We start from the raw sequence: 144179 nt of genomic DNA, 5'->3' as shown, positions 1-144179 counted from the left end.
CATTCATATCCTCCACAAACAGTCTCAGTGCATAGGATGGAGACTGACTTGAGGCATGGAGATATAGCATGGGCAATGGAGTTGAGGATTTCATAGGTTGGGGGGCAACCCAAGCCACCACACACCAACATACAAGCCATGTTGGATAGGTACCTGGTGGTGTTCAGGACATACCACCAGGACAACCCCCTAGCAGAGGATTTGACCACACAATTGAGCTAGAGCCACGGGTACAGGCAGTTATCACCACTCTTTATAGGCATCCCAAGGAATACAAGGATGAGATTAAGCATGCCATTATGGATTTGCTAACACTTGGGCACATTAGGTCGAGATCTAGTCCCTTCGCCTCGTCAATTTTTTTGGAAGAAGAAGGATGGGACATTATGTATGTGCATATATTATCGAGTGCTCAACAAGAAGACCCTGAAGAATAGCTACCACATTCCACACATTGATGAGTTGATGGACGAGCTTAGAGGAGGCAAGTACTTCTCTAAGATAGACTTACATTCTAGGTACCATTAGATCAGTGTGAGGGATCAGGATATCCATAAGATGACCTTTAGATGCCACTATGGGAATTTTGAGTTCTTGATTATTCCCTTCAGGCTGACCAACACACCTACCACCTTCCAGTCATGCATGAACCATGTGTTCCATGGGAAGTTGTGGAATTTTGTGTTGGTATTCTTCGATGACATTCTGATTTATAGCAGGACCTGGAAGGAGCACCTACAATACTTGGAGGTGGTGTTAAACATTTTAGAGGAGCAAAAGTTCTATGTGAAACTATCCAAGTGCTAGTTCAAGTTGAAAGAGATGCTCTATTTGGGGCATATTATTGGGGAGTGTGGAGTAACAGTGAATGACAAGTAGATTAGGGCCATCTGGGATTGGCCAATACCCTGGAATGTGACTGAATTGAGGGGCTTTGTGGGCATATGCACATACTACAGGAAGTTCATGAAGGGATTCTCACAGTTGGAAACTCCCTTGACATATCTAACCAAGAAGGGTGATTTTGCATGGATAGATAGAGCGTACTCAACATTTGATTGCATCAAGGAGGTAATTAGCAATTGTCCACTTTTAGCACTCCTAGATTTAACTCCGCCTTTCACCTTGGAGTATAATGCATCAGGTGAGGGAGTTGGAACAATATTATTTCAGGATGGTCACCCCATTTATTTTGAGAGACAAATGCTCCTTTCGCATTGCAGGTCATATTCTACATAAGACAAAGAGATGGTAGCCATCATGCATGCATTGGTAAAATTTCGACAGTATCTGGTGGCCAACACATTTTGGGTGAAGACTGATCACAATAGTCTTAGCCATTTTATGGGGTAGCAAGGCACCAGTGATAGGCAATAGAGGTGGGTCAGCAAGGTCTAGGCCTACAATTTTGACATTGATTATGTCAAGGGAAAACATAATGTGGTTGCGTATGCATTATCCAGAAGGCCTGTGACACCTTCACTCATGAGAATTTGCCATGATTGGAAGGAACAGTTGTTGGTGGAGTGCTCTAAATATCAGAGGGCATGTGATATTTTGGAGGGTACACACACTAATGAGTGTTATATGGTGATGGATGATGTTATATACTACAAAGGATACATATTCTTGGTTCTGGGTTCACATTTGAGGGAGAAGTTTCTCCATGCAGCTCATGACTCTCCATTGTCGAGGCACCAGGGGTTTCGGAAGATATACATGACGATCAGAGAGCGCTTCACATGGAAAGGTCCCAAGGGATATGTGTTGAGATATGTGCAGGAGTATGAGGCTTTTGAAAGGAACAAGGGGGAGTTGACCCATCCAGTTGTGTTGTTGCAACCACTTCCCATCCCTGAGGGAAAATGGGAAAGTATCTCCATGGATTTTATCATGGGGCTCCCTATGGTACTCAATAGAGATTGTATCTATGTAGCGGTGGATCAGGTGAACAAATATGCACATTTATTTTCCATTCCAGCCCAGTATTCAACATCACAAGTAACATAGCTATTTTTTATGGAGGTCTTTTACTTGCATGGTATTCCCAAGACCACAGTCAGTGAGAGAGACAGTCATTTCATGGGGGGATTCTAGTAGGAGCTCTCTAGGTTAGTGAGCATTGAGATCACCCCCAACACTAGCTGCCACCCACAAACAGACGGTCAAACTGAGAGGGTCAACAAATGGTTGGAGTGCTATCTACGTAAGTACGTGATTGGACAATAGAGGGAATGGATTTGGTGGTTCCATTTGGGCGAGTGTTGCTACAACACCACCCACCACATGTCCATTGGTATGTCAATTTTCCATGCCTTGTATAATTATGATGCTTTATCTTTTACTGACATATTTTTTGAAGACATTTGGGTCCCAAAGGCCAAATATTGGATCCAAGAGAGCTAAGATATCCTCAAGGCTCTCAAAGATAACTTATTGATGGCACAAAATTAGAGAAATGTGTACACAGAGCATAGGATCGAGGGGAAGTTTGAGGAGGGGGGCTTAGTTTTCCTACGGCTGCATCAATATCATCAGTCCACACTAAAACAAAAGGGGGTTGAGAAGCTACAACCCCATTTATATGGGTCGTACCAGGTGATCAAGAGAGTTGGAGAGGTGGCTTATGAGCTGGAACTGCCACTAGGGAGAAAGATCTATAATGTCTTTCATGCCTCATGCCTCAAAAATGCGTTAGGATAGTAGGTGAGAATAGTTACAGAGTTACCTCCACTAGATGATGAGGGGGATTTGGGTTTAGAGATGAAAACCATTTTGGAAACTAGAGAAAGGAAGCTGAGGAGCATAACCTTCAGGGAGTACTTAGTATGCTGGAGAAACTTATCAAAGAGGATGCCACTTGGGAGGATGAGCACATACTTGAGCATCCAATGCTGAGGTTTCTTGGGGGAAAGCAACATTTGGGAGGGGAGGACTGTAATGTCCCTTCTTAGAAAAAAAATTCCTTTAGTTTATTATCACAATTTTGGAAATTTTTCGTTACTATGGGACCCATGAAATTTTGGGCTAAGACTTAGGAAAAGGCAGGTCCAAAATCATTTTGATGGTGGGACATGGGGGACACACTCACTTGAAATACACATTACTTTAGAAGAAAGTTCTATTTTCCAAGGAAGGGGGTCGAAATACTTGATGGAGGGTCCCACATGGGAAGGAAGCTCAAAAGTTATAAATAGAAGGATCTTAGGACCTTTTGGGGTCTTTTTTCAATCATACATTTCTCTTGCTTCTCAAGTTGCTTAGGTGGGTCACAATGCTATTCAGGGTAGAGGTTTCCAAGAGGAGAGATCACCCTTATTTCAGTGGAATACGAGTGTCACCCTAGGGAGGTAAATCTGTGCCAATTTGGAGGGGATATTGGAGTTTAAAGCACATCATACAATGTTTCTCTCATCTAGTTCACACTCTAGGAGGAAGTAGTAGAGGACCATGTACTACTCATTCCAACTATATTTTGGGTGTTGTTTGCTATGAGAAATTAGGTATAGTGGCTCGAGGGGAAGACCAAGCTAGTTGAGGAGTTTTGTGGTAGGAGATTATTGTTTAGAGGTAGAAGGAATTTATTTCACCCAGGGCTTGCATAGTAGTCATTTTCTGGGCACACATGGGAGATTGGGGAAAGTGTTTGGGAGCTAGATTTTTTTGGGAGAATTGAGGAGATATTAAGGGAGGTGAAACTCAACCATTTTGGAATGATTAGGGGGATTGTTTAGGAAGATTATAGACATGCCATATTTTCCAACTAGTTGGGAAGGATGTGGTAATTGGGATCAATTTTCGGAGGTCAAAACCAGGCCAAACTCTTTCGGGATTTTGGTGGGTTATTTTGGAGGAGCTTGGGGCTAATTTTGCATAATTTTCTGAGCACCGGAGGTGGTATTTGCAATAGTATCTTTCTAGCAGAGAGTGTAGTTTTCTAGGGTAGTGCAGGGCATCTTGGGAGCAGCTCATTCTCTCATCGGGGAATTCTATTCTATCACCTGGGTCTTGTAAATATTTCCATTGAGGAAAGCCCAGGTGCACTCCTTCCATACCATTGTACTCTTGCTCCATATATTTAATAAAATGGCTCAGCTGGATGGGACTTTTGGAGTTTCCATGTGTGTAGACTAGTTTTTCTGAATTTTGTGCTTGCATGTATTATTTTTCTTTGCATATTGCTTGCAAGGGTCTGATCTCCATCAAAATTCCTTTTATCTGAAAGATGGATTCTTTAATCTAAGTAAACACTCAACCATCCATAAGTCTATTAAGATCATTCACCCCATCACAGTTCAATTTGGCTTGTCCTCACATAGTAATCTTTATTTCCAGTTGAGAGGGGACCAATAAGGCTTTGGATTTTTTCTGAGGAGTGTCACCATCATGGACAGCTAGAAAAAGGTTTGTAACTTTTATATTTAGAATTTTTTGGAGGGATTTTGCTTCCACCATTTGACTGTGGATAAGACTCTGGAATCAAACATTGTAGTTGAGGTGGACCCATACTCAAAAATAATTGTGGGTTGAGATAGGCAGGTGTTAGCCCTTATTCACGTTGATTTGGGAAGAGGCATTAGAGGCCTTTTTCCGTGCTCAATTCAAAATCATATTTGAAGGCCCTTCCTACTATCGAGCTCTTTTTTTTACCAGGATGAATTTACTCCCTGAGATCTAAATTTTTTCTCAACTTTTGTGAAACCAATCTCGAGGGATTCCCTTTGTTTGTAGATTAAAGACACATACCTTTTATCCTTATCAATAGCTATAATATACAATAGGTTGAAAATTCCATATTTTTGTATTTGGATGCTATATGGAGGTTGTCATCTCTAGTATAAAACAATCCCTTAGTGAGTACAACATAGCCAAGGATGCCATGCTTTACATTGTAGTGCAAGAGTAAGAAGTGGATCCAAAGGTTGGGGTGTTTCATCCTCATCCCATCTCAAATCCTTTAAGGATGTCCTAAAACCAATACCTTTGCCACCAAACCCTAGCACATCTCTATGGAACTACATTCATGGTGGAACAAGTAGAGGAAAACCCTTCTCTTGAAGTGGATAATGTTATACGTAGATTCATAACTACATATTATGGACAATAAGTGATTATTTGTTGTTTCAATGGATTTTTGCCTTTAGCATAAGTTCTTCAAGAGTGGGTACACTAGAATTAGCCTTAGAATACTATGTTATATTTCTGATTCAAAGGATTCTTTGTTGTGTTGTTCACTAAGATAGAGGTGCTAGAAGTGTTTTTATCAGGGACCTTGGTTTTGGGGCTGGCTTGGACTCTCCTTTCAATCTTATTTACTGAATTTTAATCATGTCTCTATGTTGGCTCTGACAAATCCAATCTTGGTGAGGCTCCCCAATATGTCGATCCATATAACACACCTAAATATCATAAAATATGTGGGAAACTTACTAGGATCCTTCATCAAAATTGACTATGATATATTTAGAAAAGGAATCCTCACATTTGTTGGCATATGTGTGAAAGTGGACCTCAATAAAGGATTATCAGAGAAAATCCTTCTTGAATGGAGAGGCTGGGTTTATTCACAACCAATGGATTATGAAAGAAAAAAAAAATCACTGCATGACTTGTCAATAGCCCGATCACCTTTAGAATGTCTGCCCCTACTCACAAGGACCTGATTCACACCTAGAAAGATAAGGAATATAACTGTGAATGATAAGATCCAAAAGTATCTAAAGGATCAAAGGCCACTATGCCTCAAGAGTAATATAACTCACAGAAACTTAAGTCATCTAATTCCTGTTGATTTTTGTGTAGCTTGGGAGGTACTCCAAGCCTTAATGTTTGGGGTTTGGAAGGAAAAGAGCCACAAGTAGGCTTGTGGGCTTGGAACCAAAGCATTTGGTTTTACATCCATCAGTATTTGGTCTAGAGCCACGAATAATTTTATCATGAGAAAATTTTAGGTGATAGAGCTTGGTGTGTTGATTCCAACACTTCAAAAATCACCCAAATCAGAGCTCTAGAACTTGAGATATGAATTTTTGAAGTTGACAATTAATTATGGAGAGTCAAGTCATGTAGGCTTGGTCCAAGAGACATGTCTCTTCAAGGAATTAGTTGGAGCCCTCCATTAGTGTATATATAGGAGGTGTTGTGGAGTCATTAGAGATATCCCAAGTGCACATTTCATAGAGAAACATAACAGAAGCTTAGGTGTAGCCTTGAAGGGAGAAACATGTCCGAGTTAGGGAATTGTTTGGACCCTTTGTTGGGCCAAAAGTACAGGGAAGGGTGTTGTTGCTTTAGGGAGTAATTCTAGGTGGATAAGCATGGTTTTTGATGGTTTTTATGTCTTACGAGGGCATCCCCAGATAAGTTATGTGGTAAGGGTAATCTATAGCCCTAAATTACAATGGTAAGAAGGTTGCATAATATACCAGAAGGATGGAAACAGACCTACACACCAGCGTAGAAGAACACGATCACAAGATGAGCATGTCACAGCTATAAGGGACACTTAGGAGGTGAGATGATGGGTCAACTGTGAGTTGATAGTTTCCCTAACCAGTCAACCCCACCTACAACAGAGATACTTCAAATCTCAAGGTATGTTATGTTGTTTTAGTGTTGAATTTGTGCAATGGATGGACTCCTAGTATGGAAAAATTTTCTTTTCATATTTGAGAGATTTTAGTAAGGTGACAAGGTGCCCTAGACATGCTCTCATAAAGGACCTTGTATAGCAGAAGAAGGGCACACTTGGAAGTCCTAGATTAGGACAATTGGAGGAGATCTTAAGGGAAATTACATCAACAGTTTGGTATGTGTCATGTGAAGAGCAGCAACATGATGATGTAGGGAAGTTTGCTCATCCTCTTGAGTTGAATATTTGCACATAGATTGGTGCCTAGATTTGAGCAATAGCTCCTCTATTGGAGAGAAAAGGGAAGATGTGGAGAATTTTGTTGGAAGTCATGTGTAGGGGTATCCTATGCATGAGGATGCCTTACCTAGGTGCAAATGCTACAACGTGGACTTGGTCACTCGTGAACTATTGGAGGGAAGCGTGAGAGTGGACCAATTGTGAACGTGGATTGGAAACTTATGGTCTGCTGGAGGAAAATGTGATAGTGTCCAAGTTGGAGCCCTGTGTACAACACCTTGATCGACAAAGGTGGTTTCTAGAGCGGCAGTTGTTGAGCTCAAGGATTGACAAACTAGAGGAGCCATTGTGGAGCCTAAAACTTGTGTGTGTAGAGGATGGGCAGTTCTCCTAGCCCGTGTTCATTGAGGGAGATGGACACCTTGCAGTGATAGATAGAAGCCCTCCATGCCCTATTTTGGTTTCCATCGATGCAGCACAGGAAAGCCATAGTGGGACTAAGATGAGTAGTAGTGGGCAGTTGAGAGGTGTTCACAAGTGAAGTTGTGAACAACTCGATAGGAGTCTCGATGTGTTGATGTGTTAATAGACAAACGATCAACTAGTGAGTAGATTGGATAGGCGAGATTAAGTGGCCAGATGGACTTGGAGGATTGATAGAGGCAGGAGCTACAGATTGGGAGCTGAAGGACCAGGAAGGTATAGGGTACAACCAAGGTATCTATGAGGAGCTCTACATTATCTAGATGATTACAGTATCTTGTTGACGGTAAATTGGTTGTCGATATACTGACATCAAGCCCCAGTTTGTATTCTTGTACTAGTGGATGTATGATGTGCATTATGCTTGGTAGGGGAGCCCTAGACTATTGTATTATATGTTGTTTAATATAACAAATTTGGGCTGACAAATGTAAAAAGTTGTCTATATTTTGTGCATGTGTGATTTACTGTTGTTTATGTTCCACTGTGCAAGGTAGTATCATTTAGATTCTTGGTTTGGTAGCGTTAGATATTTTAAGATTCTATTGTAGACCCAAGATTGTGGAAGTTCAACATGGTATCAGAGGGTGTTTGACCTACTTTGAGGGATAGTGAATCAAAGTGTGCACAGAAAAGAAACTTATAGGGACTTGTCGGCGTTTAGATCATGGAGAAGAGGGTTCATCTAAAGACATCGAGATGTGGTCTTGAATGGCTTCGCAGCAATATTGGCTAGGAGTTCTGGTGGATTGGTGGTGATCTTGGTGAACATTGTTTGTTGTGGGGAAGATTACTGATCATGGACTTTCATTGATTTGTCATGGATGGTTGGGATAGACTGAGAGTTTCTTTTCTTGGAACCCAAGCATCGAGTTTTGTACCCATCAGGATTTGGGCCAAAGCCATGAATAATTTGAGCATGAAAAAAAATTTAGGTGATAGATATTTCCGTGTCGATTCCAATTCTTTGAAAATACCCAAATCAGAGCTCTAAAACTTGAGATATGAATTTCTAAAGTTGACAATTAATTATGGATAGTCAAGTCATGTAGGCTTGGTCCAAGAGACATGTCTCTTCAAGGAATTCATTGGAGCCCTCCATTAGTGTATATATAGGAGGTGTTGTGGAGTCATTTGAGATATCCCACGTGCACATTGCATAGAGAAACATAACAGAAGCTTATCCACAACCTTGAAGGGAGAAACAAGGTTGAGTTACGACATTGTTTGGACTGTTTGTTGGGCCAAAAGTTTAGGGAATGGTGTCGTTGATTCAGGGTGTAATTCTAGGTGGATAAGCGTGTGGTTTGGTGGTTTTTATGTCTTGTGAGGGAAGATGCAGGTATGTTCTGTGGTGAGGGTAATTTCCAGCCCTAATTTACAATGGTAAGAAGGTTACATAATATACCAAAGAGCTAGAAAAAGGCCTATAGACCAACGTAGAATAACAGGTTCACAAAATAAACATGTTGCAACTATAAGGGATAGTTAGGAGGTCAGATGATGGATCAACTATGATCTAATAGTTTCCCTAACCAATCAACGTCACCTACAACAGAGAAGCTTCAGATCTCAAGGTATGTTATGTTGTTTCAGTGTTGAATTTGTGTAAGGGATGGAGTCCCAGTATGGACATATTTTCTTGTCATCATTGAGAATTGTTAGTAAGGAAAATATGAAGGTGATAAGGTGCCCTAGAAATGTTGTCATAAATAATCTTGTACATAAAAAGGAGGGCACACTTGGAAGGCCTATATTAGGACAGTTGGAGCACATCTTAAGGTGAATTACATCAGTATTTATGTATGTGTCATTTGAAGAAGAGAAACAGAATGATGCAGGGAAGTTTGGTCATCCTCTTGAGTTGATGATTTGCAAATAGATTGGTGCCTATATTTTTGCAATAGCTCTTCTATTGTAGAGCAAAGGGCAGATGTGGAGAAGTTTGTTGGTAGCCATGTGTAGGGGTCTCTTAGGCATGAGGATGCCCTAGCTAGGTGTAGATGCTAAAACGTGGACATGGTCAATCGTGGACTATTGGAGGGCAGTCTGAGAGTGGACCAAGTGTGAACGTGGATTAGGAAGTTATGGTCTGCTAGAGAAAAAAATGATAGTGTCCAAGTTGGAGCTCGGTGTGTAACACCTTGATGGGAAAAGGTAGTTGTTGATCTCAGGGGTTGATGAACCAGAGGAGAATTTGTGGAGCCCGAGACTTCTATGTTGAGAAGGACTTATACAACAGATGATGGGTAATCCTCCTAGCCCGTGTTCATTTTGGGAGATGGACATATTGTAGTGATAGGTGGAAACCCTTCAGTCTCTATGTTGGTCTTCATCGGTGCACCATAGGAAGACCATAGCGGGTTGAAGGCCCTGAGTAGCTGAGGAGTAGTAGTGTGAAGTTGAGAGTTGTTTAGAAGTGGAGTTTTGAACAACTCGATAGTAGTTTCAATGTGTTCATGCGTTGATGGAAGAACAATCAACTAGTGAGCAGATTGGATAGCTGAGATTCAGTGGTTAGATGGACTTAGATCATTGATAGAGGTAGGAGTTGTAGATCAAGGGCCGAAGGAAGAGGCAGGTACAAGGTACCACCAAGGAAGCTATGAGGATCTCTACATAAGCTAAACAGTTAGAGTATCTTGTTCAGGGAAGATTGGTTGTTGATATACTGACATCAAGAGCCAATTTGTATTCTTGTACCAGTGGATGTATGAGGGACATTATCCTTGGTACGGGAGCCCTATATTGTTGTATGATATATTGTCTAATATAATGTAGTTGGGTTGAAAAATGTAAAAAGTTATCTATATTATGTGCATGTGTGATTTATTTTTGTTTATATATCATTGTGAAAAGTAGTATTATTGAGATTTTTCATTTAGTGGCGTCAAAGATTTTGAGATTCTATCTTAGACCCAAGATCTTGGAAATTCGACATGGTATCAGAGGGTGTTTGAGATACTTTGAGGGACAGTGAATTAGAGTGTGCACAACAAATAAACTAAAAGGGAGTTGTCGATGTCTAGATCATGGAGGAGAGGGTTCAGTTGAAGACATGGAGATGTGGTCTTGACTGGCTTGGCAGTGAGATTGGCTAGGAGTTCTGATGGATTGGTGGTGATCATGGTGAACAATAGTTTGTTTTGGGGAAGATTACTGATCATGGACTTGCATTGATTTTTCATGGATGGTTGGGACAACTCTAGAGTTTCTTTGGCTTATATGAGATCATTATGATCAATATGGTTTCATGTGATGGACTACTAGTTAGTAGGCTAGAGTCTTCATCAGATCATGATGTTTCATATCTGAGATTGGTGTGATTTGCACAAGTAGTATTTGATCCAGGACGATGAGTGCTTGCAGGACTAAGCCAGTGGAGATCGTGTAGGCTCATAGGGACTCTAACCTCAGAGTGAGTAGCCCTATGGACATTCGGGATCTTCATGTTTAGATGTGATGAGGTAGAGGCACTACCAATATTGTTGGATTCATTCTGTAGGGTATGCTGCAGTGATGGATGCCTAATGGGCTAGTGTCACCCGATGATGATGGTTACTTCCTAGCCTTGGAAGTACCTCCCTCACTAAGAGGGGGTGTTTATTTTTGTCTATATTGGGAGGTACTCCAAGCCCTAGTGTTCGAGGTTTGGAGGGAAACACGCCACAAGTAGGTTTGTGGGCTTGGAACCCAAGCATGGGGTTTTGCACCCTTCGCGATTTGGGCCAAAACCATGAAGAATTTGAGCATGATAAAATTTGAGATGATAGAGTTTGGTATATGTTTTAACCCTGTACATAAATTACTTGCATATGAATTCTAAAAACAGAAAATAAACAATGGTGAGATCATAAAACATGAAACAGATATATACAAATATTTTCCCCTGGATCCCAAAACCGGGACTACCAAATTCATTTTTCATTATATTCCCTTCAATGTTACAATACATGTATATACATGTCGAAGAATCCATAAACCCTAGATTAGAACATAACCTTAGTTCCCTTGACTAGATCTGCCAAATACCATGGGCAGAAAACCATCATGGCCAAAACCATGTGCAAAGACCATGCAAAAAACCATAGATAGGTCTTCCCACCCATTATAGGGTCCAAAATAAATTTCTCCTCGACATTGTCTCGTACCCCATAAAGGAGGGCTACAACCCCCCTCAAACCCCCTGACAGGGGGGACTTCCCCCCCTCCTGTGCCCCCCATGTTGCGCCTGACACAACGAACAGTGGAGACTATCGCCCCCCTGTGGCCCCCTCATGCGCGGGGCTAGTTGCGAAAGGAATATAACACACACCCAACATTCTCCCAATGGGGGTCCAAAGGAGAGCTTAGTCATTGGTCCAACCCTATAAATCCCATTGTTTCTCTACACTAAGAGAACTTCTCAAGGCTCATAGACTTTGTCAATGCATCTACAATATTCTTCAAAGTGTCCACTTTTACCAGCAACACCCTTTATCCTTCAACCATATCCCTCACAAAGTGATACTTAACATCAATGTGCTTTGTCTTTGAATGATAAGCATGGTTCTTTGCCAAGAAAGTTGAACTTTGGCTGTCACAGTCTATCCTTATAGCTCAGTGTGCCAACCCCATACTTGAACACAATCTCTGCAACCAAACAACTTCCTTTCTTGCATGAGTGGTTTCCATCTATTCTGCCTCTATAGTTGAAAGTGCCACTACAAACTATCTCTTGCTCATCCAACTGACTGCACCTGAAAACAGGTTAAATACATCACAATTGTATACAACCGTCCCTGTTTCTAGGTTCCAAAGCTTATACCCTTTCAAACCATCCTTATAACCAATAAATATGCATCTTTCAGATTTACTATCGAACTTGGTTCTTTTCTCCTCTGGAACATGTACATATGCATCACATCCAAATACCTTGAGATGTGAAAGAGAGTGATTCTTACCAGTCCATACCTCTTGTGGAGTCTTATCCTCCAATGATGATGAAGGTGATCTATTGACCATGTAACATGCAGTCTCCACCACCTCTGCCTAGAAATATTGTCCTCACCCGACATCACTGAGTATGCTTCTCTACTTTTCCATTAACGACCCATTCATTCCTTTTGCAACTCCATTTTTATAAGGTGTGTATGGAGTAGTTTTCTTCCATGCTATACCACACTTCTTACAAAACTCTTCAAATTCCTTCTCGCAAAACTCTCCACCATTATCTGTACTCAGCACCTTTATCTTGTTCTCTATCTAGTTTTCCACCAGTGCCTTAAATTCTTTAAACCTGTCAAAGAAATTAGATTTCTTGCTAAGGAATTATATCCATGCATTCCTTGAGAAGTCATATATAAATGATACATAGTACACAAACTTACCTAGTGATGGAACTGACACAGGTCCAAACACATAAATCTGCACAAGCTCTAATATCCCTTTTGCCCTCTTAGAACCAGAGGGGAAACTCACATGATTCTTCTTCCCATATACACAACTTTCACAAAAATTAAATCCAGAGAGAAATTAGACATACCTTCTATCATAACATTACCATGAAGTATTATAAGGCATTTCTCTCCAATATTTCCAAGCCTTTGATGCCATCGCATGGTCTTTTCTTGAGAGACCACTAGATTTTTTGCTCCACTTTCCGGAACCACATAAGTATTTCACCCATCAATAATAGTGCTACCCTGAAGCTTGTACATAGTTCGAATTCAAACTCCCTACATCAATACCAATGCTCCCCAAACCATCTTGCAGGTACCTTTCTCGAACAATGATTTTACACCTGCATCATCTAGCTTGCTTACAAAAATCAGATTTCCAGCCAATGCAGGAATATGCAAAACACCAGAAAGTGTTTTAATCCTTCCACCTTGCAACTTGTTATGAAACCAGCTCACAAAAAGATAGAAAAGATAGATGAACACCTTATAAATCAACCTCTTTGAGGGGAAACCTCCTTTACATTACACAAATGAACAATTCTTGGATGATACAAATGACAAGACCTCCTTTCTATATATAGGAGTCTAAGGGGTCATAATATAATCAGATCTAACATAACAATAATAATGTAAGGGCACAATAATAACAATAGTGGGCTTTTATGGGGCACAATAATAACAATATGGGGACTACATGGGCACAACAATATAATAAGGGTGTTGTACTAATAACAATAAGGGGTTACACTAGTAGTATAGGGACCTAACGTGCCCCTCTCCTTCAAAAAGTGTTGACCTCAACGCTTGAGTAGTTCTTGACACTTCTATATAAGATTATTGTCCTCCCATGTGGAATCTTCAGTGGGTAAGTTCTTCCACTTGATGCGATACTCTGAAATCGATCGATTTTGTAGCTGTCAGGTTCTCGTTTCTATGACTAGTCCAGGTTCCAATATGATTTTTCCTTCCTCATCAAGTTCTAGCAATATTGTTTGAATGAGGATCTTCTGCAAATTTTGAATGAGTGGCCACATTTCTTCTTCCTTCTTCCATTCATCCCTTGCTTCGTTTATCCAATCTAGTTGGATAATAGAAATTGAACAAAACAATGCTTCAACATCCTCAACCTTTCTTGAGAGTGCATCTGCAACACCATTTTGCTTCCCTATTTTGTAGATTATTTCAAAGTCATAACCCAACATATTTGTGACCCATTTTTTTTGTTCTTATAAAGATAATCTTTTTTCTAAAAATTATTTAAGACTATCATGATCCATTTTTACCTTGAAGTGTCTTTCCATTAGGTAATGTTGCCATTTCTTAAGTGCATGTAGCATTTCCAACATTTCCTACTCATAAATAGCTTGCTTTAGATATAGCCGTAAGAATACCCAATCGCCTAAATCAAAACTCCTTTCACTGCGATGTTAACCTACCTATTGTTTCATTCAATTCTGGACCAAAGTGGCATTATCCTTTAAAAGTTAGAGAACTTGTTGTTGATGCTCGATGTGATCTTTCACTGCTTGAATATTTTTATTCTTGATATGTCCTTCTATCTTGAGAGTTTGAGGAGTGTTAATTTCTTCCAATGCATTACAAGATATCATCAGATTCATTTCTTGATGCTCGATGTGATCTTGCACTTCTTGAACATTTTTATTCTTGATATGTCCTTCTATCTTGATAGTCTGAAGAGTGGTAACTATGGCCAACGCATTACAAGATATGGTTAGATTCATTTCTTCTTTCTCGATGGCATCTTTCACTTCTTGAACCTTTTTCTTCTTGATATGTCCTTCTATCTTCAGAGTTTGAGGAGTGGTAATTCCTACCAACGCTTTACAAGATATGGTCAGATTCATTCCTTCTTTATATGGGATTGTTTCCTAGTGTATATCCTCTTCTTTTGATGTTTCTTGATCCTTTTCTTCCTCCTCTTCATAATATATGTAAAATAATTTCTTCTTAACACATTTATGACCTTTAGTGTATTTGCTATCACAATTGTAACAAAGCCCTTTTTCTCTTTTTTCTTCCAATTGTTGTGGTGTAAACCTTGTAGGTTGTGGAAGGGTAGGAGAAAAAACACTTCCATAATTATAGTCATGAGTGGTGGGATTCCCTGTTTCCATAATTTTTCTTTTAATTTTTCTTGCCCTCCTGAATGCCTTCTCCAATGAATCAGGTTCCCGAAGATGAACCTCATGTTGAATGCTATCCTTTAAAGTCCCTATGAAGACATCAATCCTTTGCTTCTCCGAAATATCATTTACCCTTATATTCAATTTTTGGAAGTCCTCAATGTGCTCTTCTGTTGAGAAATTTTGTTTGAGATTTATCAATTGGGTAAAGAAGGTGTTGCTCTTTGTATCCTCATATTGTGCTATCATTTCCTCAGTGAAAATTGACCACATAACAAGTGGTTTACGAGAACAAAGCCCTTTATACCATAAAGATTAATCTGGTTCTATATATACAGATGCAATACATACCTTTTGTAACTGTTGCACCTCATGTAGATCAAAATACTGCTCCATCTGTAGTATCCAATTTACCAGATCCTTGCCATCAAACTTCCTCATATCGCCTTTTCTTGGTTTTAGAAGCTCGATCTTGAAATTACATTAACTATGTAATTTCAGATCTCCAAGTTTTGAAATTGCATCCTACAATAGCCCTCTGAGTACTCTTTCTAACCCCACAAGTCTTATCAATATTGGATTCTCCAAGGAAGAGTTAAGCCAAATCTCCCACGGTGACCTGATTATAGACTAGTTCATTAAAGAAAACTTGTACGAAGTGCCACCTATCACTGTTTCGACCTTAGTATCTGAAACTGATATAAAGAAAACTATAGGTTGTCCTCTTTTTGTAAGTTCTTACGAAATTTCAATCTGATGCTCAGAGAGAAAGCTATGACTATATTCCCATGGTCACCTGTTTGAGATGTAATTCGGGAGTCGGAAAACACCTTAAATTCCTCAAATCATATATCCGAAAATATAGCGAAACAAGATCTGAAATTCGGATCCAAGGTTCAAACCAATTTCTTCTCAAATGGGTTTTGTCTATAGCTTCTGAAACTTCATAGAGAAAACGTTATAGCAAAAATTCCACAATGACCTATTTTAGATGAAATTATGGAGCTTGCAAAAACCATAAATTCCACAGATATATATCTGAAAATATAGCGGGACAAGATCTAAAATTTGGGCATGAGATTCAGCATGATTTCTTCTCAAATGTATTTTTTTTAGCTTCTAAAATGTCGCAGAAAAACAATGATAGCGAAAATGCAACAATGACCTATTTGGAGCAGCAAAACCCTAGAATCCAAAGCTCTGATACCAAATGTTATGAAACCAGCTCACAAAAAGATAGAAAAGATAGATGAATGCCTTATAAATCAACCTTTTCGAGGGGGAAACCTCCTTTACATTACACAAATGAACAATTCTTGGATGATACAAATGATAAGACCTCCTTTCTATATATAGGAGTCTAAGGGGTCATAATATAATCAGAGCTTACATAACAATAATAATGTAAGGGAACAAAAATTACAATAGTGGGCTTCTATGGGGCACAATAATAACAATATGGGGACTACATGGGCACAACAATGTAATAAGGGGGTTGTACTAATAACAATAAGGGGTTACACTAGTAGTATAGGGACCTAACACCATTCTTGAATGGAAATAAGAGGTTATTTCTTTAGAATTCATCACTGGTCTTCCAACAACTAGAATACAAAATGAATCTATTATAGTTGTTATGGAAAAATTAAAGCAAAGTGGCCCATTTTATACCTATTCACTCTACTTTTGGAATAACCCAAATTGTAGATATATTCATGAAGGAAATATTTTGGTTGTATAAGGTTTCCCCCTCAACTTGAATTTTCTACAAATGACGATTTTAGCCGTCCTATCAACCCCTAAGAAGATAACACCACCATCATATTTATCATACTCACAGAACCACTCCCCGTGGAGAGTGAAGTGAAAGGATGCATCTGAGTTAATCAACCATGCCTCATGATATACATGTGTACTTGAAGAAGAAGCCAAGTACACATCACAAACTTCATCTAAGGTGGTTTTCGCCTCTGTAGAAGGAGAATCATCAGATCCCTTTCCTTTCTCAGGAAATTTAGATCTACTTTCCTTTTTGAAGTTCCCTTCCTTTCCGCATTTCTAGCACACCTTTACAGGTTTTCCTCTAGATTTAGATCTCCCACTAGAGGATTTACATTTGTTTTTGTTCTAGGACTATACTTGTACACAAAAGGCATCACCATTCTGTCCCTCCATATTTTTCTATCTCATCTCCTTTGATAGCAAGGATGACACTATTTCATCAAACTGCAAAGCAATTGCATTGCTACCTATTGCAACAAGCAGATTGTCCCATGAATCTACTAGAGAAAATGTTAGGACCCTATACTACTAGTGTAACCCCTTATTGTTATTAGTGCAACCCCCTTATTGTATTATTGTGCCCATATAGTCCCGATGTTGTTATTATTATGCCCCATATAATTCCACTATTGTTATTGTTGTGCCCCAACAATATTATTGTTATGTAGGCTTTAATTGTATTAGGACCCCTTAGACTCCTATATATAGAAAGAAGGTCTTGTCATTTGTATCATCCAACAATTGTTCGTTTGTGTGATTTAAAGGAGGTTTCCCCCTCAAAGGGGCTGATTTTTAAGTCGTTGATCTATTTTTTCTATCTTTTTGTGAGCTGGTTTCATAACATTTGGTATCGGATATTTGGATTCTAGGGTTTCACTGCTCCAAATAGGTCATCATGGAATTTTCCATATAACGTTTTGTCTACAAATTTTCAGAAGTTAAACAAAAAACCCATTTGAGCCAAAATCATTCTAAACCTCGGGTCCAATTTTCAGATACTTTCTCACTATAGTTTCGGAGATATGATCCGAGGAATTTAGGGTTTTTGCAAGCTCCATAATTCCATCGCAAACCGGTCATTGTGGAATTTTTGCTATAAAAGTTCTTTTACGAAGGCTTGGACTCTGAAATTAAAACCCAATGGAGCTGAAATCTTGATGAATCTCAGGCCTGAATTTCATATCTTGTTTTGCAACATTTTCAAAGATATGATCCAAGACATTTATGGTTTTTGTAGGCTCCCGAATTACATCCCAATCAGGTGACCTGGGGAAAATCATAATAACTTTCTCTCTGAGCATCAAATTGAAATTTCATAAAAAGTTAAAGAAAGAGGACACCATTTCGTTTCGTGTATCAGTTCTAGGTCGTAAGATCAAAACAGTGACACATGACTCTTCGTACAAGTTCGATCTATTGAACTAGTCTATAATCAAGCCACCGTGGGACATTTAGCATAACTCTTCCTTGGAGAATCCAATCTTGATCATAATTGCAGGGTTGGAAAGAGGACTTCGAGGGCTACGGCATGACACAATTTCAGACCTTAGAGATCCGAAATTATAGAGATACAACAGATTCAATATCGATCTCCTCCAAAGTGAAAAAAGGTGTGTAGTTTTTTTAAAGTTTTTCATAAGTTTGGTTGAAAAATTAGTTTGAAGGAAATCAAAGGGTATGGAAACTAATATGGATGGTATAGAAGAAAAACTTAAAGGAAAAATGGAGTATTTGAAGACAGATTTGGCAAAGTTTCTACAAGAAATTCTTACTAATAACGAAAGGGTAGTAAAAGAAATACATGATGAGAACAAAATAAATGTTAATCATGATTTCATAGACTCTAACATTAGATTGAAGACCCACCATGTTCCAAAGATCGATATGAGGAAGTTTGATGGCAAGGATCTCATAACATGGATACTGTAAATGGAGCAATACTTTGATCTCCATAATGTGCAAAACACAGAAAATGTACGCATTGAAACTTTATATTTGGAACCAAATCCATTTGTATGGTATCAATGGCTTAGCTCTCGTAAACAATTTGTCACTTGGGAAATTTTCATGGAAGAAATGATAGCACATTATGAGGATACAAAAAAAAACACCTGCTTTAGCCAATTAATAAGTCCCAAACAAAAGGGTTCAATGATGGAGCACATTGAGGACTTCCAAAAATTGAATATAAGGGTAAAAGATATTCCAGACGATCATAGGATTGATGTGTTCATAGGGACTTTAAAGGATAACATCCAACATGAGGTTCACCTTTGGGAACCTGATTCATTGGAGAACGCATTCAGGTTGAAAAGAAAAATGGAAACCAAAATTATGGCAACAAGGAAGCCTACCACTCACAACTATAAATATGGAACTGTTGTTTCTCCTAGTATTTCACCACCTACAAGGTTGACGCCACAAAAATTGGAATAAAAAAGAGAAAAAGCACTTTGTTACAACTGTGATAGAAAATACACTAAAGGTCATAAGTGTACTGAGAAGAAATTAATTTACAAAGATGGGGAAGAGGAGAGAGAAAAGGAACAAGAAATGTCAAAAGAAGAGGATATACACTAGGAACCAAGCCTAGAGAAAGAAGAAGTGAATCTGAGCATATCTTGTAATGCATTGATAAGAATTACCACTCCTCAAACTCTCAAGATAGAAGGGTATATCAAGAAGAAAAAGGTAACAGTGTTGATTGATTCAGGTAGTACCCATAATTTTATTCATTGTAAGATATCCAAGGAATTGAATTGCTTCCTATATCCTATACCAAAGTGTCATGTAATGGATTCAAATGGAGGAACCATAAATTTTTTTGGAAAGTTCCATAATGTCAAGCTATCCATGGGAGAATATGTCTTGAATAGTCCAATTATTTCCATTTCAATGGGTGGTGCAAATGTTGTTCTAGGAGTCTAATGGCTACAATCTTTGGGTATGATAGCTTTTAATTTTCAAGAATCTTTCTTGAAATTTTTTGGGGAAGGAAGGAAAGTTGAATTAAGGGGCATCAAAGGGAAACTAGAAAATATAATCAGCTCTAATAGCATGACAAAGCTTCTAAATAAAGAACAACAGTGCATAATTTCACAATTAAGTTCACTAGAGGTTCCCACATCGAAATCATCTATTTCCCTAGATCTCCAAAATGTTTTGGACAATCATTCCAAGGTATTTGAAACTCCCAAAGACCTTGTAGTGTTCTATCTAGGGTACTAGACTAGACCATATTTATTATCGACCAAGATGCGTAAGCTTAGAGGCATGTGTCTAAAGTATATAGAGATAAAGGATTATTAGCTAAGTGGTTATGATGTAGGTCATAGAACTTCTTTACGGAATATTGGGGTATGTTACCTATCATCCAAACACTTAGGTCACTCTGCTAATATACCTGATTACAACACTGTCATTAAATTCATTCACCAAATTAAACACTGTGTATCACTGCAAACCAAGATTTCAATCTCCTTACAGAGACATTATACATAAAACCCTTGTTTAGCAAATACCCAGCATTCACTAATATTCCTACAAGATAAAAATACACAGAGATCATAAACAGATTTTGAAATGAAAACAAAGTTCATGACATTGCTTTAAAAGACAACACAGGGATCGAATCCCTTATAGGACACGATTCACGATCTTAGTGATGGGCTGTTCAAGCATTATCACAAACACAAACCATATGCATTCGATTGAAATCAACAACCAATCTTAACTATTTAAATCGGAAACCAATTTTAATTACTGTGCATGTCATGTAATACCCTAAGTTGCGAATAAAACGAAAATGACAGTATACCAGTTTAACGTAGGGCCCATTCGCGTTCCAGAGGGATACTGGACTGTATTCAACCGGTTATCAAATCAACGCAACAAGACAAGGGTCGTGACTGTAGCTGGATTCTTGATATTAAGTTCAAAACTCTGTTTTCAAAATGATACAACGATTAACCATTCATTGATTACATCGGACTGTATTTACATATGTCTTTTTACAACCCTTACATTTCGAAAATGAATGTACATTCATGATATGGCTGTTGCCACTTTTACTATGTCAAGATTTTTAAAATGTTTCCATCCTAAACTGATTTCAAAAAGGAACAAAAACTAAATCAATTTAGAATGCTCTGCTGTTGCTGCCTTTGTCGCCAGTATGCCATACTTTGACCTGTGTTGACCACGCACGTAGGAGGGTCGATTCTGCTGTAGGATAGGTATTCGTCCATGCTTGGACATTCTACTTTTCATCCCTACCTTTCGCTCTAGCCTAGCTGTTGTGCCACATGTCAAACAATGAGCTAATTACAGGATGTTGGAACTTCCTGTAACCATTTTACCAAAAACTTCTAATTCTTTAACATAAAACTCCTAAATCAATTTCAATGCATTTTAATAACTATAGGACTATTAACTAATCAATTTTCAAGGAATCTAAGAGATATATGATGAAAAGAAGTAGGCAAATGATATGTTTTTGGAGGAAAAAGGAGGTCATGGGATGGTACCAACATCTCTCCCCGACTTAAGGAATTAGCATGTCCTCATGCTAACCCCGAAGTGCTTCCCTTGAACTCTGTCCCTGCCTGGATCTCTGTTGCCTTTAGCAATGTGTCCACATTCTTTTTCACCTGGGTATCTTTCTGACCCTTGAGCTCCTGCTTTAATCTTTTGTATTTTTCTTTGAGGGTCTTCTTCTGATTGTACCACTTAGTGGCCCAATTACAAATATCCGTTTGCTCAGCCTCCAGTTCACTGATTCTTTCCCTTAACTTTTCATTCTTCTTTTGAGTTTCTTTACTCTGCGCTCGGAGCATTTCATTTTCTTTCTTGATAACTTTTTCTAGCCTATTAGCCTCCATGAGCTCTTCCTTTAATTCTTCAATTTGTTTCTCCAATTTCTTTTGTCTCTTAATGGGAGGTGGTGAACATTTTTCCTGCCTGTTATTGCTTTCTACCTCTATATCAACTCCTGGCCCCGGTGGTGAGTGGTCACCACTCTCAACATCCATTTGTATAGGTGCATTGGATTCAAGCTGGTCTTCTTGTAACTGGGCTTTTGGTGTCCTCCTTGTTCTTCGTGAATAAGTGGTGAAAATTTTATCTTGTTCTGCCCTCTTAGTATCTTCCTTTCTCATTTTCCTAGTCCTTATGCTGCTCACAGGTAGAGGTGCCTTGTTGGCTTTGGATACTGGGATTTCTTCATCAATATCCTTCATGAACCCTGAGTCCTCCTGCAATTCTTCTTTGTCTTCCTCATCTCTAATTTGGTTAGCATCTAAGAACTCCTTCCACATTTTCCCTCTTCTCTGCAATTCATGCACAATAAGAATTTTAATTAAGCCAAAGTGATATAGGCTCTTGTCTTCATTTCCCTTCTGCTTCTGGATGGTCTTGGACATCTTGGTTAAGCTTTGTAATAGAAAATATTGTAGGCTGATAACACATTGTTTCTTCAAGTGTAGTAGTAACTTAATATGGTATAGATAGACAATACTATAACGGCCTTCGCAGGTTATGAATTTTTGAAGGATATAGACCATCTCATCCTAGGGATGCATCAACCAACTTCTTGGAACACCTTTCTTCCAGTTAACTGATGAGACTCTGGATCTAGACATAAACTACGTCCACGATTTCTCTTTAAATTGCTTTGTTTTAAAGTACTTTTCCCCTTCTGGGCTAATCCCTATTGACTGGGCTATAGTGTCCTCTGAAACCCTGAATGAGAAGTTACCTGTCAGGGCTTTCTCTCCATTGAATGTGAAGGCGAATTGTTTGGTAACCTCTTCATTACTTCCATGAAATTTCTCTAAAAATGGTAACCACTGTATCTCTCTGAGAATGGAAATGCAATCTTCATGATATTGAGAACTGTCGAACACACTCGGCTCGACCCTATTAGTCATAGTGGCAGAGGTTTGTGCTCTAACCCTTCTCTGTTTATGTTTTATAATTTCGACAAAGAAATTTCAATTTGTTACCTGGGGTGTCGCTCCCATATGATGCTCGGTTGACTATCTTATGACTTTGGTGAGAGTCGAAATCAAGTGGTTATATTTCCCTCTTGTGGCGCTCACTGCTTCCGATTCTTGTCAAAACCAAATGGTAATATTTCCTTCGGCGCTCACTGCTTCTGATTCTTGTCAAAACCAAATGGTAATATTTCCTTTGGCGCTCACTGCTTCTGATTCTTACTGTGGAAGTCACGGGAATCAAATGCCAGCGTAAGATAACTGAGAATGATGGTGGGATAACCAGCTGTACTTACTTCATAGCGTATTCATTCTTTTAGAACAGAGGAGTGTTGTACCGCTTGTATAGATGTCACCATAAGAGCGCTGGAAGCGTATATATAATACTGGAGTATGATTTCAGGGAGTCCTCTGAATCATTTGGCTACGTTGGGTGGTGGAGTCATAATTCAGCCATGTGGAATAGAATGAATAGGCAGATTTACATTTGTTTCTTTCCCCTTTATTTAAAAACACAATCCTCCACGTGTCCTGTTTCGGTTGGCATTCGGTCAAATGGAAGATGTTGGTATGGCTATAGGATGCATTTAGCATAACATGGTTGATGTGTTGGTAATGGGTTTAGAGGTATGAATAGGTTGAAGTATGAAAAGTGATAAGAATCGGTGGAATAAGGGATGATGGAAAATGTAGGTGTCCTTGAAATCGATCATAACAGTCACAGTCATTGAATTTACATTAAAAATTAATCTAAGAAATTAAATGTTAAGAATAAGAAACATATTACTATTTTGTTGGCTGTTGTTGTACTGACATGCTGAGTAGGACTAGTCTCTTTTGACTATTCTTTTTCTTGTTGTAACAGGTCCCCTGAGAAAGATTGAATGCAACAGGTCCCTTGAGAATGATTGAATGCAACAAGTCCCTTGAGAAAGATTGAATGCAACAGGTCCCTTGAGAAAGATTGAATGCAACAGGTCCCTTGAGAAAGATTGAATGCAACAGGTCCCTTGAGAAAGATTGAAGATGTTCATGCAGCTCCTTATATGTATACAGGTTCTTTGAGCCTGGGTATTTGATGGAGTCTTAGTGCCCAAATCCTTGTAGAAACTTGATGAAACTCTTGTAGAAACTTGATGAAACTTTTTTGAAGTAGCCCTGGGGTGTCAATTTCTTTAACATGTCCCTTCTAGGTGTCTTAAACAGGTCCCATTACTGCTGGTGTTGGTAGCATAGTCTTCTGGACAGAACAGGTCCCCCTGCATAATGTTTATAACCAGGTCCCTCTGAGATAAAACAATGACAAAACAACTTATTTATTGAAATCTGGAATGCTGGAACAAACTGCTGTGGAAATTTACAGTGAGGAGATGAGATAGGAAATCTTTAAGAATTTACAATGGAAAGATAAAAGAATAAAATGCTGATGCCTCTCTCCCCGACTAAAATTTTGACTTGTCCTCAAGTCATGATTCAGTTGATACATGATACATGAAAGAAAGAGAATTCTTACCCGCCAACGAATTGGTTTTCAAGTAGGAATTCGGGGTTAGAGTGTGCCAGAGGCTGGTTTTCACATCTAACCCATTGTTATTAATTTTTTTTTTTTTTTTTTTTTTTTTTAGTTTTTTTTTGTTTTGTGTTTTTTTTTCAATTTTCTTTTTGATTTTCTAAATTGAAAAGAATTGAACTAAGGCAGGGATACTGCAGCTAAGGGCTGCAATATCTCAACCTCTCTTTGCTGAGATACTGTATGGAGAAAATCTTGCTTGCTGATGGGCTTGGTGTATAGTTTCAGGCGATGACCATTGACAGTAAAGGAGTGACCTTCTCCATCAATAGTTTTGAGCTTGACTGAACCATTGTCATAAGCCTGAATAATTTCGTATGGGCCCATCCAATGGGTGGTGAACTTGGCTTTATGATCTCTGAATTTAGAGTCAAAAAGTAAAGCCCAGTCACCTTCCTTGAACTGCTTCTTCTTAATATGTGCATCATGCCACTGCTTCCTTTGTTTTTGCATGAGGATTGTGGTTTCCTCTGCTTGCTGCCTCATTTCATCCAGCTGGTTTAACTGCTGAATTCTTTCTTTTTGTGCTTGGTCCAAGTCAATTTGCAAATCTGCAGCCAGTTTAAAAGTATGTATTTGGAACTCAATAGGAAGCATTACCTCTTTGCCGTACACCAATTGATATGGTGTAAATCCTATAGTATCTTTCCACGTAATTCTGTAAGCCCAGAGTGCATCTTTGAGCTTCTCTTCCCAATTCTTCCTGTTCATTGCCACAGTTTTAGTAATGATCCCTTCCAAGGTTTTGTTTGTGGATTCCACCTGCCCATTGGCCTGTGGATGGTAAGAGGTACTTTTCCTATGCTTGATTTGGTATTTGTCTGTGATGTCCTTCACTAACTTTGAGGTGAATTGAGTACCTTGATCAGTCACAATTTCCCTTGGTACTCCATACCTCACAAAAAATCTCTTCAAAAAGGAAATTTACTACTGTGTGTTCGGTGGCTCTAACCAGTGCTTTTGCTTCAGCCCACTTTGTGACGTAATCAGTACATACTAAGATGTACTTCTTACCATTGGAGGTTGGGTTAATGGGTCCTATAAAGTCTAGAGCCCATTTGTCAAATGGCTCTAGGTGAACTTGGGGCTGAAGGGGCATCTCATCTGTAGCTGTTGGCCTGCCCATTCTTTGGCAACTGTCACAACTTTCACATACTTCTTGGCATCCTTGAAAATGGATGGCCAGTAGTATCCAAGAGTAAGAACTTTGAATGCTGTCCGCTTAGCTGCAAAATGCCCACCACACGGTTCATCATGGCAAGATTTTAAAATATCAATTACCTCATCGTTTCTTACACATATTCTAATGATCATATCATAACCAGTGTAAAATAAATCACCATTAAGCCATGAATATCTAGCACTTTGTTTGACTAGTCTCTTCCTTTCCTTTGCAGTAAAGTGTGGAGGTGTCCTTCCTCTAGACAAATAATTGGCCAAATCAGCATACCAAGGAGTTACTATGGAAATTTCAAATAGATTTTCATCTGGAAAAGAATCTTCAACCGGAACAACCTCACCTGGATTTTGCAGTCTAGAAAGAAAATCTGCCACCTGGTTCTCTTTTCCTGGTCTATCTAACACTGTAATGTTAAATTCCTGTAACAATAATAACCATCTGGTAACTCTGCCACTAGTTATTGGTTTATTCATTAAATGTCTAATGGAAGAATGATCAATATGTACAAAGACCTCATAACCAGTTATATAATGTCGGAATTTATTCACAGCATAAATGATGGCAAGTGTTTCCTTTTCTATAACTCTGTAGTTTAACTCTGCAGGTGTTAGATTTTTTCTAATGAAATAAATGGCATAAGTACAAGATTCCTCTTTTTGGCCTAATGATGCACCCACTGCAGTGTCAGATGCATATGTAAAGATATGAAATGGTAGGCTCCAATTAGGCCCTCTCAAGACTGGTGCGGTTGATAATTTCTTTTTGAGTTGTTCGAATGCTTGTTGACAGTTCTCATTCCAGTTGAAAAGTACATCTTTGGTTAGAAGTTTAAACAAAGGTAAAGCTATTTTACTAAAATGTTCAATAAATCTTCTGTAATAGCTTGCATACCCAAGGAAACTTCTTACCTCTCTCTGATTCTGTGGAATTGGCAAATCAGCAATGATCTAAATCTTTGCTGGGTCAACCTTGATGCCTTGAAAAGAAATATAGTGGCCTAACACTATCCCTTCGTTTAACATCATAAAGCACTTTTCATTGCTGAGGGACAGATTAGCTTCAATACATCTTTTCAAAACTCTCTCAAGGTTTTCTAATGCATGTTCAAATGAGTTGCCATATACTGAAAAATCATCCATGTAAACTTCAACACAATCATGAATTAAATCAGCGAAAATAGCTAACACAACTCTCTGAAATGTAGCTGGAGCGTTGCAAAGTCCAAATGGAAAAACATTGTAAGCATAAGTGCCCCAAGGATAGGTGAATGTGGTTTTTTCCTGGTCTTCTGAGGCGATCCTGATCTGGTTGTAGCCACTGAAACCATCAAGAAAAGAAAATGATGATTTGCCAGCTAAGGTGTCTAACACTTGGTCAATAAATGGTAGTGGGAAATAATCTTTGAGCGTTGCTTTGTTCAGCTGTCTGTAATCAACACAAATGCGCCACTTACCATTTTTCTTGGGCACTATAACCAATGGGGATACCCACTGACTGTCAGAAATAGGATATATAAAATTAACTCTCAAAAGTTTTTGCAATTCTTCTCTGACAATATCTTGGAGCATGGGGTTCATTCTTCTTTGTGGTTGCCTCACTTGTTTAATGGTGCTATCTGTATAGATATGGTGAGTGCATGTGTCGGGGTGAATCCCATGCATATCGGTGTAGTCCCAAGCAAAGGCTTTCTGGTATTTTCTCAAGAGTCGAATCAATTTCTCTTGCTGAGATGAGTCTAGGTGATTGCCTATGTTCAGAGTTTTCCCTGGACTAATCTCTATGATATGACTCTGTGTGTTGGTGATGGATTGAACTGGAAAAATGTCGTGGAATGTGGTTTGCAAAGATTGAATGGTGCATGTCTCCTGAAAGTTTTGGGCCAAAAGTACATCTGCAGCATGATATTGTTCATTTCTCAAATTTTCGGACATATCAGGTTGAGAAAGGAATAATTCTACCGAATCATTATGGTCTTGTTCTTGGAAATCATAGATTTGGTCAATGCTAAAAACAGATTGTACTTCTTCTTTATCATTAAATTTATCATCAAGCCACAAATTGTGTGTTACTGCTGGTGATTGTGCCGATGGATAAAGGGTGAGTTGTTTTCTTTCGGTCCCTCTTGAAATGATCATGTTGCCCGATCGACATCCTATGAATGCATCAGCAGTCGCTAACCATGGTCTACCAAGGATGATAGGGTGTCCTCCTAAATTGGATTTGGGTTGAAGGACTAAGAAATCCACTGGATACTCCCAAGAGTCCAGTGGGACAATGATGTCCTCCAAAATCCCTTCAGGAATCACTTTAGACCTATTAGCTAGTTCTAGAACAATCGTTGTATGTTGCAAATTTATGAGCTTGAGTGTTCTCATGGTTTCAAGAGTCATGACATTGATTGCGGCCCCAAGTCTATCAAAGTTTTTGGAATTTGTATGTTGTTAATGATGGTGGTCACTTTGGGAATGCCAGGATCAATATACTTTTCCATGGAGATGGTATTGGTCATAAGGCCTGCTAAATGTCCTATGACATGAATGGTTTGAGGATCAATCCTTTTTCTAGCAGGCTTCTTGAGACATATGTCTTTGATGGCCTTAGTATAGATGGGAATGTCTTTTATAGCTTGCAGCAGTGGAATTTTTATGTAGACATTCTTAAGTTCATCTAAGACATCAAACTGTGGTATAGACAGTGGAGGTTTTATTTGGACCAATCGGTCTGGAAAGGGTGGATGCAGTGGTTGCATCTGTTTATCTTTGGTATCATTGTTTGGTTTTCTTCGATTTGTCATTTCATTTTCATTTTCTGTGTTTTCTTCTTGCTTATCTGTTATTGGAGAATCTTTGTGGAGTACCCTACCAGACCTCAAGTTAATATTTTGCAAAGGCAGTGTGGAATATGAGGTCCCCTCTTCTACATTGTAGGCTGGCCTCTCTGCTCTATTATTTGGATTTGGGATAGTTTGAGCAGGAATTTGACTGGGTCTGGGAGGTTGTGAGTTAGCTGGAAATTGCAGTTGTGGTGGATTTATTGATGGAGGAGCAGGCAGTGCTTGTTGAGGAGGTTGGGGCTGATAAACAACTTGCTGAGGATACTGCTGATATGGTTGAGAATGTGATGAATACGGCTGCTGGTATTGTTGATATGGTTGTGAGTATGGTGGGTATGATTGAGGATATGTATGATAAGATTGAGAGTACTGTTGAGACAGTCTCCATTGGTGTTGTGGTTGGTTTTGGTGCTGCCATGGCATGGGTACATTCCATGAGTTTTGTGCATACATTTGATCATTCATAGGAAATTGCAAATTTTGATTTGGAAACATACCTTGAGGTGCTGGCCTTGGCTGCCATGGTCGCTTTGTGCCCATGTAATACACGTTTTCCATCTCTGTATTGGCTGCCATATTATAGTTCTACAAAACCTTAACTTTAGGACAGTTAAAAATATCATGATGTTCAGTACAGAAAGCACAAACTTGGATGTTTTCTAGAGGGCAGTCTTTTAATGCATGTTTCTTCCGGCATTTTGGGCAGAAGATAGCCATTATCTGATCTTCATCTTCTTGTTTCTTCTTAGCTTTTAAAGTGTCAATTTGGTTCCCTAGGGTGCTTAACAGATCTGTTTTAAACTCTTCTAAAAGATTCCCTATTTCAGCCCTTGTGACACTTGCAGAGGCAGATTTTGTGACTTTGGATGACAGGGTTCTCTTTCCCATTTTAGCTTTACTCCTTGAATACTTTTCGCACAACTCAGCGATTTCTTCAAAGGGTAAGGCAAAAATGTCACCTTTGCCCATTAAGTTGAGATCATCCATGTATTCCTCTCGGATACCTTCCAAGAATATTTTGCAGATCAGATCAAGAGGCATAGTTCGGTGTTTAGATTTTTGTAAGTTGTAGACAAACCGTTCTAAATATTCCTCTAAGGTTTCATCCTCTTGCTGGCTCATTCTAAAGATATCATCTTTAGAATCTTTGGATCTGCAATAAGGCTGATATTTCCTTAGAAATATTCTCCTCATGCCATCCCAATCAACTATAGCATGCTCACCAAGCCTCATGAACCATCTTAAGGCTGATGCCTTTAATGTCGCTGGGAATAGTCTAAGCCTATGGGCATCATCTGTATAGCCATATGTTCGACATACAATGTCAAACTCGAACAATAATGAGTCTGGATCCTCTGAAGCCATACCATAGAAGTTTGGTAGCACGGATGGGGGTATGTTTTTCATTTTGATCTCATCATCTTCCTGTGGTTCTTGTATAGGAAACTTAAAAGTTGACTTTTCTTCATCTCCTTGACATGGTACTGATCCAGATCCTTCCTCAGCCATTCTAATAGGTCTCTCTGTGTCAGTGTCACTTGTTTGAAAAAGGAGATTAAAGAAAGATTGTTCGGTCACTGTGCTACTTTCTCCTTGTGTGGAAGGTCTAGGGAAGTGCTTCTTCTGCGATTTATGTGTGAATAAAGTTTGCCTTTCAATAAGAGTAAGTCTCTGTCCTGACTTTTTTTTTTATTCTAATGCTTGGATAACTTCCTCAGCTGGTGTTGTATTCCCTAGAGATTCTGCTCCTGATGATGATGGGTTAGTTTTTAGATGGTGGGGGGTTTTTACAAATCTACCTTGACTATCTCTAAATCTAGGCATAAATGAACATGATTTCTAACTGTGTTTTTGTTTATTTTTTGTGTATTGAATTTTCTTTTTTTTGAATCCTTTAAGTACGCCTCCCCGGCAATGGTGCCAAAATGTAGTGTTCTATCTAGGGTACTAGACTAGACCATATTTATTATCGACCAGGATGCGTAAGCTTAGAGGCATGCGTCTAAAGTATATAGACATAAAGGATTATTAGCTAAGTGGTTATGATGTAGGTCACAGAACTTCTTTATGGAAGATTGGGGTATGTTACCTATCATCCAAACACATAGGTCACTTTGCTAATATACCTGATTACAACACTGTCATTAAATTCATTCACCAAATTAAACACTGTGTATCACTGCAAACCAAGATTTCAATCTCCTTACAGAGACATTATACATAAAACCCTTGTTTAGCAAAGACCATGCATTCACTAATATTCCTACAAGATAAAAATACACAGAGATCATAAACAGATTTTGAAATGAAAACAAAGTTCATGACATTGCTTTAAAAGACAACACAGGGATCGAATCCCTTACAGGACACGATTCACGATCTCAGTGATGGGCTGTTCAAGCATTATCACAAACACAAACCATATGCATTCGATTGAAATCAACAACCAATCTTAACTATTGAAATCGGAAACCAATCTTAATTACTGTGCATGTCATGTAATACCCTAAGTTGCGAATAAAACGAAAATGACAGTATACCAGTTTAACACAGGGCCCGTCCGCATTCCAGAGGTATACTGGACTGTATTCAACCGGTTATCAAAGAAACGCAACAAGACAAGGGTCGTGACTATAGCTGGATTCTTGATATTAAGTTCAAAACTCTATTTTCAAAATGATACAACGATTAACCATTCATTGATTACATCGGACTGTATTTACATATGTCTTTTTACAACCCTTGCATTTCGAAAACGAATGTACATTCATGATATGGCTGTTGCCACTTTTACTACGTCGAGATTTTTAAAATGTTTCCATCCTAAACTGATTTCAAAAAGGAACAAAAACTAAATCAATTTATAATGCTCTGTTGTTGCTACCTTTGTCGCCAGTATGCCATACTTTGACCTGTGTTGACCGCGCATGTAGGAGGGTCGATTCTGCTGTAGGATAGGTATTCATCCATGCTTGGACATTCTACTTTTCATCCCTACCTTTCGCTCTAGCCTAGCTGTTGTGCCACATGTCAAACAACGAGCTAATTACAGGATGTTGGAACTTCCTGTAACCATTTTACCAAAAACTTCTAATTATTTAACATAAAACTCCTAAATCAATTTCAATGCATTTTAATAACTATACGACTATTAACTAATCAATTTTCAAGGAATCTAAGAGATATATGATGAAAAGAAGTAGGCAAATGATATGTTTTAGGAGGAAAAAGGAGGTCATGGGATGGTACCAACAGACCTCCCACCAATTCGTGATCATGATCATGCTATTCATTTGATTCTAGGAAATGTTCCCCCAAACATCAAGCCTTACAGATATCCATATGCCCAAAAGAGTGAAAGTGATCGTATGGTTGTAGAATCGTTAGAGGTTGGTATAATTCAACCTAATCAAAGGCAAGAGGATATAACTAATGGGGCATATGGTAGGCGGTCACATGGTGGTCACAGGTCATATAGAGATTACACAGCTAGAGATGGAATATTGTTGGACACTCTGAATAGGAGAGGGGATAGGCACAAGTATTACTCTAGTTCTGATTCAGATAGGCATCATGATCGTTATCATTATCATCCTTACAGTAGGAACAATATGGGATATTTTTCGTATGATTTTAAGAAAGAAAAGTCACCAAAATTTGATAGAGAGATGAAGAAACCACGAGATGTAAAGGCATCGTTGCTTGGCATGAGGAAATTCTTCAGATTGCATGACTATTCAGAGATCATCAAAGCTAAAGTGGCTACATTTAGTCTCGAAGGTAAAGAAAACATTTGGTGGGAAGATGTGAAGAATGTCAAATGCATTCATGAGGAGTATTTGACTTGGAGTGTTTTTTTCAGCTATTCAAGAAGAATTATTTGTCAGAGAGATACATTTATGACAAAGAAAAAGAGTTTTATGACCTAAAGATGGGATCCATGACAGATGATTAGTACACTAGTAGGTTCTTGGAGTTACTGAGGTATGTGCCTTACATCACAGAGGAAAAGGCGAAGATTCATAGGTTCATTAGTGGATTACCGGTTGCATTTAAATACATGATTGAGTTCAATGTGTAGATCATTGGAGAAGGCGATTCAGAAGCTAAGGAATTGCTATGAACAATCAAAGTGCAAAATTGAGACTAAGCCAGACTAGAGAGGTAATGAAAAAATAAGGAAAATTGGACAAAAAGAGATCAAGGCCTTAGGATATAGGAGATAAGGAGAATGTTTCACCACCTAAGAATTTCAATGCATCAAATAGAGGACATGGATTCCAATCAGGAGAACAAAACAAGGAGATGGTCTAGAAGCCTATAGTGTGTTGGATTTGTGGTAAAGATTGTCGCAGGAGAGATTGTCTGAAGAATATGGGTCATAGACCTCAGATATACAATGCCAAGGAGGCACATACTATTGGGGATGTTGGTTAGATTATTCAACGTATCTATGCAGCATTGGATTAAAAACAAGAAAAGCATCAGGAATCTATCATTGAGATGGACAGTACGCTTTGTGATCAAGTTATTTTTATTTTAATTGACCCTGGATCTAATTATGGCTATGTTAGTCCTGACTTGGTAGATAAGTGTGGTTTGAGTAATTACATGCAGAGTCTTGTTTAGCACAGTTCGCTATAGGTATGAAGAAGCAAGTTCATCACTAGGTGAGATCTTGTGAATTAGATTTGAATGGTATGCCTACCGCAGCACATTTGAATGTATTACCGTTGGGTTCATAGAGTATGTTGTCAGGCATGGATTGGTTGTATCATCATAGAACCAAGGTGGATTGTTACAAAAAATCCATTGAGTGTGTTGATGAAAATGGAGAACTAAGAGTCTTACGAGGTGTTTTCGGGAAAAGTTTCTATTCAGAACGACCCTATCCCACTAGGTTGTGATAGAGACCTCAGAAACAAACAGGGAAAACTACTCTTGTATTCTCCTTTATGAACTATAAATGAAGATGATTAAGATGAACCGACCTGTGTCTTGCACTAGTTGTTCGATCCAATCTCTCTTCTCTTTGCCAGCTTCCAACGATCTGCTCCCTCACTTGCCCAGCGTCACCAAGTTCCTGCAAGTTCACAGAAGAGAGAAACTACACAAATACATGGATTTATGTTCATAAAAAGCTTAGGATCAGATTTAAGCTAAACATACAAATATAACACACATCAGATATACAAGCATGTAGGAGAAACTCAAGTAGTTTTATTGATAAAGCAAGAAGATCCAGGAGGAGTTACAACCGATGATTCCTGATCCAGCATCAACCTCCTAGCATGGAATCCCTTCTTCACCTCCAACAAATCATAAATCACCCAATACTCTGATATCTATCACAAAACCAACAACAATTCTCTGCAATGTACAAAATTCCAGCCTCTGGATCTCTTGGTGAGGGATCCATATATAGATGTATGCCAAGAGGATGAGTCAGCTCATGAATTGATTAGTGGCTTCTCTCTGTCAGTTGTTGCTTCCACTTGGAGACTGAGAGCCTCTTACTCATCACTGGTCGAATTCAGTGAGGCAAGTGTCATTGGAGAAGATTCTGGAAGCTTCCATTGTCTCTCCACCTCGTGGAATGACTCTGCCACTTGTCATTTCCCACTCAACGCACCTTGATAGTCCATTCAAGTGTGTTGCAACGCACCTAGCCAGTGTATTTGGGTGCTTTGCAACGCAGTCAACTAGTGGAGCACTTGAAATGATCCTGTTTTGACTAGTTTTGAGCAGTTTCTGGTGGAGAACTTCTGGGAGAATCTGTAATTTGTTGACCTTGTTTCTTTAGGAGCTGGAACAACACTTTTAGGGACTTAGGATCCCTTGGTTTATGGACATTTCATGCTTATAGTTGTAAGGCACAAAAATGTCTATAACAGTTGCCCCCTAAAGTATGAGGCCGTTTATCGGGTGAAATGCTTTATTAGGAGGATCCGAAGTTCTTCTGATGCTGGGGAGGAGACCTGTAATAAGATACAATACAATACATTATCTTCATACTGCTTTCATGATCTAGCTGAGGCGGGCATTCCCATGCTCAGCTTTATAAATTCATTTTCATGTACATAGGACAGACAATCGTCTGATGGTAGACTGATGATTTTGACGAAGTCATCATCCTTTTGGTAGGATGATTATCTGTGCTGCAATGCTGTACATTTCAATGTCTTTGTTTTTCTTGAATATATATCGCAGCCCGGATAGATGAAACTAGATCCGGGGTCTTCAATCTCGTCCGATCTTCACTCTAAGTACAAGTCGATCCATGTGAGAAATGTTTTGAAGTCGAACATTGAAAGACATCGCTTGATTACCAGTGAATGATGTAAACTGTTAACAAGCGCGAGAGGAATCACCGATAATGATAATGACCCTCAAGGTACTGCAGTACAATTCACATGGTGTGAATAAAGGACTTGGCGTCGAACACCACGCAAAATCTTTTGGTCGAAGGTCATTGATGTATACCTGTCGCCGGAAGTGAGAAACTTGCCATTGAGGCATGCAAGCTTCAAAGTACTGAAGGGGTGTTCCTAGATCAACTTTTTAGATAATGAGCTGATGTTGACAAGAAGCGATCCGTCAAAGGAGGGCCTTAATGAATCCCACATCAATGACACGGAATGGAGCAAATGATTTTGATGGAGGTGAAAACGATCTGGTGACATACGGTTCAGGGTGGCGGTCATGAAAGAGTGAAGTATAATGTATGGTAGTGGATGGGACACGGGTGACTTCTCTAGATGACTTCTCTTGAACATGTCGGCGACACTTATGTGATGGATCGGCAGCATTTACCCCAAATGTGGATGGTATGGTGTGACCATGGTGATGTGACCGGTGAATGAAACAACCCAACCTGACTCTGGCACGGAGTGGAAGTGTCATGTTCAAGAGCGACTTGCTACCAATAACGTTTCTTTGAGTTTTCTTCCCAATTTTTCCCCAGTCATTTCTGACCAGTACCTCTTTATTTTTGTCAAGCTTGAGGAGGATAACATATGCTTGTTCTATAATTTGCCCTTCGGGCAAACCCATCGCTATGTTTTAACGAGCCTAGCGATAGTGAAACTTGTTCTCGTCTAAAGACAAGTTTGTTGCTATTAATCTTTTTAACGAGTCTAACGACAAAGATAACTCGGTCCTTTTCCTTTTTAGGGAGTCTGAAAAGGTACGTAAAGATAACTCCGGAATTCCTTTTTCGTCATCTAATCCCTTAAGTCAGAAAAAGTATAAAATAATACAGAAGGGATGAATTTTCGATAATTTTAACGAGCCGAACAAAACAAGCGCTCGATCTTTTTGTGCAATAATCCCTCATGTCCAAAAAGATTAAAATCTAGAGGAGGGATAACACTTCCGGTCGCTTTAACGAGCTGGAAGGCCAAAACTCGAAAATCTTTTCATATTTTATGAGTCAGATGAAAAGAGCTTAAAGGAGACTCGTCTTTTGAGGAACGAGTGATAAAATGGGTAGCAGCTGATTCCAGGTAAGGTTTGGAATTTTCCAATCACGGCAGTGTCACAAGGATGGCTAGTGAAATCACTCTTCGCAGTTGTTCCTCAAAATGGGTAAACAATCAAATGGAGATGAATGACCGGCCAATGGAAAAGTGGAGGTGACGGTGGAAACACGACCAAGGCTTTAATGGCTGAAAATGTTTCATTCACGATGGTTATTTACGGGGGATAGTTCATTTACCGGGGGATAGTTTATTTTTTAACGAGCTTGAACTCTGTGCTAAAACTGCTCGATTAAGTGGTCTTGTTTTGATTTTTACCATAGATAGCTTTGTCCTTCCAAAGATAGTACTGTATTTTTCAACTGCTTCATCAAACTAGTTAGAAATGATCAATATTTGCTTTGAAAATGAGATTAAAACGCTAATACCTTACTTCGAACTACGTGAAAGTAATTAAAAAGTGTTTTTTACCTCTCATTTTACCATTTCATTTGAACTTGGTTTGTTGGAGCTTTGGAGGTGTTTTCCCCCTCGATTTTCATCAGCTGATTTCGGGAGATTCTGTGGACGATTCTCGGCACCGTCTGGACCAGGTAGGAGCTAAACCCGAGCCCTTTCATTTCATGGTTTCCTTTTTGCATTCTGTGCTCTGTTCCCTGCTTTTCTGAGCCCCTGGGGTTTGATGGGCTCGTTCTGCCATCAACGCACCCTGGGTACATCGAAACCTGCGCTGAATGTTGGTCCTCATGAAGGCAGTTTGACATTCAACGCACCTGTAACACTGCTGCAGGTGCGTTGGGCGCAAAAAGGAAAGTTGTTGCACAGTTTTTGATGGAATTTTTCCCTGTTTCTCATCAAAATCAGGATCTAATCTCCTCTCTTGTTTGTTTTTGCAGAGATATTGGAGCAAAATGACCCTTACATGGTGAGAACGAGAACATGAAGAAGAGGACATGATTGCCCTACATGATCCTGTTACAGTGAACGCGCTGCGGAACTGTGGCTTGCTGAAGTTCTTCCACATCTCTAGCATGAGACAGCAGATTAACTTGCTGAATTATTTGCTTGACTCTTGGGATCCTATCAACCAGGTTTTCCAGATTAGGGGCAAATCTATCCCCTTGACTGCAGTAGACATCTATTTCTTGACTGGCTTGTCGAGGCGGGGTGCCCCCATCTCTTTGTCAGGTTCGGTCCGAGGAGGCGATTCTGTGAGAGATTATGTCCGTCAGTATTGCAGGGAAGGATCTTAGCTGAGTAAAGACGGCAAGATCATTATCCGTGATGTCACTGATAGGTCCCTTAGAACTATCCTATTTACTTTTGGTAGGATGGCCGGTAGCGCGTCTCTTCATGTAGCCAACAGATCTTATATGCAGCATGCCTTGGAATGCCTCCAACCGAAGGTGTTCAACTGGTGCGACGCAGTACTTCTTGTAATGAAAGAGCAGTTGACCAAGATAAAGAACGGGAAGTTGAAGAACTTTGGGTTCGGTTCCATTTTGACCGCCTTTGCCTTGGAGAAGATACCACTGATGCAGCCGTAGTACATTGCACTCGACTTACCTTCTCCTACTGAACCACGCATGCAGAGATGGGTTGACCATATGTCTAGGCATGCTGGTCAATCTCAGATTTCATTCTCTGATACCTTCTTCAGGTGGTTTGATCGTCAGGAGATGGTCTATTCCGAGTATCCATATGCCGGCATGGACTTCCGGGGTGATCCAGATTTGGTACTGCCGGATGGCGAGCAGTGGGGTGCTATTGGTAAAATCTCTGACCATATTGTTGTTTACTGTTTTTGTTTATAATGTCCTTGTGCTTTGTTCTATCAAGACTCTAATCAAACTCATGTGTACATGCAGATTTCGGTCCTGTTCGTCCACTAGTTCGCGTGAGAGTACCAGCTGTTGTCCCAGCAAGAGAGGCCACTGGAAGGGTTATTCTTCGCGACCTCGATGTGGCCGAGACTCTTACAGCTGTGCAGGAGTAGGTCGAGAGCCTTACTCTCGGTATTCCAGATGTGAGGATCGACGAGCTACCTTTGTAGTTACAGCGACATACTACTGGTGTGCCTAGACGATGGACTCGTCTCTTACGCATGATCGCACAGGCTGTGACTTGCTATCACGAGCATCATTAGACTAGGGTGCCCCCTAGCATTTTGAGTTTTAGGTCGTGTGACCGATTTTGTCTTGGTTACAGAACATTATGTGTAAACCATAAACAACTATATATGTATTTTTGATTTTCGGAGTTTTATTCTGGTTGAGTTATGTGATCCACATGTAGAACATTGATGATGTGTTTCTTTTTATAAATGTTGCAAATGTCTATCTAACACATAGTTTGCTAATGAGTCGGTTAATGTGTTTAAGTTTCTGGAAATATGCTGGTATTGAATAAGATCAAATTGTCTTTCCAAAATCTTAAACCTTAAGAACATGCGATAAATAGCTGGGTTTCAGACGGAATATATACCATTGAGTTGTAGTATTACGAGCTGTGAGTCTAGCCTGACGATTAGTCGGCGTATACCATGAGTGATGGCATCAGAGAGAAGTTCTATCAACGCACTATATTCAGCGATATTGTTTGTTGATTGACCAATACATACACCTCTGAAACTTACTAACTCGCCGCTTGGATCAAAAATGGCCCAGGCTGCGGAGGACAGGTTCCGCGAACTACGACTTGCTCCGTCAGCATATCCAACACATGGTTCCAATGGGTTTGACATCTGCAATAAATGTAAAAAGGTGGATTACTCGACCAAAACAAACACTCTTAGCGAAAACAAAAATATAACAAAAGCATATTGGTTACTACTAGGCGTAGTAACGCTTGATGTACAACCCATTTCGAGGTTGCGCCAGTGGAATTCCGTCGTAATCCATCAACTCGTAGGCTCCTTTTGCTAACACCCGCTTAACAATGTAGGGGCCCATCCATAAAGAGTTAAATTTACCTGCTCCCAATTTATCGGATTCTTGGTCGTAAAGCAGGACCAAGTCACCTTCCGAGAAGACACGGGGTTTGACATTTTTGTCGAACTACGCTTTGACTTGTTTCTTATGGGCTTCGTTGGCCAACGCGACGTCATGACGGGTTTCATCCAATTGGATTAATTCCAAGAAACGAGCTTCTTCTTCTGAAGTTCCAGGGAGGAGATCGATTGCGAGTTTGAGAGACGAGATTTCACACTGGACTGGTAAGACTGCTTCCAGGCCATATACCAGTTGGAAGGGTGTGAACCCGGTCGCATTCCTTACCGATGTTCGGTAAGCCCACAAAGCTGAGTACAGGATTAGGTGCCATCTTCTTTTGTGAACTCCGATCATCCTTTGCAGCATGCGCTTCAGGACCTTGTTGATCGCTTCAACTTGTCCATTGGCCTGCAGATAATATGGAGTAGAGCTGTCGTGAGATAGCCCTAGTTTGGAAGCTAATTCAACCATCATGTGATTGCAAAAATGTGATCCATGATCTGTGACTATAGCCTGTGGTACGCCGAATCTGGCGACTACATGATTGAAAAAGAAAAGGGCAGTTGTTTCACTAATATTATCTAATGTAGGCATCGCCTCGGCCCATTTGGTAAAATAGTCCACTGCGACTATAATATACCCATGCCCCCCAGTTGAGGTGGGGTTACATGTCATGAAATCGATGCCCCATTTGGCGAATGGCCCAACAGCAACTATTGGCTGTAAAGGTGCGGGTGGTCTTCTGGTTTTGCTATCAAAAATTTGACAAGCATGGCAACTTCTGACTGCGGTTATGCAATCTTTGAACATGGTTGGCCAGAATTACCCTGCTCGTAAGATTTTTTGTGCTGTAGCATATCTAGATTGATGCCCCCCACACGTGCCTGAATGACACTCATTCAGGGATTTTTTGGCCTCCTCATGGGTGAGGCACCTCCTCAGAACTGTATCAATACCACGACAGTAAAGTGTATCACCGACGATCATGTAGTCTTTTGCTTTGTATCGAACACGTTTTTGTTCAGAGTGAGAGGTATTTGGCCTGAATTTTTGGGTCTGGAGATAAATGATTATATCTCCGTACCACTCATTGCTTGCGGATATCAGAAACAAACTTTCATCCATGATTGATTCTTCAAATGTTTCATCGTTGGACGACGATGGGAGATCGCATAATAATTCTGCGAAAACTAGAGCTTTCTTTGACTTGGATTTTACAAATTCCAGATCAAACTCTTGAAGGATTGCTATCCATTTTGAATATTTGCCCCCCAGCAGCTGTCGCGACAATATATAAGTCATGGGGTTCCAATCTGACATAATGGTAGTTTTCCGAAAGAGGACATAGTGTTGAAATCTTTGTATCGCTTGAACCGCTGCAAGCGCTAGTTTTTCGACATAAGAATATTTGCTTTCTGTATCATTTAAGTTCTTACTTAAATAATAAATAGGATGTTCTATTCCATCGACTTCTTGAACTAAAACCATTGCAATGGTCGTATCTGCTGCAGGCAGATACAGGTTAAAGTCTCTTTGATATTCAGGGGCATACATTAATGATGCTTTCAGTAGGGAATCTTTTAAAGCATCAAAGGAAGCTTGCGCGACCTGATCCCAGTTAAAGGGTACCCCTTTTTTCAAAAGACGTGTATAACCTTTAGCAAGTTCGGCGTAATTTGGAATGAACCTCTTCAGAAAGTTTTCTTTCCCTTGGAGTTTCTGAATCTGAAGCAAATTCGAAGGTGGAGGCAAATTTATGATTGCCTGGACCTTACAAGGGTCGAGACGAATCCCATCCTTGGAGACTACAAAGCCAAGTAAACGACCAGAACTGACGCAAAATACACATTTGTGCGGATTGAGTCGTATCTTGTAGTGTCGGCAACGTAGAAATATTGCTCTTAAATGCTGCGGATGATCAGTCCGCTTTCGCGAATGAGTTGGAAGGTCGTCGAGATAAGGTTGAACGATGTTTTTGATGTCATGAAAGGCATAATTCATTGCCCTCTGAAACGTCGCCACTGCGTTCTTTAAACCAAAGGGTAATTTTCGATATGCGAATGTGCCCCAAGGACAAATGAATGCAGTCTTTGACTGGTCCTGTGGGTGGATATTTATTTGATTATACCCGGAAAATCCATCCATGAATGAAAAGATTTCGCATCCGGAGCATTCATCAATTATCTGGTCAATGAAGGGTGTAGGGTAGTTGTCTTTTGGACAAGCTTGATTTACATCCCTATAATCGACGCACACTCTAATTGTCCCCTATTTTTTCATAACCGGGACAATGTTTGATACCCAATCGGTTAGCGGAATCGGGTAGATGAAACCAGCGTGCAGGAGTTTTTCAACTTCTGCCTTAATGGCAGCGACTTTCTTGGGGTGCACCTGCCTCAGCCATTGCCGTACCGGTTTAACATCTGGATACATCTTGATTTTGTGTTCAACGATACTCGAGTCGATGCCTGGCATTTCACTGTATGACCAGGCAAAGACATCTCTGAATTCGCGAAAAAGAGCGTTATATATTTCCAGTTCTGAAGGAGAACAACATTTGCTGACATAAATATTCTCTACAATATCTGTTTTGGTCAAGATATTTATGGCTATAGTCTCTTCAATGTTGGACAAGTTTCGCTCGGAATCCACCGTATTTACAGTATTTGATAGAAAATCAATTACTGAAGGATGGTAGAGGTCATTTTGAGTATCTTCTTCGTAATTTGGAAGAAGAGAACGATGGTGGGAATCATTCCATGGCGCTCCTTCAACTACCATAGCTTGGAGAATTCCTTCGTCGGTGTCATGCACTTGCGACCAAGGATCTGAAGGAGTACCATATTCTCTAGACCTATCCATCCAAATGCTTGATGAGCATTGATTTGGGTTCGCCTCCCATGCCAGAAACATTGATTGCTATAATATTTCTATTGGGCTCGGGGGCAAAACCATTGCATGATCCATGTGGATATCGTTTTCTGAGATCTTTGCGGAAGATATCATATTGCAGGTTCCTATCGACGCTACTTCCGCCAAATCAATTGGAGGTGGAAGAGCGAAAGTTCCCATTAGTATAGGATCTTTTAGTAGGCCTACTCTGATATTCTGAAGCGAATGGGAGCTTCCATGGATCATGGGAATGCTTCCTGTAACTTGTGAACCATTGGGGAGGAAGTTTTGTTGGTTGACGATTGTAATCCCTCCCTGAAAGGGAAATGCAATCTTTCTAAAATAGGTCGACACAACAGCTACCATGGCATATATCCATGGTCTTCCTAGTAGGATGTTGTAATCAAGATTCCCATCGATGACTTCAACATCTATTTCTACTGTTTTCCCTCCTAGTTCAACTTTCAAGTTATTTAGGATACCGTATGGGGTATACGTCCTTCCGTCGAATGCTTTTAATGTTGTCACTGATCACGACAAGGTTGGAGATCCTAAAGTTTTCCAGCAGCTCATTTACATGATACATGTAGATGCCCCCTCATCAATAGTCGTTCGGTGAACAGTTTTGTTGAGGGCTTTCACTTGAACAAGGAAAGCTAATTGAGCTGGTAACTGAGGATCGTACCCTTTGTGGTCAAAGGATACAAGATTGGAATCCTTTGGATCAATCCCACCAATGGCTGATAACAAAGCCTGCCTTTGGGATGGGCAGTTTTGTAGTACTTCAAGAGTCGACATAGTGGATGGCGATTGGGCCAAATCTTCCACTATGTTATAATGCTGCGCCGCTCTAGCGCAAGGATTAAATGTCGACTTGTGTACTACTCCCTTTGGCGGTTTTATTGTCAATTCAGGGATGGTGGGTGGTACAACTTCTGTCGAAGTTGTTGTTTAACTACTTGGTTGATCTTTATCCTTATTGTTCGACAGCTGAGGATTCCCATAATCTTTGTTCCTTGTCGAAATCAAAGCATCATTTTGCTGTTTCGAAATCGACAACATTAGCACTTGGGACGGGGAAGCATTTCCACTTTCAACCAGATTTGTTCCTGGATTCGGAAACGGATCAGTTAACACTGCTGAGGTTTTCGAACTTTTAAAGAATCTCTTAAGCTCAGCTTTGTATGGACATTCTTTCGTCCAATGATCCTCATCGCATATCATGCACCCTGAAGGGGGTTTCCTATTTCCAGGAGGGTTTGAAGAAGATTTTTCGGGAGATTGCTCATCCTGTTTCTTCTTCTTCCCTTTTCCTTTCTTCTTGCTTCCTGGTTGTTTGGTTTCTTTGCCTTTATCTGTTGATACAACATTTACTTCCGAACCAAGAAGTTCGTCTTTTGCATTTTGACCTGAAACCTTACGGGCTTTTTTGGATGTGGCCCTTGTCGATTTCGTGTCTGTCGTGCCAATCACGCCATCGTCGGCATGAGAGTCATTGTTTGATTTAGGAGGAGGAGGAATCGAGGATTCCGGTCTAGGGGCGTCAGGTATTTTGTCGTAGAGCATGTCAGACTGAGTGTAAATCAAATCCAGATATTGTGCACGAGCGATCACTTGCTCTTTTGTTACGACTCCCCCCTTTGCCACATCTTCTGTGATGGAAGGCAGTAATGACTTGATAAACCATTCAGCTAATAGCTGATCGAGAACGTACGTTTTTACCATCCTACGACGACGCCGCCACTCATGTATATGATCAGATATGTGAGTGGCTGTTGTTTGTTTAAAGTTGGTAAGCAGTTCTGTTCCCGTTTCATATCTTATCGGTAATTGAAAATGGGTTAAAAAGGTTGTGGCTAAGGTGCTGAAGTTGTCGAACGAAGCTCTAGGCAATTCAATGTACCATTTTGCCGCCGGACTTGTTAATGTCCTCTGAAAAGGGCGAAGCCTTATCGAATCATCATTTAAAGTGTTTGATGAACACCATAGATGAAATTTCATCACGTGATTCAATGGATCTTCACCCGGATTTCCATTAAATTTAGGAATATCTGATGGTAGTTTATGCGGAATCGCTGGCCACCAAGGGGCGTAAGCAATTGGATCGTTTGTTAACCGGTTTAAATCAGGTAACTCTAAGGTTGCCACGAATGGTAACTGTTGATTCAGGTTAGGTGAAGCATACCCAGGATACGATGGAATCACCTGAGCAATTGGTCTTTGCATACCGGCATAATGCATTTGATGCTGGTATGTTTGGTAAGGTTGGTGGACTTGACCATTATAAAATGGTTGATTTTGACCGTTTTGAATGTACGGCTGTCCATTGTTTGCAAAGATCTGTTGCTCAGCACCTTGGTATACTTGTTGGAATTGTGGTTGTTGGTATTGCACCAGCCACGGTTGTGAAGCCATGTGCTGTTGCCCGATACTAACCGTTTGAGCAAGGTGAGGGGTAATTGTACCCGTCTGGGCCTGTGTCGCCCCACTAGTTGGTGATTGTGGTTGAGTCGCAGGGTCAATGGGCTGTTGCATTACAACCTGAGAAACTTGAGGTTGACACACAACAGGCAGCGCTTGAACTTGCGACACAGTCACAATAGCTGGCGTAGTGGGTCTGTTCGACACAGGTACACATTGTTGCATCGAATATACAACTCTTGGTTGTTGAGGTAGTATAGGTACCCAACCACTTGAGGTAATTCCAGTATAACCTAAATGCTGTTGTGAACTCCCGTATGGATATCCTCCCGAAGGTGGTAATGAAAGGGCGTACTGCCCCCCATACGGTGGTAATCCAGAACTCAAGGGGATTGTTTGCCCTTGGGGACCAGACTGCCCAAATTGACCTCCAAACGGATCAATTTGTTGAGACTCAACATAAGAGTTTCCGAATATTATTCCGGATGAACAAACAGGAACAGACCAGACTGTCGAAATAGCCCCTGGGTGGGCTCCTTCTAGCGGTTGTGAGCTAGTCGGGACAGATGGTATGCCGACGAACATTGTTGGAATGACAGCAGGGAGTTCTGTCGTCGCTGTGTCTGAAGACACAGTCCTAGATGTTGATGGTTGTTCAAACATTTGTAGTCTATCCAAAAGATTAACTAGCGATTCTACAGGAACTTCCGTTGGTGGTAGACCAACTTCTGATGTCGAAGGAAATAGAGTGACCCCGACTCCAAAATGTGTTGGAGTACTTGCTTGCGGATCTTCTACAATTTCCTCTATCGCAATCAGACCAGGTGGGAGGGGAAGACTATCAAGTCTGTAAAATATTTCTGGTGCCGAAGAGGCAGCGACAGATGTTTGAAGAGTAAGACTCTCTGAACCGGTTATGGATGGAACTGGTTCAGTAACACAAGTGCTTGTTCTCAAACTAGGATCAGTACCACTGTCCTTTTGTGGCTGTTGGACTTCTTCTATTGAGGTAGGGATTCCAGAAATGTTTGGAGTAACCGGAGTCCCTAATGTCGTTGGAACACTTGTTCTAACTTTGATAGGAGACTTGGATCCGGTTAAACGAGTTCGCTTTGTCTGTACTGGTTTCGCTTCTGGAGACAAAGACGGTTGACTCGTAAGCCTCCGCGAACGATGGGGTTTCAATTGACTTTCTTCCACAATTGCGGATTACTCGATCAACTAAAATAACAGGGAAAGTATGTTTCCTTGTTAAATGAATTTTAGACGCTTTTGACACAACTTGCTTTTTCAGTTTTAAAGAGTCGAGAAAAAACAAAAGATGACTCTAGTCTCCTTCAATTTTTAATGAGCCTGAAGTGACAAGTGCTCAGATGGACCTTTTCCGTTAAGGAGTCTGAAAAGGAATGAAAGGGACTGCTCTGGAGGTCTAGGTAGAGGGAGTTCCAAACCAATCGCAAAACCACAGAATACATTTTAGGGTACGGCGGTCAATCTTCCCGAATGCTGTGTTCGGTGCATTGCGATCAGTAGGGCGGCCGACACAGTTTCCTATGGATAAAGGTTTTATGCCTATAGGGGTCTCCCAATATATACTCGACGGTACGTGGGAGCACAAGTCCGTACTGGCACTTATCGTCTCAAAGTGGAGGAATCACCCAACCATCAGTGAGGACAACAATTACCAGGCTTTACGACGCCGGAATACGTCTCTAGCCTAGACCTCTAGATGTTGTGCGTTAAGTTACAAAGCGTTGTTAAGTTCATTGAATTTATTTTAGGTTGATCTTTCTTATGAAGTTTGCCTTTTGGGTTCACCACGAGATGTAGATGTAATTCCTAAAATGCAATCTAAAGATGATAAGCAAGCTTTTATCTCTTTTCAGCAATGAAAATCCTAGCTACAAGGGGAAAAGAAAGACACAATCTTTTCTCAAAGAGCAAAGAGCACACTGTAAATGCACTTTTCCTAAATCAAGCCATACAAACTGTCAATATGCAAATGCACTTGTGCATGTATTTGTTTTTCACTTTTTTAATATTGATGCCTAAAAAGAAAGTTGTTGTACAAATTTGAATTCGCTTTCAAGTGAAAAACACAAACAAGCTTCTTTTCGAAATCAAAAAGTAGAGACGATTACGACACTTTATGGTTTTGAAGTAAACACTTGTTTCGACACTAGAAATTCACAAATTCAAGCCAAAGGAAAAAGTAAAAGCGTAATCAACTGTCAACAACAAATATACTCTCTCCTAAGATAAAAAAACGACACTTACGACAGATCTAGATCTAAGGGAGACAGTATGACTAGTTTACTTTTGCAATGGGAAACTGTAAATGACGTAACAAACACACAAAAACAAATACAGTTTCTTTTATACAACTGAGGCTGAATTAAGGCAAAGAAAAGGGGCTTTTAAACAGACAAACACACTGATCACAGGCTGCAAAAATCAGAGGCAAAACTAGAAAAGGTGAGCAAAGAACCTCAGCTAGGCAGGGCTAGGCTGATCAACGCACCTGCTACACAGAGAAACTGAATTGCAACGCAGGTAGCCCTCTCGAGAACTACGCTGAAATGCAGAGTCTCTTCACAGAGCCTGCGCTGAAGCAGAAACGAGAATTCTCTCCGGGTTCTGGGTCACGGTTTGCAGTTTAATCTATAGTTTTTGGCTGGGTAAAAGCAATCAATTGTGTACAATCAGAGGGTTGATTTACAAGAGGTTTAAGAGCTATCACAAAGGGTAATCAGATCATTTGTGAGTCAACTGTTCAGATCATAAACAGGCCCAGTGAATGGACTAGAGTAGCAGATGTCTACATTGCATTTGTAAATGGCAAATGCAGTTCGATTCGCTACTCCTAAGTTTATGAGATGAACAACAATAGAAACACAAACAAACTAACTAGACACGTTCCCCAGCGGAGTCGCCATTTTGTTTTCGGGAAAAGTGTCTATTCAGAACGACCCTATCCCACTAGGTTGTTATAGAGACCTCAGAAACAAACAAGGAAAACTACTCTTGTATTCTCCTTTATGAACTATAAACGAAGATGATTAAGATGAACCGACCTGTGTCTTGCGCTATTTGTTCGATCCAATCTCTCTTCTCTTTGTCAGCTTCCAACGATCTACTCCCTCACTTGCCCAGCATCACGAAGTTCCTACAAGTTCACAGAAGAGAGAAACTACACAAAGACATGGATTTATGTTCATAAAAAGCTTAGGATCAGATTTAAGCTAAACATACAAATATAACACACATCAGATATACAAGCATGTAGGAGAAACTCAAGTAGTTTTATTGATAAAACAATAAGATCCAGGAGGAGTTACAACCGATGATTCCTAATCCAGCATCAACCTCCCAGCATAGAATCCCTTCTTCACCTCCAACAAAGCATAAATCACCCAATACTCTGATATCTATCACAAAAGCAACAACAATTCTCTGCAATGTACAAAATTCCAGCCTCTGGATCTCTTGGTGAGGGATCCATATATAGATGTATGCAAAGAGGATGAGTCAGCTCATGAATTGATTAGTGGCTTCTCTCTGTCAGTTCTTGCTTCCACTTGGAGACTGAGAGCCTCTTACTCATCACTGGTCGAATTCAGTGAGGCAAGTGTCATTGGAGAAGATTCTGGAAGCTTCCATTGTCTCTCCACCTCGTGGAATGACTCTGCCACTTGTCATTTCCCGCTCAACGCACCCTGATAGTGCATTCAAGTGCATTGCAACTCACCTAGCCAGTGTATTTGGGTGCTTTGCAACGCAGTCAGCTAGTGGAGCACTTGAAATGATCCTGTTTTGACTAGTTTTGAGCAGTTTTTGGTGGAGAACTTCTGGGAGAAGCTGTAATTTGTTGACCTTGTTTCTTTAGGAGCTGGAACAACACTTTTAGGGACTTAGGATCCCTTGGTTTATGGACATTTCATGCTTATATCTGTAAGGCACAAAAATGTCTATAACACGAGGTAAGAAAAAAACTACATCAGCTGGAATGGTAAGAACTGTGCAAGAAAACCGTAGTCATGGGAAAGGGTGTAAGTTATTTGCAATGCACATTTCTAGTGATAAGGGTAAGCAATTTGAGGATATATATGTGTTGTGAAGGTACCCAGTTTTACAACAATTCAAGGATGCATTTCCCGAGGTCATTACAAAGTTTACACCTCACAGGGAGGTAGAATTTTCTATGGAGTTGGTGTCAGGGATAACACCAACATCAAAAGCACCTTACAGGATGAGCACACCTGATTTAGTTGAGATAAAGTTGTAGCTCAAGGAAATGTTGGACAAGGGTTAGATGAGGACAATGTATCACCATGGGGTGCATCGTTATTGTTTGTGAAGAAGAAATATGGTACTCTCAGATTATACAAAGTGACCATCAAGAACAAGCATCTATTACTAAGGATCGATGACTCGATCGACCGGTTGAAGGGAGCACTAGTGTTCTCTAAGATTGACTTGACATCAGGATACCATCAAGTACGCAACAAAGAGGTAAACATTTACAAGACTGCTTTCCAAATTATGTATGGGCAATATGATTTTGTTGTAGTTCCATTTGGCTTAACTAATGCTCCATCTACATTTATGTGCTTGATGAATATTATGTTGCGTTCATATTTGGATAAGTTTGTTATTGTGTTCATTGATGATATATTGGTATATTATAGATATGAGAAAGAGCATGTTGAACATTTAGCAGCAATTTTGAGGTTGTTGAGAGAGAATCAGTTGTATGCTAAGCTCAGCAAGTGTAGTTTCTTTTTGATTGAGGTACATTACTGACAACATGTTGTCTCCAAGGAGGGCATTATAGTAGATCCAGAAAACATAAGACCCATTCAGAAAACATAAGACCCATCATGGAGTGGGTAGCTCCTAAGAATGTGGATGAGGTAAGATCCTTCATGGGGTTGGTAGGCTATTACAGGAGGTTCATTAGGAACTTCTCACAGATTTCTTATCCTATTACATCATTGCAAAGGATAGGTAAGAAGTTCAAAAGGAAAGAGGAGTGTGAAGCTATTGTTAAGTAGCTCAAGAAGTTGTTGACACATGCACCAATGTTAAAGATTGCAGATCCAAATAAAGAATTTGTAGTATGCATAGATGTATGGAGAAGGGAATTGGTGGAGTCCTTATGCAGGATAGAGAGGTGGTATGCTATGAGTCACAAAAGTTGAATGAGCACAAGCATAACTATACCACTCATGATCTTGAGTTGGCAACAATTATACATGCATTAAAGATATGGAGACACTATCTTCTGGGTGGGAGGTTCACACTACTGATGATCAGAATGGTTTGTGATATCTATTTGACTAACTAAATCTGAATGGTAGGTAGGCTCAATGGTTGGCTATGATCAATGGGTTTCATTTTGAGATAAGGTATATCAAAGGTAAAGAGAACAGAGTGGTTGATGCCCTTAGCAAGGGAATACATGTAAATCACTTAACATCTATGAGCTCCTATGGGATAGATCTGCAACGTAGGATCTTGCGAGCAGGTCAGTAGGATGTCAGATATATGGATATTGTGAATAGATTGCAACAGAGCATAGGTACAGGTACATGTGATGGTACAGGTACATGTACAGGTGATAGTATAAGTAAGGGTGATGGTATAAGTATAGGTAAAGGTAGTGGTACAGGTACAGGTACAAGTGCAGGTGCACATGATATGAATTATTTTCTTACAGCAGATGGATTGGGCGGGTTCTGAGATAGGATATATGTGTCAAATAACAATGAGCTCAAAAAAGTTGTCTTGAGGTAGTTTCATGTGAAACCTTATTTAGGTCACCCATATTATCAGAAAACACTAACGTCAATGAAGAGATTTTACTATTGGATGAATATGAAGAGGGATGTGCTAGAGTTTGTGGCTAGGTGTTTTGATTTTCAGTGAGTGAAGGCAGAGTGTAAACATTCAAGTGGACTACTACAGCTAATTACGATTCTAGAGAGGAAATGGGTAGTCATTTCCTGGAATTCATCACAGGATTTCCAAAGGCAATGAGACAACATGATTCCATCATGGTTTTTGTGGACAGGTTGACAAAGGTTGGACATTTAATTCCAGTGAAGTCTACATTCTTAGCTAACGATGTGCAAGAAGTATTCATCAGAGATGTGGTCATATTGAATGGTGTCCCAAAGAAGATTGTGTCAAATAGATATGTGAAGTTCACTTCCATGTTTTGGAAGGAGTTATTTGCAGGTTTTGTCACAAAATTGGTCTTCAATACAAATTATCATCCGAAAATGGATGGAAAGATAGAGAGGGCCAACAGGATATTGGAGGATATGTTGAAGATGTATGTGATGCATCAACTGCGAAAGTGGGAAGAGTATCTCACCTTGGTAGAGTTCGCATATAGCAATGGGTATCGGGAATCATTAACGATGAGTCATTTTGAGGCACTATATGGGAAAAGTTGCAATACTCCTATCAGTTGGATTGATCTAGTTAATAGGGTATTAATTGGACCAGATATGTTGGATTACATGGAGAAGGAAATGTATGTTATAAAGTGTTGCCTTGATGGGCCTTTTCTTCAAGATTTGCAACTCCATGTGTAATCTTGCCAGCTGCAATTGAATCTATTGTACTCCAACGTTCGTGCTTCCAACCTCATCGCAATCTCTATAGCCTCCATGGAAAATTTTAGGGGCGAATTTTTGCCCTTGGGCTAAATTAAGGGGTTTTATATTTTTTTTGGGCGAATATTTTGTATCATACTACATTGTTACAAATCACCTGAAATTTATTTTATAAAAAAATTAGGTATGGAGGTTAGCCCACCTTATTTTAAGGGAGAGGGTAAAAAAAGTAAATTTAGCCCTTGAAATTAGGAGTTACAATCTTCCATTAGCCCTCATTTTCAAGAAAATGTATTTATGATAGTTATAAATAAAAATATAAATACAGTGAAGGTATGGTAAATAAATAAAAGCTCTTTTTATACTTACTCCAAAGGTATGGTAAATAAATAAAAATAAAAATAAACTAGAGGTATGGTAAATAAATAAAAGCTCTTTTTATATTTAGTCCATAACCCTCTTTCTATTTAAGAAGGCTAAAAAACGAGGTTTCATTTAAGTGAATCCTATGGGCCAAATACCGTATTTATAAAAGAGCTATGGTAAATTAATAAAAATATAAATAAACGAGAGCTATGATAAATAAATAAAACATTTTTTTTATATTTACTCCATATGTCACCTTATATTTATGAGCATGCAAGCGTGTAAATAAATTAAAATATAAATAAACTATAGGTATGGTAAATAAATAAAACCTCTTTCTGTATTTAGTCCATAACCCTCTTTCTATTTAAGAAGGCTCAAAAAAGAGGTTTTATTTAACTGAATCTTATGGGCAAAATACTGTATTTATGAAAAACATATGGTAAATTAATAAAAATATAAATAAACGGGAGGTATGGTAAATAAATAAAACATTTTTTATATTTACTCCATAAGCCACCTTATATTTACAAACACTCAAAAAATGTGTTATATTTAGGTGAAGCTTATGGGCCAAATACCATGGGTCAAATTATTATTAATACCATGCAAAAAAACATTATTAACCCTAATATTAGTATTAATAAAAATAAAGATGGCACATGGTATTGACCCATGGTATTCACATGGAATGCAGCCTATTTGAAAGGGAGAATTAAACTAGCATAGATCCATCTTTAGTCTGGATCAAATATCGTGATATGCAAACTAACATAGAGTGAAAAAATATTTGATCCCTCTCGGCGCTTGGTAGATCAAGAGTAAAAATGGATCTTGTAATTTAATGTCACTTAAACATTTTAACTTGGTTAAAATAAAAATTAATTATTAAATTAATTAATTTTTATAAATTACTAATATTAGTTTTTAAGCTCTAGGTTTATGATAACCCATGGTAATACCATGGTATTCATGTGAGCATAGACTATTTAAAGGGGAAATTCTATCAGCTTAGATCCATCTTAATTCTGGGTCTACCAAGTGCTTGGAGGGATAAATAGATTTCATCCCTCTAAGAGTGGTAGATGTGGAGTTAAGATGGATATAGGTTGGTTTTTATGATAAAGAAGATATTAAATAGACTTAGGAAATTATATTGTAAAAAAAAATCTTAAGGTGAATGGTTAAAGCTACATTTAGTCACTTCACAAAATTTAGTAAAAAATATCGATATCTCCATTAATATTGGTTTTTCTGATTTAACAAAAAAAATTCAAACAATGAAATCTTAACTCTTTCCGCATCACCCTCACAGAAGACAAATAATCGCTGCCTAGATTTCCCACCATTTTTCAAACATTCTCAATATGATATCTTCATGAAAAAGTTAAGGTACTGATCTTGGATTAGTTGTTTGAAAAATATGCTGGTTTGTACAACCTTTCATCTTCTCTGCTATTCTTAGTTTGTCATAATGATCTGTATCAATATGATACCTTCATGAAAAAGTTAAGGTACTGATCTTGGATTAGTTGTTTGAAAAATATGCTGGTTTGTACAACCTTTCATCTTCTCTGCTAGTCGTAATCATCTTTAGGGGTTGGGTCACTGCACCATATTTTCCTAAAAGGCAGAGATTGTGCACCAAAAAGGAAATTAATCCACATGTTACAACAACCTTAAAAATGGTATGAAGGTAGTGAATTATGCTAATAAGAAATTTAGATTGGGAGAGACGTAATTAAATTTTCTTATTTAATTGAAGATTTCCATTTAAAATAATAATAAATCTACATTTATATATTTATATATTGATTGGAAGGCTTCAACGGTCACTTCTTTCCATTAGATCCCCTTCAGGCCTTTGGGATACCTACTACTTCATTATATTATATAGTTGGGGCTTCCTACTTGTTGGCATGTTGGGGTAAACAAACTTGATGTGTTTTTTGTTATCTCGCAGTTGGAGTCTATGGAATAAGAAAGAAATTTGATAGCTTTGCAAAAGGGATAGCTTGACAAAATTGGTAGAGAAAACATTAATCTCTCCTACCATGACAAACATGGCCACTAAAACTTGCAACATTGTTTGTAGGAAGTGAAAATTATGTTTCTTTTTTCCAAACAAGTATGTTAGTATATTACAGTCTAATGAATACGTTTTATTATTATCATATACGGTTTCATTTTTTAACAAAACATTCGCCAAGACTTCACAATGTTTTATTATTCAGTGAAAGATTTTCGAAGATCTTACAAGGTTTTATAATTCAGTGAAAGATTCACCATGACTTTACAAGATAATATAATCTAGTGAGAGATTCTCCAAATATATATATATACACATATTATATTAGTGATAAAATTGCCTCCCATTTTTCCTATGTATCATGGGGATTCGCCAATTTATTATACATATAAACTTAGGGTGGTTCTTAAAATTTTCCCTGACAGCGTCTGCTTTTGTTCCTATCTTATACTATAATAATGGTAATCTCAGATGAGGCAACATCAAAGAAATGTACTCGTCTCTGTGTTGATCATCTGTGATATTCATATTAGCTTGTCGAATCAGGAATTTTATCCTCTGATCGAAATTCCATGAGGACTCATTTACCCTCTCTTACATTTCTTAAAATCATTTACAGACTGCACCTGAGACTTAGGATTCTTAAACACACTATTCAATGCTTGATGAGTCTCTTCCATCATCGCTCCAGGTCTATCTATATATAACTTGATGTACCAAGTTAATGCTCTATCCTGCAGCGCTGTGACCAGGTATGCTTTCTTCATATTATCATATCTAATCTACTGTGCTATCCATAAAGAATCTGCATCAAACTAGAATTTTTCGGGGTCTTTTCTCCCCACCCCTCTGGTGAGCTCCAGTATTGTAGCAATAATGCTACAACTCCTGGGGCTTCCTGTCTCTTAATTTTATCAACCCGGTAGTTCGTACAAACTTGGAAGCGACGGTGCTGTATGCACAAGTACTAGCCCTTGTCGCAGCTGTCACTTGGTCAGCTGGCACAAGTCCGCTAGGGCTTAAGCCAACTTCTATAGGCTCACAGAAGAAGCTTTATCAATGATGGACGAAATTTAACTTCAAAGAAAGGCTACTCTACTTGACAAACTGAATCAAAAGCAACTTAAAGCATGTAAATCTATGAAACCCTAATTTAACTAGTCTATCCTCTATAATGCAAAGAATGTGGGTGCAACTCTTATGAATGCTGTCATTGCCTCTAACAAGTATGAATGCATGGGTCTAAGCTACTGGCATCATGAGAAATGTGTTTTTGTATTTTTCCTTTAAGTGTGTGGAGTGATTGTGACCTTGGCCTAACTAGGGTTTGATTGTGCAGGTGGGATGGAGATGGAAGGAAAGTGTGGGACAGGTTGGGGAGGCTTGGAGAGGTTCCTAAGGATCCTCAGCACCCATCCACAGAGGTCCCTCACGTTCAGAAGCTCGGCAACGAAGTGAATGGCCTCCTACAGGAAGGCTGCTGGGAATTCTACAGGATACTCTGTTTTCTACAGGATGGCTGTGCACGTCTACAGGATGGTTGGTCGTGGAGATTTTAGGAGTGGATGGAGTGTTGGAGTGGTGTGGGAGGCTAAGGGAGATGGAGATGGACCTAATGATGTCTTAGGAAATGGCAAGTCAGACGAAGGAAGGGTGCATGCAATGGGTTGATGTTTTGGAAGGGTGAAATCAACGAGAGTGAAGGAAATGGAGCGGTACGTGGAATGAGAGAGTTGGAGGGCAAGTGAGTGAGGTAGAGGATGAATAGAACTTGCAGGTGGATGGAGAAAACGACGAAGGAAGTGGCTTGAGAAAGAGCAGCGTAAATGAAACAAATGACCTGTGCATCAAAACAAGAGATTCATTAACCTATTATGCCATGAAACCTACAAATCTGAAATGGAAAACAAGAAATGAAACTAATGCGTGAGAGTGCAGTATGGATCAATGTCGAGAATATATGAATGGATTTTCAATAAAAACTTTCATGTGGCAACTTGAGTGGAGATGAAATGACTGCTGTTCTTTTTGGTGGCTGATCATGGTCTACACCCCAATCCCAACGGTGAGATGGCAGTGAGCCTTTTGCAACCGGTTTTTGATGGAGCTCCAAGAGATTTATTCTACCAACCTATCAAACTCGAATACTGAAAGAAAAGCATCATACCAGTCCTATCTATGCTAATGAAAACAACTAAACCAACAAGCTGGAAATCCGAATTGCATAGGAAACTAAACAAACTCAAGTGCTGGAACTAATGGTAAATGCATTACAACATGGAGGAGGACTATGGCTCTCAGGTTGGGCCCTCACCTGAGAGCTATAGCTCCTTGAGAAAACTCAGAACTAACTCAAAAGTGGCCTTCTTTATTCATAATCTGATAACATGCCAAATTGGCTTACAAAAGAGAACGAAACTTGAGCTGTGCTCCAAAATTACAATAGTAATACGAGAGTTTCAACAACCTAACCAAGGCTAAGGCTTCTATACTTATACAAAACGATGCTCCAACAGATATCCATGATTCTAGGAGCTCGGCTGTTCAATCTATAGTTTAACTGCTGATCCTGTAGGATGGTCATAAATGTTGTTTCCTGTAGAGCAGTTTTGAACTGCTGTTCCTGTAGAACAGCTGGCCGTGTATTAAGCTCGGAGGGAGGCTGAAGTGGGCTCGGAGTTCTTGGTGAGGATCACGAGGAATGTCCCCCAAAACCGTGGAAAACCTCTCCTTATGTCAGCAATGCCAACTCGTTGTCTCCTTGCCACCTTTTTCGTTGTCTTTTGCTCCCTTTTAATGCCAAAACCTGGAATCACAATGCATTAGCTACGTGGATAAAGTGCCTATCCTTTCTCCTACAAACAACATGAATAAACTAAGAAGTGTATGCATAAACAATAAAAATGAATGGTTTGAGCAAGCAAAATAGGCCAAAAATGAGCCCAAATTGTACCAAAATTGGGGCTCATCATCACCCCCCAGCTGAACCATTTGCTCATCCTTGAGAAACCTTGCCCCTGCTCCTTGTCCTTGGCCGAGGACTCGGGACCGGAACAGGCTGTTTCTTTTCTGCTTTTGATGGTCCTGCCTTTTCTGCCCCTGATGGTGATGAGGGTGATGCTTCCTTCCCTTTTTCTATTTCCTTGAGTCGGGCTTCAGAAGGCGACTGGCCTATCTTTCGTGTCCAGGAAGTTATTTTTGGGCTCCCTTTTTCGGGGGTAGCTGATTGTTTAGAGGGGGTTCTTGCAATGGGTGAAGTAGGTACATCCCCTGAAGTGGTATGGCCACTGGGTGAAGGCTGTGGCTTGCTTGGGGACATCCTCTTGCTTCTCGTGGCTTCATGTGGCAGAGGGGTCTCCCTCTCCCTTTTCTCTTTCGGTTTTGGAGGAGTGCTGAGGACAGCCAGTGCCGCTGCTGCCTCCTTATCGAGGATGTCAGCCTTCTCTTTCTTGTGTTTTGCTTTCTCGGAGCTCCTTGTAGAGGGCCCCTCCTTTTTAAATTTCAGGCTTCCTGTGGAAGACCCTGCTTTGCCCGCTTTCGGGCCTCCTGTAGAAGATTCCTTCTTTGTCTTCGGGCTCTCTAGAGGAGGCTGTTTTTCAATGACCTTCGGGCCTCTTGTAGGAACCCCTCTTTCCAGCCTAGTGATTCTTGTAGGAGCCCCTGTCTCTGTCTTCGGGCTTCCTGTAGAAGCCTGTGGTTGTACTGTCGGGCTTCCTGTAGAAGCCTTTATCTCCATCTTTGGGCCTCCTGTAGAAGCCTGTTTCCCAGCAATTTCCGGGCTTCCTGTAGAAGCCTTGGTCGTTGCTCTTGGGCTTCCTGTAGAAGCCTGCTCCTTACTGATCTTCGGGCTTCCTGTAGAAACCTTTGCCTTTGTTTTCGGGTTTCCTGTAGAAGCCTGAGTTTGCGTTTTCGGGCTTCCTGTAGAAGCCTGTGATTGCGTTCCTGCAGATGCAATTCTCACCACCTTCTCTTGCCTTGTTGCGTGGCTTTTGCGTTTGGCTTTGACTGCAGAAGCTGACGAGGTGCTTGGGCTGGCAGGGGCCACCTCAGCTTTGACTGCCCTGCTCTTCAACCTCTGTTCTCTTGCTGATAGGATGAGGGTGTCCTCTTTGACTTTGTCATCTTCTCCCTCCTCCTTCTTCTTTCGTTCCTTTTTCTGTGCTGGAGCCGGAACTTTTTGGCTTTTTCCTTTCTTACTCCCGGCTGCCGGCTCGTCTTCTTCTCCGTTAGAGGATTCCGCTTCTTCAAGCAACATTTTTATGTTCCCCGTTCTTGATAAGTTCCTAAATGATTCCCAAGCGAGGGGAACTTTATATGAGCGGAGAGCATCCTCCACGAGAAGCTTGACTAGCCCATGGTGGGCTATCTGGTCCGGAATTCCGTCCTTGAGCTTGGTGGAACACTCCATTAAGGATTGTAGTAGAAAGTAAGGAATGCTCAACCTCTGTGCTGCAGGGAGGTCAATCTGGTGTCTTAGTTCGTTAAGCAGCCTGAAGTGATACGCATATACAATGCTATATCGGCCCTCACAGGTGATATATTTCATAATTTGTAGACTGACTTCGTTCCATGGCGGCAACAGGCTTGCCCTTTTGACTCCATTTTTGTCTTCGGTGAATGACTCTTCCGGTGGGAAGAACTCCTTCTTTGCTTGCTGGCTCTGCTTCCGCTCTTCTTTGTCCCACGGCAGACCCATGGGCAACTCTGTAATCCGACTGATATGCTCCGGGGTGAGTTTGAGGCTGAGACCTCTGAAGGTTACCGTGGCCAACGTCTGTGATTTAGGCTGCAGAGCCTGCAAAAATTCCTCAGCTACTTCCTCATCGTAGCCCTGTAGTTTATCACAGAAAGGCATCCATTGTGCTCTAGTGAAGAGCTCAACCACTGCCGGGTTTCTCCTTAATGCATTTGAATTAGTGGGCTCTCGCCTGATAAACCCGCCAGGCATGATGAACACAGTGTTTGTACCAGAGGTGGTGGATACACAGGAAATTCGGTCTTAAAGACAGAACATGCAATGAATTTTCAGACCACAGTGTGATTATACAGCTATCCTGTAGGAGCGATAGTATAGGCACGGCAAACCAAAAATTTTTTATGACCACACTGTGACTGATTGCCTTGCCACCTTTTAAAAAACCAATTGCGGAAGGAGTTGCAGGGTTACCTCTTTTCTGCCACCTTTTTTTACGTGAAGACTTCACCTTCCTGTAGAGCCGCGTGCCTATAGAAACTGCTTCCTGTAGGACGACGTTCCTGTAGAAACTGTTCCTGTAGGAGCAGTGTGCAGGTTTTGGGAAGAGCTTTTAGCTGGCTGGCGGTCGAGAGGTGCTTTACTAGCGTTCAGGTAGCCGAGAGCTCGGCGTGTCAACATGCAGAGGTAAGCAGAGGATCTACTCGAGTTTTGAAGTGAGGTTGATGGAGATACACGCTTAATCGAGCCGATTAGATTTTGAATCGGCGCAGCTCGTGGCGCGGGGGTGAGCTGTCCCCGCCGGACCGTTGGGTGACGTCACCCCTCATCCGCCTGCACATTCGTTTGTTGCCGCATTCATTCCCACAGATCTGCCGCCGCCCTTTTCGGTTAAACTTCACTTCTCGGTTGACGGGACTGATCTTCACGTGCTTGCTGCGTGTGTCTCTCATCGTGGCTGCCACCTCGTCCTCTGACTATCCCTTTACTAACCGACGTGGCCCATCACTGGCCTTTAGGCCGCTCAACCATTCACCTTTATGCCATGCAAAACAAATCGAAGTAATAATCATGCAGTTTGATGGAGAGAAGGATTAGAACACTTACCTGCGCGCGGCTGCACATGATTTCCAGATTTTTTTAGCGATGGATCCACCTGCCGCATGTGGCTGCACATTCCTGTAGGCTCGTGGTTACAGGATGCTGGCGATGGAGTGGATGGATCTGCGTTCATGCGCCCGTGTTTGATCTCAGATGGCGGTGCTGTGAACGGTCTTCACTTGAGCAGGTCGAACTGTTACAGGATCCCCGCGAGGGGTCTTGTCACCGTTCTTTCTTCTCAGGTGTATGCTGCATGCTGGCAGTTCTGGCTTCTCGATCATGATCCCAGTGCTTCTGATGTATCAACATGGATGTGGTATGGTTCTCGGTGCTTAGTTTCTCTTTGACAGGTGCTTTCTCACGAGAACTGATTACTTTGGTGTGCTGCTGCAGGGATCTGGGTTGCATGGCGACGAGGGTGGTGGAGGACGATAATGGCAATGTTCAGGGGTGCCATCATTGACATGCATGCATTCAATCCACTCCTCAGTCGCTAGATCTTCATTTGAAACACATTTCGGCCATCGTAACCTTCTACAGGAAGTTTCCTGTAGAACACAGAGCTTCCTGTAGAAATTTGGCACTTTCATGTAGAAGATCCACGTCTTCCTGTAGGAAGACTGTCTGTTCCTGTAGAAAAACTGTATCCTCCTGTAGAAGATCCAAAGCATGATAATAACTGCACATACCTTAAAAACATTGCTGTTCTTGGAGGAGGTGCTGCTGACATCCTTTGCTAGCATGATGAAGGCCCCTGGCTTGGAGTGGAGAGGCTTCTTCTCCTCCATAGAACATCTGCATGCAAACCTTTTTATTGTGCTGATTGTTTTTTCTCTTTTTTTTTTTTTTTTTTCTAGAAGGACAATAGGAGCGCCTCGATGAGGTTTTCACCCCCACTGCCTGCCTTGGGTGCCTCAGAGAGGTTTTCACCCAAGGATCTTTATTTTCCTCTTTTTTCTTGAAAGACAATAGGAGCGCCTCAATGAGGTTTTCACTCCTACTGCCTGCCTTGGGCGCCTCAGAGAGGTTTTCACCCAAGGATCTTTATTTTTTTCCCTTTTTTTTTTTTTTTTTTTTTTTTTTTTTTTTTTGTGTTTTAGATCCTTCAGGGTATGCCCAAAGTGGATGCAGAACCCTTCTCTATGACCAAAACAGATTTCTCCATAGTGCTGATAAACTCTTGTCTTGAGAGAGGTCTTCTATAGATCTTCAATCGGTGCCCATTTACAAGCATGGGAATGGATTCCTCATCAATGGTTCGAATGAGGACAGATCCATTGTCATGGCACAGTTCCACCACATATGGTCCTAGCCATCTGGTTCTCAACTTCCCCTTGAAATCTTTGAATCTGGAATCATACAACAAAGCCCAATCTCCCGGCTGAAATTGCTTGTCATGGAGATGTTGGTCATGCCACACCTTCCTCTGAAGTTGAACCACCTCTGAGTGAAGGAGGGCCTGCATGCGGTGTTCATCCAGTCCATTCAGCTGCAATAGCCTTTCTTGCTGTGCATGGCTGAGATCTAGGTCCAGCTGAGCTGCCAACCTCAAAGTGTTATACTCAAATTCAATGGACAGCAAAGCTTTCTTCCCATAGACCAGCTCATAAGGTGTGAAACCGGTGGTGGTCTTCCAAGTGGTGTTGTAAGCCCATGTGGCTTCAACTAGGCGATCTGCCCAGTCTTTTCTGCTGCTGTCTACCACTTTGGTCAAGATCCCTTCTAGAGCTCTATTGGTGACTTCCACCTGCCCATTGGCTTGAGGATGATAAGGGGTGGAAGTCCTATGCTTGATCTTGTGATGAGCCAATAGATCTTCAACCAAGTTAGAGGTGAACTGGCTCCCTTGATCGGTCACCAGCTCTCTTGGGTAGCCAAACTTGTAGAAGATGTTCTCTCTTAAGAACTCAACCACCTTTTCTTCAGTTGCTGCTTTGATTGCTTTAGTCTCTGCCCACTTTGTCAAGTAGTCAGTACACACTATGATGTAGGATCTTTGCCTCGAAGAGGGATTGATTGGGCCCACAAAGTCCATGCCCCACTTCTCAAATGGCTCGAGAGTCACTTGAGGTTGGAGAGGCATCTCATCCCTTTGGGTCGGTTTCCCCATTCTTTGGCATTGGTCACACTGGCTAACATATCTTCTGACATCTTGATGAAGTGTGGGCCAATAGTAGCCTGCCTGCAGGATCTTGAAGGCAGTTCTCTTTGCCGCAAAATGTCCTCCACAAGGCCCATCATGACAGGTGAGGAGAATGTCAAAGACTTCCTCCTCCCTTACACAACGCCTTAAGATCTGATCGGGGCCAAGCTTGAACAGGTTGCCCCCAATCCATGTAAATGAGGCACTCTTTCTGATGATTTTGCTCTTCTCTTTTGAAGAGAGGTGCGGAGGAAACTGAGCTGAAACGAGGTAGTTTGCTATGTCAGCAAACCATGGAGAGAGTACTGAGATAGCAAACAGATGCTCATCAGGCATCTGGTCATCCACCGTCCCATCTTCATCTGCAGACAAATCCAATCTAGACAAGAAGTCAGCAACAACATTTTCTTTTCCTGGTTTATCAACAATGGTTAGATCAAACTGCTGCAATAAAAGTAACCATCTAATAATACGAGCATTCACATCTGGTTTATTCATCAAGTATCTAATAGCAGCATGGTCAGTATGTACAAAAGTCTGGTAACCAGTAATGTAATGTCGGAACTTGTTCAGTGCATGAACCACAGCTAAGAATTCCTTCTCGGTTACAGTGTAATTCAGCTCTGCTTTGGACAAGTTTTTGCTAACGAAGTAAATGGCATATGGAAGTTTTTGCTCAACTTGTCCTAAGGCTGCACCTATGGCTTTGTTCGAGGCATCAGTGTGGATGTGGAAAGGTAGGGCCCAGTTTGGACCTCTTAGGATTGGAGCTGACACTAACTTGTCTTTTAATTCATTCAAACTCTTCTGACAATCGTCAGTCCAATTAAACTCCACATCTTTTGCCAACAAACCAAACAACGGTGAGGCTAACTTGCTGAAGTCTTTAATGAACCTCCGGTAGTATCCTGCTAATCCCAAGAAACTCCGGACATCCCTTACTTTTTGAGGAGGTGGAACCCTCTTGATGAGAGCAATTTTGTTAGGATCCACCTGCAATCCTTGAGAAGAAATGGTATGGCCTAGCACTGTCCCTTCAGTCATTAGGAATTCACATTTCTCAGGGCTAAGGGACAAGTTCATCTCGATGCACTTGGTTAGGACCTTTCCCAAGTTGGACAATGCTTCCTGGAAGTTGGCCCCATAAGGGGTAAAGTCATCCATGTAGATTTCCACTGCATCATGGACCAACTCCGAGAAGATGCTCAAGACAGCTCTCTGAAAAGTAGCAGGAGCATTGCATAGCCCAAAGGGAAGGACTCGGTAAGCAAAGGTACCCCAAGGACAAGTGAAGGTGGTCTTATCTTGGTCTTCCGGGCTGATTTGGATTTGATTGTACCCGTTGAACCCATCCAGGAAAGAGAAGAACTTCTTTCCTGCCAGTCCATCCAACACTTGATCTATGAAGGGTAGAGGGAAATGGTCCTTCTTGGTAGCTTTGTTCAGCTCCCGGTAATCTACACAGATCCTCCACTTCCCATTCTTCTTGGGAACCAACACCAGAGGGGACACCCATTCACTATCTGAGATGGGGTAAATGAATCCGGCGTCCAACAGTTTTTGCAATTCTTCCTTGACAATGTCCTTAAGGGCTGGATTCATTCTCCTCTGGGGTTGCCTAACTGGTTTACAATCCTCTTTGATGTATATATGATGGGTACAGACCGAGGGGTGGACTCCTTTCATCTCCTTATAGCTCCAAGCAAAAGCATCTAAGTGGCTGGCCAATAGGCTACACAACTCCTTCTCCTGGGAAGGAGACAGAGAGGAGCTGATCTTTAACGCTCTCTCAGGGCCGAACTCCACACTTTTGACTCTGGGAGTTATAGGGCTGGTTGTACAAAGGTCCACTAAGGGGCTAGCTTGGGCATCCTCCACCAACTTCTCTAAAGATAGTGCACTGGAAGGTGGATTCTGGATCAGGGTCTCAATTAAATCATCCTCGGTAGGAGAATTTCTTCTAGCGGTATCTAGGGTGCACAGAGGTGCAGAGTACACCTCGTCTTCCTCTCCGTCCTCCAACCAGAGTGGTAAATCATGCTCTAAAGAAGGTTGGGCAGGAGGGTATAGGACTAGCTGCTTGGACATGGGACCATTTTTGATGGTCATGTTCCCTGCCCGACAACTTATGTAAGCATCTGCAGTAGCTAACCAAGGCCTCCCCAAGATGAGAGGATATCCAGTAAGCTTGGCCTTTGGTTGCAGGACCAGGAAATCTGCAGGGTATTCCCAAGAATCAATTGAGACCAAGACATCCTCCACAATCCCTTCGGGAGTCACGGTGGAGCGATCTGCTAACTGCAGTACTGTCGAAGTCTTTCTCAAGGAACCCTGAAGATTGAGTTTAAGCATGGTATCCCTGGTCATCACATTGATGGCTGCCCCCAGATCAATCAAGGTGTGGGGGATAATGGTGCCATTGATGTGTACATCTACTACAGGACTTCCAGGATCTAGGTATTTTGGGCAGATGACTTGTCCTAGCATAAGGTCAGACAGTTGTCCTATGACGTTGATAGTTGAGGCATCTTTCTTCCGTCTGCCTGGGTGTTTGAAACACTTCTCCTTAATCAGCTTGTTATATATTGGCACATCCTTGATGGCTTGGAGAAGTGGGATTTTAACACACAACTGTTTGAGCTCACCCAAAAGCTCATCTTCTTCTGGGTTCGGTTGTGTGGTGGCGGTTAATCTCTCAGGAAAGGGTGGAGTAGGCTTTGGTTCACTCTCCTGATGGTTTTCCTCATCCTCTGGGGGAGGAGGTTGGCGATCTGGAAGAATCTTTCCAGATCTAAGATTGATTTCCTGGATCTCCACAGCATAGGTAGGGCACGAGGTCTCCCCAGTATATACCTACTGAGCCTGTCTATTGTTGGGGTTCGGGTTCGGTTGAGCAAGCATCTGAGGTTGCCTTGGAGGAGCAGGAGGTAAAAGCTGAGGTTGAACTGGTGGTGGAGGCAAAATGGCAGGAGGAGTGTTGTATTGGGGCCTCCACCCCGACTGAGGAGCACTCCAGTGAGGTTGCGACTGGGTATGTGAGTGATATGGATGAGAAGGAGGTTGAGTAGGGTACTGAGGTGGATAAGACCATGGAGGAGGCATTGACCAGGAAGGATGAGCAGGGGGACCCCAGGAAGGCATGGGAGTCAAGTGGTTGGGGTTGTAATAAGCTTGAGATGCCCCTTGCATCCCCTACTGATAAGGTCTAGATCCTTGAGGCCTCCTTTGGTTGATGAAGTAGAGAGGTTTAGTGGGGGCTTCAGTTCCCTGGTACATGGCTTTAAACCCAGGCAAGGTTGGACACTGATTTGTTGGGTGGTCCTCCTCACAAATGAAACACACTTCAACCGAATGCAATGGACATTCGTTCTTAGGGTGTCTTCTGGTGCACCTAGGGCAGAAGACAGCCAAGGCTCTCTCAGCTTCCTCTTTCTTTTGCTGGATCCTGAATGTGTCCAGCTGCATGGCAATGGTATGTCTCACCTCACTCTTAAGATCTTCTAATTGGTTTGTAAGCTCATGTTTGGAGAAAGGGACACCGGTGGAGAGGAGGTTTCCTCTACCTCGTTTTCTAGCTGCCCTGGAATGATTTCGAAACACAGTTTTGATGTCCTCATAAGGCAGTTGGTAAATGTCCCCCCCAGCTAACATGTGAAGGGTGTCTAGGAGATCTTCAGGGACTCCTCGGAGTAGAACCAACTTGAGGGATTCAGGGTCAAGTGTGCACCTGGCCCGTTTATAGCTAAGTTGGAACCTCTCCTCATAGTCCTCTAAAGACTCATCATTCCCCATGGTCATTCGAAAGATTTCTCCCTTGGTTTCCTTGGACCTACAATAATCCCTATACTTGGTATTGAAGGCTTGCTGCATCTGAGCCCAAGTGGTGATGCTATTCCCAGGTAATCCCATGAACCAACGTAGTGCTGCATCCTTGAGAGTGGAAGGGAAAAGCTTCAACTTTTGCTCATCCTCAGTATAGTCATAGGTTCGACAAAGGACAGCAAACTCAAACAAGAAGGTATCCGGATCCTCAGTGGTCAGTCCATGGAAGTGAGGCAAGGCAGAGGGGCTAATGTTTTTCATTTTCATATCCCCATTGGTTTCTCGGATGGGGAAAGCTCCTTCTATTCTCTCATCTTCTCTCCCATTATCAGCCATGGCTTCAGATGGAGTGGTTTCTAACTCTTCTTCGTCTATAGGGTCTTGGTATATCTCGGGATGTTCACCTATAGGTTCCTCTGGGTCACTGTCACCAAAGAAGAGAGAAGGGTGACGTAGTGATGTGGTGGGGGTGTTTGGTAGGAATTTGCCTGATCTATCTCGGTTCCTACGAGGCATGAAAGGGAAAGGACTCTTCTCTGTTTTTAGTGCTTTTGCTTTTTTCTTGTACCTGCAAAACTGAAACAAAGTGATCTACAACTAACTAGATTGCTCAAATGAAATTTGCGGAATTGGAAATATTAATCTAGGAAAGAAGGAAATATTAATCTAGGAAAGCAGGAAATACTAATCTAGGAAAGCATGGAATACTAATCTAGGAAAGCAGGAAATATTAATCTAAGAAAGCAGGAAATACTAGTCTAAGAAAGCAGGAAAGTCTATGCTACTTTTGCAGAATGGAAATGAAGCAAACTACTTAGCAGAAGGTAAGAGTAGGAAAGTAGAGGAAAAGCAACAGGTGCTAATACTCTGACGCTTCCCCGGCAACGGCGCCAAAAAGATGGTGAGCTCCAGTATTGTAGCAATAATGCTACAACTCCTGGGGCTTCCTGTCTCTTAATTTTATCAACCCGGTAGTTCGTACAAACTTGGAAGCGACGGTGCTGTATGCACAAGTACTAGCCCTTGTCGCAGCTGTCACTTGGTCAGCTGGCACAAGTCCGCTAGGGCTTAAGCCAACTTCTATAGGCTCACAGAAGAAGCTTTATCAATGATGGATGAAAGTTAACTTCAAAGAAAGGCTACTCTACTTGACAAACTGAATCAAAAGCAACTTAAAGCATGTAAATCTATGAAACCCTAATTTAACTAGTCTATCCTCTATAATGCAAAGAATGTGGGTGCAACTCTTATGAATGCTGTCATTGCCTCTAACAAGTATGAATGCATGGGTCTAAGCTACTGGCATCATGAGAAATGTGTTTTTGTGTTTTTCCTTTAAGTGTGTGGAGTGATTGTGACCTTGGCCTAACTAGGGTTTGATTGTGCAGGTGGGATGGAGATGGAAGGAAAGTGTGGGACAGGTTGGGGAGGCTTGGAGAGGTTCCTAAGGATCCTCAGCACCCATCCACAGAGGTCCCTCACGTTCAGAAGCTCGGCAACGAAGTGAATGGCCTCCTACAGGAAGGCTGCTGGGAATTCTACAGGATACTCTGTTTTCTACAGGATGGCTGTGCACGTCTACAGGATGGTTGGTCGTGGAGATTTTAGGAGTGGATGGAGTGTTGGAGTGGTGTGGGAGGCTAAGGGAGATGGAGATGGACCTAATGATGTTTAGGAAATGGCAAGTCAGACGAAGGAAGGGTGCATGCAATGGGTTGATGTTTTGGAAGGGTGAAATCAACGAGAGTGAAGGAAATGGAGCGGTACGTGGAATGAGAGAGTTGGAGGGCAAGTGAGTGAGGTAGAGGATGAATAGAACTTGCAGGTGGATGGAGAAAACGATGAAGGAAGTGGCTTGAGAAAGAGCAGCGTAAATGAAACAAATGACCTGTGCATCAAAACAAGAGATTCATTAACCTATTATGCCATGAAACCTACAAATCCGAAATGGAAAACAAGAAATGAAACTAATACGTGAGAGTGCAGTATGGATCAATGTCGAGAATATATGAATGGATTTTCAATAAAAACGTTCATGTGGCAACTTGCGTGGAGATGAAACGACTGCTGTTCTTTTTGGTGGCTGATCATGGTCTACACCCCAATCCCAACGGTGAGATGGCAGTGAGCCTTTTGCAACCGGTTTTTGATGGAGCTCCAAGAGATTTATTCTACCAACCTATCAAACTCGAATAATGAAAGCAAAGCATCATACCAGTCCTATCTATGCTAATGAAAACAACTAAACCAACAAGCTGGAAATCCGAATTGCATAGGAAACTAAACAAACTCAAGTGCTGGAACTAATGGTAAATGCATTACAACACGGAGGAGGACTATGGCTCTCAGGTTGGGCCCTCACCTGAGAGCTATAGCTCCTTGAGAAAACTCAGAACTAACTCAAAAGTGGCCTTCTTTATTCATAATCTGATAACATGCCAAATTGGCTTACAAAAGAGAACGAAACTTGAGCTGTGCTCCAAAATTACAATAGTAATACGAGAGTTTCAACAACCTAACCAAGGCTAAGGCTTCTATACTTATACAAAACGATGCTCCAACAGATATCCATGATTCTAGGAGCTCGGTTGTTCAATCTATAGTTTAACTGCTGATCCTGTAGGATGGTCATAAATGCTGTTTCCTGTAGAGCAGTTTTGAACTGCTGTTCCTGTAGAACAGCTGGCCGTGTATTAAGCTCGGAGGGAGGCTGAAGTGGGCTCGGAGTTCTTGTTGAGGATCACGAGGAATGTCCCCCAAAACCGTGGACAACCTCTCCTTATGTCAGCAATGCCAACTTGTTGTCTCCTTGCCACCTTTTCGTTGTCTTTTGCTCCCTTTTAATGCCAAAACCTGGAATCACAATGCATTAGCTACGTGGATAAAGTGCCTATCCTTTCTCCTACAAACAACATGAATAAACTAAGAAGTGTATGCATAAACAATAAAAATGAATGGTTTGAGCAAGCAAAATAGGCCAAAAATGAGCCCAAATTGTACCAAAATTGGGGCTCATCACCCTCTGAATATCAAAATATGCATTGCATTCACCATGTTGAATGGTTGATGTGGAGGTAGAGGTGGAGGTGGAGGTGGCAATGGAGTGGATGGATGGGGTATCCCTAGGATACCATGGCTGACTATCTGCAGCGCACTTCACAGTGTTCTGAAAATATTCCCTTTGTCATCACTATCAAATGATACTAACAATGGACTATATTCACAACATGATTCTCCGTTCCTTTCAAAGGGTTTTCCACTTCACATAGTCCCAAATATCAATGTAATGGCATAACCTATTTATTACAAAACAAAATCTTAATCCAAGCTTTCAAAGACTTTAAGTACTTACCTCTTGGATCTTTGAAGAAATTGTGCTTTGCTTCACTATAATTGATGCTTGTATTGATTGCAAGCTTAGTGATGAATCCTCCTAAGATACGATCAATCCAGTGATCAACGACCTGTGCAATCTTATTTTCTGAAGCTTCCAAGCATTGCACCAGCTCTGGAGTCCATGCAATAGGGCCGTCAAGTCTCCATGTACCCTGACTATCTGCTAGCCTAGATAGCCACTCGTGTAGTTCACAAGGGAAGAAATTGAAGAAGGCTTTTGTCTTGTCCTCTGTAAAGGTATTTATTCAATCATTGTTCCTTTGATAACTCTGGGTTTCTGTTCTCCTAAGTTTCAAATGCGTGCAACTTCCAATCGGTCCACTTCTCAATTTCCTTCTTAGTAGGAAACCACTTATTTGACATTACACATTCCTCAGACTGATCTCAGTCATGGCAACGAAACCATTTGTTGGCTTGATGGGGCCTGACCAAGGTTTAGTGTTATCTGTGCCAACCAACAAAGCCCTAATTGTTGGCCCTTTCGGCAATAACCCATGAAGCGCAGGTTACAATCACACCCGAAGCAGTATTGGGGGATAAAAGAACTAGGTTTCTTCATCCAGAGGTTTGTGTGATGGATTCCTGAAGTTCTTAAGGCTTAGATCTACCTTCACACACCTTTAACTCTTCTGAATAGACAACTATTGTAAATCTATCTAAATGACTTCCAGATCTTTGCGAGGGTCCTTAATTATCCTTAACATGCATAAAGAGTTCAAATCTACTAGTTTTAGGTAGTAAATAAGCATTAATTCATAGAAATCATAACATATAGCGAAGATACATAAACTTTTCAGAAGTAATAATTAAGATAGAGATGCATCAAAGTTGGCTGAAAATAGTATTTATTAAGTATAATCATTCATATACAGACTTATTTTCCTTATGCACTCAACTGTAGGGGCCCACACACTCAGTGTGTGGACTTACTAAGGTCTTCGTGCACGTAGCTGTAGGAGCCTTCCCCTTTTTCCTAACTACAACAAACAAACCTTTCTTGCCTTAGCACCTTTCCCTTACAATGATTCTTCTCAATTAGGTACTTTTTAAGACTCGCTATGACTCATCTATATATAGCATTTTATTTTCAATACCATGGTCCACGGACCATGGGTGGTCTCAAAACCACACTATCACCTACCCACCCAAGGGACTATGGTCCATTTGATTCATACTAGCTTCCCTTTCTACTTTCTCATTTTGCAGAGACTTTACATTCGTTACAAAAAGATATTACAAAATTGACTCAAAACTTGACAAAAATGACCCCAGGGACCCTATCCCAATAGGAACCCAACACAAATTGGGTGACTCGCCCTCGATTCACTCAACTAGGGCAGAAATATTCAGCTGGAGTTCATGGAACTCAACCTTTAGTACCTGCAAATCAAAATTAACTTGCACCATGGCCTGCTTCATTTCCTCTACAAGCTTCTCTATTGTAGGGCCTTCCATCACGAGGCCCATTGTCCATTGTTTTTGCTAGATTGTGTTAAGCCCCTATAATACTAGTGATTCCCCCATTGCTATTATCATTGTATCCCTTATTGTTATTATTGTTCCCCTATTGTCCCCATATTTTTATTAGTATGCCCCATAGAAACCCACTATTGTTATTTTTGTGCCCTTATGTTATTACTGTTATTTCGACTTGATTATATCATGACCCCTTAGACTCCTATATATAGAAGGGAGGTTTAGTCATTTGTATCATCCAAGAATTGTTCATTTGTGTAATGTAAAGGAGGTTTCCCCCTCGAATAGGCTGAATTCTAAGGCATTGATCTTTCTTTTCTATCTTTTTGTGCGCTGGTTTCCTAACATTTGGTATCAGAGCTTTGGATTCTAGGGTTTTTCTCCTCCAAACAGGTCATCATGGAATTTTTGCTATAACTTTTGTTTTTGCAACGTTTCAGAAGCTACAATAAAAACCCATTTGAGCTGAAATCATTCTAAACTTCAGGTCTGAATTTCAGAGCTTGTCTCACTATATTTGTGGATATATGATCTGAGGAAGTTAGGGTTTTTTCAGACTCCCGAATTACATTCCAAACAGGTGACATGGGGAAAATTGTCATAACTTTTGTTTTGAGCATTAGATTGAAATTTCGTAAGTTTTAGAAAGAGGATGACCTGTAGTTTACAGTGTATCAGTTTTAGGTAACAAGGTCGAAACAATGATATGTGGCATGTCGTACAAGTTCACTATACTGAACAAGTCTATAATTAGATCACCATGGGAGATTCGGCATAACTCTTCCTTGGAGAATCCAATATTGATCAGACTTGCGTGGTTGGAAAGAGGACTCAAAGGGATACAACAGGACGAGATTTTATATATTTGAGATCCGCAGTTACAAATATACAACAGATTCAATATCGAGCTCTTACAAAGTGAAAGAGAAGGTGTGTAGTTTTTTTTTAATTTTGCATAAGATTGGTTTGAAAAATTAGTTTGAAGGAATTCAAAGGAAATAGTGAAGAATTATTAGCATTAATTAATGCCTTGAAGAAAGAAAATGGAAACACCTAATAAGCAACCTGAAAGCTCTAGCATGACTCGTGATGAAGAGGAAGAAATGAAACATGATATATCAAAATTACAAGACCAAGTACAACAAATTTCACTCTCACTAAAGGTAAATGAAGCCGAGATGAATGGCATGGACGCTAAGATGAATGGCATGGACGATAAGATGGAAGAATTGAATATAAATTTGAATAAGTTGCTACAAGAAATGGTCACTAATGGTGAAAGGGTTGTAAAGGAAACTCATGACGAGAACAAAAGAAATGTTAATCATGATTTCATAGATTCTAATGTTGGATTGAAGACCCACCATGTTCCAAACATTATGAGGAATCTTGATGGCAAGGATCCCAGAACACAAATACTATGGATGGAGCAATTTTTCGATCTCCATAATGTGCAAAACACACAAAAGGCATGTATTGCAACTTTATATTTGGAACCAAATCAGTTTGTATAGTATCGATGGCTATGCTCTCGTAAACAAATTGTCACTTAGGCTATTTTTATGGAAGAAATGATAGCACATTATGAGGATACAAAAAGCAACACCCTTTTTATCCAATCGATAAATCTCAAACAAAAGGGTTCAATGATGGAGCACATTGAGGACTTCCAAAAATTGAACATAAGGGTAAAATATATTCCAAGGAGCATAAGATTGAAGTGTTCATAGGGACCTTAAAGGATAATATCCAACATGAGGTTCGCTTTTGGGAACCTGATTGATTGGAGAAGGCATTCAGGTTAGCAAGAAAAATGGAAAGCAAAATTATGGCAACCAGGAAGCCTACCACTCACAACTATAAAGATGGAAGTGTTGTTTCCCCTAGCCTTGCACAACCTAGAATGTTGACACCACAACAATTGGAAGAAAAAAGATCAAAAGGGATTTGTTAAAGTTGTGGTAGCAAATACAGTAAAGTTCATAAGTGTGCTGAGAAAAAATTATTCTACATATATTGTGAAGAGGAGGAAGAAAGGGAACAAGAAACGTCAATAGAAGAGGATATAATCTACGAACAAACACTAGATAAAGAAGAAATGAATCCGACCATATCTTGTAATGCATTGGCTAGAATTACCACTCCTTAAACTATCAAGATAGAAGGAAATATCAAGAAGAAAAAGGTAATAGTGTTGATTGATTCGGGAAGTACCCATAATTTTATTCATTGTAAGATAGCAAAGGAATTGAATTGCTTCCTATATCCAGCACCAGAGTTTCAAGTGATGGTTGCAAGTGGAGGAACCATAAATTGCTCTAGAAAGTGCCATAATATCAAGCTATCCATGGGAGAATATGTATTGAATAGCCCAATTCTTTCCATTCCAATGGGTGGTGCTGGTTTTGTACTAGGAGTCCAATGCCTACAATCCTTGGATACAATAGCTTTTAATTTTCAAGAATTTCATGAAATTTTGTGCAGTAGGAAAGGATGTTCAACTAAGGGGTATTGCAGGGAAACTGGGAAAGATAATCATCTCTAACCATACGACAAAGCTTCTGAAGAAGGAACAACGAGGTGTAATTGCACAATTATTTTCACTAGAGGTTCACACATCAAAATCATCTATTTCTCCAGATCTCCAAAAAGTCTTGGACAATCATTCTAAGGTATTTGAGACTCCCAAAGGTCTCCCACCTATTCGTGATCATGATCATGCTATTCATTTTATTCTAGGAAGTGTTCCTCCAAATATTAGGCCGTACAGATATCCCTATGCCCAAAAGAGTGAAATTGAATGCATAGTTGCAGAAATGCTAGAGGCTAGTATAATTCAACCTAGTCAAAGTTCTTTCTCTGCTCCAGTAGTATTGGTGCACAAGAAGGTTGGATCATGGTGCATGTGTCCGGATTATAGGGAGCTCAAAAACCTCATATTAAAGATAAATTTCCCATTCCTATCATTGATGAATTGTTGGATGAATTGCATAGATCAATTTACTTCACCAAGTTGGATCTTCATTTAGGATATCATCAAATCAGAATGAAGACTGAAGACATTCCGAAAACAACATTTAGAACTCATGAGGGTCATTATGAATTTTTGGTCATGCCTTTTGGCCTTACCAATGCACCTTCTACATTTCAAGGTTTGATAAATTCCATTTTCAAACCTTTCCTTAGAAAATTTGTGTTAGTATTTTTTGATGATATACTAATCTACAACAAGTCTTGGAAGGATCATGTTGAACATGTTGATAAGGTGCTCAAACTATTGGAGGAGAAACAATTATATGCAAAAAGCTCCAAATGCTTATTTGGAGTACAAGAGGTGGAATATCTGGGTCATATTGTATCTCATGAAGGTGTTAAGGTTGACCCTAGAAAAATTAAAGCCATTAAGGAATGGAAAACCCCACATACATAAAGCATCTGCAAGGATTTCTCGAGTTGATAGGGTATTATCACAAGTTTGTTAAGAATTATGGGAGAATAGTAGCACCTCTAACAACATTATTGAAGAAAGATGTATTTTCATGGACTCCAGAAGCAATAAAGGCCTTCAAACATCTTAAAGAGGAAATGTGCTGAGCCCCGGTATTAGCTACGCCAGACTTCACAAAAACATTTATTGTGGAATGTGATGCTTCAGGAAATGGAATTAGTGTTGTTTTAATGCAAGATGGAAGACCCATTTCTTTCGAAAGTCGTCCAATCAAGGGAAAGTATTTACACAAAACTATTTATGAGAAGGAAATGTTGGCAATACTACATGCACTTAAGAAATGGTGACCCTACCTAATGGGAAGACACTTCAAGGTAAAAACAGATCATGATAGTCTTAAATTTTTTTTGGAAAAAATATTATCCTTTGAAGAGCAACAAAAATGGGTCACAAAGATGTTGAGTTATGACTTTGAAATCATCTACAAGAAAGGGAAGAAAAATGTTGTGGCAGATGCACTCTCAAGAAAGGATGAGGATGTGGAAGCATTGTTGTGCGCCATTTCTATTATCCAACCTGATTGGATAAAAGAAGCAAGGGAGGAATGGAAGAAGATGAAGAAGTGTGGACACTCATTTGGAAGTTAGAAACAAGATCCCAGTACATCTGATACATTTAGATGGAAAAATGATTCGTTATGGTACAAAAGATTCTTATGGAATTGCACACTTCTCCCTTAGTAGGGCACTCAGGATTTTTAAAAGCTTACCACCGGGTTAAGAAGGAATTTTTTTGGGATGGCCTTAAATTAGATATTCAAAAGTTTGTGGTGGAAAGTTTGGTTTGCCAACAAAATAAAGTTGAAACAATTAAGACACTAGGTCTATTACAACCTTTATCCATTCCAAGCCAACGTTGGGAGGAGGTTTTAATGGATTTTATCACAGGTTTACCCAAGTCTGAAGAAAAGAGTGTCATCATGGTGGTAGATGACAAACTTACCAAGTATGCACACTTTTATGCATTATCACATGCATTTAAATCCAGTACAGTTTCTACTACATTTATGGAAACAATTCAAAAGCTACATGGAAACCCAAAGATTATTGTAAGCGACAAAGATCCCATATTCACTGGAAATTTTTGGACAAAATTATTTTCTTGTCTCAGTACTCAGTTAGTTCATAGCTCATCTTATCATCCTCAATCTGATGGGAAAATTGAGATAGTAAACAAATGTTTGGAAGGATATCTTCATTGCTTTGTATCTGATAAACAGACACAATGGGTCAAATGGTTGCCTCTGGCTGAATGGTGGTATAACACTTCCTTCCATACTGTAGCAAAAATTACCGGATTTATGCCACTTTATGGATATCATCCACCATCCATCTCATCATATTCAAGAGAAAATTCTAAGGTTCAAGCAGTGGAACATCACATCGAGCATCAACAAAAATTTCTCCAACTCTTAAAGGATAACCTCGCATTGGCACAGAATAGAATGAAACAACAGGCAGATCAACATCGCAACGAAAGAAGTTTTGATGTAGGTGACTGGGTATTCCTACAACTACAACCATATAAACAAATGTCCCTCAAGAAAGCTAAGAAGGATAATAAATTATCACCAAATTATTATGGTGCGTACAAGGTGTTGCAAAAGATTGGTACTATGGCATACAAATTGGAGCTTCATGCAGCTTCCCGAGTGCACCTAGTTTTCCATGTTTCATGTTTAAAGAAGGTTATAGGTGACAAGCTCCTAGTTCAAACAATATTTCCAAAACTTGATGAGGAAGGAAAAATAATATTGGAATCGGAAGCAGTCACAAACACAGGAACTCAACAGCTACAAAATCGATCAATTTCGAAGTATCTCATCAAGTGGAAGAACTTATCCACTGAAGATTCCACATGGGAGGATGGGAATTTTATATGGAAGCATCTAGAACTACTCTAGCGTTGAGGACAATGCTTTTCGGAATGAGAGAGGCATGTTAGTCCCCTATAATACTAGTGATTACCCCATTAATATTGTCACTGTATCCATTATTTTTATTATTGTGCCATATTGTCCCCATATTGTTATTAGTATGCCCCATAGATACCCACTATTTTTATTTTTGTGCCCTTATGTTATTATTGTTATGTTAGCTTGATTATATTGTGACCCCTTAGACTCCTATATATAGAAGGGAGGTATAGCCATTTGTATCATTCAAGAATTGTTCATTTGTGTCCTGGACTTCAAGATGGCCTCTTACCTCTACAACTCCTCAATTTGTGTCTGTAGATGTTTCCCTTTTGTCAAGTGAGCGAAGCACTGGACTGGTGCCAAAGTGCACACAGTTGCCCTAAGTTCATCAAAATATTGTTTCTTCTCCCAGATATTTGTGCCAGTTTTCTGTAGAGTGGAGTCCTCCTATAGAGTGGTCCATAATTCCATTGCTTTCTCGAAGAGCTTTGCACATCCCTTGACCGTTGCATCTGACACATTCATTTCCTCTTTGATGGCTGCTCTATGCTGCTCTCGAACTTCTGGTGGAGTGGTTGGCTGTAACTTCAACAACAGCTCTGAGATCTACATGTGTAACTAAAATTAGGTTGGGCCGACTTCCTCCTTTGAGTTTCTAACTGCAACAACCAATTTTCGAATCTTAGTTGTTGATGTTGCATCTTTAGGAATAATAAGTTCTAGTAGTGAATTACATTCTTGTGTAATGGTTGCCTCTAACTTTTGGCTACGTATGGCCAGTTCTTCCTTTTCCTTTAGTGCGTGTGCCTTCTCTATAAATATTTGCTCATTGTTCATCTTTACTTTGCTGATGACTAACAACGCACACTTTTCCCTGACCTTGAGCTCGTCTGATACCCCATGATGCAGTTCATGGAGGGTCTGAATAGGCAGCGCGACTAGGTTGACACCCACATCCTTGATCTATGTGAACTGGGTGTCTGCTTCATATGTCTTTGTGCATAGTGATCCTTCTGGTAATGGTATGACTATGAGATCCAGAATCCTATCTATCTCCAGCACAGTTGCTCTCGCTTGCTACATGATCACTTGAATCCCGCTCACCTGTCACATGCTCGCTTGAAGTCATCCTGTTTGAATAGGAAACTCACGTAGATCCTTCATCACATTCCACAACGTCTTCAGGTAATGTTGTTCGAACTGTTTCCATAGTTCCGTTGTGGTTTCATGGACCTTATGTCTGATTTCATCCATGTCCCCCTCCATAAGGACCATTAGATCAATGTGTGAGTGATTGTCAGATTTTTTCTTCTTTTGAGGTCCAGAAGTCATCTCCTTTGTCCATTTTTGTAGTTTAAAGGGAATGCTCTACTCCTTGCCCTGACCTCCTTTGACATCAAAATCCCCTTTTTCCTCAGTGTGCTTGGAGGCAGATTCTTCAACATCAATGGTGTTCTCTTTAGCCACTCGGTCTTTCTCAGCAGTTTCTTTAGCAGCAACTGCTTTGGCAAAAACTTCCTTCTTCTATTGTGCATCTTTCTCTCAAGCTTTGGTCTGCTCATACTCCTTCTTCTTATGCGTTATTGTGGCCTACATGGAGGAATTTTCCCCGACCTTTCTTGTACCCACATTGAGATCTGATGATTGCAGCCACTCTCCTAGCCATTTCCCCACAATATCCTATGCATCCGCCTCATTCACCAGGTACGGCAAATTGTACCATGTTTTCTTCAGATCCTTCCTCACGCGTATGGACACATTGTGAAAATCTACCTTGAACTCTACATAGGCCTCTAGCTACTCAAATACTGTTGGTGACAATCTCGACCTCTAGTTGATCACGTTCTGGAGCTCCATCTCTACCAACATCTAGAACATCTTCATCTCCATGAACCTCTCAGGATCTTTTGTCACCCATAGAGAAGAGAAATTCGTGGCCTATCATGAGTTGACATCCTTTGGAGAGAACTGATTGTCTTATGGCAGTCTCCACGCAACTAGGAAATCAACAACAACAGCCAAACATACAGGATTGCCTTGCCATTGTCCTGTGCTTCATGGAAATTGATCAAAAAATCTTCACAAAGGTACTGCGCTTGGTTGTACTGCACCCCCCTTCATGCATTGGGCAGTAGTGAAATTACTAGCACCGGAACCTTGTCTGTGCGACACTTTCTCATGACCTTGCAGGCCAAAATTTGCGTGGCAAACTGCACCAACTTATCTTTGATTGAGCGAATGGAGTATCCACATCAGTTCTTTACTAAGCCAAACTCTCTCTTCATTTTGTCCACAATTTTCTTTTCCTTTTTCTTACCTCCAAACTCCTCAACTGGATCCACCCCTTGATACGGAAACCTTGTGATACAGTGGATTAGCATATCCGTGATGGGGATGGGTTCTCCCAACTAGAGACACCCATTATTAACCAACGTGAGCAATTTTTGCACACAGACCATATTGATAATCATTCTAATGAAATGTAGTACCCATAGTACATTCAACAATCTAGCCTTCTCAACCCTAGCGACCCACTTCATAGGCTCCAGTTGTGTGACTTCGGTCTCCTCATAGTAAATCTTGGCCAAATACTTGTCCAGCAACAACTGCGGGAATTTCTCATAATCTACCAAATCCCAATCTTCCATTTTAATCACATGAATGTGCCCTAGGAGCGTGCCTTCAAATACTACCTTCTCTGATAGCAGTGGTGTAGAAACCATAAAATTTCTAGTATCTAGATATTTTGGTACCTTTTCTTTGCCTTTTTATGGAGGGAAATACTTCGAGAGCCTAGTGATAGGCTATCCCTCCTCAACGTCCAACTCTTCAACATGTTTGCGAAGTGCTTCTTCATCAAGACGCAAGGGTTCATGTGGTTGTTTCAACTTATCCATCTTCCCTTTTCGTCGAATCTTAGTGGGATTCTTCCTTGGTGACTACCTCACCAGAATAGACTATGGTTTCTTTTGTTTCTCCTTAGCAGAAGATGGCTTGGGCCTAGGTGACCTCGGAACCATAGGCACAAATGGTGTGGCTTCCATCGCCGACGCAATTTCAAGGGCTGCAGCTTCAAAGGCAACGACTTCTACAAGATTTGTGGTTGTCATTCTCTCGAAGATGATCTTGTGGCATAACTCAGGTAAGCAGGTGAACTATGGTCGAGCTAAAATATCCTCCCAAATTTTCTCAAACATACAGCAAACATTCTGGCAGAAAATTCTCTGAAAGAGAAGTGTTCTAATGCAGGGAAACATGCCATATTTATAGGCGATTTTAAATTCAAATATGATCGTTCCCTCCAAATTATGATCATAAATGCATCTTTAGTCGAAGATTGCCAAATATTTGCACCATAAATGCATCCTACCCCTCCTCCTAATGAGATTTTAGCCATCCAATCAGCTACAGTGCACCTAAAGGCTATTTTTCATCCTTGTTGCGCAGCCCCAACCTTCATGGCGCAGCTCCTCTTGGTGTGCTTCTTTCTTCCATCACGCAACCCTCTTACTTCATTTTTCCACATCTTGGGCAATGTAGTTATAGTCTCGTACTTCCTTGCATCTGCCTAGAGTACTAAGATTATCCCTCCATCATGTAGTCATTGCGTAGGGGTGGGATCCTCTTTGTACAACTTTAAGCAACTTCCATTAACTTTACCCAGAAATAATTCTTGATTCAGCTTCGTGAGCTAAACTACGCCACCATCTATAATTTCCTTAACTACATAGGGTCCCAGCCAATTCATTTAAAACTTCCTAAGGAACTTTCTCAATTTTCTATCATAAAGTGGGACTAAATCATTTACCTTAAAGTTGCGCAATTTGATATGTCAATCATGCCATGCCTTCTCGCACTCGTTTTGCACCTGTTGGTGAAATCCTGCTAGAAATAGGTCTTCTTCTAATTCCAACAACTATGTAAGGCATTCCTCCATAGTCTCGTGAGCCGCCATATTAGTCAATGTTGAAATCTGCAGACTTGGCACAATATACTCCATGGGCATCACAACCTCTATCCCATAGACCAATCTAAACAAAGTTTGGCCTGTCAAATTTTTATACGTCATCCTATATGCCAATAGGACCGCTGAGATGCATACATCCCAATCGTTCCTCTATGCATTGCAGAACTTTGTCAACGCATTGTTATGAAACCAACTCACAAAAGGATAGAAAAGATAGTTGAATGCCTTAGAATTCAGCCTCTTCGAGGGGGCAACCTCCTTTACATTACAAAAATGAACAATTCTTGGATGATTCAAATGACAAGACCTCCTTTCTATATATAGGAGTCTAAGGAGTCACAATATAACCCAGTTGACCTAACAATAATAATATAAAGCCACAAAAATAACAATAGAGGGATTATATGGGGCACAGTAATAACAATATGGGGACAATAGGGGCACAACAATATTAATAAGGGATACATCTACAATAGTAATGGGGTAATCACTAGTATTATAGGGACCTAACATGCCCCTGTCCTTCAAAAAAGTGTTGTCCTAGATGCTTCTGTATAAAATTCTCATCCTCCCATGTGGAATTTTCAGTGTATAAGTTCTTCCACTTGATGAGATACTCTGAAATTGATCGATTTCATAACTGTCGAGTTCTTGTTTCTGTGACTGCTTCCAGTTCCAATATAATTTTTCTTTCCTCATCAAGTTCTGGCAATATTGTTTGAACTGGGAGCTTGTCACCTATAACCTTCTTTAAACATGAAACATGGAAAACTGGGTGCACTCGAGAAGTTGCAAGGAGCTCCAATTTGTATGCCATCGTACCAATCTTTTGCAACACCTTGTATGGACCATAATACTTTGGTGATAATTTATTATCCTTCTTAGCTTTCTTGAGGGAAATTTGTTTATATGGTTGTAGCCATCGGAATACCCAATCACCTACATCAAAACTTATTTCGTTGCGATGTTGATCTGCCTGTTTTTTCATTCTATTCTGTGCCAACACGAGGTTATCCTTTAAGAGTTGGAGGACTTGTTATTGATGTTCGATGTGATGTTCCACTGCTTGAACCTTAGAATTTTCTCTTAAATATGATGTGATGGATGGTGGCTGATATCCATAAAGTGCCACAAATGGGGTCATTTTTGTTGTTGTATGGAAGGAATTGTTATACCACCATTCATCCAGAGGCAACCATTTGACCCATTGTGTCTGTTTATCAGATTCAAAGCAACGAAGATATCCTTCCAAACATTTGTTTACTATCTCAGTTTGCCCATCAGATTGAGGATGAGAAGATGAGCTATGAGCTAACTGAGTACCAAGACAAGAAAATAATTTTGTCCAAAAATTTCTAGTGAAAGTGGGATCTCTGTCACTTACAATAATCTTTAGATTTCCATGTAGCTTTTGAATTGTTTCCATAAATGCAATAGAAACTGTACTGGCTTTAAATGGATGTGATAATGCACAAAAGTGTGCATACTTGGTAAGTATGTCAACTACCACCATGATGAAACTCTTTCCCTCAGACTTGGGTAAACCTGTGATAAAATCCATTGAAACCTCCTCCCAATGTTGGCTTGGAATGGATAAAGGTTGTAATAGACCCGGGGTCTTAATTTTTTCCACTTTATTTGTTGGCAAACCAAACATTCCGCCACAAACTTTTGAATATCTGATTTAAGGCCATCCCAAAAAAATTCCTTCTCAACCCTGTGGTAAGTTTTTAAAAATTTTGAGTGCCCTCCTAAGGGAGAAGTGTGCAATTCCATAAGAATCTTTTGTTTGAGTTGGGAATTCTTACAGAGGTATAAGCAATCTTTGTACCATAATGCATCATTTTGCCAGCTAAATGTATCAGATGTATTGGAATCTTGTTGTAACTTTCGAATAAGTTCCCACACTTCTTAATCATTCTTTCGTTCCTCCCTTGCTTCGTTTATCCAGTCTGGTTGGATAATAGAAATGGTGCACAACAATGCTTCCACATCCTCATCTTTTCTTGAGAGTGCATATGCCACCACATTTTGCTTCCCTTTTTTGTAGATGATTTCAAATTCATAACCCAACATCTCTTTGACCCACTTTTGTTGCTCTTCAAAGGATAATCTTTGTTCTAAAAAGTATTTAAGGCTATCATGATCCGTTTTTACCTTGAATTATCTTTCCATTAGGTAGGGTCGCCATTTCTTAAGTGCACGTAGTATTGCCAACATTTCCTTCTCATAAATAGCTTTGTGTAAAAACTTTCCCTTGATTGGATGACTTTCAAAAGCAATGGGTCTTTCATATTGCATTAAAACAACACCAATTCCATTTCCTGAAGCATCACGTTCCACAATAAATGTTTTTGTGAAGTCCGGTGTAGCTAAGACCGGTGCTTGGCACATTGCCTCTTTAAGATGTTCGAAGGCCTTTGTTGCTTCTGTAGTCCATGAAAATGCATCTTTCTTCAATAATGTTGTTAGAGGTGCTAATATTCTCCTATAATTCTTAACAAACTTGCAAAAATACCCTGTCAACCCGAGAAATCCTCGCAGATGCTTTATGGATGTGGGGATTTTCCATTCCTTAATGGCTTTAATTTTGCTAGGGTCTACCTTAACTCCTTCATGAGATATAATATGACCCAGATGTTCCACCTCTTGTACTCCAAAGAAAGATTTGGATCTTTTTGCATATAATTGTTTCTCCTCCAATAGTTGTAGCACCCTGTCAACATGTTCAACATGATCCTTCCAAGACTTGCTGTAGATTAGTATATCATCAAAAAATACTAACACAAATTTTCTAAGGGATGAAAATGGAATTCCTCAAACCTTGAAATGTATAAGGTGCATTGGTAAGGCCAAAAGGCATGACCAAAAATTCATAATGACCCTCATGAGTTCTAAATGTTGTTTTCGAAATGTCTTCAATCTTCATTCTGATTTGACGATATCCTGAATGAAGATCCAACTTGATGAAGTAAATTGATCCATGCAATTCATCTAGTAATTCATCAATGACAGGAATGGGAAACTTATCTTTAATAGTGAGCTTGTTGAGCTCCCTATAATCCATACACATGCACCATGATCCATCCTTCTTGTGCACCAATACTACTGGAGCAGAGAAAGAACTTTGACTAGGTTGAATTATACCAACCTCTAGCATTTCTCCAACCATACGTTCAATTTCACTCTTTTGGGCATAGGGATATCTGTACGGCCTGATGTTTGGAGGAACACTTCCTGGAATCAGATGAATAGCATGATCATGATCACGAATAGGTGGGAGACCTTTGGGAGTCTCAAATACCTTGGAATATTTGTCCAAGACTTTTTGGATATCTGGAGAAATAGATGATTCCAATGTGGAAACATATAGCGAACATAATTGTGCAATTACACCTCTTTTTTGCTTTTTTAGAAGCTTTGTCATACTGTTAGAGCTGATTATCTTTCCCGGTTTCCCTGCAATACCCCTTAATTCAACTTCCTTTCCCTCCATAGAAAATTTCATAAAAAGTTCTTGAAAATTAAAAGCTATTGTACCCAAGGATTGTAGCCATTGGACTCCTAGTATAACATCAACACCAACCATTGGAATGGAAAGCATTGGGCTAGTCAATACATATTCTCCCATGGATAGCATGATATAATGGCACTTTCCAGAGCAATTTATCATTCGTCCATTTGCAATCATCACTTGACACTCTGGTGCTGGATATAGGAAGCAATTCAATTCTTTTGCTATCTTACAATGAATAAAACTGTGGGTACTTCCTGAATCAATCAACACTATTAGCCTTTTCTTCTTGATTTGTCCTTCTATCTTGATGGTTTGAGGAGTGGTAATTCCAGCCAATGCATTACAAGATATGGTCGGATTCGTTTCTTCTTTATCTAGGCTTTGTTCCTAGAGTATATCCTCTTCTTTTGACCTTCTTGCTCCTTTTCTTCTTCCTCTTCACAATCTATGTATAATAATTTCTTATCAGCACACTTATGACCTTTAGTGTATTTTCTATCACAACTGTAACAAAGCCCTTTTGCTCTTTATTCTTCCAATTGTTGTGGTGTCAACCTTATAGGTTGTGGAAGATTAGGGGCAATGACACTTCCATCTTTATAGTTGTGAGTGGTATGCTTCCTGGTTGCCATAATTTTGCTTTCCATTTTTCTTGCTAACCTGAATGCCTTCTCTAATGAATCAGGTTCCCAAACATGAACATCATGTTGGATATTATCCTTTAAAGTCCCTATGAACACATCAATCCTATGCTCCTCTGAAATATTTTTTACCCATATGATCAATTTTTGGAACTCCTCAATGTGATCCATTATTGAACCCTTTTGTTTGAGACTTATCAATTGGCTAAAAAAAGTGTTGCTTCTTTTATCCTCATAATGTGCTGTCAATTGTTCCGTAAAAATTGCCCAAGTGATAATTTGTTTATGAGAGAAAAGCCATTGATACCATACAAACTGATTTGGTTCCAAATATAAAGTTGCAATACGTACCTTTTGTGTGTTTTTCACATTATTGAGATCAAAAAATTGCTCCATCTGTAATATCCATGTTGCGGGATCCTTGCCATCCTACTTCCTCATATCGATTTTTGGAATATGGTGGGTCTTTGATCCAACATTAGAGTCTATGAAATCATGATTAACATTTCATTTGTTCTCATCATGAGTTTCCTTTACTACCTTTTCACCATTAGTAAGCATTTCTTGTAGAAACTTTGTTAAATATGTCTTCAAATCTTCCATGCCTATCTTCAAATCTATCTTCAAATCGTCCATATTAGCTTCCACGTCATTCATCTTAGATTCTACACCTTTATTTAAACAATCCATCTTAGCTTCTACTCCTTTCTATAAACCATCCATCTTAGCTTCTACATCTTTCTTTAAACCATCCATCTTAGATTATGTTCCTTTTTGTGCAAGTGACACTTGTTGCACTTGGTCTCGTAATTTTGATATATCATGTTGCATTTCTTCCTCTTCTTCATGAGTCATGCTAGAGATTTCAGGTTTCTTACTAGGTGTTTGCATTTTCTTTCCTCGGGGCATCAATTACTGATAATAATGCTTTACTACGCCCTTTGAATTCCTTCAAACTAATTTTTCAAACCAAGCTTATGCAAAAATTAAAAAAACTAACCACATCTTTTCACTTTGTAGTAGCTTGATATTGAATCTGATGTATCTCTATAATTTCAGATCATCTAGTTTTGAAATTCTGACCTGCGGTAGCCCTCTATGTCCTCTTTCCAATGCCACTAGTCTGATCCAAATTGGATTCTCCAGGGAAGAGTTGTGCCAAATCTCCCACAGTGACCTGATTATAGACTAGTTTAGTAGAGCAAACTTGTACAACATGCCACAAGTCACTGTTTCGACCTTTGGTTCTGAAAAATATATACAAGAAACTATAGTTCGTCCTCTTTCTATAACTTCTTATGAAAATTCAATCCGATACTCAAAGAGAAAGTTATGACAATTTTCCCCAGGTCACCTGTTTAGAATGTAATTCAGGAGTCTGCAAAAAGATCAAATTCCTCAGATCATATCTCCACAAATATAGCTCAAAAAGCTCTGAAATTCAGACCTGGGATTCAGTGAAATTTCATCTCAAATGGGTTTTTTTTTAGCTTCTGAAACATCGTAGAAAACAAGTTATAGAGAAAATGCCACGATGACCTATTTGGAGCAGCGAAACCCTAGAATCCAAAGCTCTGATACCAAATGTTATGAAACTAGCTCACAAAAACATAGAAAAGATAGTTGAATGCCTTAGAATTCGGACTCTTCGAGGGGGAAACCTCCTTTACATTACACAAATGAAAAATTCTTGGATGATTCAAATGACAGGACCTCCTTTCTATATATAGGAGTCCAAGGAGTCACAATATAACCTAGCCGACCTAACAATAATAATATAAAGCCACAAAAATAATAATAGAGGGATTCTATGGGGCATAGTAATAACAATATGGGGACAATAGGGGCACAACAATATTAATAAGGGATACAACTACAATAGTAATGGGGTAATCACTAGTATTATAGGAACCTAACACGCATTCTCTGGGATTTTATTGAATGCTTCAGTCGTATCATTAGCTTGAGGATGACAGGGCATACTCTTCTAATGATAAACATAGAATTCTTCAAACATCACAATAATTGTTTCTGTTAAGAAATGTGTACCCCTATCGCTCATCAGTATCTTAGGACATCCAAATCGAGTCAAGACATATTCAAAGAAGAACTTTGCAGCTGTAGTTGCACTACAACCTTTTACTGGTTGTGCTTCCTCCCATCTCATAAAATACTTTGTCACAGTAATAATGTACTGCGCTCTTGTCTTCTTCCCTGGTGGATGTATCGAACCCACAAAATCAATCTCCCATTTGTCGAATACCTGCAACGAGGTCTGTGGGTTCAAGGGGGGTTCATCGCTCTATGATGTCTTCCCTATCCTCTAACAAGCATTGCATGCCCTGCAATATGCCATAGAATCCTTATGCACCGGTGGGACCAAAATCCTACACGCGGAGTATTTTGCACGGTTTCTCTACCTGTATAGTGTCTTCCCACTACTCCTTCATGTGCTTCGGTGAGGATGCTAGATCGTTCAAACTCTAGAACATATCGGCGCAATATTTCATTAGTGCCCATGTTATACAAGTGTCCTTGGATCACCGAAAAATCAGCTACGTGGACCACTAACTCCTTTTTCTACTGTGTAGAGTATCCTTCTGGGGTCATGCGAGTAGTTAAAAACTAAATTATATCAGCAAAATGATCATCAACGACACGTACAAAGAAGAGTCACGCATCCTGAAATCCTTCTTTCAAATTAGTTGGTCCCTTTCCTGTTTCAATTCTGGATAGATGATCTGGTCCCACATTAAATCGTTTGGGCTTCACAATTACCTCAAAATCATATTCTTGGAATAACAATAACCACTTACAGATCTTTTTCCCCAACACAGGCTTGTTGACCAGGTGTTTGAGAGTGGAGTGATCTATGTACATTTTGAAATGTGTGCCTAGTAGGTAATGTCAAAATTTTTGTAGCATGTAGACCATTGCCAGTCCTTCGCACTCTGTAGTTCAATAGTTCTTCTCGGCCTTTAACAATTTATTGCTTGTGAAGGCTATAGGATTATATATCTCGCCTTCACCTGGCTGGGTTAATACCACACCCAATGCAATACAAGAGGCATCCACATGAACATGAAATTGTTTCTTCCAGTCAGGAAACACCAAAATGTGTGCAGTCATCATCTTGTCCTTTAACACATTCAGGTTGTGCTGACACTCTTCATCCTAGTAGAAAGTGCATCCTTCTTCAATAATTTCTCCATTGGCGTAGTTATTTGCACATAAGATTTGGTAAACTTCATATAATAGCTTGTGTTCCGAGCGTTGTGTGCAACCTTTTTACATTCTTTGGAGCCTCTAAATTGACAATCATAGCTATCTTCGTAGGGTCTACCATTAATCCTTGTTTACACACCAAATGTCCTAACATGATTCCATAAGGCACACAAAAGATACATTTCTTCAAGTTCAGGGAAATTTGGTATCTGTGACAAGTATCCAACATAAGGCGTAGATTGGCAATGTGGTGCTTTACTAATCCAAACATAGTCCAGTCATCAAAATACACTTCTAAGAATTTATGGATGAACTCTTTAAATGCTGAAATTACAACCTTGGAGAATATCGCAAGTGCATTCCTCAGCCCAAATGGCATCACTGTGTACTAAAAGCATCCCCACTTTGTCACGAAGGTCATCTTGTTGTAATCCTCCGACACAATATTAATCTGATGATACCCTGAGAACCCATTAGTGAATGAATAAGCTTCCTGCCCTCTTACATTCTCCAAAACTTCATCTGTAAATGAGGTTGGAAATGGGTCATGAACACACACATCATTAAGCTTTCTCAGATCTATGCATATCCTGATTTCACCTTGTTGCTTCTTTTCCTGAACAACCATAAGACTTACCCAATTAGACTCTTCTACTAGTTCAATGATTCCAGCTTCCATCATTTTGTCCAGCTCTTTGCGCACATTCTGCTTATACTTGGGATTTAGGTGGCAGGGTATTTGCTTCTCGGGCTTTGCATCAGGATTTAGAGTAATCTTCATTACAATAAATCACTTACAATGCCCTTTAGATCAGAAAACTTGGTGGGAAACAAGTCTTAGTATTCCCGCAGCAGCTCCACAAATTTATCAACTGTATCTTCATCCCAATACTTGCCTATCTTTGCAAGCTTGGGTTGTGCATCAGATCCGACATTTACATGTCAGGTTTTCAAAGGTTTTGTTATATGAGGGTTCCTTGCTTTGGGTCCTTCAACCTTGCAATGTCCTTCGATTTTCAGAATGTTGATATTCCACGAATCCTCTCCTTCTTATTCTGTAGTCACATTGTAGCACTCTAGCGCATGGCCCACCTATGTATTCCATTCCATTCTACCAGCTCCTTAGGTGTTCTAAATATAGCGGCCTTAATTTCCTAGAGTGCTTCATCAATGCACTCAAATCCATCCTCAAAGCTAAAATTTAATAAGAAATTTTCCCTTAAGATATCTCGTTCGGTCATGCCATGGCATAACTCGATTTCTAAGTACCAATTCATGGGAATATTATCTAAGGTATGACGAAAGATATTTACCCATTTGGGTTGAGGCTCTTGATGAGCCTCATCATTAGGTAATTATATGGGCCTTAATTCACCTCCTAGCTTAGTCAAACCAACTATTCTCGTAACTTATTGCATACTTTTGATTATATTTTGTTTATGAGATGAGTTAGAGTTGGATATTTTTCTTTATGGTCTAATGTGCATTTAATGCAGGATTAAAGGATAAAATCAAGGAATTTTGGCAAAGAGCAAGGTCAAAACTCGAATGGGACAAGGAAGAGGAATTATAAGAGGTAAATCCTCCTCATTTACTACCCCTCCATTCGAATATTCATCCATTAGCTCGGAGTGGAAACAACCAAATCATGAGGACTAGAAGGCAGCCGAGCAAGGGAAAGACAAAGCACCAGTTTATCTTGAGTTTGGGAGCCGAGCCTCCCTAATTTTAAGTCGTTGGAGAATTCAGATGTATAAGTAGAGAGGACTAGGACCTCAGTAGGATTCAAACTTTTGATTGTGAAACTCTACTCTATTTTCAAGATGCAAGACTTGTGACAATTTTTTATGTAATCCATTGTTTTGGTAATAAGAATGAGTTTTGTTTTGAGCCAGCACTGAGTTAACTAAGAGGGCTGAAGCTCTTGGGTTAGGGCCCAAACCTAGCAGCCAAGGCTCCTCTTTATTGTACATGTATGCTAGTATATATTCATAGTTTAATTGTTCATTTGCTTAGTAGATGAATTTCCATTACAACAGTATATATTAGATTGGTTGTGTGATAGTTTGCTTCCATTTGTGCCTTCTTTCAAGTAGCAGGTTAGCAAGGACAAAAAGAATCACCATAAGGTTGTCAGTAGGTGTCTCGACCTCACTTCCTCCATCTAGGACCATGACTTGAGGAAGGGACCCTTCAACAGCCCCAGAAACACAGACTTCTAGTTCTTGTATGAGCTTTGGAATCTGTTGTCTTTGATTCAGTATTTGTTTCATGTTGCAAGGAAGATTTCATTGCCATGTTTTTCCATCTCCATTTCTACGATAAGATCTCACTCATGCTTTCATTCCCTTCAACAACTTTCTTCATGCATAATATAAGAAATTGATTCATGCTTTTCTAGTTTATGAAAATGTATCTTGTTGCATATTTCATGGATGGCACACATGTTTTAAGCAGAGCAGGTACTTCAGGAGGAGACCCAGACGTCATCACTAGCAGCCACCTTCCACTTCATCCACCGTATCCATCTCTTGTTTCACCATCACCCTCACTAGTTTTTCATCATTTTTCATTGAAATTCCCCTAGATACATTGAGCGAATCTAGCCATATCTTATCTTGGATATGGACTCTTCAGTGCTCCTAGACCTTCTAACACCCCATTCCACTCATCACACACCTTTCCCAACCTTCCCAACACCTCCAACACCTCACAATTAGCTCTCGGTTGTATTCTGTAGGTTTCCTGTAATTCTTACAGGATCATCTTGTAGGTTTCTAGTACATCCTGTAGGTTTTCCTAAAACGACCTGTTTTGAGTCCGAATTGATGGGAAACCTCTAGAAAGTCACAAAAATCCTCCTAGGACCCTTCCACACCATCCAACCACTTCATAAACCTTCCATCCATCCTCAATCACCTTCCATCCACCTGTCACATCCACAAGAACAATCAGTTTGCATACTTGGTTTTGCCTAAAAAAACCAAAAATGTGAAAACAGATTTAGTTTAGTTTTTTTATTCCACATTAGTATGGTTTGATTCTCTTTACTTCTGTAACTTAGATAGTAGCATTTGTTTAGTGTTGATTTATCAATTCTGCTTAGCATATCTGCTTAAATGGTTAATTAGGATATGGTGTGATTTAGCATTACATGTTGTCTTCTTCATTACTGCAGTAGAATAGGTCTCTTAGAGTATATTTTCCCTTCTTCCATCAAAGAATCAAGCTTCTTCTGACTCTATAGAAGTCTGGCTTGGAACCCCTGGGGTCTCTCACCGGCCGAATCGTGACAATAGGTAGGACCATCACTTTTACTTGTGCATACAACACTGTCACCTTCAAGTGTGTTGAACCCCGAGTTGATAAGTAAAGTTGGTAGCCAAGGAGTTGCAGCATCCTTGCTGTAAATACTAGCGCTCATTACTTTTTGGCACCATTGTCAAGAAGGTTTCTGAGTAGAATGTGATTATTTCTTTCTTTTCTTCTATTTCTTGTCTTCAATATTCTGTCGTTAGTTTATTTCTGCAAAAGTAATCTAGTTTCTTCCTTTCTTTAATTTTTTACCTACTTTCCTTTCCATTCTGAAAGTAGGATTTCAATTCAATAAGTAGATTTTTTCATTCTATTAGTGATTTTCATTCAATCAGCAATTTCATTTCCGGAAGTACTTTCTAGGTTTTAAAAAAAAGAATACAAAACCAACCCAAAAATATTTCCTTTCATGCCTCGTAGGAATAGGGACAACTTAGGGAAATTTTTGCCAAATACCCCCACTGCATCCAACAACCAACCTTCTCTCTTCTTCGATGGATGTGAACTGGAGGAACCTTTAGGTGAGCAACCTGACATATTTGAAGAACCTACAGGAGAAGAAGAAAAACTGGAACCCATTCCTACTGAACCAATGGCTAAAAAACCGAAATGAAAGAGGGAAAAGAGAGAGAGTTGAGGGTGCCTTCCCCATTAGGGAAACCAACGGGGACACTATGATGAAAAATATAAGCCCCTCTACCCTACATAATTTCCATGGCCTAACCACAGAAGACCCCGACACTTTCCTATTTGACTTTGCTGTTATATGCCGAACCTATGACTATACAGATGATGAGCAAAAGTTAAAACTATTTCCATCAACCCTCAAGGATGCAACATTGCACTGGTTCATGGGCTTACCTGGAGATAGCATCACAACTTGGGCTCTGATGCCGTAGGTCTTTTACAACAAATATCGGGACTACTGTAGGTCAAAGGATACTAAAGAAGAAATTTTCAAGATGACCATAGGCTATGGTGAATCCTTAGAAGACTACGAAGAAATATTCCAGCTCAATTACAAAAGGGTTAGGTGCACACTTGACCCTGAGTCACTAAAGCTAGTCCTACTTAGGGGAGTAAGAGAAGATCTTCTATATACCTTAGATTTGTTAGCAATAGGAGATATCTACCAATTACCCTATGAAGATGTCAAGATTGTCTTTAGAAACCATTCTAGGGTGGCCAAGAAAAAGAGTAGGGGTAGTCAACATATGACGAGTAGATCATCTTTCAACTCATCCATCAAGGGTGAAATTGGAAATATGCTGGAAGATTTCAAAAGTGAGATGATACAAACCCTTGCCTTGCAAATGGACACCATGAACATTAAAAGGAAACAAGAGGATGAAGAGAGAGCATTGGCCATATTTTGTCCTAGATGCACCAGGAGGCATCCTAGGAACGAATGTCCATTGAACTGTATTAAAATTTGCTCTGTATGTGAAGAAAACCACTCCAGAGACAAGTTCCATTCTTTACCCATACTCATAGCTATATATCAAGGAGCAGAAGGGGTCACTGAGCAAATCTACTACATTAACCAAAGGAGACCTCCTGGGCCTAGATCATACTAGCAGGGCATGCAAGGGTCATCCCATGCATATTACAACCCCAACCAAACCACAACTATAACTTCTTGGGGACCCCCTGCTCATCCTTCTTGGTCTACACCCCCTCCTTGTTCCTATGCATCTCAGTATCATTCCTAGCCAGCCAACCAGTTATTTCAACCTTACGCTCCACCACAACCTCAGTGGAATACACCACTCCAAGGGTGGAGGCCCCAATACAACAATACTCTAGCTCTATTGCCTCCACCACCTACCCAACCACAACTCCTACACTCTACTCCACTAAAGCAACCCCAGATGCCTACCCAACCAAATCTGAACCCTAACAGTAGGTAGGCTCAGCAAGTATACAGTGGAGAGACACCATGTCTAGCTTATGTTATGGAAATCCAGGAGATTAACCTAACATCTAGGAGAGTTCTCATGGATAACCAACCTCCCCCTCTACCTAGGGAGGTTGAGGAACAAAGATAGGAAACAAAACTTAAAGTAAATCCACCCTTTCCTGAGATATTAGCCCAAGCACTCTAGCCTACCCTAGAAGAAACTGAACTTCTGGGAGAATTGAAAAATCTAGGTGTAAAGATACACCTTCTCCACGTAATAAAAGATGTTCCCATTTACAATAAGTTGATTAAGGATAAATGCTTCAAGCATCCAGGGAGGCGAAAAATGGATGTCCCTACTATTAATTTCATTGTGAAGTTGTTCAACTTAATACTGGTACATCTGATATGTCCAAAATATTTGGACCCCAAAAGCCCTGTAGTAGATGTGCAAATTAATGACATCATTGTCCCACACACTCTGATCGATCTTTGGGCTGCCATTAATGTGATGACCAAGGACACCATGCTCAATCTAAATCTCCAAGGTTCATTGAGGAAGACAACAACATTTCTGCAACTTGCAGACCATTCCAAGACTAGGACCTCACGGATAGTGAGAAGTTTCCTCATTTCGAAAATAGCCAACTGATGGAACAAAGCACGGAAAGGGAAGCTACCACAGTGCGGCCAGGGAAATGGCTACAAGGGGTGGAGGCGGCCGGGCTACTCCACCTCCTATCAATTCCACACTTCCATTGGGCCTGTTAGAGTCGGTCTAGTAGCCCTCCATCAGTGATCAAAGCTCTTTGCATTTGCATAGGTAAGTGTCTCATCAGTGTCATTCTTTGCATTCCGTTAGGCATGCCATAACCCTGATGGAGGAGCTGGTGTCTTTGTCCCCCTCTGGGCACTGCTGGATCAGCTTGTTTCAGTCATTAAACTTTGTCAAGGTTACTTGTCTATTGTCTTGAGATCAAATTTTTAGGTCTAGGGTTTTTGGTCAAGTTTGTGTGCAAGCTCATGTCTCTGAAGGTCAATAAGTACCCAGCAAGCCAGAGGGATGATTTTTAAAGTGTTTTTTCAAAAGATTCTATCTTGTACAGTTAATTTTCACCTTGGATTTAAAAACCTTGTTTTTAAAGCCAAAGTCATTTCTCAAAAATTTTGTGAAAATTGTAAAAAATTCAAAATGATTCAAAGGACAGCATATAACCCTGGCTCCCTTGCCAAGTTCCCTCAGAGCCTATCCCTGCAAAAATTATCAAAGAAAAGCATCAAATCAATCAGTTTCAGGACAAAAGGAAACCAAAAAGTCAAGTTTATAAAGTGTCATGGAAAAACATTATAAAGTGGGTTATGATATGAAATTAATTCAAACAAGGCTATAAAAGCCCTAATCTCCCTCTATCAAGCCTCATTATGCATCCAAGTGATAGAGCAACTGATTGCAAGAGAGTTTGAGTGAAGTTTGTGAGTTGGGAAGGCGCGCGACCCGTCGAACCAGGCGCGCAACCCATCAGAGGCGCGCCACCCGTCAGGCACCCTCCGCCAGTGTTAATTTACAACGCGCGTGACCCGTTGGGTGAGGCGCGTGACCCATCAGCACTCTCTTTACAAAACCGCCAGCAAATTTGGCAAGGAGCCACAAATTGCTAAATTGTGCAAGCATTTTAATCAGCAATTTGCAAAGCAGAAACAGCAGTACATTTCAGCCACTTTGCTCCTAAAACAATGTCAGAAACCGAAACCAATTATGAGCAAAGTGATGACCATGCATTAGCTTCAGAGTTTGAGGAACAGAGGAGGCCTCACAAGGGTGGAAAGGGCGGTCATCATAGGAGAGAGGAGCCCACCTCTTTGATTGATTTGCAGGCTTGTCCAATGGCAGTATCATGTTTCCGTTATATGTCTTGTTATGAGTTTTGCGAGAGGATCTCTCGGATTCAGCATCACAGGGAGTTGACTCGCTTATTTGTTTTGCATTTGCATGATGGACATGTGAACCTTGCTGGGGTGGATTTTACATTGACACCCGAGATGATTGCTCAAGCCACAGGGATACCGAATGTCGGAGAGGTGTGGAACAAGCGCAGGATGTTGGACAGTGTTCAGTTTGAGCCTTTCATTAGACCTGCATTCATGAGACATTTGACGGGTGTATTTCCCTTCATATTTTTGAGGAGTGAGTATGCTCCCATGATGAGCCTCATCATGCTCTTTTTCACTTGTGAGGGCAGATTTTCACAGATATATTCGTACCATATTCGCCTGATGATGCATTTCACACGGGTACGGATGATGAACATCCTTGTTTTCATGTGCCAGAACATTGAGAGGATGGTGCCCTTGATGCAGAGGAAGAGCCCAGCACAGCAGTATAGGAGCCTCTATCATTACGGTTTGATTCAGCTTGTGGTCAGACATCAGTTGGCTCAGCAGGGCATCACATGGGAGGAGTTCATCTCTCGTGAGTTCTTTACAGCACCACCACCACATCCGGAGATTGTTCATGAGGAGGGAGGACCATCACAGTAGCATGATATCCCTGGGACTAGCCATGTCATCTCTTCTCCATTGGTCACTTATCAGAGAGGCCACAGGGCCTTATTTGCAGCAGCTAGGCGAGTATTTTCTCCACACCAGGTGGAAGGGGTCTCGCCTTCTTCATCAGCACCACGAGTGTTATCTCCACACCAGGTGGAAGGGGCCTCGTCTCCGACAGCAGCACAGGTATCAGAGAGGGGCAAACAGCCCAGGATTGATGAGGGGCCATCAGGTGTTCCAGATATAGAGCTTGTTGATCTTGATGTCAGTTCTCCTAGCCTAGAGTCAAAGGAGATCATTCAGCACCTTAGAGCTGAAAATGATGCATTGCAGAAGAGATTAGAAGGGGCACAATGGACAATGTCATATCTAGAACAGTGCAACAAGTAGTTGGAGGATGAGCAAACTCTTGATGAGTTGTGGAGGATTCGTAGTGACCGCAACTTGAATCGAAGAAGACCCGGTGATTTAGTGCCAGTTGAGCGAGAGGCTATGCTTATCCGGCTCAATGCTCATTTAGAGAGGTTGTTGGCTAAGGCCAACCAAGATAAGAAATTGCTGAGAAACATGAAGAATCATTATTGGGCACAGATGCACGTGTGCAAGGCAAAGATGAAGGTGCTCCAAAGGCGGTTGGTCAAAGCACAAAAATGGAGAAAAAGGCCCAATCCCCTCCACATCTTGGCTGAGGCTTCCTTGAAGGAGCATGGCACTAAATAGCTCAGCCCTAGCACAAGTTCCAAGAAATTTTGAGCATTTTGGGTGATTTTTGGTTTTTAAGGCAAAAAACAGGTTTTTCCGCTTGACGGGTCTCACCCCCCACGCGACCCTTTCACTTGGCAACTCTATTTTCAAAAAACTCAGCATTTCTGGATTTGGCATGAAAATTTACACATGCTCACCCATTTCCAAGAGATTTTATGAAGTTTTGGGCCTCCTGAAAGTCAAAAAACAAGCAAAAAATGACTTTCTGCCACATTTTTGACACACAGAAAGCAGTCTTGGGAGATTTCAATTTTGGAGGGGCAAATGACAACCAAATTCAGAAATTCTAGTTGGGTTGGAAAGTAGACTCATATACCTTTCCCACAAGCCTACTCTTGCCTCATTTGGACACCTGAAAGTGCCCCAAAAGTGCTCTCAAAGGCGCGCGACCTGTCAGGATTTGGCGCGCGACCCGTCAGGCAAATTGTTCAGGATTTCAGCCTACAGCTCAGCAAAACGCAGTTTTGACTGTGTTTGAATTTTTGGAGTTGATTTTTATCCTTCTTGTTGTAAATGATGTAAATTTATGACACTTTTACACTTATGTATCTCTTCTGGAAGATTCATTCATGAGATAGGTGAAAATTAAATGAATGAATTGGTTTCCTAGTTTATAGAGGCAAGTTGTTTTGACTGCCTAGTTTTCAGTGCTTAGTTTAGAATTGGTTGAAACAGCACCTAGGATAGTGAGCTAGACCCCTAGAGGCAGGGAAAGATGTTAGATGATCTATATTATGTACTCTCTTGCTCATTTTCATGGTTGGACTCTTGAGGGAGAAGCTCTTATTGTATTACTCACTGTGTCTCTGCAATTTTTGGCAAAGGAAGACCAGGGTTTTGCAGTCCTTTTTAGGATTCTTGTGGTCACATGTATTGATGGTGTGTTTCTCTTTGTACTTGAAAGTGTGTTATGTGAATCATTTCCTTCTGCACATTAGGAAAATGAAGTGTTAAAGTAGAACTCATGACTATCATGCTCTGCTTTTAAGTTTGCTTAATATCAATGTTTTCGACTGTTTAAAGGGAATTCAAGGTTATTTCTTGCTCTGTTTAACTCCTCACCGGTCATTCTCATCCATTCATCTCTATTAAAGGCATCAATACTGTTTCCTACCTTGCCCCAAAGAACCCCCTGCGAAAACTGTGTCCAATCCCCGCACCTAAAATTGCCATTTCCCCAATTTTCCACCAAAAGCCCTAAAAATCCCAAATCAACCCTTTTGATCAGTTTACTAGCCTAAAATTAGTGTTACCCTATTGTTTATCTCGCCCATTAAAGATCTTTATCGAGATAGACCGGAGAGAGCCCTCTCCTGCCCCGTAGGGCTAGCTATGAGGCTAAGTGGTTTGATGTTGCCTTGAGGTTTACCTTTCTCAGCTTGAGGTGAAATTTCAAGCACTAATAGGGCCCCAATCACAATATTTGTTATTAGACAATTGCTTTTCCTGGTGCATGATGGGTACTTGTGGTTGGAGGAGCCCATTCCCATAATAGCACCAATGGAACGGCTATTGAAAAAGGACGCTACATATTGTTGGAATGATGATTGTAAGAAAAGTCTGGAGGTTCTCAAGGAAAAAATGGCATCCACTCCCATTTTGGTTTTCCAAAAATGAGACATTGAATTTCATGTACATGTTGATGCGTCATGTATCACACTGGGCACTGTACTCACTTAGGAAGGAGTGGAAGGCATTGATCAACCGATCACATTTTCAAGTCGATGATTATCCAAAGCCGAAAAGAACTACTCTACTACTGAGCACCAGGGATTGGCGATGGTATACGCACTCCAGAAATATCGACACTATCTACTTGGTGGGCACTTCAAGATGTATACCAATCATTTCATGTTGAAATACCTGGTGAACAAGCCTATGTTGGGGGGCACATATGTAGATGGTTGTTACTGTTTCAAGAATATGATTTCGAGGTCATCGTAAAGCCGACATGCTTAAATACAGGCCCAGATGAACTATCACGAATTGAGAACGATGAGGAGCCGACAAATTTGGAGGAAGGACTACCTAATGCACAACTCTATGCAGTGCATGTTGCGGATGGCCACTTCGAAGATATAATCCATTTATTAACCACAAGGACCGCACCACAGGGATATTCAGTCCAGCAGAAGAAAGAATTGGTGGTACGCGCGGCGGATTTTTCTGTTATCGCGGGGCACCTTTACAAAATGGGAAATGATGAAATATTACAAAGATATGTACCTGAATTTGAACGAGGATAGATCCTTACAAAAGCACATGGGGGGGTTGTAGTAGAACATTATGCGGGATGGGCGACAGCACAAAATATTCTTCACACCTGACTATGGTGGCCAACCGTACATCAAGATTCGAAAGTGTACTGTCAAGACTGTGACGTATGTCAAAATACTGGAAAACCATCGCGAAGGGATGAAATACCACTCAATCCATAGCTAACACTGCAGCCATTCGAAAAATGGGCAGTAGACTTTGTAGGGCCCATCACACCTTGAGGGAAGATGGGTGCACGCTATACCATCACTGCGACAGAGTACTTGACTTGATGGGCGGAAGCATAGTTGGTTAAGGACTGCACAGCTACTACATCTGCAAAATTTTTGTTCAATAATGTGTTGACATACTTTGGATGTCCGAAAATTCAAATGAGTGACCGTGGGACGCACTTCCTAAATGAAACTATCAGCACACTCACTGAGGAATTCCAGGTGTATCATCAGCAAAGTACATTGTACGATCCGCAAGCTAATGGGACAGTAGAAGCATTTAACAAAATTCTAGAGAATGTGTTGACCAAAGTATGTAATGCGTAGCGAAACGGCTGGGACTTGCGCATACCTGCCATATTATGGGCCTACCGAACCGCGTGTAAGAAATTGATGGGTCAGACACCATTCAGGTTAGTCTATGGCGTGGAAGCAGTCATGCCAATGGAATACATTGTACCCAGTCTATGGATAGCAGCGATGACATCCATGGCGGATCGCAAAGCTTTGGAAGAAAGGCTCGCGCAACTGGAAGAACTTGAGGAAGAACGGTTTCTAGAGGGATTCCGTCAACGGTTACAAAAGTAAAGCGAGAAAACTTGGGACGATCGCCATATCAAATTGTGCACATTCAAGATAAATGATTTAGTCTTGATGTATGACAGTAAGTTCGAAAAATTTCCTGGAAAATTTAGAATGCATTGGTTAGGACCATATGTGGTAAAAGAGGTCACAGACGGAGGCGCGGTCCAGCTTGTCAAACTAAATGGGGAGCCCTTCCCAGGAAAAGTAAATGGCAGTCGCCTGAAGCCCTACATGGGGGAGCCAGCTACCTGACTAACCAACTAAAGAATAGTCTCACCACTCCAGACATTTGAAAGAGAATGTGGGATGATAAAACAATCTATTAGGGAGCTGCACGACAACAAGGGTGTGCGCAGGACCGATATGTCACAAGGGTCACGGTTGTGCAGAAGGGGCTATGCTGATGTGTGGATAAACAAGGAAGTGGCCATTGGTATCACTATTCATGATAAGATGTCCGAGTTAAGGTGAAAAGGAGTGGGTGGTAGGAAATTAAGATACAATGTACGAGCCAGATTCGGAATTCTATACCATAAATCTAGCATTAATGAGCCAGAAAAGGAGGGAATGGTCAAATTTGAATTTCAACAGGCTTATAAATCTCAGTGGGGCATCCACCGAAAAAACCATGGCATCTGGAGAATTAAGCTATTGTGCCCTCCAATAGGTATGGAATCGTCGAACTTCAACACTAGGGGAGTAAGCCCAGTGTTTTCAACATTTCCACAAGAGATGTAGGACCTTCTGGATAGTGTAATGTTGATGGTTGAGGACGACACACTGAGCTCAACGCCGATGGTGGGAAATGCACTAGATATTCTTAAACAAGTAGCGGGACTGGTCTGGATGCCGCTGCATAAACCACGGTCTAACAAGCGATCTATGAAAGATAATGGAACGATGGTGAATCTTGAGAAAAATGACGGAAATAGTTCGTCTCTAACGAGCCTTGAAGACTGGGACCTCGCGAACAACAACAACTCTCTTGCAAAAATTCAACACAAGCTTCAACAGACATTGAGTATATTGATCCAACGATTGCAAGCTTGCTACTCTTGCATAAAAATTTCATGCGTTTGACATCTTAGCAAGAGCTAAAATCCTATGAGGGGTCACTTTTTGTTAACCTAATAGAGCAAAATGAGCATCATCAGTTAAGCGAATTAGTAAGGGAAATGGAGCAGGAGCTTGAAGCATTGTTGTAGGAGGTGATGATGGAGCAACCAATGTAGTGCATCACTCCCAAGGATGGTGGACCATGAAGCCTTGGCAGCGCAACTTGCCGAACCAACGGGGTGACTCCAGATGAGTCACGATGATTGTGTTGGGGGCTTGTTGGGCAACAGATCCCCTGCGTAATGGTTTTGGGGCTCAAAGACCATAATTTCTGGTAATGGTAGTGTAAAGGTTCCATGAAGTGCCCGGAGCGTGAATTGTAATGAGTCAAGTCAAAGGGTTGTCCGCCTAAAATATTGTAAATTAATATAGAGTGGGTTGGCTTACCCATGGTCCGCAGACCATATGAATGTATAAATAGAGCAAGGCTCTAAGTGTAGAAGGTATCTTTGGTTGGATCCAAAAGTGTTATGGGTTGTTAACAACAATATTCGCTCTGAGTCTATAAGTTCGAGTCGTGGTAGGTAGTAGTCGAGTACGATCTGTAGCTATGTGCGCAGAGGATTAGTAGAGTCCACAACTGTGTGTACGGACCCCTGCAGCTAAGTACGCAGGGCAGAATTGGATTGTACTAGAACAAAATATTAATATAAGATAAGTGTTTGTGAATTATTGTGCATCTGGTCGCAGATCTATGTGTTTGTTCTTGTGTTATGGTTCTATGCATATCTTTAAGGTTTATGCTTGCACGCACTGGTTATAAATATTCAATGCTTAATTAATACCACTGAATTAAGTCATATCTATAAGAAAATGCAATAATAATAAGGAATCTAGAAAGTTCCCCTTCACAGAGCTATGCGAAGGCTAGATAGTTGCGCAGAACAGTGCGAGTGTGCAGATCGGTTCGTGACCTTTCTAGACCTCATCAAGACATCCCTAGGCTATGGAAACCTAGTTCCAACACCCTCCCATACTACGGCGGGTGAGACTTCAGTCTACGCTCCATGGACTATTGCCAAAAGGGCTGGTAGTGCAGGATTTGTTTAGTTAAAACACCTTTGAACCTGGGTCAGGCCCCAATAAGCCAACAATGTCCTAAAAAATTTTCTGACGATTTTGACTCACCACCAAGAAAGATAAAAATAGGTTGCCATGGGCAACCCTAATTAGTTCATATGACCTATGTTTGTAACTTGAACCCTGTGTCTAGCATGGTCCTGAATACTTCAATGACATGTTTTCATTTTTCACCTATAAATTGGAGATATGATGTGGAAGCATGGCATGCGGGAAAAACTAAGTTAAAAAATTATTTAGTTTCTAAAAACAAGGAACAACCTCTCTTTCCAATAAAGAACAACCTCTCTTTCCTATAAAATAAGTTGAGGTCCCTCATCCACCCTGGCACAATAAATGCCTAATAAATGTTACCAATATAAATGCAAAATAAGACTAATTAAATAGAGGGTAAGGATTTAGAAATTATTCCTACACATAGAGGTGATGAAAGCAACTTCGTTGGGGTACTGAACAAGCCTATTGGTAGTGAAGCATGCTTGAGATTTTTTAAGTGGCTCCACCAGGGTACTAAATAGGTCTGCTTGCAACGTAGCAACAATAGAAACTCTATTTAAATATTTGAATACAATAATCCCTCTATGATGTTCTCTGCATCATCGAAGAATGAAATGTGTGAGCTTCATATGTGGTGTTTAAAGACTAACAGGACCTAGCTGAGAAGGAAGAGGAAGAGAATATCTATAAAAGGTCAAGTATCTCAAAGAGTGCCCGTAGTGTCTATTTAATACTTCCTTATCAAGACTCTATATTTTGTAGGGACATAGGAAGAGATTTTGGATTCTACTAGTGGTTCATCAATAGTTGTAGTTGCTACAACATCACCAAAAAATTTAGTCTAACAAAAAATTTTGGGTCCCTCTATGTTGCTCAAGGTCCCAATGGTTAGTTTAGTTATTTTCAATTGGTATAACCTTTTAATGTTTAGTTTCCATTGAATCTTATGGGATCTCATACTCTCATGATATGTGTTGCATTTATCCACCTAGAGTCATGTTAGTTCATGTTCTTGTGACAACCCTATTGTTTGAAGAGTTTTCATGACATGCATGTTCTACCCTGATTCCCACTCTCTAAGATGCAACTTTAATTTGATTCCTCAACATAGTAGCTACATGATCATTAGTGGAATCACAGTACATAAAAATACCACCTTCAATTATGGAGCCAATTCATATCATTGAGGGTTTCACAAGTTTGAGGAGGATGTTTGTGCACATTTTAGAAATAAACTCATTTAAAGCATCCATTTCACATGTAGTTGCAATGCCATCTAGAAGCACCTCTTACAATTTTATAACGTCTCATGCTTGTAATCCATTCTGTATTTAGGAGAGTAAAAGGTCATTTCACATAATTTATTAGTTCATGTTATATTTGGCTATGTATGGTACTCCTTCAAGATTTCATATATGCAATGAATTTCATCATTTAACCAAACCCTGGAAGAATATTATGTGTTGCACTATATTCATGCCTTGGAGGAACCTACTTATTGGCAAAGGCCTTTAGAGAAGCTTCTTAAAGCATTGAAAGAATATTCATTCAATGACCTTTGTAACAATGCAAGTTCCCTATTATTTACATATGTTGAAAGGTATAAATGACGATTGAAATAACACGGTAAGGTGAAGGTTGGTGCGATGACATAAAGGCCCTTTAAAGTTTAACAAAAGTGATGGCTATGGTGAAAGTTTTATAATGTTAAAATTAAATCCATATTCTTGGACTAAAGCTTCCAGCATCATATTCATGGACTCATTGGTTAGAACTAGATTTTCATATGTTTACACAACAAATGCTTATAAAACGGATTATGAGAAGACAACATTAGATGCATATACCACCATCCTAAAGTGGTTTAATGTGTACTTATTATCCCTACCCAATCTTTTTCATGAAGTTCATATTTGGGTGTTTATGTGCCCACCGTAGCAAAAGAAATAGTGAATGACATTAAGGCTGTTGTAAGACCTATCTGGAATTCCAAGGGCTACACAGTGGGAAATGGTTTGAAAAATAGTAATTTTGATTTGAATTCAAGGATTCCATTTTCTTATGGCATGGTATTTATACCAAAATAACTATATGATGATTTAAAGGACACTCACAATGGAGATTACTAGAACCCAAATAATTTTGGTTGTCTATCTAATTTGGAAGCTTACCGACAAGAAATTGATGGGATCAACTACTACCGTAATTTCTTCCTACCTTGTCACTATGAATTGAGAACTAGTGAAGTTTTTCTTCGAACTTTCGTGGATGCTTTACAATATAATGTAGATGGCCAACTTTCACCTTCATATAATCACAAATATGACTTTTTCCATGACTATGATGAGAGTCCACAAATAGAATACAAAATTCTATATTTAAAATGTGACCCATTTTCAAAAAATGTTACCAATAAGGGATATTTTGCATTCATCTACATTTTAGTAGTGATCACGACTGGGATTTTCCATTCCATGAAACAAAACCTTGGATAAGATCCTTGGGATATGATATAGTCGAGAAATAGAAAGCAGAAGGGTTAAATGAAAAGACACACAAGGATGAATCAATATTTTATAGATGGTTGGGCATGAACAATGGAAGGTAAATGTAGAGGTACAATAACAATCATATTCCTAATTTTCAGTGTATCTAGCTTTTGGAAATGTCATTTAGAATGCATTATTGATTTGTAACTAAGCTTGGGTATCAAATTTGTGGTTGTAGAAATGTGACTAAGCTAATACCTAAAAATGCGACTTGTGATCCTGTTATTTTTCAAATCACATCTTTAATTCATATTGGATTTATCATTAAGATCTGTATATGTGATTTACAACCCCAATGAACCTTGCGCATGTGATAAATTTATAGCACATCCTAAACTTGTGACCTCCCACAAATTCCCTTTCCTCTAGCTATCAAATATGATTGCTACCTCTTGGTGTTGAAACATTTTGTTTCTCATAATCGTGTCTTCTTATACTCCTCTAGCACACCGCTCTTCCTCAAAAAAATTAGTTTGCCTAATAAACGTCGATCTCTGACCTACTCAGTTGAAAGATGCTTTAAGGGAGACATTGATATTATTTTAATTGTAGGGTTCAATGTCTATTATTTCATGCACCCAAATCCTTGCTAAACATTCAAATGAGATCTAAATTTACATTGAATTCATCTTTAATTGTTGTGGTCACTGTATGAAATTATCCAAGGGAGGATTTATTAAATTGTTTTGTGCATTTCATTAATAAATGAGATCTCAGGGTTTTCGTAAGTGAAATGCATTCATTTAAAGGGAATTAATTTATATTATGTGCATAAAACATGAAGTATGCCAACAAAACTAAATTTACCTCCCCTTAAATCAATGTATCTCAAATCCCCTACACGTTCCTTTCATTTTCGTCCATAAGAAGAATTTTGGATGGTGACTTTTTTTTGTTAACTTGCCATACAAATCATGAACTACTTATTATGACCCAACATAGATTCAAAAATTGTGTCCATAATGAAACCATATACAAGAGGAGTGACTGATATCTCCCTTGAAACAATTTAAGTCGCTAATCGGATTCCTACTCTCTCAAACTGGAACCTATAGATGTGACTTGTTACTAAGTCTTTCACATAGCCCTTTAGGTCACAATTTTTAGCTGCAACCCTCAATAAAAATGTCATCTAGAATTTTGAATTTCACCATTCTTTGAATTTGTGACCTATGCTAAGGTTTGAGCATGATACCACCCTAGAAATTGTGACGCATGATTTAATTCACCACATCACAACTACTTTCCTTCGTAATACGTTGAATCTTCGAATGCTATGAGTAATGTAAAGAGGGATCTAGAGGTATCTCTTTATAAACAGAAAACCTTCCCTCATGGATGAGGTCCAAATAAAAGAAAATGATCGCAATTCTAAAATGATGGTAACATGGACAACATTGGAGATGTTCAAAAGTTTTATGTTTTTATCAAAATTTTTGAAGAGGAGTCTGGAATTAATCTACTTCCAAAAGTGGATATGAGAAGTTAGACAATAGAGTTTGATAGATTTCATCTAGAAATAAAGAAATTTACAATCCCACTTGTTCTAAATATGGCTTGGTTGTGCATCACATGTACATCATCTTATCTCAATGTCAATTCTTCATGATATTAATGTTTAAGGAATGGGTCCCATGGTTTCATATGGATGATGGGATAGTATAACACTTTTAGATATTTGAAAAGGATCAAATTACCTCCAAGAAAGTATCAAATTATTTTCAACATGCCTTCAATGGATAAATCCAGAGATATGGGAAAATTTACGAAAAAGTAGTACCAAGTACTTACTAATGGATATACAATGATATGGTAAACTCTAGAGGAGGGTTATATAAGTTATAATTGTCGAGATACAAATGTTCCCCAGCTGTGCAAACTAAAAAACATCTTTATCTACCTTCTTGTTCATGTAATGGAATAGTGGAGGATTCCAAGTTTGATGATAAAACCATCAACCGAAAGATATCAAGGTAAACATTCAATTGTGGTCTAAATAATCCATTGTGGTTGAAAAAAAATCATTAAGCACTGAATATCATGACAAAATGTTTATTGTCTTAGTGGAAGTTATATAGGTAGTAATACTTATCCTCTACTTATGCTAACTGGTGTTGGAAAAAGAAATCATGTTCCAATCGCAATGCAAATTTCCCACCTTTTATAGCTAATGAACTATGTCAATATAAAATGGTTTACATCCATGTGACATGAGTTTAAAATATTGATGAGTACCGGCCCCTTTCTTTTTCCTAGCATTAAAAAATGGAGCTCTCTTGTGGAATCTAGATTCTAGGAAAAGAAAAACTATTTTTTCATTATAATTTATCTCTAATAGATTTTTCCTCAATGTGCATGAAGATAATGAGAAATTTTTCATATAAATATGATCTATATTTATAAGAATTTGGGTACTCTTTCAATCAATGATATATTCTTTATTTGTGGAATGAAATGAGAATACAAGGAAATTTAAGAGTGGATACAATTTCTTACAATATGTTTTTGTCTTTTAATCAGAAAGTAGGTAAATGGAAAGAGATGTTTTACTTCTGGGGAAAATTATAGTAGAAAGTTACAAAAGGAGAATGGTGTCCTATAACAGTTTAATGAGAGAGGATTGGCTTGAGCTTAGAATGGAGGCATACTATGATGGGAAAAAACCCAGTGAGGATGGTCTCAAAGGCCTTTCCTATCTTTTTTTCATAGAAAAGGAGAATTTGTAGTTAAAGACATGACTAAGAATAATTGATGATAATAATATGAAGACCCTGCAAATACCTTAGGGTCTCTATTAAAATTTGAGCAAGAAATAATATTGTTAGTTCTTTTCGAACTTGTTATGAACCTTTTGAAGCTCAAAATGATCCTGCATAGACCACATACATTGAAAATACTGCGATGTAGAAAAGGACTATAAAGGGGTCTATATTAACATATTTCTTTTAGTTAATATGCTATGTATTTAGTGTTTTTCTTTCACTGCAATATACATGACCTCATGATTTGTTTGCAGGTAAAAGAAGGACAAGATTGTTGACATTTGAAAAGGAATATGGGATCGATTTGAGAGCAATAAGCTTTGATGTTGTAATTGCACCAACAAAATGTCTTGCAATGCATATTTTTCAGGCTAAGGATCTCGTGGGCCATTAATGTCAGATAGGGGTTTCTCACAATGGCTGTGTAACTAGGGTTTTGACAAGTAGGCGAACTAGCTCCATACAAGTGCCCAAGGCACTATGTCAACTAAGTTATGGGGTGTTGGTATCATTCAATGAGTGCTCTAAGAATTTTTGTAATCTCATTTATTCTCCTGATAAATTTCCTTCTATCATAATGAAAACATTTCTTGTCATAATTCAAACAACTATTCTGAGATTGATTTGAGCATGTAGCAAGCATTAGAAACTGCAAAGTCATAAGGAAGTTCGTGAGTTATGAGGGTAGATGAAAGGTTGTGAGAGGAGATGAAAGATTTCCCTCCTCATTTCTATAAATATACCGTCATGCCTCATTTGTAAGGGACTTTTAATAGTTGAGCTAAGACTAGCACTAGATAGTTGATTTGTGCATAAGGAGCTAGAGGCACTCAACTCTTGGTTACTAGTAGGGTCGGTTGTCGTGAGGTTAGGTTTTTACTTTGGAAGATGGAATTAGCATCCCATGTTCCACTACTAGGATTTGATGGTCTTGTTGAATATGTACTTGAATTTTCAACATGGATAATTAGGAGTTCATCACTTTCGACATGTATTCCCGTGCATCTTTATGGTGGTTTTATTGGCTTTCCTATATTTCCATTGTGTTTGTATGTGTGCTTTCATGTGATCAATATTTTATTGAACTCATTCGTGGATTATGGATGCGTGTCCAGTATGAATATTTTCTTTCTTATTTCATGCAATTGTAATAACGTATTATCTACTAATTTGCAATTAATATATGACATAATCTTGTTCATGTATGTCTAAGATGGGTTTAGCTCACTAATGCTTTCTTGAGTAATTATTCTTATTATTTTGTTGTTACATTCCTGTATCTCGTTCAGTAGTTTAACGATCCTGAGATGATATCAAACCCATTCTCTAGGAATTTCATCCTTTCCCTCACCCTAACATCTCCACATTTGATAGCCAAGAGTGAAACTCACATTGTGGCAGTCAGACCCACATACCAAATGGGGCTCCTATCCCAAATAGTGTGAGGTTTAACTAGGACTTCACACCAGGGAGACCCTTTACCCTTGAGATGTTGGCAGGACATTTTCCCCATCAACTGGTGTGGTGGTCTCATACACATATTAAAACCAAGTCGAAACTTTATCAAATATCTCGTCAACAGACTTTAAATCACTATTATAAAATTTTACATTTCATATGTCATTTCACACTAGTTGATTTGATGCCATTTAATCACCTTTAAAGTAATCAGAGTATGTGCAAGAACCATATAGAAACTTCAACCATATAAAATTTGTGGTTGAAGGTTAAATAAATTTTATTAGCATATGGTATATGCAACTGAGCTGATTGTGGTTAACAATACTGCATATGGGGTATAGTTTGCAAAATCCCCCGATTTTTACAAGTCATAGCACTTGATCATCGGAACATTCATATTTCCTTTGTGTTATATGGTATAGGTCAATATACTTGTAATAAAATGAATTTAATTCTATATTGAATAGGGTTTGGTTAATGTAAATTGGCATAAAACATGGTCCAAAGTTTGGGTGGGTCGATGGCCCAAAGCTTTTCTTATTTTTTATTTGAAAAGAAAGAAAGGCCCTTACAATATAAACTTATAAAACCTTTATTATATAACCCTTCCACCACTTGGTGATTATGAAATATTAAGTACCATACTAACATAATGTTAACTTTATCAGAACTTATCAAATCGGCATGATACAAACTATAACCAAATATATTTTTATAGCAACCTTTGCATTAAAAAAAAAAAAGATTATCATAATGATCTCCTTATTACACCCTTGGGGAGGGGACCCCACCTACCATTTATTTTAAGTTTTTTTCTTTTATTTTGTTTCTTTATTTTGAGGAGAGAACTAATAGCGTTCACAATCATTTGCATATTCTGTATGTAGATGTGTCAACATTTGGAGATTCCACATGGAGGTCTATGAGAAACATACTAGAAATCATAATTTATGGTTATCAAGTGTAGTTTTTAATTGTGAGATAAATATTAGCAAGTTTAAATATGGGAATGGTAAGCAAGGGATATGAGAGGCACAGAAGAGAAAAAAACATGTAGTGTTTCATGCTGGCAAAGATAAGGAGAAGACTAGCATTGTTGTAAAATCATCTTTGCACACAAATAAAAGGCTTCTTGCTTTCCTGTTTAATGTTGCCTTGTTGATCAAAGGTGAAATATATTAGCCTAAAATATATTATAGTGAAAATTAAGTCTATTTATCATTTTAGTGAAGTACTCAATTATATTATTGATATTGTTGTACTTAGTCATGATAGATGTAAAATGAAGAAAAATATAAATATAAATCAACAATGTAATAAAGGACACTAAAAATTTTAATCAAACAATCAAAACAACAAAGTGAAAAATAAACATGTAAAATAAAAGAAAGGAAAATTACTGAAAATAAAAGAAAACTAGAATAAAGAAGAAAATATGTACAAATTGAGAGTAAAAAGTTTTTGCTTTATTTCTTATATATCTCAGTGTAAGGCTTGAGGTGAGAGCCATTAGTTGTGAAGGGGAATATATGATCATCATAAACTTTTAGCAAGTACAAATTCCTTCTAGCAATAATAATTATAATCAAAGGACCAACCCATAGTTTTTGAAATATCGAGTGTTTCCCTTTCTCAACATGTGCAAAATCCAAAAGAGAACTTTTTGACCAACATGGAAATTAATATTTAAAGATTTTTTATCAAAATATTTTTCACATTTTCCATTCTTGTTTTTAAATTATCAAATGAATTATTTCTTTGTTTTTCTAGAACTAATAGTACAAGAACCCTTTGGCATACATATATGGAATTCAATTATTCATATTGTAAATCCAATCAAAAGGAGGTCAATTTAAGATTTATTGGCATAAAAACCTCTTGACCATATACAAGCTAGAAGGGGGAGATTGGATACTTGATTTGATTGTGGTTGAATTTTCCCATAAGGAAGATATTAACAAATTATGCTAGTTTCTAGGCTTTCCATGAATGATATTTTTGAGAATTTTGATCATATTTTTATTAGTATATTCAACTTGACCATTACCTTGAGTGGAGTAGGTTGAATATGTACAATTTTTTATTCGATATTTCACACAAAATTTATTAAGTTTCGCTGAAATGAAGCCGGACCCACTTTTAGAAATAAGTTCTAAAGGGAGACAAAATCTAGAAGAGATATTATTTTCAAGAAATTATATTACCTTCTCATCTTTAGCATTCTTTATATGTACAACTTCTACCCGCTTGGTGAAGTAGTCAGTGACGATTAGAATGAATACATGCTTGGCTGAAGAAGGTAGGTTGATAGGACCGATAAAGTCCAAACCACATTTTGAGGATGGAAAATCAAGGATAATAGGTTGCAAAGGAAACTCATAAACTTGTTCTTTCCAGTGGCTTTTTGGCACTCATCATAACTCTATAAAAATTTATAATTGTCTCTAAAAATAGTTGGCTAATAGAATACAAATCTTAATATTTTATGATTTCTGGAGTTGACAGCAAACTGGTTGTTGAAATGCATGTTAGAAAAGGTAAATCCATTCAAAAAATTAAAGAATCAGTGATGAGCCCCAATATTACAACAACAATGTTGTAACTCCCAAGGCTATCAACTATAATTATCAATCTGAAGTTCAAACAAAATTAAGAGGTATTGGTGTTATATATTGCAGAAAAATTTCCATTTAGGTTCATTTGACGAAATGAAGTGAATGAAGATGCACAAAGACGACTATGCTACACGGGAAATACTTGGAAGATTCAATGAATGGAAAATAGAACTATCTTAACATTACAAGAAAAAATGACTGGAAAATATCATATTCTATTGCAGAGAATTTAAATGACATAAGCGAAACCCTAATTTAATTTTATTAAAGTAAATGAAAGAAAAGTGCCCCTATTCTACTTTGCAAAAAGTAAATGACATAAAATTGACCGTAATCTATTTTGTAGAAAGTAAATGACAAAATGGAACCCTAATCTAATTTGTTGGAAATAAAACTATCCTACTGCAGGAAAGAAATGATTGAAGTAAATTATATTATACTTGCAATAAGATAAAGCAAATTCTCAAGGATGCTCAAAGTAAATCAATTTCATTTTATCTAACAAAGAACAAAAATAATATAACCTATTTGCATAAATTAAACTATAGCTATGAAAGTAAAGTTCCTAAGGGGAATGTGGTCTTCTCAAATCCATCTCCAAGCCTTAAATGACGTTGCGGAGTGATGAGAAATGAAGAAAAAACTTTGGATGCAATTTTGGAAGCCATTTAGGGAAATGTGTGTGTTGTTATAGGATTTCTACAAGATGCCCTATTTTTCTACCGGAAAGAATATAAGAGCAATATTATGGGATATAAGAGAATTTTAAAGAATAATAAAGGTGGTGGAAGGCTATAGAAGGGTGTAGGAGACCTTACGAAGCTCAAGCCCACTCAATTAACTAACTTGTACAAGAACAAAACAAGACTAGAATTTCTTGTAGCTTAGTGAGACAATTTCTAGCATATAGATAGTTTGTAGAAATGAAGAGTAGTGGAGGGAAAGGTGCTGAGGGATGTGATGCTAATGCATGAAAATTATGCTAATCCAATCTATGAACCCCTATATTCAATCTGCAAGAAAATTACATGTTCAACAGATAAAAGCAAGATGATTAAACAATTATCAAACTACTAATTGGACAAAACAAATGGAAGTGTAGAGGATGAGTTAAACTTATAATGGAAACTAATTTTGCATAAAGAAAATTTATTTTTGGTGCTTATGATCACATGGTACACAAAGAAGCTTCAATAAGGAGCTCACTTATAAACCTACAAGAAAAACGCTTTTCTCATAAGTAAGATTTGCAAAAAATCACATTTAGACTAAATACATGCGAAAGAAATATACAAAAGGTCTTGAGCACTTGGGTTAGGTACTAACACAAGGAGACTTGGGTCCCTTGAAACAAACTTAGGTTGAGAAAAAAGTAAAGTTTTTCATTAACCTCAAAAGTGTTCAAGAATGTAACATAACAACTGAAATAAGAAGAGAGAGTCTCCTCTGATATTCACTATTTCTCCTCTAGAATTTAAACCCATAGTGAGTTGTTAAGATCTCTTATTTATACAATAAGTGGATGAGAGGAAGCCTCCTTGAATGGAGGACTGCATCCCTCCATAATTCCTAAAAAACTGGATTTGGTCCCTTGGTGTACTTGCAACCATAGAGAGGTAGTCACTGCTCACGAGCCATTGACACCAATTAACTAAAAAATGTGTCATTCTTGATATCCCGATAATGTGATATCAAATCCTCTCTAAAAGTGGACCAAAATATGAAAAAATCATTTTTTCTTTCAAAAATCCATTGATACCATACATGTTTCTCTTTTTTTTTTAAACATGGATGCAATATTTACTCTTTGTAAGGATGCCACGTAGTATAGATCAAAGTACTGCTCCATCTAAAATATCCATGTTATGGGATCATTACCTTAAAATTTCCTCATATTAATCTTCAAAATGTAGTAGTTCGTTGGTGTTGACTTGAACGCTTGATGATGTGGATATTAGACTGAAAATTCATAAATATGGTTCTGTGATTCAAAATTTGTTCTCACCAATTCTGATAGCATACTCCCTAGATGAGACTGATTCTCGTGAACATGATTCTCCTTATAATGTAGGAGCGTCAACGCTAGTTGTACCGTTTTGTCTAGGCCCCAAAAGGGGACATGTAAATTCTAGATCTAGGTCTTATTTTCTTCAATTTATTTGCATAAACTAGAGGTAGAAGGATTTTTATTGTAACTATAATAGTCCTTATTCTAGAGGAATCTAGACTATCATGTCATTAAGATATTTTGAGGTGAGTCTTTGTAAATTTTGACAACTGTTTAGCTTAGGTTTTGGGTTTTGTCATGAAGTAAAGAGACTTCCCTGTGCCAATGGAAAGAAGGGTTTCAATTTAAGGAAAAATAAAATGTGTCTGAACACAAGGAAAGAAGAATATTGGGAAAGGGATAAGGCCACCAAAGGGACCTGCTGTCAGTGTGGTATCATATTTGCTGCAAATTGAAGAAGACTGCACTAGAAAGATGATCTCAGTGGAGGTTATCGTGGACAGAGGAATGACCTAGCATATGTTGCAACCAATGAAGAGGAGAATACACTACATCAGAAGGCAATCATTTCTTTGTTTAATAATGAATGACAATTTGATGTTGAAAGGAAAGGACATAAATGATAGGATATATGCATAGAGGAAGGAATTTCTAACAAGGAACAAATCTAAAAGGAGAAACGGAGATCCTAGACAAATGAAGAGCTAGGAGAGATATTATGAAAAACCCTGGCAAGTAATTGGTCATTAAGTTGTTTAAATCTTAGCAAGCAAGCTAACAATTGTAGGTAGAAGCATATTTGGGTGGCATGATTACATCCAGGAACATCTATAAAAAAATTAGCAGAGTGTTCAGAAGAAGTGGAAAAAACCCTTGTAGTAAGAGAGCTTGTAGAAGAAGAAGAAAACCCAGTTGTGGTTGGAGAGTCAAGGGGATAGAGGAGGTCCTCAAGAGAATAGAACTAGAGGAGTTCTCAAGGTTTGAGTAAGGTGTATAATAAGCTAGAGAGGAGAAAGGAGTGATAAATAGGTTCTAGACAAGGGAACCAAGAGAAACCAATAGCCAGGTGGAGGTGAGGTGTTAAGGTAAAAAGCAATAGAGATGAATTTTTACATGGGCTTGTCTGCAAATCACAATGTGAAAGTCAAATATCATAAGATGGAGAGGAAAGAGATGATTACTAATGGAAATAATTAGATTTTTAAAAAAACCACAATAGAAAAGGAAATGATGCTAAGAGGAATGCCATGAAGAAGAAATTAAGCCAAGAACAATTTGATGAGGAGATGGATAAGTTGAAAGAGAAACTCAATTTAGTTAAGATGGTGCTAGAACAAGAATACCATAGACAAATATTGAACTTGAGGAGGAGGTTCAAGTTGCTTTTAAGATAGATGGGTTTTAAATGGAAAACCCCTAAGGCCAAAAAACTAGGGAAGAAAGTGAAGCAATTTTTAATTTCCTAGCTAGATGAAAAAGGACTCAGGCTGGTCGAATTAGAGAAGAAAATTCATTGTTGTGGACCTGAGAAAGGCATAACCCCTAGAGATGGGGAAAATGTTGGGGTGATATTGTCTAAATGTATCATGGACTCCATGCAGTCCATAGCAGCAGAGGGAGCTACAAAAATAGGATGTTGATGGGACACAAATAGAATGTCTCAAGGAATGTGAAGAAAGTCTCATGGAAGAGCTAGTAAAAGAATTAACAAAGGTGTCTAGATGGCCTCTTGTCTTTGTAGTGGGTTAATTTTATCTAAATGCAGACTAGAATCATGTAAATAATGTACAATAAAGACGATAAGGAGCATGGAATGCCTCCCAAAACCAATAAAAAACAGAGAAAGAATTATGCAAGTAGTTGCCAGTGATAACCCCAATAACGGATGAGAACCAAGATATTAAGGTGGAAGAACAACCCTTAAAATATATCATAAAATGGAGTGGAGATGATAGTGAGGTTGAGGAGATGGGACTAACTAAAAGTCTCATGGACTACTAGATATGTCCAAATATACAAAATATGCTAGAAACATCAGTGGAGGCCCAATAGCCTCACTCTTTTAAAACTAATCATCTATATTTATATGTAGGTCGGAAGGAGTGACAACCATTGCAAGTTGTTATACAAAATGAGGAGAATGTAAGAGGAAAAAACAGAAAAGAAACTAGGAATTATGACCAACAAGTAAAAGGAGCATATGAGGTAGCAATGATTTTTGTAGAAAATGGACAACCGCCTATGGTTGCCATAAAGATTTCCAATGAAGGCTTGGTTTTTAAAACCATTCAAGAAGGAAAAAATTTAATTTATGTTGCAATAAACGAGGATGTGCTATCACCTGATAAGTAGTACAGGCAGGGGAACTTTTCACATAAAAGAGAAATGTTGATGAAAGTAATGGTAGAGGATGAGATGTCTTATGCTTTTAAAATATAGAGTTGGTGTGTTTATGTAGAAAGGTACTCAACACAAGATGAGGTAATTTTGAGGCTAGGAGTGATAAATTTGTCTCTTGCAATATAGAGAGAGACTGTGATGGAAAACAATAAGGACAAGTATACAGGTAAAGATCTTATTGCTGAAGCGAACAAAATTGAATTGGCTTGAAAAGGCCTTCAGAAGAAAGATGATGAAGATGAAGAGAAATGCTTAAATGAACTTCTCATGATGAGTGATGAGGACACTTTAAATTTATTGGTGGAACTAAGATCTTTGGATGAAAATTTGGTGAATAAAATTATTAACATTCAACATATAAAGTTTGAGCTAAAATAGGATGGTAGTAGGACCAAGATGGATGATAATTTATACCATTTAATAAGCATATGTCTGTCACAAAAGGAGGAGAACAACAACCAACAAAAACAAGTAGATGATTGTGCAATATTTTCCTAGCAATGTAAGGGGCATATTGCAGAATTATGTGGGGGATACTGGCAAACTGAAACTAGAGTTGGAAGAACAAGGCATCTATATCTATGAAAAACAACGACATTTTGTTTGGGATCCTAAAGGATTTAATCATTTGACAAGGAGGTCAATTTTTTTCCACCCAAGGAGTTTGATGGAGGAGCATCAACGCCAGTTATACCATTTTGTCTAGGCCACAAAGGGGGACATGTAAATTCTAGTTGTAAGTCTTATTTTCTTCAATTTATTTGCATAAACTAGAGGTAGAGGGATTTTTCTTGTAACTACAATTGTCCTGACTCTAGAGGAATATGAACCATCATGTTGTGAAGATTTTTTGAGGTGAGTCATCATAAATTTTAGCAAGTTTTTAGCTTAGGTGTTTGGTATTTTTGGACATATGTCTAGTTTATTTTCTCTAGAAATTCATTTTCCCCACAAATAAAAATTACATATATGTGTAGATGTACAGTGAGATGGCAATTTTTTTCTGGTAGAAAGATAAGCGCTGGAGAAGTGAGCCTTGGTACTTCCTCTCTAAATATTTCGTTTATTTTTAATAGAATTGGCATGATTTATGTGTCCACAATTCTATCTAAATGTATGTACATTGAAGAAAAATGAAGTTAGATTAGAAACAGAGGGTGTCTCTGATGTAGAGAGCAAATAATCGTCTAGAGAGGATGATGGTAATCAAAAGAAGTTAAGCCTACGTTAGAAGTTATCGTGAAAGTTTGGAGTAGTGTCATTAGTAGGCTAATATCTATGTATCATGTTTTAACATAGTGTACGTGAGAAATTAAATCATTGATTGTTTGTTGAATCGATGACCTCTATTCTTTATTAGAGAGACTCCACAAGATTGTTAGGTGTGAGCAAGTGAAAAAATAAATCTTGAACTTCTCTCGCACATGAGAAGTTCGAGTCCGTTTGGGATTGTGGCATAACAAGCATATAGGCATAAGGTTGGGTTAGTATAACACCGAGAATCTGGAATATCGTAGATAGTAAAATAGAAAACTAGAAAATCTCCCAAAGACCATTTTCAAATTTAGAGTGTCGTAGCAAGGCAAAGAACCTCTATATCAAGTCCTCTTGTAGCAAATACAGTTAGAAATGGTGTGTGGCTTGAATGCCAACAATGCAAAAGAAAGATTTGAGTGGGTTCAAGATAGATCATCATCTATATTGTGATCGTTGAAGGACTCAACCAACTACATTTAGAGGAAAATCGGGGTTTGTGGAGATAAGAATGTGAAAAAAACTCTGAGTCTTGACCTTGGTAAGATTAGTCTGACTCAAGAAAAGTCAAGCTCATTATTTGAATAAGAACGTGAGAAACCTAACCCCAACTAGTTGGAGGTTAGTCCTTGGAGCCAAGTCATTATGGAAGCATGTTGAGAGCCCCCGACTCCTGACCTGGAGTGGGACCCACAAAGAAATTGAATTATTTGTCAAATATAATAAGTAGTGAGTCACAGATGATATGTAGTTTTATTAAGTTACAAGGTATTGCTAATTATCCCAATGTGTATCTGAAATAATCTATGTTGGCCTTCGTGCCTAAAAGTGAAGTTGTGACCATGAGGAAAATCCTAACTCTCGATCAATTATTCGTCGGCCAGGTTTTATGTAGGACCAAGATATATATATAAGGAATGAAACAGGGTTTCATCCAAATGTAAAGGGACTTCCTCAAGCCAATGGCAAGAAGGATTTCATATATATATATATATATATATATATATATATATATATATATATATATATAAGGAAGGAAATAGGGTTTCATCCAAAAGTAAAGGGACTTCCTCACGCCAATGGCAAGAAGGGTTTCAAATTAATTAAAATGAAAAGGTGTCTCACCATAAGGAAGGAAAAATACTAGGAAAGAGAGCAGGGCATCGAAGGGGCCTGCTATCACCTTATGTTCATAGTTTACATGGATCTCCACATTCCTTTTAGGAAGCTTCTCTGAGAGAAAATTTTCGATGGAAATCATGGATCTTTGAATTTTTTTCCTTATATTTATTCATCTTATTTTCCATTTCTCATTCAAGGGTTTCTTAAGAATCCACCTTTTTCAACATACTAACCATCCATTTCATTAAATTTATTATCTAATTGAGATAACATAAATATTATGTCTTCACTTTCTTCATGAGTTAAAAATGAGGCTTAAGTAGATTTAATTGGTGCAGTAGCTTTCTTTGGAGGCATTTTGGAAAATAATAATAGCCCACCTCTTTATTACAATGAAAAAGGGGGATCTTCTAATGAACAGTTAGGCCACTTGAAAATTATGTACCTTAATTTGGAGAATATCATAATGGTTGAAGCTTTAATGACATATCTCTAATATTTGAGGCCTTCATGAAAAAAACATTTATTCCACAATACTTTGATATATACTTTCTACAATTCTATAGGTATGAAATGGATTTGATGTCCCAACTAAAAGTTATAATAACTTTCCTAAAACTTGTTGATTTTTTTTTCTCTTCCCATGAGTAAAATTTTATACAGTGCCACATATCGAATTCTTGAAATATAATTTTGAAATTTGTACCCAAAGCACTTCTCTATGTCTCCTAAAATTCCAAAATATTTCATAGTTTGAAATTTCCAGATAATAATATATAGCGAAAACCAAGTTGACGTGTTTAAAATTTATTTCTTGACTATTCACAAACCCTAAATTCCATATGGTATAAACACCAAAGTATTTTTAACAAAATTATGAAATTCAAACATGTTATTCCCCAATGTTTCTCATTAATGTGGTTCAAGTTTCACTTTATGAAGCCTTATAGAAAATTTTATATAACAAATGCCAAACTGACCTGTTTGAGACGGAATTTTGAAGCATACAGAAACCCTAAATTACTTGGAACCTATATCCAAAAATATAGTGAATAAATATCTATGACTTGGACCATATATTCACCATGATTTCATCTCAATGATATCTAAGTTTCATGATCTAAAGCCTCATAGAGAAAAAGTTATAGCGAAAATGTCGAACTAACCTATTGGAGATAGAATTTGGGGGCATTCAAAAACCTTCACTTCTTAGACCATATCTCCAAAAATATAGTGAACCAAGATTTGAAACTTGAAATAGATATTTATGGAGATGCCTTATCAATCTTCTTTAGGTTTCACTATCTAAAACCTCCTAAAAAAAAATTATAGTAAAAATTCCATAATGACCTATTTGAAGCAACAAAACCTTAGGATCAAGAGTTTTGATACCAAATGTTATGATCCTTTGACCTTAAAAAAAAATAAGAAACTAATAACTATAGTCTACTTTAATGGGGAAGCCTCATTTTATAATAAATACAATGAAAAATACAATGTTTTATGATACTAAGGCTATATATGTGTGTGTGTGACAAATGATTCAATTATAATAAAATGGGTCCATGAGGGGTTCTAGCCTACATAGAGATATAACAATAGAAATGTAATCATTGAATATCTAGGGCTTAGTAAAGGGTTTGGGTTTAACATGGGGCTTATGTAGGGCTTAGCATTATGTCTTTGATAAATATTATTGAAACAACTTCATGTTATTAATATTGTTGTATTGGCTTCAAGCCTTGTGAATTATTAAGTGAGTATATTTATGGGCTAACCTGGTACCAATAACCTCACTCTACCCCTTAGAATCAAATAGAGGTCGATTTCTTTCCTTAGACACATATATGTATGTATGTATGTATGTATGTATGTATGTATGTATGCATGCATGTATCTTCTAAAATTCATTTTAATAATTAAAAATGTTATAGTACACCTGCTATACCTTTAAAAATGCATTTTAAACAAAAAAAAAATCATGATCTAACCAAAACATTATTTCATCATATTCTAGCCAAAAGCTCCAAAACCTAGAATAGTTAGAAAACACCATTAATAATTATTAAAAAATTTACAAGATTAACAAGAATTTATCTTAATAAAGTTATTTTGATGACTAATCAATTGCTATTATCACAACATGGGAGGGATTAAAAATATATATAATGAAAATAATTGTATACTTATCTTTATCTTTGAAGTTTCACAAACTTAAATAATTTATTTTCCTATAAAAATGAGGTAAGCTTTCTTTAACTTTAATTTGTTTTTCAAATTATTATTAGAAATCATGTGCAAATAAGTAAATATTCATTATCATAGTTATTATACAGTGTAAATTGATTATTAATTACTTTGCATGTTCAAAGAGATGAAGGCCAAACTAGGTTTATAATACATCTTTTAACTATGGACTATCTAGTTATTCTTAGGATAATTGTTAAGGAATCATACAATAATAAATCTAAGCTCTTCTATTGTTTTGTTGACTTTAAAAAATATTTTGACACCATTCCTACGAAAAAGCCATTGAAAAGGCTAAAAGAGATAATGATTCCTCTTGAATTGAGGGTTTTTGTGACAACGTTGTATGGGAATGTTATTTCCAAGCTTAGGACCATTGGGGGTTGGTAAAAAGAAATTAATTCCAATATCAAATTCAAGCAAGGGTGTCCCTATCCTGTACTCTTTTTGGCATATACATTGATAAACAAGAAGAGTGTTTGGAGGAGGAAGATTGTGTTGCCTCTGCATTCATTGATATAGTCATAAATATTATTCTTTATGCTATGGTATTGTTATTTTGGAAAGTAGCCATTATGATCTCAAAAACAACTAAGAACCCTCCAATATTTCTACTCCAAGATGGGTTTGATTGTTAATATTGAAAAAAAAACCAAAGTTTGATAAATAAATCCAAAAAAATCATCTATGATACTTTCATTTCTGATAACCACTACCTAGAGGAAGGTCATTCAAAAAAATATATGGGAATCAACATACATCATAAGCTCAATTGGAATTATAGCATTGAGAAAATGGTAAATGGAGGCTGGAAAGCTTATTGTGGGCTTGAAAACAATTGTAAGTTGGTATATCTTTGAGTATAGGGAGAAATATGCTTGAAATTCTCATCACTCCTATTATTTTATATGGATATGACCTGTGAGGTTACAATACATCCATATAGTCATGGAGGAAGATTGACCAGATTCAAAAGTAGTTTATAACCTACAAAATCAAGATGAAAGCAAATACTCACTACTCTATTCTCCTAACTGAAGCTATCATTTCCCCCATTGAAAGTGTGAGTAGGAATAGGTACCTTATGTAAAAGAAGAATATATGCAACATGGATTGGCAAGATATTTCCTAAAATTACTTTTAATTCTATTAAAAATCATCGCCTTGAACTCAAGTAAGGATGGCATAAGGATGCCCAAGCTTGGCTAGCCCATTGGGGGATAAGGGAGGATGTTATATTATAGAATAAGGATAATATTAAACATATTATTACTTCCACAATTAATAACAATTTGTGGGCAAATAAAGAGAGTTAGAGGGATGAAGGACAATAAGATATTGTAAGGAGGTGATCAACATCAATCTCGAAAACCAAAATTATCTTTTTATTTTAACTAGTGTTAAGAAAAAAATGAACATTGCTAAAGTTATAACTAATTCTCACAAGATCAATAGCGAAACTAGTAATTGGTCAATTCCCAAAACACGAGATGAAAAAATATATTACCTATGTGATATTAAGAGGGTTGAATATGAAAATTTGGAAATTATTTTCTAAAATACTAGCCTTCTTGAACTTTTAAGTCAACAAAACTATGTTAATCTGGGAGCACTTCCCCTGCTCCAAAATACACCAGATCGAAAAAATCTCACCTATGTGATACTAAGAGGGTTGAATTATAACTTAGTATAAGGAAGATTTGTAATTATTTTTTCCATAGCATGTAATTATTGAAACATGATATTTATCAAAAAGATATTTTCACAAAGTAAGATAAAAATGATAAAAAAAGACATAATTTTTGTATATTATAAGATTTAATTTTTGTATATTATAAAAAAAAGAAGATAAAACATGTGTAATGCTTTTATATTAAAGTGAGTTGACACATAAAAAAAAAAATATTAATAATAAAAGATATTTTAATATCAACCATAATAATAAAATATAACTTTATAATATTTAATTTCTAGTTGATTGAAATATGATATTTACCAAAAGGAGTTTTTCACAATATAAGATAAAAATGATAAAACATGTGTAATGTTTTTATATTATAAGATAAAGATGATAACATGTGTAATGTTTTTGTATTCAAATTGAGTGGACACATAAAAACAATTAAGAATATTACTAATAAAAAGATATTTTAGTATCAATCATTATAATTAAGAAAAATATATCTTGATAATATTTATTTTTTATTTATAAAAAGATAAGAAAAATTCATAATCTTTTTAATGATTAATATAAAGTTGATGTTTTAATAACCAATATTTAAAAAAAAAAAAGTGAATAATAAAAGTAATATAATTCAATATAATTCATAAATAAAATATTTAGATGTTCATAATAATTTGTGTGTATGTGTGAATCTAATAATTAAAAGGAAATATTTATTATATATATATATATATATATATATATATATATATATATATAATAGATAGATAGATATAATAACAATGGTGATGATAATTTAAAATAAGTATAATTTTTCCCCTGATCGTGGTGAGTGCCAATACAAAGGAGATGGTTGGATTGATACCATCATCATGTAATTAATAAACATCAAGCGAGGGAGGGGGTGTTGCCACCCTCACACAAACCTCACCATGTACAAGACGTCCAAGCGGTTTATTTCCCATGAGCAAAGGCATTTGGAGAATTATGAGATAGTGATTACCAAACTTGTTACAACTCATAGAGCTATGAGAACCATATCCAAGGCTCACTCAACAAGTTTTTGATGGCGTAGGAGGTATATCAGAGAGGCTCTAGGAGGTGGTGGTTGTGTCAAGGTTGAAGTTTCCAATGACAAGGTATCACCTCTCTCTCTTAGTCGGTGGTGGTATGTTTTGAATAGTCACCTTCTATAAAATATGATTTATGTGACATGTTTGTACTATATATGGTATTCGACAGTTGGTCAAGGCAAGTCCTTCTGGAATAGGGTTGAGTTCAACCCTCTAGAGATCATAGGGGAAGGAATTTTCTCTTATGCCCACCTTTCAAACATCAGGAGGCCTCACAACAAGATATGTAACACCCCTTCCTAGGTCTACCCAAAGTAACTATGCCAATCAGGGTAAACATGAGATGAGAGGTTATTATGATGGGATTCAACCTCCTATGCATCCTTAAGGAAGTGGAATCGATGGAACATCACACAAAGTCATTCAACACCGTCAGCGGACCCCTCAGGAGACAAGTCAGCTACTCAGAGAGCATGTCCCTAAGTTCCACTGTTGTTTGAGAAACTTAGGCTAGAGTAACACACCCTAGAAACAACCCAGGTGAGTTATAATGCTTCCCAGCCTTCAGCCAACAATGTTAGTCTCTAGGGTAATGCTCTGTGGGCCAACAATCTCGAAAATTGAGCCATTTTTCCATCCCAAACTTCCCAGCCTCTACCCATAACTTGTTGGAACCTTCAAGAACCATTAAAAACATGATAGCAATGCTAATGAATCAAAATCAACCTTTGAATTAGGCCTCAACATCCCCAAATGGGACTAACATTATATCAAACACTTGGCATCAATGTAACCTATAGGTCTAGGATACAAGAAAAATCATAAATGATTTAAATAACCTATGAAACATAACCAGAAGGATCACCTCCTTCTCTAATGAACTATTATATCATCAATGAGGTCTTGCATCTAAGCATTTAACAGTTACAAGTAAATACATAAAATAACCATGACATGAAGCAGTGATTTAACCATGCTTATAACCATCATAAAACCATGTAAATATCAGAGATAAGACATCAATTTATTCCACATATACACAAATGAAAACGTAAGAGAAATTGTCTTTTATTAATCATAATAAAATCCGACCAGGTTCAGAACTTCCATGTACCACAAGTCCATAGACATGGTTGAAATAAATCTCTCTTTCATCTAGTCACCCCCGTGCCATATTCCAAGCATGAATGTGGGATTTCATAGAACAACCAATAAAATAATAACCAATCGAATCCAAAGGTTAAACCACCTCCACCCTCATGAAACCACAATCACACCAAAATCGATGCTCTGATCACAACCGAACCAAACTTGGAATTCCATCCGGAATCCATCAATATCCTTGAGGAATTTTCCATCTCATTGTCTCTCAAGATTTACCAAAATCCAATCCCGGATCACTAGGTCCTAAACCGAGACCAATCTCTCAGCCTTTACTACAATCTAAACTTGGATCACTAGGCCCTAAACCAAGACTTCTCCCTCGGTATTTACTATGTATCCCACCAAAATGGGTCAAGGGATTCCTAGGCCTTTGGGAATGGAACTTGAGACCACCTCCACCCCAGATTCTGTAATCCATCTCACAAACCAAATCTCAAAAACCGAAATAAACATCCCAACACCATGGAATCTAGAAAAAGCCCAGGTTAGGCTGAAATCCAGTGTCATAACCCGACAAAACCATGCCACTGCCAACAAGAGTACCATACACTAACATGCAAATCCATGCATGTCCAAACTAGCTAGGAAATCACACATGCAAAAGGTTACCTGCAATTATTACCGTTGAACTTTCTTGATCCTGCTTTCCTTCCTTGATCCTTGCTTGCTTTTCCTTTCCTTGCTTCAAACTAGAGTGCTCCAAGAAAAAATTTAAGTGACCAAGAGTGAGAGAGAGGGAGAGAATTATGAGAGAGCTCCAAAATTGAACTAACAAAATGTTACCAACTAATCCTCAAAAGCCTTTTTATGAATGATGCCTCTATTTCTTCATTTTCCATTATTTTCCTTCATTTTCCTCCTCACATGCAACTTGTGACCTTTCACCTTCCTTTTCTCCTAGTTTCCTTTATTTTCATAAATAAAGGTGCCAAAAATTCATTTTTTCCTTTTAATTCCTTTGCCTTAGACTTTGTCAATTTTCCTTAGCCAAAACACACATCCAATGATTGCCCACTAGGATATCTTTGCCCAACATTCTGCTTGGAATAAGTGTCCCTTAACCATGGTCTTATTTTGCCTTTATTAAATTTTATTACATGAAATTTTCACTAGGGTTGCTACAGAACCCTCCCCCTTGGGAAACACCATCCTCGGTGTTAAAACACACCATGACCTCAGGAAAACCACTGAAAAGCAAACATACTACCCATGGAGCTTTATAACTTATCTCGTTGCAGTATTTACAATGAAAAACTTGCTCAAAAGAAAAACATCATGACAAAATTACAATATAACAACCATACTAATATGACCCCCATACCTCTTATTGGAGCTTTATAAATTATCTCATGGAGGTATTTACATCCATATATGTATACATACATATACCAAAACATCAACAAAACATATGCCAACATATACCAACATCAAACCAAAATTACTTTGCCTCAACCAGCAAACAATGAGGGATACAGGGTCTGCATTTGATCTATCATCTCCCATGTAACGTCTTTAGGCTCAAAGTTCTTCCATTGCACTTCAACTTTCTCTATGACTCTGTTCTTGAGCATGAGATGTTTCTGATGCAATATGCACTGAGGCTCCAGTTGGAACTCTCCTTCTTGCTCCACCTATAACACAAACCAATCAATAACATGATCAAAATTCTTTATATACTTCTTAATCAATGAAATGTGGAAAACTACATAGACTTTCACTGTTGGAGGTAGTGCAAGTCGATATGCCACTATTCCAATCCTCTCAAGGATCTCGAAAGGCCCGCAATACCGTGGAGCCAACAACGCACATGAACCAATCCTCAAAGAGCTTTTCTTGGGCTTGATGCGCAAATACACATGCTTCCCAACTGAAACTCCTTGAACACCCTGTGATGATTCACATAAATTTTCTATCTATCCTATGTTTCCTTTAGATTATTATTTATAACCTGCATTTTCTGCTCCATGTCTGCCAACATGTCTGATCCAACAAGAACCATGTTCACTAGATCACTCCAGTTGATGGGAGTATTACAAATCTACCCATACAATGCCTTGAAAGGACTCATCCTCAATGACTCCTGATAATCTGAACTCCACCAATGGGAGATACTCTTCCCATTCCCTCTGCTGGTGCATCACGTACATCCTCAACATATCTTCCAAAATCCTTTTGACCCTCTCTGTCTCTCCATCTGTCTGTGGAGGATAAGATGTACTAAAGGCCAACTCTATACCCAAGCATGCAAATAGCTCCTTCCAAAACTTGGAAGTGAACTTTGCATCCCTTTCCTACACAATTGTATTTGGAACAACATGTAGTCTCATTTTCTCTCTGATGTACACCTGTGCTACCTCACTGGCTAAATATGTAGTCTTTACTGGAATGAAATGAGCTACCTTTCTCAACCTATCAACCACGACCATAATATAATCACACTGCTTAACTATCCTCAGAAGACCTGTAATGAAATCCATGGAAATGACCTCCCATTTCCATTTTGGAATCTCTATAGGTTGTAGTAGGCCACCTAGATGCTTGCATTCTGCAATTCCTTGCTGACAATCTAAAGATCTAGCCAGGAACTCTACCACTTCCTTCTTCAGATTCAACCAATAGTAAAACTTCTTCACCACCGTTAATGTCTTATGATATCCTGGTTGACCCGAGTATGGATTCGTGTGAAACTCCCTCAAGACAAGCTTCTTGAGCTCACTGCAATTTGAGACATAGATCCTATCTCTAAACCTCACCAAACCATCTAGCGTGAGACAGCAATCTACATCCTCATCCACTGTACCTATACCTGCACCTACAACTTCACCTATACCTACACGTGTACCTGTATCTACACCTATACCTATACCTATACATGTACATGTACATGTACCTGTACTCTGTTGTAACTTGTGCATGGTCACCATGTATTTGTCATCCCGTTGACCTGCCTGCAAGATCTTATCCTATAACTCTATCCCATAAGAGCTCATAATCGCTATATGATTTACCTGTAACTTCTTGCTAAGATCATTTGCAACCTAGTTCTCTTTCCCTCATGTATATGATCTCGAAGTCAAACTCACTAAGAGTATCCAACCACCTAGTTTGTATGGCATTTAGATTTGACTGGTCAAACAAATACCTCAACCCACTATGATCTCTCATCAATGTGAACCTCCTACCCAGAATATAATGTCTCCGCATCTTCAATGCATGTATAGTCGTTGTTAGCTCAAGATCATGCACCAGGTAGTTCTTTTCGTGCCCATTCAGTTTTCGCGACTCATAGCACAATACCAGTTCTTCTTACATGATAAATCCTCCAAGTCCTCTCTGGTGAGAATCTATACACAATACAAACTCCTTGTCTGGATCCACAATCATTAGCACTGATGCATATGTCAACAAATGCTTAAGCTACTCAAAACTAGCCTCACATTCTTCTGTCCATTCGAAATTCTTACCTTTCCACTGCAATGATGTGATAGGATATTCAATGTGTGAGAAGATACTCATGAACTGTCTATAGTAGCCTGACAATCCCATAAATGATCTCACCTCATCGACATACTTAGGAGCTACCCACTTCATGATGACCCTTATCTTTTATGGATCCACTGTTATGCCATCCTTGGAGACAACATGCCCCAAGTAATGTACCTTAGTCTAAAAGAAGCTGCACTTGCTAAGTTTATGTTGAGTCCCTATAATACTAGTGATTACCCCATTACTATTGTAGTTATACCCCTTATTAATATTGTTGTGCCCCTATTGCCCCCATATTGTTATTACTGTGCCCCATAGAATCCCTTTATTGTTATTTTTGTGGCTTTATATTATTATTGTTAGGTCGGCTGGGTTATATTGTGACTCCTTAGACTCCTATATATAGAAAGGAGGTTTTGTCATTTGAATCATCCAAGAATTGTTCATTTATGTAATGTAAAGGAGGTTTCCCCCTCGAAGAGGCTGAATTCTAAGGCGTTGATCTATCTTTTCTATCTTTTCTTGAGCTAGTTTCATAACATTTGGTATCAGAGCTTTGGATTCTAGGGTTTCGCTGCTCCAAACAGGTCATCATGGCATTTTTTCTATAACTTTTTTTCTGCTACGTTTCAAAAGCTAAAAAAAAAAACCCATTTGAGAAGACATTTCGCTGAATCTCGGGTGTGAATTTCAGAGCTTTTTGCGCTACATTTGCGGAGATATGATCTGAGGAAGTTGGTCTTTTTGCAGACTCCTGAATTACATTCCAAACAGGTGACCTGGGGAAAATCATCATAACTTTTTCCCTGAGCATTGGATTGAAATTTCGTAAGAAGGTGCAGAAAGAGGACGGACTGTAGTTTCTTGTATATATTTTTTAGAGCCAAAGGACGAAACAGTGACTCGTGGCATGTCGTACAAGTTCGCTCTACTGAACTAGTCTATAATCAGGTCACTGTGGGAGATTTCACATAACTCTTCCTTGGAGAATCCAATTGGACCAGACTGGTGGCATTGGAAAGAGGACACAGAGGGCTACCACAAGTTGCAATTTCAGAACTAGATGATCTAAAAATACAGAGATACATCAGAGGCAATATCGAGCTCCTACAAAGTGAAAAAAAGGTGTGTAGATTCTTTTAAATTTTTGCTTAAGAGTGGTTGAAAATTTATTTTGAAGGAATTCAAAGGGCTAGTAGAGCATTATTATCGGTAACTGATGCCCCGAGGAAAGAAAATGCAAACACCTAGTAAGGAACCTGAAAGCTCTAGCATGACTCATGAAGAAGAAGAAGAAATGCTATATGATATATCAAAATTACAAGAACAAGTGCAACAAGTGTCACTTGCACAAAAAGCAACAGAATCTAAGATGGATGGTTTAAGGAAAGGTGTAGAAGCTAAGATTGATGGTTTAGAGAAAGGTGTAGAAGCTAATATGGATTGTTTAAAGAAAGGCGTAGAAGCTAAGATGGATGGCATGGATGATAAGATGGAAAAATTGAAGATAAATATGAATAAGTTGCTACAAGAAATGGTCACTAATGGTGAAAGGGTACTAAAGGAAACTCATGATGAGAACAAAAGAAATGTTAATCATGATTCCATAGACTCTAATGTTGGATCGAAGACTCACCATATTCCAAAAATCGATATGAGGAAGTTTGATGGCAAGGATCCCACCACATGGATATTACAGATGGAGCAATTCTTTGATCTCAATAATGTGCAAAACACACAAAAGGTACGTATGGAAACTTTATATTTGGAACCAAATCAGTTTGTATGGTATCAATGGCTTTGCTCTCGTAAACAATTTATCACTTGGGCAATTTTTACGGAAGAATTGATAGCACATTATGAGGATACAAAAAGCAACACTTTTTTTAGCCAATTGATAAGTCTCAAACAAAAGGGTTCAATAATGGAGCACATTGAGGAGTTCCAAAAATTGAACATAAGGGTAAAAGATATTCCAGAGGAGCATAGGATTGATGTGTTCATAGGGTCTTTAAAGGATAATATCCAACATGATGTTCGCCTTTGGGAACCTGATTCATTAGAGAAGGCATTCAGGTTAGCAAGAAAAATGGAAAGCAAAATTATGGCAACCAGGAAGCATACCACTCACAACTATAAAGACGGAAGTGTTGTTGCCCCTAGTCTTCCACAACCTATAAGGTTGACACCACAACAATTGGAAGAAAAAAGAGCAAAAGGGCTTTGTTACAGTTGTGATAGCAAATACACTAAAGGTCATAAGTGTGCTGAGAAGAAATTATTCTACATAGATTGTGAAGAGGAAGAAGAAAAGGAGCAAGAAAGGTCAAAAGAAGAGGATATACTCCAGGAACAAAGCCTAGATGAAGAACAAATAAATCCGACCATATCTTGTAATGCATTGGCGGGAATTACCACTCCTCAAACCATCAAGATAGAAGGACAAATCAAGAAGAAAAAGGTAATAGTGTTGATTGATTCAGGAAGCACCCACAATTTTATTCATTGTAAGGTAGCAAAAGAATTGAATTGCTTCCTATATCCAGCACCAGAGTGTCAAGTGATGATTGCAAATGGAGGAACAATAAATTTCTCTGGAAAGTGCCATAATATCAAGCTATCCATGGGAGAATATGTATTGACTAGCCCAATGCTTTCCATTCCAATGGGAGGTGCTGATGTTGTACTAGGAGTCCAATGGCTACAATCCTTGGGTACAATAGCTTTTAATTTTCAAGAACTTTTCATCAAATTTTCTATGGAAGGAAAGGAAGTTGAATTAAGGGGTATTGCAGGGAAACCAGGAAAGATAATCAGCTCTAATGGTATGACAAAGCTTCTAAAAAAGGAGCAAAGAGGTGTAATTGCACAATTATGTTCGCTAGATGTTTCCACATCGGAATCATCTATTTCTCCAGATCTCCAAAAAGTCTTGGACAATCATTCCAAGGTATTTGAGACTCCCAAAGGTCTCCCACCTATGCGTGATCATGATCATGCTATTCATCTGATTCCAGGAAGTGTTCCTCCAAACATCAGGCCGTACAGATATCCCTATGTCCAAAAGAGTGAAATTGAACGTATGGTTGCAGAAATGCTAGAGGCTGGTATAATTCAACCGAGTCAAAGTTCTTTCTCTGCTCCAGTAGTATTGGTGCACAAGAAGGATGGATCATGGCGCATGTGTCCGGATTATAGGGAGCTCAACAAGCTCACTATTAAAGATAAGTTCCCCATTCCTGTCATTGATGAATTACTGGATGAATTGCATGGATCAATTTACTTCACCAAGTTGGATCTTCGTTCAGGATATCATCAAATCAGAATGAAGACTGAAGACATTCCGAAAACAACATTTAGAACTCATGAGGGTCATTATGAATTTTTGGTCATGCCTTTTGGCCTTACCAATGCACCTTCAACATTTCAAGGTTTGATGAATTCAATTTTCAAACCATTCCTTAGAAAATTTGTGTTAGTATTTTTTGATGATATACTAATCTACAGCAAGTCTTGGAAGGATCATGTTGAACATGTTGACAGGGTGCTACAACTATTGGAGGAGAAACAATTATATGCAAAAAGATCCAAATGTTTCTTTGGAGTCCAGGAGGTGGAATATCTGGGTCATATTGTATCTCATGGAGTTAAGGTAGACCCTAGCAAAATTAAAGCCATTAAGGAATGGAAAATCCCCACATCCATAAAGCATCTGCGAGGATTTCTTGGGTTGACAGGGTATTATCGCAAGTTTGTTAAGAATTATGGGAGAATAGCAGCACCTCTAACAACATTATTGAAGAAAGATGCATTTTCATGGACTCCGGAAGCAACAAAGGCCTTTGAACATCTTAAAGAGGCAATGTGCCAAGCACCGGTCTTAGCTACACCGGACTTCACAAAAACCTTTATTGTGGAATGTGATGCTTCAGGAAATGGAATTGGTGCTGTTCTAATGCAAGATGAAAGACCCATTGCTTTTGAAAGTCGTCCAATCAAGGGAAAGTTTTTAAGCAAAGCTATTTATGAGAAGGAAATGTTGGCAATACTCCATGCACTTAAGAAATGGCGACCCTACCTAATGGGAAGACACTTCAAGGTAAAAACGGATCATGATAGCCTTAAATACTTTTTAGAACAAAGATTATCCTCTGAAGAGCAACAAAAGTGGGTCACAAAGATGTTGGGTTATGACTTTGAAATCATCTACAAAAAAGGGAAGCAAAATGTGGTGGCAGATGCACTCTCAAGAAAGGATGAGGATGTGGAAGCATTGTTGTGTGCCATTTCTATTATCCAACCAGATTGGATAAACGAAGCAAGGGAGGAATGGAAGAATGACGAAGAAGTGTGGGCACTTATTCGAAAGTTACAACAAGATTCCAGTACGTCTGATACATTTAGCTGGCAAAATGATTCGTTATGGTACAAAGATCGCTTATACCTCTGTAAGAATTCCCAGCTAAAACAAAAGATTCTTATGGAATTGCACACTTCTCCCTTAGGAGGGCACTCAGGATTTTTAAAAACTTACCACAGGGTTAAGAAGGAATTTTTTTGGGATGGCCTTAAATCAGATATTCAAAAGTTTGTGGTGGAATGTTTGGTTTTCCAACAAAATAAAGTTGAAACAATTAAGACACCGGGTCTATTACAACCTTTATCCATTCCAAGCCAACGTTGGGAGGAGGTTTCAATGGATTTTATCACAGGTTTACCCAAGTCTGAGGGAAAGAGTGTCATCATGGTGGTAGTTGACAGACTTACCAAGTATGCACACTTTTGTGCATTATCACATCCATTTAAAGCCAGTACAGTTTCTACTGCATTTATGGAAACAATTCAAAAGCTACATGGAAACCCAAAGATTATTGTAAGTGACAGAGATCCCATTTTCACTGGAAATTTTTGGACAGAATTATTTTCTTGTCTTGGTACTCAGTTAGCTCATAGCTCATCTTATCATCCTCAATCTGATGGGAAAACTGAGATAGTAAACAAATGTTTGGAAGGATATCTTCGTTGCTTTGTATCTGATAAACAGACACAATGGGTCAAATGGTTGCCTCTGGCTGAATGGTGGTATAACACTTCCTTCCATACAGCAACAAAAATGACCCCATTTATGGCACTTTATGGGTATCAACCACCATCCATCACATCATATTTAAGAGAAAATTCTAAGGTTCAGGCAGTGGAACATCACATCGAACATCAACAACAAGTCCTCCAACTCTTAAAGGATAACCTCGTGTTGGCACAAAATAGAATGAAACAACAGGCAGATCAACATCGCAGTGAAAGAAGTTTTGATGTAGGTGATTGGGTATTCCTACGGCTACAACCATATAAGCAAATGTCCCTCAAGCAAGCTAAGAAGGATAATAAATTATCACCAAAGTATTATGGTCCGTACAAGGTGTTGCAAAAGATTGGTACTATGGCATACAAATTGGAGCTTCCTGCAGCTTCTCGATTGCACCCAGTTTTCCATGTTTCATGTTTAAAGAAGGTTATAGGCGACAAGCTCCCAGTTCAAACAATATTGCCAGAACTTGACGAGGAAGGAAAAATTATATTGGAACCGGAAGCAGTCACAGAAACAAGAACTCGACAGCTACGAAATCGATCAATTTCAGAGTATCTTATCAAGTGGAAGAACTTATCCACTGAAGATTCCACATGGGAGGATGAGAATTTTATGCAGAAGTATCCAGAACTACTCAAGCGTTGAGGACAACCTTTTTTGAAGGAGAGGGGCATGTTGGGTCCCTATAATACTAGTGATTACCCCATTACTATTGTAGTTATACCCCTTATTAATATTGTTGTGCCCCTATTGCGCCCATATTGTTATTATTGTGCCCCATAGAATCCCTCTATTGTTATTTTTGTGGCTTTATATTATTATTGTTAGGTCGGCTGGGTTATATTGTGACTCCTTAGACTCCTATATATAGAAAGGAGGTTTTGTCATTTGAATCATCCAAGAATTGTTCATTTATGTAATGTAAAGGAGGTTGCCCCCTCGAAGAAGCTGAATTCTAAGGCGTTCATCTATCTTTTCTATATTTTCTTGAGCTAGTTTCATAACAGTTTAGCATACAATTGATGCTCTCTTAGAAATCTCAACATTGTTGTTAAATGCTTGACATGTTCTTCCTCATTCTTAGAATATACCAGTATTTCATCAGTGAATACAATGAAAATCTTATCCATATAAGGACACAACACACTATTCATCAAACACATAAATGTAGCTGGAGCATTAGTCAAACCGAATGGAACAACAATAAACTCGCAATGCCCATACTTGGTCCTGAACGCAGTCTTGAAGATATCCTCTTCCTTAATGTGTACCCATGGTATCGCTATCTCAAGTTGATCTTAGAGAACACTATTTCTCCCTTCAATTGATCAAACAAATCATCAATCCTTGACAAAGGGTACCTGTTATTGATCCTTACCTTGTTCATATGCCTATAGTCAATTCATAGTCTTAGAGTACCATCTTTCTTCTTTACAAAAAACACTAGTGTGCCCCAAGGTGATACATTGGGTCTGATGTATCCTTTGTTCATCATTTCTGTTAACTGCAACTTCAACTCTACCAACTCAGGTGTGCTCATCTTGTAAGGTGATTTTGTTGCTGGAGCTTCCCCTGGCACAAAATCCATAGAAACGTCTACCTCCCTATGAGGTAGCAACTCTGAAATGTCCTCAGAAAATACATCCTAAAATTGCTGCAATATTGGGTACCTGCTTAGTGCATCAACATCCTCAACCTCCTTATTCACTATAAATGTGTGCTATAAACATCGCACAACCTTTTCTTCAACTACACTTAGCCTTCATAGCGATAACCATCCTCACTGATGTAGGCTTCTTCATTCCTTGCAAAGTCCTATTTTCACCACTATCATCCACACACTCAATGGCCTTGTCGAATAAATCCACTTTCGTTCTGTGAAGGTATAGCCAATCCATACCCAAAATCATACTATACGATCCCAAAGGCATTCCATTCAAATGTGTTTCTATCGTTGTACCATTTAACCCAAATGCACAAGCTCTTACTTAATGGTGAACTCGCTTCTTTGTATATATAGCCAACTCTACCAACCAAGATTCTTCATGCACTTCTTTTCTCAAACCACACTTATCCACTAAGTCAGGGTTAATATACCTATAGTTAGATCCAAGATCAATCAAAATAGAAACAACTTGATCACAAAGCTTACCGTCCATCTCAATGATCGATGCCTGATGATTTGCCTACTTGTTGTCCACAACTACATAGATCCAAGGAATACTATGACCAACATCACCAACTATATGTGCCTCTTGAGCACTGTACATCTGGGGTCTACCACCACTCTGATACTGCAAGCAATCCCTCTTATGATGATCCTTACCACATATTCAACATTGTAATTGTTCCCTACCACCGCCTCTAACCTGCTTCTCTCCATGTCCCTTCAGAGGTGTATTGAATCTTTTGTAAGGAATTGCATTTTTTTTCTCACTTGCATCTTGATGTCTTCCTCTATTTTGTGCCCACTTTCCTTTAGCTTTGTAATTTCTTCTCAAGTCATGCTTAGGCTCAAATTTACGCTTCAATTGCTCATAACAGTGGTTCAACTTTCGAATGGCCTCCACCAACAATCTAGGATCATTGAACTCAATTCGGTCTCTGTATGCAACTAGAAATCCACTGATGAATCTTTGAACCTTTCCCTTCTCCTCCTTGAGGTAAGGCGCATATCTCAATAGCTCTAAGAACCTGCTAGTATACTCATCATCTGTCATAGAACTTATCTGCAACTCGTAAAACTCCTTAGCTCTGTCATCATAGTATATTTGTGATAAATACTTCTTCTTGAATATCCTTTCAAACGCATGCCAAGTCAAATCATCTTTATCAATAAATTTAACATTCTTCACATGTTCCCACCAAATATTCGCTTTACCTTTGAGACTGAAAGTGGTTATTCTTGCTTTCATGTTTTTTGAGTAATCATGCAATCTAAATATTTTCCTCATACCAAGAAACCAAGCCTTTGCACCTTATGATTTCTTCATTTCCCCATCAAAGGTAGGTGGCTTCGCTTTCTTAAACTCATCTGGCAAGTATCGCTTATCACTCCTCCTATAAGGATGATAACAATGATGATCATGATACCTATCATAACCAGAACTAGAATAATACTTGTGTCTAGTACCTCTCCTATCCGGAGTGTCCAACATCCTGCCATCTCTGATCGTGTCAGATCTATTCAACCTATGTCTACTATGAGACCTACTGCCATATGCCCCATTAGTCTTGTCCTCCTGTCCATGGTTGATCCGAAGTGGTCCCTATCACTACAAATCAAACAAACATTGAAGTAGTATCACATTCACCTCTACTTGTTTATCTTGTGCCTACATGATGTTTTCATTGTCTGCTTTGCAACAACTTATCTCTTCCTTCAAGATTCTCAATATAATTTCCAAATCAGAAGGATTCCCAACACCATACTGCTCCTCGGATTCATAAGGAGAGTTTTTGTAATCAACCATCTTTCTAGCCATATATGTTTCTTCTTACCATGCATAATATGTCATATAAACCAAATCACATAAAATCATCGTACCTTAGCATAACTTGGGATGATATCTTGTCTGCAAGATCACCTAATCAGTGTGATACATGTATAACATAATCATAATAGCATACAGACATACGCGATTAAAAGTATCAATACATAAGCATCACTCTAGTTAGGTCCAGTCATCAATACAAGGAAATTTCAACACTACATGCTATGACCTCATGCATGAAAACAACCATTACTTCATTGTACACATTGCCACATGCAACCATTAATATGCATAAGTAATGCCTAGTCAACTACACATACACATAAACACATGTAGTCGAGCAAAAGTGATAAATTCTCATAATCAACCTACAAGACTGATATATGTAATCAAAATATTCAAAACTGTAACCTAACATACAAGAATGTAGTCAAGTTGCATAAAATCAAGCTGCACATAATCAAGTAAACAGTCATATACTTCTGATGATACAATCCAGAAAATCAATTATCAAATTTCGCATGACACCTTACTACCATCATGATAAACATGATGTAATGCTTCAAGCAAATGGAACACAAGTGTAAGAGAACACATGCAACTGACATGCATGCATGACCAAGCACCTTCACCCAAGGAGAGCGCAACCACGCCCTGATACCAATCTGTAACACCCCCTCCTAGGTCTACCCAAAGTAACCATGCCAACCGGGGTAAACATGAGACGAGAGGTTATGATGATGGGATTCAACCTCCTATGTGTCCTTAAGGAAGTGGAATCGATGGAACATCATGCACAATCATTCAACACCATCAACATACCCCTCACGAGACAAGTCAGCCACTCAAACATCATGTTCCTAAGTTCCACTGTTGTTTGAGCAACGTAGGGAAGAGTAACGCACCCTAGAAACAACCCAGGTGAGTTATAACTCTTCCAATCCTTCAACCAACAACGTTAGTCTCTAGGGTAACACTCTATGGGCCAACAATCCTGGAAATTGAAACATTTTTCTAGTCCAGACTTCTCGACCTCTACCCAGAACTTTTTGGAACCTTCATGAATCATTAAAAACATGATAACACTGATAATGAACCAAACTCAACCTCACGATTAGGCCTGAGCATCCCCAATTGGGACTGGGAATATGTCAAACACTTGGAATCAATACAACTTATAGGTCTAGGATATAAGACAAAGCATAAATGACTGAAATAACTTATAAAACAATAACCAGAAGGATCACCTCCTCCTCCAATGAACTATTATGTCATCAATGAGGTCTTGCATCCAGTGATTTAACAGTTACAAGTAAATACATAAAATAACCATGACATGAACCAGTCATTTAACCATGCTAATAACCAACATAAAACCATGTAAATATCAGATATAAGACAACCATTTAATCCACATATACACAAGTGAAAAAGTAAGAGAGCTTAGATTTTATTAATCATAGGAAAATTCAACCAGGTTCAGGACTTTCACGTGCCACTTGACCATAGACATGTCTGAACCAAATCTTTCTTTCAACGAGTCGCCCTCATGCCATATTCTAAGCACGAATGTGGGATCTCATAGAAAAACTAATACAAGAACAACCAAGGGAATCCATAGGTTAAACCACCTCCATCCTGATCAAACCGTGATCACACCAAAAATGGTGCTGCAATCACAACCGAACCAAACTTGGAATTCCATCTGGAATCCATCACTATCCTTGAGGAATTTTCCGTCTCCTTATCTCTCAAGCTTTACAACAATCCAATCCCGAATCATTAGGCCCTACACCGAGACCAGTCTCTCATGCTTTACCATAATCAAAAACTGAATCACTAGGCCCTAAATCGATACTTCTCCCTCAGGATTTACCGTATATCCCACCAAAACTGGTCAAGGTATTACTAGGCCTTTGGGAATGTAAATTGAGACAACCTTCGCCCCAGATTTTGAAATCCATCTAGCAAACCAAAGCTCAACATCTAAAATAAACATCGCAACACCATGGCATCTGGAAAAAGCAAGGCTAGGATGAAATCCACTGTCATAACCTCGCAAAACCATGCCATCAATAGTAAGAGTACCATACACCGACATGCAAATCCAAGCATGTCCAAACTAGTTAGTAAATCACACATGCAAAAGGTTACCTGCAAGTATTCCTACTGAAGCTACCTGATCCTGATTTTCTTCCTTGATCTGTGTTTGTTTTTCCTTTCACTGCTTCAAACTTGAGTGCTCTAAGAAAAATTTTAAGTGACCAAGAGTGAGAGAGAGGGAGAGAATAATGAGAGAACTCCAAACTTGAATTGATAAAAGGTTACTAACTAATCCTCAAAAGTCTTTTTATGAATGTGGCCTCTATTTTTTTCATTTTCCATTATTTTCCTTTATTTTCCTCCTCACATGCAACCTGTGACCTTTCACCTCCCTTTTCTCCTAATTTCCTTTATTTTCATAAATAAATGTGCCTTTCAATGCCTTTTTTCCTTTTAATGTGGTTTTGTTAGCCTTTGCCAATTTTCCTTAGCTAAAACACACATCCAGTGATGCCCGCTATGATATATTTGCCCAACATTCAACTTGGAATAAGTGTCCCTTAACCATGGTCTTATTTTTCATTTTTTTTGTCGATCAAGGTAACTGTATTATATTATCAAAATTTCAAAAACATCGTACATCAACGAACTGTATACATGATTGCTACCACACTAGGAAAAATAACAGGCTTAAGAGCCAACAAAAGAGTTCCTCTGAACAAGATTAAGCCTGTAAGAAAATGAAGACAACCCATATCTTTGGTTATTTCCGAAACAAAAGTGGCATAAGAAGACAATTTGCCATAATTACACATTACAGAGGAGGGTTGGGGGGAAACGGTGGTGGGGTTACAAAGAGAGTTGCCCTCTCATGCGTGTGGTAGTCAATATGCTATACTTGGGTCTCCAACGCACAAAGGTGGTCATTTTTTCATGGAAGCTACCGCCGAAGGCCATCTAGAGAGTCCATGAGTTCATTCTGCATGTATTGGAGGTCGTTGATGCAAGCCACCAATCAAAGTGGTGTATGAGACTTCCTTTCTTGTGGGACAAGGGACCCAATTGTCTTATTTTTCCTTTATTAACTTTTATTACATGAAATTTTCACCAAGGTTGTTACAAGATACCCACAAGGTTCTTAGGATCTTTCCATTCCAAAGAGCTTTGAATCCATGGGATAAGCCCACTTCCTCACTTTTGAAAGATTACAAATTAGAAACCTCTATTCTCTTTCCCTCTTTCACGCAACTTCTGGGAGAGACAAGCTAGGAGTGGTTTGTGGGTACTATTGCATGTATGCATTATGAATCCTTCAACTAGATAGAAAGGCATCTACCGGATAGTGTGGTTACTATTTTAGAACAAACCCATGAAGAAATTATGAAGATTTTCCTTCAAATTTGGTTTAATGTCTCTCTCTACGATGTATATGTCTTTATAAACATTGTAGGTTCAATATATCGGTCAATTCACAGGATTCTCCATCCAGATTGTCATCTAGAGCTCAATTTTGCAGTCTTTATTGAGAGAAACGAGGGTCATATTTCAACCTATCTAGTTTCTCACAACCGCCTCAATAGCAATAGTCAGACAAAGAATGTGGTGCACCCAACTCGCGACGGAGTCACACTTATAATTCTAGTGAGGGGAGAGGTTGAGGTCACGAGTGGGGGAATCCCAACCCACTAAAGGCCGGGGACAAGGAACAAGGTATCATTCCGCCTTGACTATAGTTAGAGAATTTACGACCAACAGTCATCCTCATGCCTGCCATACTATAAATGAATGTGAAGTATAGATCATAAACCAACCTCATATAAGCGGCCAGACAATTCTGGAGGAGTTAAGGGACTTGATTCCATACGTTGGCCATACAAGACTTTGTCGCACTCAATATCAGCAAAAATTATTCTTATTCTGGTTGGTGAAAATTCTCCTCATGAAGGCTTTGATGATGAATATCATAGATAATTCCTATTTTGCAGAAGAAATCGAAGAAATTCATACGGAATCTCAATTAATCTAATGTTAGATCCAACAACAGAACGTCTGCCTTTCATGCATAGAGAAGCACATCAAGGAAATTTTTAAGGATGGAGGTTTTTAGAAATATTGACGAATCTTACTAGTCCCTAATATGCAAATTGTAAAATGCTTGGCAATAGTTTTGTAAAAATATTTAGATTTCTAATGATTTTATATTAGTCTACATATAATTTTTGCGATTTTTAACGTTAAATAAGTTTACACTATAAAATGTGGGTGAATCATATTAAAAAATGGAAATTGGTGAATCTTTTTTTTTTTTTGGAAAAAACATGGAAAATTAGCCCACCTGCGAATATTAGCCCCTAAAATTTTCCCTGCACATCCCCTACTTGCCTCAGACAAAGCTATCAGGTTCCAATGCCAAGGACCCTGCACTAATAGAACCTTATGATGAGTAGCACCGTCTTTAGCATAATATGGCAATTCAAATATCTCAGTTTTGTTTAGATGATTAGAAGAGAGATTTTGTATATTTGGTATAGTCTTATGGTTAATAGGAGTCATAAAGAGAGTTTTTATTGCTATGCTACACAATTTCAAACAATTCAGATTTTGGTTGGCATATAAGACTTGGTTTCCCACTTGGCAAGTTGAAAGCAAGTTGAGAATATGTGATTCAAAACATTGATCCTCTATGCAATTCAAAACTACCTAACCTATTTTTAAAAAATAATAAAAAATTATATCAAACTTTAAAAAAATTAAGTATAACGTTTAAAAACAAGTATAATTTTTTTAATACTTAATATGAAATTGAAATTTTACCGATAAAAAATATTAATAATAATAAAATTAAAATTATTAAAATTATCAAATTAAACTTATTTAAATTATCAATATAAACTAAAAAAATTAAACTCGATGTTATGAGGACCGCAAATAAGTTGTTTCAGCATCCGTTAATTATAAAATTTCAACATAATTTGTTGGCCTATCAATTTTATCAAACGCAGACCACGCTCGGAGTAAAATTGTTCAAGTGTAAAATTTTCTTAAAAGGGAAAAAATATATAATTTATAATTCCAATATTGTTCTCCGCGTTTTAAAGTACTTAACACAAATAGTGTTTACCAAATCATGTACTATACATGATTTTCATTTTATTTTATGGTAAATATTAAGTATTATGTAGTAAGTTAATAATTAGTTTATTATTTTCGTATTTTGTTTGTTAGATGAAAATAAAATAATATTTAATTAAGAAAATGTAAAAGTAACGAGCTAATCATTAACTTACTCTATGGTGCTCAATATTTTTCATATTATTACTACATATGTTGATACAAAGATACAATGCCTTCATAAAAATATTATGATATGCTAGAGACCAATGACTTCATATGTAATATGGCAAGGTCATTCTTATGGTATCATACATTCCTAACAAAAAAATGAATGGTTATAGATGACAATGTAAAGGTGGTTTGCTTTTAATGTGAATTTTCAATAGATTTTATTTTACCAATTTGTTTCATACTTGAGTTTATCATAAATTTGATTATTAAACCAAATTTTTATTACATTAAATATTGTTTTTAAGTTATTTGCAGGAAAATGTGTATTTTTTTCCATATTTAATATGAAATCTAGATTAAATATATATATATGAATGATACTTTATAAAAATAATATATAATAAAATAGTAATAAAAAATATTATACTAAATATTCCACATATATCTAATTAAATTTCAATTTCAAATTTTTTATCACATGAAAATTTTTGTTAACTTTTTATCTAAATAAAATTATTACAAATTTAAAATATTTTTATATTTTTGAAATATAAAAATTAATTATAAAAAAATTCTCATAATTTTTTATATTCTAATAAACTAAATTCAATTTAAGCCGATTTTAATAATCATCACCATTCTCAAGCTGATTTAGAATGGTTTCAATCTTATGTTGATTTGTTTTTATGTAAATTTTAAATAAATTTCATTTTTTCAGATGTAGAGTTAATAGTTACACAAGGTAATATAAGGTGATTTGAGCATTGAGGGTTATTTTATTTGGTAAGTCCTCTTAGATAAACAGAAGTCACTAGTTGAATTATTAGTACTCTAAAGGTCAGGCTCCATTGTCTAGATGGTAGGAAGTCATCCTTTCGGGTAGATCATCCTAATACAAATATTTCATGGACCAATCTCTAATACTTGAACCACATTGAGAAAGAACAAAACAGATAAAAATGAAAGAAAATAAAAAGGAAAATAAAAAGAAGGAAAGAAGAAAAAGAGATGATTTTCTTTTATATTAAATTTAATGATATTTTTCTTTTTCATATGATATTGAAAGATGTTAGAAAAAGCTCAGCATGCCCTTGATACATGATATTTGAAAAACCATTAATCATAAAAATATGATTCAAGGTAGACTTATCATGCATCAAGTAAGATATATTAAAAAAACAAATAAAAATAGTTTTGCATTTAAGGGATTTGTGCTTCATTGATAAAAGATATAGAAATATGATATATTTTAAAAAAATGAAAATAATTTTGCATTTAAGAGATTTTTAGTTTATCATTAAAAAAATATATGAATATAATAAAGCCTGGTATATTTAGAAAATTAAAATTAAATTTAATAATATATTTTATTATAGGCTAATATTTAATAATATAATATGCATTCATCATATATTTTTCTTTAACGATATATAATTATTATATTGAAAGGTATATGTTTATTGTATTCATATTTATTTTATTTTATTCTATATCTCTCTTATTATTTTAAAATGTTTTGGTATTATTTTTTTATAGGTAATTTATTTTATATTTTTCAATATCCAAAAATGTTGTAATTCACTACCATCTTTAACACATGGAATAATCATTTAAATAAATACAATATCAGCTTGTTAGATTCAATTTGAACACTAAAATAATTCACATATTGCTCATATTTAGTAGTATGTTGCATAAATTTTTAAACTCTATATGCTTATCCACTGTAAAAAATTTATTAAATTATAAATAACACCTTTTCATGAAATAATATGTACATCGATAAGCTATTAGTGTTTGGAAAATACAAGTTGGGTTGACCCTAGAGCAACTAGGAATCCTCTAAATGTTTGCTCCAACTTGAATATCACTATTAATACTATTCAAAACTAAATTCATGATAATTAATTTAAAAAAAAAAAAAAAATCACATATGATACTTTGTTATATGATAATAACTAAGAAGTTCCAGTGTAAAATATTTTGGAATATATATCAATCATTAGCCCAATTGGCATTATAGCATTGAGAAAAGAATAAATACAGGATAGAAAACTTATTATGGGCTTGAAAACAACTGCAATTTTGCATTTCTTTGGATATGGTATAAGAAGAAACTCCTCTTTGAGACTCTTGTGACTCATATTATTTTATACGGACCATATCAAGTTTAGAACTGCAATATCTACCAAGATTAATGGAAGAAGATACAACACATAAAAATGCAGTTTATAACCTAAAATATCAAGATTAAATGTAATACTCCCTATCCTATCCTCATGAGTGAAGAAATTATTTTCCTGTACAAAGTGTGGCTATGATTAGGTATCTTGTATATAAGAATTTAAACAACATGGAAGCCAAGAGATTTCCTCAAATTGCTTCTAACTCTAACCAAATTCCCAGTCTTGGTTAGACCATTGCAAAATAAAGGAGAAGATTATTTTGTAGAATAAAGATAATATTAAAATTATCGTTACTTCAAAATTTAAGGAGAAATTGTGTAAGAGTTAGAGGGAAAAATAAAAATAAGATATTATGAGGTATGATCAACCCCAATTTCAAAAATTAAAAAATATCTTTTTGTTTTGAGTAATGTTAAAAACAAAATGAATATTGTTAAAATAAGAACAAATTCTCATGGGTTTCACTGTGAAACTTGGGATTGTTCAATTCTAAACGCACCATCAAATAAAATAGCCTATCACATTTGCTTATTGTTCAATTCTAAATGCACCATCAAATAAAATAGCCTATCACATTTGCTACACTAAGCGGTTTTAAAATGAAAATGATTCTCTTACATTATTTATGATTTTCTAATATAAAAATAAAATATTAAAAAATTATAAATACTCCATATTTTCCTAGAGTCTAATAAACCAAATCAATCTTAGTAAATTCTTATAAATTAAAATTACTAATATATATATAAGATTTAAAAAAAAAAACTCAAATATTCAAATATTTGATTTAATATCAATTTTAAGATAATTCTTTTTATAATTGAAGTATTTAAAAATAAACTATATTCATTATTAAAAAAACTAAACGAAACAAAAAAATAACAATCTTTATAAAATTTAACCTGTCACTTAAAAAAGCAGAAAATAAGTTATAGTTTGTATATAAAATTGTTTGAAAAAAAAAAATATTACTAAATTTTATTATTATTATTATTATTATTATTTTAAAAATATTCTAAATTAATTTTATTACTAAAATTATTATTAAAAAAATATAAAATTTTTTAAATTATTATTAAAAATATTTTCAATAAATACTTCTCGTAATATTTTAAACTATTATATAATTATTATTAATTTAATAATTATTAATAATTAAATTAAAACTAAAAAATTTATTACGAAATATTTTAATATTAAAAATAAATTATTATAAACCACTTCACTTTTTATGATTTAAATTATATTAAATGAGGAAACACTTAAATTATACTAAATCAGAAAACACTTCAGTATTAAAAATAAATTATTATTACCCAAAGGCCTAGATTAGGTCTATGCATGGCATTGAATTATTTGAAATTTATTTACTAATTGCAGTACTATTATTTGTTTGAAATACAGTTACCATTTACCTTCTCGCATGTTATCGGGATAAACTGAGTAATAAATATTTTAATATTAAAAATAAATTATTATAAACGACTTCACTTTTTATGATTTAAATTATACTAAATGAGGAAACACTTAAATTATACTAAATCAGAAAACACTTCAGTATTAAAAATAAATTATTATTACCCCAAGGCCTAGATTAGGTTTATGCATGGCATTAAATTATTTGAAATTTATTTACTAATTGCAGTACTATTATTTGTTTGAAATACAGTTACCATTTACCTTCTCGCATGTTATCGGGATAAACTGAGCTTTGATTACTGGGAATACTTCCCGAAATTTTTTCAAAATATAGAAATGAAATATTAAAGAATTCGAATTAATTTTTTTTTCTTAGATTCGTTATATAATTTTTAGTGGATGTTAATGATTATTTTTATTATCACTAGAAGTTTGATTCTTTCGTAATGATCAATAATTATATTAGTAATGAATATGAACATTGTGTTTACTTTAAAATTTTGAATGGCATAATTATAACAAAACAAATATTAAGGATATA

This window comes from Pinus tabuliformis, chromosome 7 (genome assembly GCF_031772625.1).
Source record: "Pinus tabuliformis cultivar Carrire ecotype Pingquan chromosome 7, CPIR1, whole genome shotgun sequence".
In the NCBI taxonomy this organism is placed as follows: domain Eukaryota; kingdom Viridiplantae; phylum Streptophyta; class Pinopsida; order Pinales; family Pinaceae; genus Pinus; species Pinus tabuliformis.
This window is presented reverse-complemented; position numbering follows the sequence as displayed.